Source organism: Bidens hawaiensis, unplaced genomic scaffold (genome assembly GCF_021521415.1).
Source record: "Bidens hawaiensis isolate Kalapana, Puna unplaced genomic scaffold, B.hawaiensis_p1.1 tig00009970_1, whole genome shotgun sequence".
Classification (NCBI taxonomy): domain Eukaryota; kingdom Viridiplantae; phylum Streptophyta; class Magnoliopsida; order Asterales; family Asteraceae; genus Bidens; species Bidens hawaiensis.
In genome coordinates, this window is record NW_027491757.1 from 573,895 (window position 1) to 718,073 (window position 144,179).

At 36.4% G+C, this 144,179-nt stretch overlaps 11 protein-coding genes and 2 pseudogenes across 11 annotated transcripts; 3 read left to right on the plus strand and 10 right to left on the minus strand.

Moving 5' to 3' along the window:
- The first annotated feature begins 7,918 nt into the window (after positions 1-7,918).
- On the plus strand, positions 7,919-11,082 carry LOC143533993 (protein TIFY 6B-like). The gene is made up of 8 exons (XM_077028609.1): positions 7,919-8,100; positions 8,857-8,895; positions 8,981-9,009; positions 9,342-9,559; positions 9,939-10,029; positions 10,104-10,398; positions 10,499-10,556; positions 10,802-11,082. Exons 1-8 carry the CDS (start codon positions 8,016-8,018, stop codon positions 10,893-10,895), a joined length of 909 nt encoding a protein of 302 aa, XP_076884724.1. The 5' UTR covers positions 7,919-8,015; the 3' UTR covers positions 10,896-11,082.
- Positions 11,083-40,272: 29,190 nt separating this feature from the next.
- LOC143534004 (uncharacterized) lies at positions 40,273-41,313 on the minus strand. Its single transcript, XM_077028616.1, has 2 exons — positions 40,969-41,313; positions 40,273-40,755 (listed from the first exon to the last, which is right to left on the minus strand). The coding sequence occupies exons 1-2, from the start codon at positions 41,311-41,313 to the stop codon at positions 40,273-40,275; spliced, it is 828 nt and encodes a 275-aa protein (XP_076884731.1).
- A 2,732-nt stretch (positions 41,314-44,045) lies between these two features.
- On the minus strand, positions 44,046-44,864 carry LOC143534005 (uncharacterized). Its single transcript, XM_077028617.1, has 2 exons — positions 44,381-44,864; positions 44,046-44,269 (listed from the first exon to the last, which is right to left on the minus strand). The coding sequence occupies exons 1-2, from the start codon at positions 44,862-44,864 to the stop codon at positions 44,046-44,048; spliced, it is 708 nt and encodes a 235-aa protein (XP_076884732.1).
- Positions 44,865-53,589: 8,725 nt separating this feature from the next.
- On the minus strand, positions 53,590-58,062 carry LOC143534006 (kirola-like). Its single transcript, XM_077028618.1, has 4 exons — positions 57,904-58,062; positions 57,710-57,724; positions 56,820-56,985; positions 53,590-53,874 (listed from the first exon to the last, which is right to left on the minus strand). Exons 1-4 carry the CDS (start codon positions 58,060-58,062, stop codon positions 53,609-53,611), a joined length of 606 nt encoding a protein of 201 aa, XP_076884733.1. The 3' UTR covers positions 53,590-53,608.
- A 3,060-nt stretch (positions 58,063-61,122) lies between these two features.
- LOC143533994 (protein PLANT CADMIUM RESISTANCE 3-like) lies at positions 61,123-62,045 on the minus strand. Its single transcript, XM_077028610.1, has 4 exons — positions 61,762-62,045; positions 61,599-61,670; positions 61,309-61,521; positions 61,123-61,211 (listed from the first exon to the last, which is right to left on the minus strand). The coding sequence occupies exons 1-4, from the start codon at positions 61,991-61,993 to the stop codon at positions 61,123-61,125; spliced, it is 606 nt and encodes a 201-aa protein (XP_076884725.1). The 5' UTR covers positions 61,994-62,045.
- A 1,359-nt stretch (positions 62,046-63,404) lies between these two features.
- Positions 63,405-64,994, minus strand: LOC143534008 (protein PLANT CADMIUM RESISTANCE 2-like). The gene is made up of 5 exons (XM_077028619.1): positions 64,963-64,994; positions 64,071-64,300; positions 63,907-63,978; positions 63,608-63,820; positions 63,405-63,513 (listed from the first exon to the last, which is right to left on the minus strand). The coding sequence occupies exons 1-5, from the start codon at positions 64,992-64,994 to the stop codon at positions 63,425-63,427; spliced, it is 636 nt and encodes a 211-aa protein (XP_076884734.1). The 3' UTR covers positions 63,405-63,424.
- An 8,324-nt stretch (positions 64,995-73,318) lies between these two features.
- LOC143533995 (protein PLANT CADMIUM RESISTANCE 2-like) lies at positions 73,319-74,236 on the minus strand. Its single transcript, XM_077028611.1, has 4 exons — positions 74,086-74,236; positions 73,834-73,905; positions 73,544-73,738; positions 73,319-73,459 (listed from the first exon to the last, which is right to left on the minus strand). Exons 1-4 carry the CDS (start codon positions 74,234-74,236, stop codon positions 73,377-73,379), a joined length of 501 nt encoding a protein of 166 aa, XP_076884726.1. The 3' UTR covers positions 73,319-73,376.
- Positions 74,237-81,758: 7,522 nt separating this feature from the next.
- Positions 81,759-88,549, minus strand: LOC143533996 (protein PLANT CADMIUM RESISTANCE 7-like). Its single transcript, XM_077028612.1, has 4 exons — positions 88,381-88,549; positions 87,760-87,831; positions 87,378-87,590; positions 81,759-81,854 (listed from the first exon to the last, which is right to left on the minus strand). Exons 1-4 carry the CDS (start codon positions 88,547-88,549, stop codon positions 81,778-81,780), a joined length of 531 nt encoding a protein of 176 aa, XP_076884727.1. The 3' UTR covers positions 81,759-81,777.
- A 14,822-nt stretch (positions 88,550-103,371) lies between these two features.
- On the minus strand, positions 103,372-104,004 carry LOC143534009 (21 kDa protein pseudogene; annotated as a pseudogene).
- Positions 104,005-113,790: 9,786 nt separating this feature from the next.
- LOC143533997 (chitinase CLP-like) lies at positions 113,791-114,934 on the plus strand (annotated as a pseudogene).
- A 13,282-nt stretch (positions 114,935-128,216) lies between these two features.
- On the minus strand, positions 128,217-129,770 carry LOC143534010 (uncharacterized). The gene has a single exon (XM_077028620.1). It carries the CDS (start codon positions 129,768-129,770, stop codon positions 128,217-128,219), a length of 1,554 nt encoding a protein of 517 aa, XP_076884735.1.
- Positions 129,771-134,382: 4,612 nt separating this feature from the next.
- Positions 134,383-137,100, minus strand: LOC143534011 (uncharacterized). Its single transcript, XM_077028621.1, has 8 exons — positions 137,027-137,100; positions 135,558-135,714; positions 135,368-135,489; positions 135,222-135,292; positions 135,019-135,118; positions 134,822-134,949; positions 134,640-134,724; positions 134,383-134,548 (listed from the first exon to the last, which is right to left on the minus strand). Exons 1-8 carry the CDS (start codon positions 137,098-137,100, stop codon positions 134,383-134,385), a joined length of 903 nt encoding a protein of 300 aa, XP_076884736.1.
- Positions 137,101-139,025: 1,925 nt separating this feature from the next.
- LOC143533998 (pectinesterase-like) lies at positions 139,026-141,280 on the plus strand. Its single transcript, XM_077028613.1, has 2 exons — positions 139,026-139,973; positions 140,426-141,280. Exons 1-2 carry the CDS (start codon positions 139,064-139,066, stop codon positions 141,109-141,111), a joined length of 1,596 nt encoding a protein of 531 aa, XP_076884728.1. The 5' UTR covers positions 139,026-139,063; the 3' UTR covers positions 141,112-141,280.
- Positions 141,281-144,179: the final 2,899 nt, after the last annotated feature.

The following is a 144,179-nucleotide window of genomic DNA, read 5'->3' on the forward strand; positions in this document are numbered from 1 at the left end:
TGATTTTGATTTTGAGTCAGATATTCCATCCACTGATGAGGCTACTATGCCATACACTGATGTTGCTTCTGGATCTTCTGGCCCGTCCAATCCGGGTCAGTCAAGCTCAAATGTTTCCGAAAAGGTTGCTCAGATTCTGGCTATGCAAGAAAGATATTTTCAAGATAAAGGCAAGGGAGTGGTGCTTGAAGATGCTCCCGTTGATGTGCAAGCTCTTCAACGTAGAGTCTTTGAACTTGAACAAGATTCCGTCGTGAAAGATGTGCGTATTCAAGAGCTGGAAGCCAGCAATTTTGATAAAGACTCTAAGATCAAAGAGCTTCAGTCCAACTTGGGAGAGTTAACTGCCGTTTATCTAGACCTCCAACAAAAGCTTGTTCAAAAGTTTGGAGATGAATTCAAGAGTAGTAATGATAAGACCTCAAAGATGTCAAACGTTGATCAAGGTGGTAGCTCTACTGTTCGTCTTTCTGAAAGTATAGATGAATCTGAGACGCTGAAACAGTATCTATCTGAACCTCCACTCACCAAAGAAAAGTCGGATAGACTTCAGAAGAAGCTGCTGGTGATGAAAAACTCCAATCAGATTGTTGAATCATCCGATCACCCAGACAGATTCGTTGTTACTCTTCAAAAGGGTTTTTCAGATACGTATGGAGATCGTTCTGGAGTTGTGTCATGGGGTTTTGATGCTGAAAAGAACATGTGGTGGGTTAAACGGAAGTCCGGGACCACTGAGTACTATAATAAGATGAAAGACTTTGGCTCTTGGACTAAGGTGGATCTCAGTGATTTGATAAACTCCCCATTCCACAATCCGACAAATGATAAACGTCGTAGGGATTTCTGGAACTTTCTGAGAAATCAAGTTGATCAAGGCTTTCCAAAGATGCCAACTGCAGACTCGTTCTTGAAGAAAGCGAAGGGGGTCGTGGATCCAAAGACAGGAAAGATAATGGTCAATGTCATGTGGCCTGCTACAAAGAAAGTCACTCGTATTCCTGTGCCTAAAGCTATTCCAGATGGTACTCTGGATAATATGAGATTCTGGATGTATGACAGTGAAACTGCTACCGTGGTTGTTCGTCTGCAGAAGGGCAAAGGGCAGTATAGATTTGTTGACCCACGAGATCTGCTGAAGCTTGGAGAGAAAGACATCAAGACACTCAGTGCATTTCAGATAATTGCCGACCCGATTTTTGAACCGGCTGCAAAAGAATATACAAGCATGGTGGCTTCTATTATCAGATGCAAGTTTTGGGCAGGTGGTTTGAAAGACGCTGACATCGATTATATGGAGCATGATTGAGAACCAGGCTACAAACCAAGGGGGAGATTGTTGGGCCTATTTATTTGGTTTGTACTTAGTATGTTGGTTTTGTTTGGGTCGTGTATGTAAACCGAGATCCATTTGGATCTCGGTGGACTTTTGGTTAGTATTGGGCTTGAGTGGTTAGTTCCCTATATATATAGAATGCATTGTATAGGGTTAGTGGTTGTTTATTCACGTGTGATTTTGGCCGTCTAAGGGTTATCATAGACGAGTATTGTACTGTTAATGCTTAAGCACCCGACGTTAATATTAACGTGTGTTTTGAAGCTATTTGTGTGTTTTACATGTTTGTGTTTTTTATTGTTCTTGAATCATCTAGCGTTGGATTTCCGCACCAATACCTAGATTGTTGATATCATATTTGTAGTGATCCAGATTCGGGACTTACAGCAATCATCTGTCATATGGCCGGAGTCTTCGTGAAAGGCACACCACTTCGATTTGTCTTTGGGGAGAGGTGCCTTCTCATTTTTTCTCGGCCATCTTGCTTTGTCGCCCAAGTTCCTAACGGCAAGCATCACTCCTCCCACATCTACGGAGAAGCAATAATCGGATATTCTCAGGCAATCTTCATCGTCTTCCTCCTCCTCTACAGCGTTGATCTTTTGGCCACCTGGCTTATTGTGCAGCTTAGAGTTGCTGTTCCTGAAATAGGATCCTTGTTTCTTGTCTTGGGATTCATTTTTCACCGGAGTGCTCAGTTGATCTTGTATTCTTTGATCCTCCTCCAACCTGATGAATCTTAAAGCTCTGTTTCGGACTTCATCTAAATTCCTGCAAGGGGTCATCACAAGATCTTGATAAAATGAAGAGTCTTTTTGTAACCCCATTTTGAATGCCTCAACAGCTGTCGGGACATCCAAGTTTGGAATTTCCAAGGCCTCTCTTCCAAACCTTGTAAGGAATTGCCTAAGGGGTTCCCCACGAGGTTGGACAACTCTATATAAATCACTAGTTAATTTTTTGAAAGACTTACTGCATGAAAATTGACTATTAAATATATTGATTAAATGAGAAAAGGAAGTAATAGAGTAAGGAGGAAGACTTAGCAGCCATTTAAGGGCGGATCCAGTGAGGGTCGAGCCAAAGCCTTTACACAAGCAGGCTTCCTTCAATCTATCTGGGATTGGATTAATTTCCATCCTTTCGCTATATAAGGCTACATTTTCCTCAGGATCCGTGGATCCGTTATATAGTTTCATACTGGGAGCAGTGAAGCGTTTTGGTATCTCGGCATCGCAAATTGGTGGAGCAAATATGGACATGTTGTGGCTTCCTGCAGGTACTTCGGGAATAGGTTTGATGACTCCCGGCACACTCGAAATCATATCCTTGATCTTCTGTAGCTCACGGGCTATGGTTTGGTTGATCCCAGTATCCTGCATACTAGCATGGTTAGTGCCAAAAGACGGATTATCATAAAGGTTACCTTTTACGTGATCAAAAGATCTAGCTCCATAGCTGCGTCTGGGATATATTGTTTCGGCATCAGCAGTTGGTCCAATAGGAGCAGTAGTTTTTTCATGGGTATGAAATCGCCTTCATGGACCTCCAATGGCCTGGATCGGGGTTCCTTAAGGGGTTCTTTTCCATAAGGATAGTAGGATTCTGGATGCTGATGGATGATGGATTCTGTTTGGAAACCCAAGGATCCTGGTTGAAAGACTGATGATCCGTGAAGTTGTTGGTTGGAGGATCCTTGACGGAATCCTAAGGGTTCGGGTTGGCATGCTGAGGATCCTTGCACATGCTGATTGAAGGGTCTTAAAGGTTGACCCAAAGATCCTTGTTGAAGGATGGAGGATCCTTGCGAATATTGATCAGAGAATTTTCTTTGGGAGAGGTCCGAGGATCCTTGCTGAGGATAAGTGGATGCTGGGCACCTTTGGTCCGAGAAACCCGGAGTGCTGAAATCAAGCATCCTCGGCATAATGGGGCTTGTGTTTTCAGCGGCCTTCTTTGTCCTCCTGATTTCCTCGATCTCGTAGAGGATCCTCTGATTAGTCTTGTTCTGCTGCTCCATATAACTCCTCATCTATGAACACAAAACAGAGACGTCATTGTTAGCAGTTACCGTTTGGGAAACAGTAGTGGATTTTGATCCGGAGAAAATAGCAGTCTCCTTCTTCTGAGTAATAGCTACTGGCTTTTGTGGCTTCGTAGTGCTAGGTAGCGGTGGTAAAGTTACTTGAGCCGGGACACTTGAAGCAGCGGTTGTAGGAACAGCTTTTCCTTGAGAGGCCATTGAGTGAGTTATAACAAAGGATTGAATAAAGGTAAGGATTTTTTGTGATTAAGGCACCAAGAGTCCCACGGTGGGCGCCAAATTGTTTTGGTTAAAAATCGGGCTAAGGATCAATGAACCAAATTCATATGTGAGGATTGGTGCAAAAATGAACATAATAACCAAAGTAACGATTATAGGCAATGAACACAAAGATTTTACACGAGGAAAAGCCCTTGGTAACTAGAATCCCGCTGCCGGGTAGTGAAAACTATCACCACCAACTATATTGAACTAAAAAAAGATTACAAATGGTGGAACAATAGCTGATCGTGATTACAGAGTATTTTTGCTAAGAATTCTAAGCGTGCTTGAGTGTTGTGTTTGATCAGCTAAGGTTCAATATATAGATACAAAGATTACAACGTAAACTAACTAACTCCTACAAATCCGGTCACGTTTGTTTACTCCTTCAACCTGACCGTTTACGAGCTTGGACGAGCGGGGAGGACCAGGTAAAATACTTCATCCGCAAGAATAGGAATTTTCAGTAGTCACGTGTTTTATCTGCAAAAATTAGATTAGAATATAATTGAAATTGACTGTTGAGAATCCTTGAACCACAAAGGATCCTTAGTCCCGCTGTTTGTTGCTAACGATACTTGATTTCCGAGGATCAAAGATCCTGGTCCCAACAATTGCCCCCAAACATAATAGTTGTGAATGGAGTACAACTGTTATGTTTATCCCTATGCATATTTGAATCGGACCGTTAACGATAAAGTGGCGTGACCGTCGCCTGCAAACGCATCATTATCCCTAATAAATAGGTTTTCAAGCCTTATAACTTCTTCTTTATCATATCCACTGTCACACCCCGTTAAGCGAATTGCGGAAGCGTAAAACGGAAATGCAACAGATACAACTGGTATCAAATACATTGTTCATAAAGAAACATTACTAACTAATTTACAATATATTACATCGTTCTAACATCTTTTACAAACTAGGTGATACAATCAAACCGGTTCTTCAATTAGTTTACTTCTAACTAAAATGCCCACGACATCAACCACCAATCAGACACGTAACGCACAGGAAATTACTTCTCATATCTGATTACCTGAAAAGCATGTTAAAACAGGTCAGCTACGAATAGTTGGTGAGTTTCACAAGTTTTAACGAAATCAGTTTTTGCGCACCATATAGTCATAGTTTGTATGTACGCGCGTATATAAGAAAATGTATTTACATTTATATATGTATATATACGTCTTTGTATACTGATATGTATGTGTATAAATTTATGATAGAGTTTGAAACTACGATAAAATCGTGACTGCTCATTCGTACTTCGTGCCTTCAATTTCCAAATAAAATCAACCACTGTGGCCCCCTTTCCGCCCACAACAGTTCCACGTAAAATCACCACTATGGTCCATCTTCTAACCACAATGGTTTCACGTAAACTCATACATTACACATTGTATACACAAACAATTTTTATTTTCTACACATAGAATTTCATACGCCTATCCACATAGTATGTATATATATACACAATACACACACATATATATAGTATTTATCACGTATTACCAATCAATGTGGCCCCCTTTTCTCCCATAACATATATAATCATAATATTTTCTTGACACTCATGTCATAATCAAGTTATTTCGTTTAATAAGTTACAGCAGAACTTGGCTCGTAGGCAATACTCAACTTTGGTTTATAAGTTGCAGCAGAACTTGGCTCATAGGCTATCTCAACTTTAGTTTAGTAAGTTGCAGCAAAACTTGGCTCATAGGCCATACTCAACTTTGGTTTAGTAAGTTGCAGCAGAACTTGACTCATAGGCCATACTCAACTTTAGTTTAGTAATATTGTGGCCCCCCTTCCACCCACAATAGCCCCATGGCCATTATAGACCACTTTATTCCCAAATTAGTTATGTTTAACATTACATGACGTGTTTGTATAAACATGTTGTCACGGGGAGACTCGGGTTCGATCCCTGATGTCGACCGGAGGTTTTACCGGGAATGCCAAATGATCCTTAGGTTCCAGCGTGGGTCCCGATAATATCAACATAGTCTGGACCGAGAGTGATGGGGCCGTGAATGCGGTCGCGTTATCACTTAACTGAGAAAGTCGCCGTTCAAAAAAAAACAATCTTATGACATATGCTTTTATTATGCATAGGCATCCACAAGTTATGTAGAACAGAAGTTCAACACCTAAATATTACGGCTTCAAATCCATAGTGACTAAATTATGGATGTTAAACGGTTTTTATTCATGGGTCCAACCTGAAAAGGTAAATTCGGATAAAAGATAAATGGTAGATTTGCTTTTATTTATAAAAATTTATTTATTTTTATTTTGTTAAAATTATGAGAAATGGTAGTTTTTTCTATTTATCTTTTTTTTTTCCAATCCGTATATCACACGGGTTCTAATCTAGTTAATATTAATATATTTTGTTAAAAGACAAATATAATTAAAACAAGAAAACGCCCTCTAGTGAGTACACACGGTCAAGAATTGAAGTTACGTTATTGGTCACGGATAATTTGACTATCCGTATCCACGGCCACTTAAGGGATGCCCTTGAGGAGAATGCCTATAGACAAGGGTACTATCAATTGGTGTTTGTTGGACCCAAGTGCATTCATTATTATTTTTTGTTTTGTAGTTAATTTTGGAATGCATTAATACTTTTACTTTGTAGTTTGTACCGTGTGCTTAAATGATTTGTATACCATATATTTTTAAAACTTTAACTCATCTTAAATTTAATAGAGATAACTACGGTTTTCATTCATGTGATTTGATCAATTCGTGGTTTCAGTTTAATAGTTTTAAATTTGCAGTTTTCGTTCATTTGTTTTGTTTTTACTTACAATTCAACTTGACCCCAGTAACCTCGTTATCTCTGATTGTTAAACCCATCCACGTGCCCTCATGTGAGGGGCGCTTTTATCATTTTTCCCTCCAAATAAACCCAGCCTTAATGTAACATCCGACCCCTCATACCATCAATTTTGTCTGCTTTGCTCACGAAGAGTTCACATATTTGTTTTTGGTTGCTCCGGTGAAGACTTCAAGAGGTCACCCATCCTAATACTGCTTTCACATAAACACACATAACTGTGGAGCCCTCCTCTCGCTCACTAGCATTATAATAAAAACGTGTTGGTGATTTAAGAGCCGTGACATTTACTTATGAATCAAGAATCTCTCGTCTCCACGACCTATGCAAAGATTCGCCTAGGATGTTACACTTAATTTCCAAATCCATTTTCATATACGTCGTTCTTTCCTTCGTCTTCCATAAACCCTACACAACCAAACGAGGATTTTCCATTTACTTAAATGAAAAAAGGTATATTGGTTTTTATTAGTCACAACTATCGTCTTTTGGTCACTATCGGTCCCAACTAACGAATTGGCTGCTGACGGTCCCAACTTTTAATGTATTTGTCCATAATTGTCCGCGACTAACGAAATTCTAACGTCATTAGTTTCAGGTCGCTGAAAAACGTTTTTTTTGCCGTAAAACTCAAATTTTTTCCCAAAAACTCAACATTTTCGTCCCAAACATCTTGGTAAGTTTGTATTGGACATTTAGGAATCTTTTTTCTAGTAAAAGCCCCTATTAAAGGGGTCGTCGGAAACCCTAGAACCATGGCCGAAATTGACTGCTGGTGCTTAAGTGGTGGTAGTTGGTTGGCGGTGAGTTAACTGGTGGTGGTTGCGGTGTTCAAACGGTGTTTTCCCACAACAAATTTGACTTTTTCGACAAAAAATGTTTTTTCGACGACCTGAAACTAATGACGTTAGGATTCTGTTAGTCGTGGACCATTAGGAACAAATACGTTAAAAGTTATGACAGTCAGTAGCCAATACATTAATTGGGACCGGCAGTGACAAAAAACGATATTTGAGATTAATACCTATATACCTTAAAAAGAAAAAATCCAAAGGCTAGTCTAGTAGTTTACTCACAACCCAAGGGCATTTTCGTCAAACAACATTAAATAATAATAACACCCCACTCCACCCCACCGCCTCACAACCCTCGTGTTAAAAACAAAGGCGAGTAGTTCGATAAATATCCGACGATTCCACGTGACCGCACACGTCACATTTAGGCCACGAGTAAATTTCATCAAAACGTGTCACCCTATCATTCGTCCTCATCTCGCTATTGCAGCCAGCTAAGTCTGCACGTGCTTGTCACCGGCTCAAAATCAACCGCTCAGATCACATTTAATAAATCATATTAAACCCAAATAATAATATTAATATTATTATAAATTGTATAAATCACATACTCTGTTTCATCTCTATTCTATTCTCTCTCTAGAACTGATTTCAATCAATTAGGGTTTGATTCGCTGGTGAAATTTGGGGGTTTTTGTGGAATTGAAATTGGGCGAATTGGAATTGAAGATGGAGCGAGATTTCATGGGTTTGAGTTCGAAGGATTCGGTGGTGGTTGTCAAGGAAGAAGCAGTTGATGGGTCAAAGGAATCAGGTTCATTTTCTCAATTTTGGGTATTAGGGTTCATTGTATGTGTTGAGTTGAAGTTGCTTTAGATTAAAGCTTTCATTTTTACCTCATTTGAACTGCTATGGTTGTAGATTAAGGTTTTTTTTTCAATAATCTTTTTAGTTTTGGTTATTTAGGTTCAGTTTTTTGTACAAATTAATAATTTTTATTTAATAATCTTTTTAGAATTGGTAATTAGAATATGTAGTTGTGCCATCTAATTTTTGTACTGATTAATTATCTTTTTTTAGTAATAATCTGTTTAGTTTTGGTAATTAGGGTTTAATTTGTAGCTTTTGTGTCTAATTTTTTAGTATACATACAGTTATATTTTTTTGATAATCTGTTTAGTTTTGGTAATTAGGGTTCATTCTTTTGTACAAAATTAGTTATCTTTCTTTAATAATTTGTCTAGTTTTGGTAAATATGGCTTAAATATGTAGTTTTGTGATCTAGTTTTCGTACAAATTAATTATCCTTCTTTCAGTAATCTGTTTAGTTTTGGTAATTAGGGATTTAGGGCTCAATTTTGTAGCTGTTTAATCTAATTCATGTACAATTTAATTGTCTTTTTTTAATAATCTGTTTTAGTTTTGGCAATTAGGGTTCAAGTTGAAGCTGTTTACTCTAATATTTGTACAGATTAATTATCTTTCTTTAATACTCTGTTTAAGTTTAGTAATATTTAGGGTTTAAATAAGTAGCTGTTTGATCTAATTTTGGGATTTTGATTATATGTAGTGTTTTCGAAGAGCTCTGCAGTCAACTGGCCTCTGTCAGGTACAAGATCTTGTTTTGTTTTTAAGTTTTTTTGATGAAAACTATGAATAATCGAAACTAATTTTGTCGATTTGTTAATTATCAGGTGCAGATCGTCAAGCCGGTGAAGTTCAGGTCTGTTTTATTATTATTATTATTATTATTATTATTATCTGATTTTGTATCTGATGCATAGTTTTCTTCAATTAGGGTTTTTGTAATATATGTAAACTTTTTTGTAAATGTTTAAAATTTAGGGTTAAGTGAGGCAATACATGAATCTTGGTTGCTACTTTAGTGATAATTTTGTTTCAATTAAGTTGAAGTAGAAGATTCTTTATTCACTAAATTATAACCAAGTTTCATAATTGTTAAATTTGACTCAAAATGGAAAAATAACAAGTAAATAGAAGTCTGTATCTTAGAACCGAAATATTAATTGTGTTACTATTTATTTTACTATATAGATTAGTAGACAAGGTGGAACTCATTTTTCAATGGCTACTTATAATCCCATGCAACAGAGTCCGTTTTCTGTGCAAGTTATCAACGATGCTAAGCAAGCGATTCCTATTTCCGTGAGCCATCCTTATTACAGGCCTCAGTTTGGTGGTGCACCCGTTAAGCAGCATGGTGTTACGGTTCCACCCATTGGGTCATTTCTTGCTGGAACCACCGAGCCATGGTATGGAATTTGTGTTCTTTTATAGTTTTATTTCATTTTTTAACCTAATTTGAATGACGTTCACTTTCGCGGGTAAATTTTTTTCAGAAAAGTGCCTTTTAGGTCATTATACGTTGTAAACAAGCCGAGCTGAGCCAGGACGGGTTCAGGCTTGGTTCGCTTATTTTTACAAGCTGGATTTGAGCTCGAGCTTGTGAAGTCAGGCTCGAGTCGGCTTGTTTATGTGTTTAAATATGAGAATTTTGTCATTATATCAATTAACTGTTTAAATATGAGAATTTGCATAACGTATGACATTTAGTTATCAGACTACTAAAATTCTAATCAGGTTTAAAATATTATGATTATTTATTAAGTTGTTTTTTTTTTCCAATTAAAGGTTTAATTCCAAGCCTTCTTGTGCTCCTGCTCAACTAACCATCTTTTATGGTGGAATGGTGAACGTGTATGACGATATCTCCCCCGAGAAGGTACAATATCTTGAAATTGACCAGTCAAATCTTGAGTCTTGGTGATTGTCATGACTATATTATTATTTACACAGGCTCAAGCTATAATGTTCTTGGCGGGAAATGGTGCATCTGCAAGCACACCTCAACCCAGGGTTCAAGCCGCGATCCCCATTTCAAGACCACCCGTTGGAGACTTGGTTTACATGGCCCAACCTATTAATGCTCAACCTTGCTCAGCCATCTCGAGCCCGATGTCCGTGTCATCCCACCCCGTGGGACCCACTAACAAAGATGAAGGTGCTAAATCAGTTAAAGACTCAGTGGGTCTCGCTAGCAAAGTGGATACTCCAAGAGTTATCAATTCACTTGAACAAGTCATGCAATCTGGTAACATGTTTTTTAAGTTAATTTTATATTTTTTTGGTATTTATAGGATTTTGTTTCATTAAATGGAAGTTGACATTGATGATTAATTTGTCGTATGCAGCTGTTCCTCAAGCCCGTAAAGCATCTTTGGCTCGGTTCCTTCAGAAGCGAAAGGAGAGGTATGATTCATCAAGGGTATTTTAGTCCTTTCACACTCTTCAACAGTCAAATTCTTTTTTTACTTGTTCTTTTAATCAAGCGAGTTGAATAACTTAATCAAGTAAAAAGGATGAACGTAAAAAGATAGAAAAATAAAGAATAAAAAACAAGTTTATTTTTTAAAAACTTATTAGAAGTTTAACATCGGTTAGTGGAAATGACGAAAAATGTGATTACTAAAACTTATTAATGTTTGATTATGCAGAGTGATGGCTTCGGCTCCTTACAATGTGAGCAAGGACTCGATCATCAATGGTGGACCGAGCAGCATGAGTGCTGTGGCAGCAGGTGAGAATTAGTGAAATCTAAGTAAGAATGTTATAATCTGTGTAAGTTGCTAGGTTTCAAATTCCATCAATAGTCAGTCAACTGGGCTGTTCTTTTAAGTTTTAAACCACATTGGTGTATACATAGTGGTTCAGTTCCTTTGTTAATGGTTAAACGATAAGATGGAGGTATGAATATTTTGGAGTGTTGAATGTTTTATGTTTGTTATGTTTTTTTTTGTGTAATTGGCGTGCCATCTATGTGAAACGCGACGTGTGAAACAAAGATGACAATGTTATGTGTCGTTTTGAACCGACGTATATGCAAACATGCCAAGTAGCAAGGTCAACCTTTGTGTAGTTGGTATGAGCTTGCCTAGGGAAAGCTAGCAATCAAGATTCTAAATCAATAGTTAATTATACAAGTAACCAAATAAAAATAGATAATAATACAAGTGTTTGAATTATGAAAGATTCTTATTATTAAACTACCTTAGTGGTCTCATTATTGAACTACATATAGAACATCCATTGTAATTAATTAAATAACAATTTACCAAACACCTTGCTATTGTTAGGCTATGGACCCTTTAATAAGCAAAAGTAATAGCATAAGAAGATGATCAAGTAACAAAGTGGTTGCTTAGGCTTCGGACTTTCCCCGAAAGTACTATTAATAACGCTATAGAATAATTCGTCTCCACTTAAGCGATATATAATGTTCATTTATTATGACTTTCTTTCTCTTTAGGAGTTGAATACATGTGAAGATCAGAGTTATTGTCTCATGTCATTCTCCCAATGTTGGGTGGTCGACGACCTGACACCCTGTTAGGTCTAAAATTTGTTTTTTTTTAAATTATATGTATTTTTATGAAAAATGATATGTATATTTGATGTTTAAACTCAATTACATAACTAGCTTGGTCTAGTGGTAATGGGGTATGACTCCTAACAAAAAGCTTGTGGGTTCTAGACTTATTTAAGACATGTTTAAGCTATTTTTATACTGGGTTCGAGTCTCATTTAAGATATGTTTAAGCTTTTTTTATACAAAAGTTTTTTATACAACCAAAATCATAACAAAGTAAGTCCATTTAAAAATTAAATTGTTTAAACCCAACAAAATACTTCTTTTACTTAAGGCCCAAAATATTTTTCGTCTTCAGCCCAATTTTTTTTTATAAATTCTCGAAGCCGGCCCAAGATGGTGGCATATGTTGATGGATGGGATTGTTATGCCGTCGTGGCGCCTAATTTATTGACACGATGCGAATTTGAGACACCTTCTTCGCTTGAGCAACAAGAGGTGGTCGATATAGAGAGTGGTGGACCAAATCCGCAGGGATTATGTTGGTACTTGATGTATACATGTCAAGCGTTCCTTTAAACATGAAATCAAAGTAACGGCAATTCAGTTGATGGTATGCATGAAATAATAGTCAGAGAAGGTTTAGGGTACGTGCCTACTTAAAATAGGTGTCAAATACGTAAAATCTACGCCACTCTTTGTAGGGCCAAAATTATATATTGTTTTTAGGATTGTATATGTCGTTTTATTTTGCTTTAGTCGGTGTAGTACGTATTCGGTACGTTTATTTTGTTGGTTTATTATGTAAAGTTTGGAGAAATTGGGACCCTATATAAAGGGCACTTTACCCATGTCTTCATAACTCTTTCACAACTTCAAAACCCACTTTGGAAATAAAGTTTTCTCTCTATCTTCTCATCTTCTAGAAAATAAACTAAACAAAACTAAGATCCGAGATCCGAGTGTCGTTGGTGATTTCCGCAAACCAACAACACGGATTGATCCGAGTCAAGTCTTGAGATCCATCTAGAGGACCTACAAGTGGTATTAGAGCTTTCGGCTCTACTTTTTGTGGTTTTCGGGTTTTGATCTTAGTTTTTTTGGATTTGAGGTTGATTTCGTGTACTCATCTCTTTTGGAGTCCCTTACACCTTAGAAACACACGAAAATCACCAAATCTAAGTTTTTAGTGTTTTAGGTTTCTTTGTGTCTGAGCTCAGATTCGGCTTAAAATTCAGATTTAGGCCGATTTATTGATTTTTAGACTAAAGTTTTTTTTGACTTTTTGGAAGTTTGGGTGTTATATTCTAAAAAAAAAATCGCATCGGGGATACTGTAGCAGTCGCATCGCCGAGGTACTGTAGCAATCGCGGTACTGTAGCAGTCGCATCGCCGAGGTACTGTAGCAGTCGCATCGCCGAGGTACTGTAGCATTTTCTCATCGGGTACTGTAGCCAATTCGCGCGGGAAAAAAAGATTTCGCATGCACTGTAGCAACTCGGTACTGTAGCAACTCATGCGAAAAAAGGGTTTCGCATGCACTGTAGCGACTTGGCACTGTAGCAAAAAAAAAAAAACCTTAATTTTTTTCTCTTTCTCAAAAAAAATAATAAAATAAAATAAAATCCTATCAAGTTAAAAAAAATTAAAAAAAAAATGTCGTAGCAACTCGGTACTGTAGCAAAAAAAAAATCTTCATTTTTTTTTCTCTTTCTCAAAAAAAAAAATCCTATCAAGTTAAAAAAAAAATGTCGTATGAACCTAAACTTGGAGGAAACCTGGATATGGGAGAAAGCCAAAAGACAATGTTAAAAGGAGAATTCGACATGTTTGCATATATTAAAGGAGAATCGGTTGCCTCTCTCATCAGCAGATTTGAGTCACTCGTCACTAAAATGAGAAGTGTCGGTATCATCAATGGTTTGTTTGAGATCAACATGAAGCTGTTGAACTCACTACTTTATACATGGAATATCAATGTGGTTACCATAAAAAGAACCACAGACCTGTATACCATGACACTCTCAGAGTTGGCTTCTAACCTCAAGTCTTTTGAAATAATGGAAGATAGGCTCCAAAGAAACAATCAGTCCAAAGAAAATAAAGTTGAGACACGTAATAAAGTTGGGACAAGTGCTGCAGGTGAAAGCAGTCATGCATGTCCTATCATTTCCGACACATCACCAGCTGATGAGGTAAATCACAATCTTTGTTCTCAAGCATGCATCAACAAAGTCACATACTATATATATCATCAAGATGAAGTTTTGAAAGAAAATGCAAAACTTCGTCAGTTTAATATTGAATATGTAAAAGCTGACAAGATCTACGTTGAAAAGATTAAAACTCACTATGATGATGTGGCAAATCTTAAATTTAAGATATTTATAAAGGAGCATGATGTTATCTATTATAAAAATATAATTTCTGAATTAAAAGAGGAAATTGAGAATTTGAAACTTGATGCTTCTGACAAAAGGGAAAAGGAAAAGAAAGTTGAAAGATTTGAAGCATCATCTGAGAAATTGGATGATCTTATTGGAGCCCAGATAAGTACTAAAGTTAAAGCAGCGCTAGGATATGATTATTCAACGGTACCTCCACCGATGAATGATAATTACACTAGCTTGCCCCACTTTAGCTATAATACTTTTCAAGACGAGGAAATGGAATACGGGGTTGGTAGAATACCAAAGCCTGTGAAATTTGTTCCTGCTGCCTCTCAAACTGCTGCTCCAGTCTCATCATCTGATAAATCTGACATCAATGTGTCTTGTGTAGCAGGTGATGTAAATGGTGGTGAATGTGGGACGGTTAACCTGGGTTGTAAGCTAGAAAGAAAGTTAGAACCACGTTTTGAATCATGTGTGGATCTAACCAAAACTATTAACAATCCAGTTTGTAATAAAGTTTGTGAATCCATGTTGGGAAGTTTAAAGTCAGGGTCAAATTATGTATTTTGTGAAAATTCAAGTGATGATAGTTGTACAAACGTTTGCAATGAAAATGAATGTTCTTCTTCTGACTCAGATTATGAAACCGTTTGTGATGAAACTTTTGTTGAAAAATGTGTCAACAAAAGTAGACCTGTTGAGGTGAACATATCAAGTTGTTCATCATCAAGTTGTGAGACTGAGTATAATTCAAGTAAAAGCAAAGTTTTTGAAAATGAAAAGACAAGTACTTCGTGTAAATATGTTCCACCAAATAAACGATCATTTTCTTAAACAACCAATCAATTAAGAGATCCTCAGCCATACAACTTCTGTGACAACAACTACTATGGTCATTATCAACAAAATTTTGTTGATCCATATTACACAAATGTGTTTTATAATCATGTTCCTGTCCAAGGATCACCTTTCCCATTGCACCTACCACATTATAGTTCAGATGAGTTCTATGGCACTCCTAGGAGAAAGTGTTGTTTTGTGTGTGGTCACTCTTCTCACCTTGCAAGACGTTGCAAGCACTGGTTCAAGCAACAGCTTGATATTCAAGGCGGCTTAGTCAGTCCCCAAAAGGAGCTTTTAGTAGCCCTGATTCAAGGACTGATCAAGCTGATAGTGAACCCAGTGAAATGGATGTGAGATCCAAAGTAAATAAAGTAAAACACAAAAAAAAGCCTTTTTGGAAAACCAAGAAGGATAAAATCAAAAAGGATCCTAAGACTGTAAAGTCTGAGGATTCACCAAAAATAGTTTCAAAATCAAGAAAAGAAAAGTCCAAAATTGACAAAACCAAGGAACAAGTTTTTGCTTGGATTCCTAAGGACTGTTCTTCATCAAGTGAGGCTCCACCAAGAAATAAATGGTTTTCAGGAAATAAAATCAATTTTGGTCGATTTACGGTTGACCTTCCCGGGACAAAAGTATCCCGGGAACCCATGTCTATTTGAACGCTTAGTGCATGCAGGGTCAATCAAGGAGGACTATCAATAGTATTAGGTACTTAGATAGAGATTGCACCCGGCATATGATGGGAGACGAACCCTTGCTATTTGATGCTAAACCATTTGATGGCGGAATCGAGGCTTTCATAAGCGACATGGGAGGACAAACTTCATGGAAGGGAAGCCTTGTTTAAATGGTTCAACAACAACTTTTCGAGCGTTTCTCAAACCAACCTCGTCCAACTGGTTCTCTCAAGTGATGGATCCAGCATCAGCTGTTGGATCTCGGTTTGAATCTCTTCAACTTTGTTATACAATGTGATAATGCATGCTTAAGATAGTCTATCTGACAACAACTTTGCTGACCTTTTCACTAAAGCCATCGATCATGCCTGGTTTGAATTTCTGGTCGAATCGCTCGGCATGATCAATTTTGCTTAAAACAACCTATCTATCCTTTTGTTTTAAAATTGTAAATATTTTTCAAATATGTCACAATTTTAGAGGGAGAAAATGAGTTATCTATAACTCAACAAAAAGATTTTAAATCTATTTTAAGAAAAAGCAAAAACAAATCATTTGATTTACCAAAAAGATTGTATATTACTGTTAAGAAAATCTAAAAGGTATTGTCCCGTTTAGAGGGAGCTCCTGCTTAGAGGGAGTCAGATATTTTAAAAGGAATTGTCCCGTTTAGAGGGAGCTCCTGTTTAGAAGGAGTAGGATGTTTTAAAACTTTTAAAATTTTGAGAAATTGATCCGACCCTTGGAAAATGATAGTACATCGGTATGTAATGATCCTAGCGCATGAAAAGAGTAGATCAAAAGTTTACAAAATCACTCACAGATGTGTAGATAGGCTTGACAAACAAGTAAGTGTTGGGTGATATAAACCTAAATTCCTGCCGGTACTAGTGGATATACGTTTATGAAGCGGTTGCATGATTCTGCGAAGTCATATTCACGAAGGCAGAAATGTAAATATACATGTCATACCTAAGCCTCTCTTTACCTGATCACAGTCGTCTTATGAAATTCATGTCAACTTTTAATTTTTCTTGAGTCAAGAAAAGAAAAGAAAAGAAAAGAAAAGAAAAAGAGTCAAGAAAAGAAAAAGAAAAACAGAAAAGAAAAAGAAAAATCAAGAAAAAGAGTCGAAAATGATTCAGTCCTAGGAATTTTAACTTCTGCTTTATTTCTTCATTTATTTTTATTCAAGCCTTGGACTTTCTCTGTTTGTAGTCATACAAGATCTGATTGTTAAGGCCCTGAATCTTCTGCTTTATTTTAACTTTTCTAGATCGAGTCAAGTGTGCAAAGCACAAAATGTCGAGTGTACAAAGTACAAAGTGTCAAATATGTTAATAAGAGTACTGTGATCAAATAAGAAAGGTTTAAGTCAAGTTGAGGTAATATGTTAACACAAAGTAAACTCGAGATATGATGGAATAAGTAACATGTCTGATTAAGTGGGGACCACATAAGCACCGTGCCTAATTGTACTTTAAACGTATCACTTTGGCATCAAAACACTTGTCAAGTTAAACAAACGGACAATATCTACAGTCGGTGATGAAATTGTTACATAATAATATCAAAATGGAAACGCGATCTAGGGCTTTGCAAATCAATATGATTCCATGTTGTGATCTTTCTTACAAAAATATTAAAATCATTAGAAAATTCTGTAAATATTATTGATATATAATATTAATTTTATCTTTACTCCTATCTTTTATTGTTTATTTTGATTTTGTTTTATTTTAGTTTCAACTTCTAAATGTTATGTATATATTTTCATTATTTTTAAAATATATGAAAATGCCAAAAAGATTTTAAATTTTTATTATGTTCGTACATATTTTGTTAAATTTTATTTCATTCAAAATCATGTGTTTTGTTGTCAAGGTTTTTCATGCAAAGTTCGTTGGAAATCTAGTGTGACATTTGTCAATTTCGGATTATTTTATACTTGTATTCTTAATGTAAACCCGACCCGTTTTGTATCCTGAACCTTTCAATATTATAAAAATGATGAATTTTATGTTACATATTTGTTTTATAGTTGTTGGATCTAAAAAAACGCCCTTTTCGGTTCTTAAAATGCCCCGAAAACGCTCAAAACGAACTCTAGGGACTAAAACTACCAAAATGGAGACTTGAAGGACCCATTTGTAGTTTATGCTTTCTTGGGTCTATAACTAACCCATTTTCATGCAACACCCTTTATGAAAGACCCATTCAACTTACCCTATATATACACACCCATCTTCTTCATTTGTGCTTGCTCATTTCCCCATTTCTCTCTCAAATTCCTAAATTCTAAGGGCTAATCTTTCATTTTAACTAACTTCTCAATACTTAAAGCTTGAGGTTACAACATATATATAATATACACTCCTTGTTTACCTTGGGTCTTTCATTTCTCCGGTCTCGGCCGGTTGAAATGTCGGGCTAGTAAGGCAAGGTTACATGGAGGACTTTGTAGTCCTTGTTTATATATTTAACAAATCTAACCATATAACTTGTTATACTTGCTTAACTTCTGCATATTTTAGTTTATTGTGTTCATATTTGTCAAGTTCCATGGTATTGGGTATGTGGTGACTAGCCTCGGTTTCATCCCTAGTTGAGAACCGAACCAAAAACCGAACTTTTGTTTAAAAGCTTTATTGTTAACTTTTTGAATGTAAAACTTGAGTATTATTATTTATAAGTTATTTTACAAGTTCCATGGTAATTGGGTATGTGGTAACCATCCTCGGTCTTATTCCGAGTCAAGGACCGAACCAAAAATACCGAACTAAACCGAGTTCACTCGCTTAAGACACACAAGTGTGTTTTTAGCCACCAAAACTCATATTTTTCTTCAAGATTATATTTTAAATCAATTTTAGTTAATCTCTAAACATACTTGGCATGTCGGTAACCAAGTTGATCTTATAACAAGTTCGGACCGATAAAGTCGTATACTCGCTTAACGAACGTTAAGGTTCTTCACAATAGAACTACATACTTGGTTAAGTCTATTTTGATTTTTATGGAGTTATCTCATAACATTTATTATTTTGGGAAGTTAACTTTGAGCTTGGTCAATTATCAAGTCTCGAACCGACAAACCCGAACACTCGTTTAAACCTCGTTTTGGTATTCTTATAACCAAGGGTTTTGCAATATTGCATTTTAACCCACATTATTACTTAACATAGGTTGAGTAAAAAAAAAGGAAAAAAACTAATGAATAGAATACCGAGACCCGGTTTCGAGTAAACTAATTTTACAAAACTCGTTTCTTTAATTTCTCAAATATTTACATTTTAAATCCTAAACTTTATTTATTTACTTTATTTGTCATGTATTTTATTTTAAACCCTTCCAAGACTACCTACTAACACAAGACCCGTTTAATATAGTTCTTGCTCGTTAAACCGATCTCTCTGATTATTCATGAAACTATCTTTCAAGTTACTTGTTAATGTGAGTACTTTTTCATCCCCTGTTTTCCATCTTTCGTTTTGGGGGTGGCATTGCATACTTACTCAAATTCAAATGATTTATACATGAGTCTTAAACCACAACACTTATTGTATATGTTACTTAAATAAATGCTCGATTTGGTGTTATATGCTTTACATGATTATGTGCAAATTCTTGAATGCTAAGGCGGATAGCCTCTTGAATGCTAAGGCGGGTAGCCTCATCAAAGTATGATCATACGTTAATTCCGAGTATATATGGTATCCCCATATAGAAAGGTGTCGTCAATGTATTCTTATTGACGATTTCATTATTGTCGTCAATGTATTCTTATTGACGGTTTTATTATCTAAATTGTTGCTATTATTTATTGTTTTCATATACTAGTTGTGGATTTCATACTATATACTTATTGTCCAAAACTATGAAAATTGCTCACCAACCTTTGTTTTGACAAACTCTATTTTATGCATTGTTACAGGTTTGATGTTAGCTTGCTTGGATTACTTGAAGAAGCTTATCATCATGGCTTTAGGATATTAGAAAATGAAAGAACAAGTTATTTGTTTATCTATCTATTTGGCATTTTGTATGAACAATTGTTGTGTTATTTATGATAATATGGATTTAAATGAGTTGTTTAAATATTGTAACTTTATAGTGTCGTTGTGCAATGAGCAATCATGTCGCGCCTCGACGTTTCCGCCTTCATTGGCCGGGGTGTGACAGATTGGTATAAGAGCCATCGACTATAGGATAGGTGGTTCGACGTAGCAACCTAGTATAGTTTATGCTCTAGGGTCCCTATACGTTTGCTCATACGTGTACCCTACTTGATTGTTTATTGCATTTATTTAATTATTTATAAACTTGTTTAAAAATCTATCTCATCATAAATGTACACATACACACACTTTGAATAGTATTCTAAGGTATTTTTAACTTAAAACAAAACATTAGTTTTTATATTGTGTTTTATGGATCACAAGCTTAACTTGGATCTCGTTGTTTACAATCTCCTTAAAGCTAGGTTCTATAATTTGTTTTGTGATGACCGTAGGTAACGAAACACTTGATTCGATCATTTGACAAAAAGATTCCAAGAATCGAAGGTGATTTACTTACCTGGGATGATCGGGTTTAGTGTTGGTTCCTAGGTCAAGCAACTCGAGTTATATGAGCCGACACTTTAAGTTGTCGAATGCGAGCGTTCCGGTCGCCTTCTTATTTTTGGTGTTGAAAACATAAAAGCCACGGTGATACATGGACAAGTGTTTTTAATATATCGTTGTATCTCCGTTTTATTGTATGTTATTATCATGATTTGAGTCAACAACATGAAAGACGCGGTGATACGTGCACATGTTCGACTCCATATATATTACTTTTACATAAGTTTTTATTGTCGGGATATAAAATCATGGTTGTTCATGTACGATTTTCCCAACTATATATATGTTTACAAGAAATTTTGTTATTTTTTTTTCGGAATATCAAATCATGGAGGTTCATGTACGATTTTTCCGACTGTATACAAATTTCAACACTTCGAAACGTCCAAATTTTAAATTCTCGAAATTTGAAACATATACTTATATATACGTTTTTATCATTTGGTTTATGTATAAACTTTATTTCTACTAACATTCTCATCCTCATGACACTAGGATTCACGTAAAAAAATGGTTACATACATCTTCTATTTTAAACTCAATGCCCTCAAACTCACTACAATTCTTTATAATTTTTAGAATGCCTCCGCTATGAAGCTACTACCGCAAGGACTCAAAACGCAAGATGGCCGCTTTAGTAGCCGAACAAGTCGCCGCTGTGATTCCCGAACTCCTAACTCACTTGCAAGCAAACCAATCTCCACCCGTTGTAGCACCCGTTGAACCCAAACCCGCTCCCTACTTGTACAAATAATTTACCGGTGCTAACCCAACCAAATTCCTTAGTACGAACGATGTGACTATTGGTTTGAAAAGATGGAAAATGTGTTCCAACACAGCGAGTGCCCCGAAGCGAAGAAAACTAATTTCGCTTCGAGCATGTTTAAGGAATCCTCTCTTACATGGGGGGTAGTGTTATGCATCTCCAAGGGGCGGAAATCGCCATGGCTCTCCCATGTACCGAGCTTAAAGAACTTATGATGAAGAAGTTCTGCCCAAAACACGAGCTCCAAAAGCTCGAAGCCGAGTTTTGGGAACTTAAGCAAGAAAGTGGTGATAATGCCGCCTACTCACTCCGTTTTCATGAGTTGAGCACTCTTGTTCCTCACTTGGTCTCCCCGATCGAACGCAAAATTGAAAAATACATCGGGGGTTTGCCCATGCTAATCCGTGACTCGGTAATGGGTAGTAAACTGACAAACCTTGAAGACGCTATTACGCTAGCCGGAGCCCTCTCCGAAAACCATGTCAAGGCGGGTACACTTTCGATCAAGAAAAAGTGTGACAAGAGTAAACGCAAACCAACCCCTCAAATCAAAGTTGATCCACCTCCTCAAGCCATAAATTACTCCAACTCATCCCACCAAGCCAAGAAGAAATTCAAGCCCAATCACCGAAACTATGCCGTCACCCACCCACAACAAACCCAACAACAATCTCAAGTTCCTCCAAACCGAAAACCCTACACTGGTCCTCATCCATTATGCAACAAATGTCAATTTCACCATCCCTCAAACATGACTTGTCGCCATTGCACCATTTACGACCGTTATGGTCACTTCAATACCACCTGTCGAAACACACCTCGTGGACATCCCGCTCCACCAAGAAACAATTCGCAAATCCCGCAAAACCCACAACAACCCCGAGCTTGCTATAATTGTGGAGACCCTAACCATTTCCGCAACAATTGTCCCCAACTCGTTTACGCAAACCAAGCCCAAGCTGTAACCGTGCCTTATTACCAAACCCAAGCTTACCAAGTCCAAACCTACCAACCTCAAATCCCACAACTAAATGCACCTCTCATCCAACCAATTCAAGCCATCCAAGCACCTCCTCCAGCACCCCAAGCACCACAAGGAAATCCCGGTAACCTAGGACGTGCTTTCATGATAAACGCCAATCAAGCTCAAGTTGCAAACGACGTTGTGAATGGTATGTTTCTAGCGAACGAACATTTGGCTTCAATTTTATTTGACACTGGTGCCGATAGGAGTTTTATTTCATTAAAATTTGAGTCTATACTTGCCGTACCTCGCACTAAACTCTCTAGACATTTTTCCGTCGAAGTCGCCAACGGAAATTCCATCACAATCAATCAACTCGGTCATTCGTGATTGTATTCTCACTCTTTGTAAGCGAAAATTTTCGATCGATCTTATCCCAATGCAAATGGGAAGTTTTGATGTCATAGTAGGTATGGATTGGTTATCTTTGCACCGTGCCGAAGTCATTTGTTACGATAAAATCATTCGAATCCCGCTTGTAAACGGTAAAACACTCAAGGTCCACGGCAAGACTACTCCTAAAAGGCTCAACCTTATGTCATACTCTCAATCCCAAAAATATTTGCGCCAAACGTATATTCCGTTCCTAGCTTAAGTGGTGGTTAAAGAGCTTAAGGAAAGAAAAATCCAAGACATCTCCATCATCTGTGACTACCAAAATGGAGACTTGAAGGACCCATTTGTAGTTTGTGCTTTCTTGGGTCTATAACCAACCCATTTTCATAAAACACCCTTTATGAAAGACCCATTCAACTTACCCTATATATACACACCCATCTTCTTCATTTGTGCTTGCTCATTTCCCCATTTCTCTCTCAAATTCCTAAATTCTAAGGGCTAATCTTTCATTTTAACTAACTTCTCAATACTTAAAGCTTGAGGTTACAACATATATATAATATACACTCCTTGTTTACGTTGGGTCTTTCATTTCTCCGGTCTCGGCCGGTTGAAATATCGGGCTAGTAAGACAAGGTTACATGGAGGATTTTGTAGTCCTTGTTTATATATTTAACAAATCTAACCATATAACTTGTTATACTTTCTTAACTTCTGCATATTTTAGTTTATTTTGTTCATATTTGTCAAGTTCCATGGTATTGGGTATGTGGTGACTAGCCTCGGTTTCATCCCTAGTTGAGAACCGAACCAAAAACTGAACTTTTGTTTAAATGCTTTATTGTTAACTTTTTGAATGTAAAACTTGAGTATTATTATTTATAAGTTATTTTACAAGTTCCATGGTAATTGGGTATGTGGTAACCATCCTCGGTCTTATTCCGAGTCAAGGACCGAACCAAAAATACCGAACTAAACCGAGTTCACTCGCTTAAGACACACAAGTGTGTTTTTAGCCACCAAAACTCATATTTTTCTTCAAGATTATATTTTAAATCAATTTTTGTTAATCTCTAAACATACTTGGCATGTCGGTAACCAAGTTGATCTTATAACAAGTTCGGACCGATAAAGTCGTATACTCGCTTAACGAACGTTAAGGTTCTTCACAAAAGAACTACATACTTGGTTAAGTCTATTTTGATTTTTATGGAGTTATCTCATAACATTTATTATTTTGGGAAGTTAACTTTGAGCTTGGTCAATTATCAAGTCTCGAACCGACAAACCCAAACACTCGTTTAAACCTCGTTTTGGTATTCTTATAACCAAGGGTTTTGCAATATTGCATTTTAACCCACATTATTACTTAACATAGTTTGAGTAAAAAAAAAGAAAAAAACTAATGAATAGAATACCGAGACCCGGTTTCGAGTAAACTAATTTTACAAAACTCGTTTCTTTAATTTCTCAAATATTTACATTTTAAATCCTAAACTTTATTTATTTACTTTATTTGTCATGTATTTTATTTTAAACCCTTCCAAAACTACCTACTAACACAAGACCCGTTTAATATAGGTCTTGCTCGTTAAACCGATCTCTCTGATTATTCATGACACTATCTTTCAAGTTACTTGTTAATGTGAGTACTTTTTCATCCCCCGTTTTCCATCTTTCGTTTTGGGGGTGGCATTGCATACTTATTCAAATTCAAATGATTTATACTTGAGTCTTAAACCACAACACTTATTGTATATGTTACTTAAATAAATGCTCGATTTGGTGTTATATGCTTTACATGATTATGTGCAAATTCTTGAATGCTAAGGCGGGTAGCCTCTTGAATGCTAAGGCGGGTAGCCTCATCAAAGTATGATCATACGTTAATTCCGAGTATATATGGTATCCCCATATAGAAAGGTGTCGTCAATGTATTCTTATTGACGATTTCATTATTGTCGTCAATGTATTCTTATTGACGGTTTTATTTTCTAAATTGTTGCTATTATTTATTGTTTTCATATACTAGTTGTGGATTTCATACTATATACTTATTGTCCAAAACTATGAAAATTGCTCACCAACCTTTGTGTTGACAAACTCTATTTTATGCAATGTTACAGGTTTGATGTTAGCTTGATTGGATTATTTGAAGAAACTTATCATCTTGGCTTTAGGATATTAGAAAATGAAAGAACAAGTTATTTGTTTATCTATCTATTTGATATTTTGTATGAAAAATTGTTGTGTAATAATGATGATATGGATTTAAATGAGTTGTTTAAATATTGTAACTTTATAGTGTTGTTGTGCAATGAGCAATCATCTTGCGCCTCGACATTTCCGCCTTCATTGGTCGGGGTGTGTCATCTGGGACTTAAACAAATCATTTACAAGTTGAGGGACTGAAATTAGGAGGGCCTATGAACGATTTCTTCTTGACCCTCGAGAGGGTCTGTGAACGTATCTTATTCGTTCTAAGTTTTGTGTAGGTGTACATAGACAGGTAGATCAAGATCAATTCTGCTCGGAGTTACAGATGCTGAAACGCAGAAAAAAAAGAGAACGTGAAAGTTGGTGATTGAACCTAACGATGAACTGATTGTTTCTGAAGACAAGGAAAGAAACCAGTCGGCTCAAGAAAGTCAACAAAAGAAAATTAGATGTCGAGCCTCTCGCATCTGATGTTTCTAAAATTTGCTGATGCCAATCCTTCCCAGAAAATAAGATTGAAGTTCAAGTCTACAAGACTGGAAAATAAAGAATTGTCCTAGATCCAATGTGGTTCAAGATCCTGGATCAAGACAAGTACTAAGTTTCAAGAAATAAAGACGAAGCAAAGAACTTGACGAAGGTTCCACGACATACTCAATCCTAGAGGGAGATTGTATGGCCAATATTATATATTGTTTTTAGGATTGTATATGTCGTTTTATTTTGCTTTAGTCGGTGTAGTACGTACTCGGTACATTTATTTTGTATGTTTATTATGTAAAGTTTGGAGAAATGGGGACCCTATATAAAGGGCACTTTACCCATCTTCTTCTTCTTATCTTTTAGAAAATAAACTAAACAAAACTAAGATCCGAGTGTCGTTGGTGATTTCCGCTAACCAACAACACGGATTGATCCGAGTCAAGTCTTGAGATCCATCTAGAGCACCTACACTCTTGCTAACCTTTTAAAGTGCCTTACTGTTTAAGGTGTCGTATGTGTTTCGAGTATAAACTCATCTCGGCATCTCATTGACCGGGAGTTGGGCCACTCACCTCACTTAACCTCGATCATACGCAAGATCTATGGCTGTTTCTTAGTTCTTGCTAGGACAAGAGCTCCACACGATGTTCATTAAAGTGGTCATCGATTGTAACTCCTAAATTTGGTATATCCTCTAGCAGATTGAATAAGAAGGTAAGAAGTTTTAGACTGCGGGGCTAAACGGAGCTATTTTACAAATAATCTCTCATGGCTTTATTGGTGCTGCACGCCTGATGTGCTAAAAGTAGTTTAATAATTATTAACTAAATTAACTAAAAATAAACACTAAGTAATACTATAGACTCTCTAAAACTCGACTAAACTACTAATCGGCAAGTGAACCGATCGACTCTAGTAAAGCTAAGTAAGTCCGGATATCGAACCCACGAGACTCTCTAAATTACGTTTATTAGCTAATTAGACTCGACTACAAACATGACTTATTAATTATATTTGTTTGGAGGGTTTTTATTTAAAATACTAATTTAATACTATAATGTAAAACTAATTAAGAAAACTAGAAATTTAAACGAAAGCAAAGGTTTGTGATTTAAATAAGATGATGATGAGAAAACTACCTAGGCTAGAATCCCCTAAATTTCAGTTATGACTTAACCCGGGAAAATATTTAGTTATGGACTGGGATCGTAAAATAGACACTTAAAAGAAAATCCGAACAGGACCCCTGACCCTTCTCAAGAAGACACATATGGGTTTCTAATAAATTTTAGCGCACACCAGTATTAAAAATCAAGTTCCCTTACGGTCACCTAAGTAATTATGATCTAGTTCCTTTATACGAAATCCTACCTTACAGCGCGGAAATCAATGAGAATTCAAAATATTTAATTGATTTAATAGACAATAACAAATAATCAACCATAGACGGACTCCTTACGAAGAACTAAATCTAGCAAGATTAAATAATAAAGATCTTTCAATAACATAGCACTTTACAGATTTTAGGTTAAAAGCACACTTAGGTTTATTTGACAATATTATTCCTATGACCTTATCATGAAATCAATCATAAAATAATCAAGAACACAAATTAATTGACCTAATAGCAACCTATCATATGACAAACAATAATCAAGGAAAACTATGGAATAAAACTCATCAAACAATCCTAAGTATCCATATGCATCAATTTAATATAAGTAAATCTTTTACTAAACCATAAAAACCATAACAATAAATAATCCCAAGTCAAAACAAAACATCAAAATAGGTTCATCATAACCTAGGCAGTCTAAGGGTTTAGCCAACAACCATACTCAAGATCAAAAGATAATAAATAGGTTCAAACAATAAGTTCATGACGAAAATAATAATTCAAACCGATTAATAAGGATTCTTGGATGAGTCGGTGTTGAACCCGAACGCTCGATGCTTGAATCAAAGTACTTTTCCTCTTTTCTTTTCGTCGAACCAAAACAGGGAAAAACTTTTTGACTTCCAGCTGTCTCCCCCTTTTATATCTATAATATATATAAACGAAAACCCTAAAATCCTATGTGTCGTGATGTGGCCGCTCCCCATTTTTATGGAAGCCACCAGATTTCTTGATTTTTAAATGGAGTCCTCTCATTGATTTAACCCAAATTCATGGGTATGGGTCTTACCAAACCAGATAGCTATTAAACGGGTTATAACATCTCATTAAATTAAAAATTAATCTTACCAATTATTTGATATGAAAATCCTATAAAACAGGGATATACTAAAATTTATTATTTAATTTAAAAAGAAAAAGATATTATTTATAATTAATAAAGAATTTTATGGTAAAAAAACATAAGCGGGTCATGGTTCACAAAATCCAGATAACTTTTAAACGAATTCACGGGTAAAGGTCTCACCAAACCCAGATAGCTCTTAAACGGGTTATAACATCTTATTATATTAAAAAAATAATCTCATCAAATATTGGATTATATCATTATAACATATCATTTAGTTGTGAAATCATTTCATCATCAAACCTCATGTATATTAATTATTAACTATTCTTACAATAAGTAAAACTAAAATCCAAATATACACATATAAATATTAAAAACGAATAATATAAAACAACCTCCGTAATACGAGAGATAAAATCTAGTAATATATATAGAATTCCCCCTTTGAATTAATTCCATCATGACCAAGAGGTTCCACCGCCTCTTTAATTTAGTGGTGGCCCACACAGAGCCCATTTCTCTATTTTGTCTTTTGAATTTCACCATAGGTGCTTATATTATAAAAGTGTTTCAACTACTCGACGTATTTCTTTTGAATGCAAGAAATAATAATTTTGAATTCCTTAAATTTTATTTTACTTGCACTCCTTTTGACAGTTTCTTTCTAGAAGAACCTGTAGCACCATTTAAGTTATTTAGTCATCATATTATGTAGTATATATTTAACAATCTGATCAAATTACTACACACTTGTAAACGACTTATAATCATTTAAAGAGTTATTATTATTGTTGACTTGTGTTATTACTTTTAACTAGTTTTTTTTTTCTTTTCGAAACTTTTAAAAATTTAAATATGAATTAGCTATGAATTATCTAAGGGTATAATTCAGTAAAAAACAACCATATAGCTATTCAAAAATGTAGAAAATATTTATACATAATTTAGGCCTTATCAAATATTCTCACACTTAACCTTTTTTTCGTTTCTGAAAAAGTCTCATTGCAATGGGATCAGAATCAGAGAAATACAGTATTACAAACAATTAGGTTATCTAAAAATTTAGAACAACGCAAAAACTGCGATCACCGATATTGTTGTCCACTTAAACCCATGACTTTGTCTTTACCGGGACAAGTAAGATCCAACTATTATTATTATTATTATTATTATTATTATTATTATTATTATTATCTAGTGGAACCCACAGTCAAGACCCGCTTTATTTTAGATTTTACCGAATGAAACCACCCCAACTTGACTTAAACCTCATAATAGCAGATTAAAACATTGTTGCACATTTTTCATGAATAGCTAAGACGATCAAGGATATTGTTTATCCACCTAAATTTAAACATCAAAGTATACCAATCAGCCATTAGATACGATTAAGGTTCAATTATTTAACACTCTTGCAAGTGTTCCCCACTACATGACATACCCCTGTTATCAAGCAATACATCGGACCCATTACCACACGTGATTTTACAAGTTTCCATCTGTCAGTTTACATACGTCGTGTCTCTAGTTGATCCTGTTCTTAATGGTATGGGATGCAAGTAAGAGGACCACGTATGATTAACAACGGGATGATCACTGGATCATCAAGTTTCCATCTGTCGGTTTACATACGTCGTGTCTCTAGTTGATCCTGTTCTTAATGGTATGGGACGCAAGTAAGAGGACCACGTATGACTAACAGCAGGATGATCACTGGATCATCAAGATTTTACTTCACTGCAATGATGTAAGTGATTGTAATGATTGCAGCAACCTGCGGGTTTATGCTTAAAGCTTTTATTATATAAATATCCGAAGATACCTAGATGGACAACTGTAAAAAGACCCGTGGTTTCTGAACCCGAGGCATCCCATCAATACAGGATTTAAGGCTATAAAACCATACGCCTATGAAGTGTTAAACACTAAAACTAGAAATGTAAGTTTTAAGTTTATATCACAGGCTACACGGTATACTTTAACGTTTAAACATACCCAAACATCGTATGATAGCGTATTCAGATTTTAAAATTCATACTTTTTGTAAGTCCCGAATCTGGATCACTACAATTATGATATCAACAATCTAGATGTTGGTGCAGAATTCCAACACTAGATGATTCAACAACACAAGTAAACACAAACACGTAGAACACAATAATGGCTTCAAAACACACGTATTATTATACGTCGGGTGCTTAAGCACTATCAATACAAACTCGTCTAGAACAGCTCTTAGACGGCCAAAAACACAAATGAATGATCAACCTTAACCCTATACAAAGACATCTATATATAAGGTAGCCAGCACACTGGCCCAACAAAAGCCCAAAGCCCACCGAGAACCATAGAGTTCTCGGTTCACATAATATACCCAACTTAAGCCCAAAATACAAGCATAAACCACAAATATAGCCCAACATTCTCCCCTTGGTTTATTGCTTGATCAAAACTGCTTTGGCGGTAGACAATCATCGTCCATCTATACTTTTATTTAGGCCATTCGGCGTATATACTGTGGCTTCCAAATAGACACTTGGAGGTTTAGTGTCATATTTAGTGCCTTAATTTAAGACCTGGCTAGGAAACAAGCACAGGTCATGCCACTATCCATATGAAATAGATAAACATGATGTTTGTCATCATGAATAGCAGCGAATATTAGGCTTGATTGACTCAGAAAAGTCAAGCACGATGTATCTTTGGTAGAACCAACAAATCCTCGATCAAGGTTTGACCGAGAATGCTTCAAAAACTCTTCAAAACGAAGATCTCTTTGATTAACCAGAAGAATCTGGTCTGTCCATGCCGAAAACCTCAGAGCATTGTTTATCATCTTCTATATGCCACCAATCACCATTAATGACCAAACCTGTAACTAAAATCAATGACTAAACCAACCATCAGTAACTTCAATAGAGAGCAAACAAGCCGTCTAAACGATGAATCAACAAAATCAAATAATCACTAACAACCTCTCAACCATCATGAAGTTCTTTACCTATTTAAAGAAATTTACTTGAGAATCTCAAGGGGACAAGAAAAGAAGTAAGGCGGCGAGATAGGTGAAAGATTTGATGGTTAGAATGAAAGAAGCTTTTAGAAGATAAAAGAAGTTGTGATTTTCAAGAGTAATAAGTGCCTTTATAGACCACCTGGTCACATCAAACTAGGTCGAGAACAGTTGTTTACAGAAAACATGTGGCCGAGAACCATTCACTGAAGGCAGTGAACTCTCAAATCTGGCCGAGAACGAGAAACGGCTGAGAACATCATCATCACAAGCAACTAGGACCGAGAATGATAGAGCCGAGAACTCAGAGATCATGTTTAACCGAGAACAGTTATTCTTAAAATTTATCAGTGCACTTTGAAAAAATAACCCGATGCATGTGAAAACAATTTCTTTGAACATTTGTTTAGACACGAATAGATTTGAGGTAAAAACAAAATAAACAGAAAAATTAGAGTAAAATAAAATAAAACTAAAACAGAATTTACCTATCAAGTCTTTAGAAAATCAACATATATTGGGATCAAATTTCAGCTATTTAAAACGAACCACCCTTTTATGAAAAGATCCGAACATGAGATCATATTGATTAAGGTACTTTCACAATGATTCATTTTCAGCATTATTGTGACATAGTGAAAAGGTTGATAGCATGTAATTTTCATGATTTTCATTGCATTAGTGATATGATTAGATTCGATTAGGCATAAGACTTACATGGACATCACTTATGGACCTCTGATGCCCCTTATCTATTCTCAAGGCGTATTTGGCTTTCCCCAGATCACCCTAATTTGACTCCAACCCCCTAGTACTTGATCAAAATACTTTTCTCTATACAAAATGATTTTAAGCTTTAAGGTTGAACGTTGGACTTAAATGCCATCCGGACTTACAAGCCTTACATTCAGGATGTTTATGACTTATTTGAGTGCCCCACCCCTGTAGTTCCTTGGGACCCTTTTAAGCTTTTAGAAAACAATTTTAATGACAAATTATAATTTTTTTTTTGACACAAATATGAAATGTAATCTTTTTGGCGATCAAGATACCAACGGGCTCGTGTATGACTGGGTAATTGCTTTTCTGCCTATCATTCGGAGAGATGTATCTAGGGACATGCAAATATCTTCAAAATGACTCTCCACAATAAGTTTAGCAAATTTAGTTTATATCACTTCAAACTTTTAATTATCTTGAAAAGCTTCCACACACATCAATAACTAATCAAAAACCTTTTTAGCGTAATAACTTCACATGTTAGGCATTCAAAATCAATTTATCTATCATTTCTCAAAGGTTGGATCAATTTTCATTTAAAAATACTTTAAGCTATCTAAAAAGCTTTTAGCTGAATAATAATATCATTTCCCAAAATACAGTTTAAAATTCAGTCACCCAAGTCACTCTTAGCTTTCAGGTAAATGGCTATCCCGTATGTCCACAAGTGGTTAACAGGATCAAACACATATGAAATTACATGTCCTTCCAACTTAGAGTTACCGACATAATTTTAAGTGAAAGAATTCAAAACATAAAAAAACATATCACAATCGCCCCAGATGCTTCCAGTCTTTCGATAAATGGCTATCCTGTGATTCTACAAGTGGATCACCGGACCAAACATATACATGTACATGGTCTTCAAACTTGAGCAACCGACATAATTTTAAACGAGAGTGATTTTTACACACACATACTATTTTTTTTACGCACACACATAAATTTTTGGCTTTTTGAATTTTCTCCCCCTAAAATTGTACAAATTAAGAAAATATGTACGAGTTTACACTCAAAAAGACTCAATCCTCGAAACGAAGCATTTTAATAAGGCTCACAAGCACATTAAATTTGGTTGTTCCGACCGGTTTTGTAAATAAGTTCGCTACATTATTATCAGTGTGAACTTGTTCAAGGTGAATCAATTTTCGGTCATAACAGTCACGAATAAAATGAATTTTAATATCGATGTGCTTGGTTTTAGAATGTTGAACTGGATTCTTAACAATTGCAATGGCAGCATCATTATCACAAAAAATGGGAGTATCAAGAAATTCCAAACCGTAATCCAGCAGCTGGTTTTGCATCCAGATAACCTGAGAACAGCAAGCTGATGCAGCAACATACTCCGCCTCGGTGGTCTAAGTGGACACCGTTTGTTGTTTCTTACACTGCCATGAAATGGGACGATCTCCTAAGAACTAGCATCCGGCAGATGTGGATTTCCTGTCAATATCATCTCCACCATAATTGCTATCAGCAAAAGCATAAAAATCAAATTCTGATTGTTTGGGATACCAAAGACCTAATTTCGGTTGTCCCTTCAGATATCTAAAAATACATTTAACAGCAATTAAATGAGAGAGTTTAGGATTAGCCTGGAAACGAGCACACTGACAGACTGTAAACATGATATCGGGTCGGCTGGCGGTGAGGTACATTAGAGACCCTGTCATTGATCGATAGTATGTTTGATCTACGGGACTCCCTTCGAATCTGATGACAGTAAAGGCCTTTCCGCCATGGGAGTGTTAGCACTCTTGGAGTCTTGAAACTCAAACTTTGCGAGCATATCCTCAACATATTTTCCTTGATGCAGCAAAATTCCCGCCAAACTTTGGCGAACCTATAACCCCAAAAATTTTGTCATCTCACCCAACGAACTCATCTCAAATCTTTTCTTCATAACTTCTTCAAATTTTGCACATAATTCAGCACTTGTGGATCCAAAAATAATGTCGTCTACATAGATCTGGACTAAGATCAAATCTTTTCCGACAGTTTTGCGGAACAGGGTTTGATCAATGGTTCCTCGCTTGTAGCCATGATCTAGAAGATGTGCTATCAATGTAGCATACCATGCTCGAGGAGCCTGATGAAGCCCATACAATGCCTTGTCTAACTTAGTGGAGCATAAACCTTAGTGAAAAATTCTGATGGCTTCAAGTCTAGCCACTGGAGCATAAACCTTAGTGTAATCCAACCCTTCAACTTGACGAAACCCACGAACTACCAATCAAGCTTTGTTTCGAACAATAACCCCGGTGTCATCTTGCTTGTTTCGGAACACCCATCTCGTATCAAGTGCTTTCTTTCCCTTCGGTAACTCAACCAATCTCCAAACTTTCAACTTGTCAAACTGATTTAACTCTTCATGCATAGCGTCTACCCAACTGGGTTCCTGGAGGGCCATGTCTACTGTCTTTAGCTCTATCTGAGATATGGAACAGGAAAACAAACAACTGTTTATATTTCCAGTCTGACTTCTGGTGGACACGCCCGTTTCAAGAGAACCTATGACGTTCTCAATTGGATGATCTTTCTGAATTCTTGAAGGAAGTAATTGATCGAAACATCACTGGTAGAATTCAGGTTTGACAAATTCACGTCAATGTCAGGAAGGGGGTTCTTCCATCCGGAGGTCGCTGTACTATGTGAGTACGAAGTGCTGGTGACATATTCATTTGGAATGACATCGGGAAATAGTGTGCTCCCGAAAATCTGACGAATAGGATTCTACCCCTCAACTGTCGCGGTATCTTCAGACGGACTTTGCGAATATTCATTTTCTGGAACTGCTTTCGGCTGAGAAACAGATGTGGGTTTGTCGTCATTAACTGGTTCTGGGACAACATCATCCAGGAGTGGAGAGATGTGGGATACTGCATGTGAGTCATCTTTCTCAGCATCCACTATAGTGCTGCCTGAAGGTTCTGTGTTGATGACCGGAAGCACATTGAACGGTTTGAAGAGTTCATTATAATCGAATAACCAGTCCGGACCAAAACGAGTATCAGTCTCGTTTTCTTCCAACCAACAAACATCATAAGATTCTAGAATCTGTTTGGTAGACTTGTTGTAGACCCTGTAAGCAGTATGGCCCGCATAACCAACAAAGTAGCAATCATCAGCTTTGGCCCCAAATTTCGGAGTAGACTCGAGGTTCAGTAGAGTGCATGGGCAACCAAAAGCCTTGAAGTGCGCAACAGTAGGCTTATGACCATAGACAATCTCATATGGAGTTTTCATCTGTGACTTGTTGATTATCACCCGATTCTGAACATAACAGGCCGTGTTGATAGCTTCTGCCCATAAGAATACAGTTTAGAGTCACACAACATAGTCCTTGCCGCCTCGATAAGAGTTCTATTTCTCCTTTCAGCTACACCATTCTGTTGCGGTGTCCGGGCTGAATTATATTGACAAAGCACTCGTCTCTCTGAACAGAAATAATTTTATGATGCATTCTTGAATTCTGTACCATTATCACAACGTATTCCTTTCAGCTTCAAGTTCAGTTGATTCTCCATGAGCACTATAAACCTTTTGATCAAATCTGCAGTTTCACTCTTATTCGACAAGAAAAACACCCAAGTAAAACGTGAGTAGTCATCAGTAATAACAAGACAATAAGAGCTGCGTGAAAGACTTAAAACATGCACTGGACCAAAGAGATCCATATGTAGCAATTGAAAAACTGATGAGATGCTGTTGATCAATTTTGGTTTATGAGTTTTTCGATGATGTTTACCCAAGGCACAAGCCACACATTTTTCAATAGTAACAAAATCTTTAATGGGTAAGCCATGGACGAAATCATTTTTAGCAAGATGATTTAAATTTTTCGTATTAGCATGACCAAGACGACGATACCAAAGCATAACATTGTGTTCCGACACCTTTGAAAACAAGCATGTTATTTCATCAGGAACATTTTTGTTCATGTTGATCACATAAGCATTATCTTTTCGTTGTGATCGAACAAGAATCCAGTCTTCTGGTATAATGATACCAGGTTTTAAAATCAAACATTCTTTCTTAGTAAAGTGAGCTGAAAACACTTTGTCACAGATTTGTGACACGCTCAGCAAACTGTGCTTCACTTCAGGAACGAAATTAACATTTTCAAATTTTAGAACACCATTACTTACAGTACCCTTCTGTGTTATCTTTCCCTTTTCTCCTCCCGCGAAGGACACATACCCACCGTTAAAGGTTTGAATGTCGTGTAGTTGGGAAATGTCTCCTGTCATGTGCCTGGAACAACCACTATCAACATACCAAGGTCTGATGATATTCCTCCATAGCTGTCCCTGCATAAAGCGTGGAATTAGTTAGATTTTGGTACCCAGTCCATAGTTACACTGGGTGACCCTGATGCATTTAAAGTTTTCACGGGTTGCCATGACATGTCCCTTTTATCATCAAATGTGGATTTTTCAGATTTTTTTGCCGGAGATTTAGGCAACCATTTGTGTATACCATTGTATGATTTGGCATTATATGTACGAATGGTTGTCGTAGCCTCCGGTGTTTTGGGGTTGGAATAAGACGAGGTTGTCTTTTCCACCCGTTTTGGCTTAGAATTTGTGTTCGCTTTTGAAGCCGAAGCACCTTTTCTAATTTTTTTCCAAAACATTTTAGGCTTGGTCTGATGAGAACTAAACCTGTCAGATTTGTTTCGGTTCCAATCATCGTCAGAGGGATTAGCCGGATAATGCCTGAATCTTTGTCTGTATGAATTGTGAGGCATATAGGGCATATTCCTCTGATTAAATCCATAATATGGAACATATGGACGATGTGGACAATTTCTAGCAATATGACCAGTAGTGCCACAATTAAAACAAGTTTGACGTTTTATGTAGAAATCATTTTGGGCAACTCCTCGTCTGGACTGGTTGTGTGGACCAGTTTGCTGAAAATTGCAATAGCCCCTTTTTTCATTATTCAGCTTATCACCTTGTTTGTCTTTTGAGCATCCCTCTTTAACAAATTTAGGTGGTAAGTATTTGTTAGATTTTGAATTTTTAATTTTATTTGAAACCACATTGTCAGAATTCAAACTATTAACCGAATCAACCACACAAAAATCCTTGCTCTTTAAAACAGAACCCACACAAACAGTCGGAATAACAGAATTTAAAACAGACAGTTTTAAAGGAACATCAGAAACAATGTCATTATTAAATTCAAAACAAGGGTCGTCGTCCTCATCAGTCCATTCCCTGACAGTTACTTTTTCTGCACATGAAGCAAACACGTTAGAATCGTTCACTCTTGAAGTTGATGCATTCACATGTTCAGATTTGTCATTCTTATCATGTATACCGTACTTCATGTCTTGTACCTTTTCTTCATGTTCTTTGGTGACAGGAAGTTGAACATAGTTGTCATTGTAAGGTGGGGGTACCTGGCTGTACCCTAATCCCTCACCTTCCTTTTCCTTCCACCATAATTGATTATCAATCATTGAATTTACTACTTTACTGGAACCCTCGAATTTTTTAAAATCAAGTTCAGCTCTTTCAAATTTAGCATTTAAGTTCAAAATTTCCAATTTGGAGGCTTCCAGTTTAGCAGTTAATTCAGCAATTTCCTGCTTGGCATCTAGGTGGTGACAACACTTTATGCTGAATTCAGATTTAAGCTTAGAAAGATCCTTTTGATTTGCTTCTATTTTAGCTAAGAAGGATTTTTAATTTTTCTTAAGTTTAAAGTTATCTGATTTTACTCTTTCCATGTCTCTAAGCAAGTTATCATTGTGGAGTTTGTATAAATTAATTTTATCAACACAATCTAGAGAACATGGTTGAAAGCTTACCTCAGATGAGCTGGGGGAAGTGAAATCCATGAATGTGAATTGAAGTTCCTTAATTTGCTCCTCAGCAGCATTTTCTTCCTCAACATCCTCAACATGAACATAATTGGCTGTCTGATTGCCAATGTTGAGAGCAACCATCTGATTATCCCAAGAAAATTGTTGGGAAACCAACCCTCTTTCACCATTTCCCGAGCTCTCCCCAACTTCTCCTCTAACATTTCCTTCATACACCTCAATTAACGCCTCCCACAATTCCTTAGCAGATTGAAGTTCTCTAAAACTTAAAGCAATCTCAGGTGAGAGAGCCATAGTTAAGGTTGATAGGGCCCTTTCATCTTCTTCAACTTTAGCAAAATCATCATCATACTGTGCAACAGGCTTCACAACAACTTCAGTTGAATTCTCACGTTGATACGTGATGATTTGGGGTCCTCTAACGATGCTTCTCCATATCTTAGCATCTTTCATCTTAACATACTTCTTGAATCAAAATTTCCACTCACTGAACCCCTCATGAGACAATAGACGAGATACACGATGTCCCTATTATAGAATCCAGTTCTTGATGAAGTAGAGCATTTGATGATGCATTGCTATTGGTTAACTGTTCTAATTTATTTTAAGTTTAAATTGTCAATTAGGTCCAACTAAGTTCATGATTCTGTTGTGACCGAAAGCAGGCTGTAACCAAATATTACGGATGTTGACCGAAAACTGTAGGATTTGACCAAAGACTGCAAGACTAAACCGAGAACAATATTCCTTGGCCGAAAACACTGATCTTAAGCCGAAAACCCTTGTTTAACGGCCGAGAACCCTTAAAACAAGTCAAGAGCCAATTTCCTTGGCCGAAAACACTACTCTTTAGCCGAAAACCCTTGTTTAGGAGCCGAGAACTGCCAAAATCACCCGAGAACTGAATTATTGATTAAGATTTGCAACAAACTGAATCCCGAGAATTATGGAATTCAAATTTGTTTCCAGATTGACCAAATCTCTAACCAAGAATAACCTTCTTCCTCTTCTCCGATTAGAAAACTCGCCGGAAAACAACATAACCACCAAACGAATAGATCTTGAATCCGTTGATATCACAATAACGAGCCTGAATAGGTCTAAGGCTCTGATACCAATTGTAAGTCCCGTGGAAGGATCTTTCAATATGATATTAACTGATCTCAATGTTGGTGCAGAAATCCAACACAAGTCGATTCAAGAATAATTATAATAGAACACACAGTACCAAGAATTGCTTCAAAACACACGTTAATATTAACGTCGGGTGCTTAAGCACTATGTTTACAATACTCGTCTATGAAACTAGACGGCCAAGATCACACCCGTTCCCCCAACCTAAACCCTATACAAAGACATCTATATATATAGGGTAGCCAGCACACTGGCCCAACAAAAGCCCAAAGCCCACCGAGAACCATGGAGTTCTCGGTTTACATAATATACCCGACTTAAGCCCAAAATACAAGCATAAACCACAAATATAGCCCAACACTTTTCTAAAATCAAACTAAAAATGAGGCTTGAGTATGGCCGACCTTTCATCTCGTATTTTATACAGACTCAACATATTTCCCACTAAAAATCATATTATATCGTTTAAAACCAACTATTAAACTGCCCTTTCATTCTCAAGGCTGAGCCTACCGACACATCCCAAGTTAAGTGCGTGTTCTTTAATTATATCTTATTATTAGTAGTTTGAAAAACCGATTCCCGATAAGTATCCTCTTCTCCCATTTATACGCAAAAAGAAACAAAATCAATGACATTTTTCAAAACTTTTCTTTATAGATAAATATAAACAAAACAAGTTAAAAACATGTGTTCATATCCCCACACTTAAAATTTGCATTGTCCTAAATGCAGGGACGGAAACACGACTCAAAAATTAAAAACAAACAAAACCTAAAAATACAAAAATAAACAAAGCTAAAAATTAAAAACTAAAAACGAAGTAAAAAGGAAAAGACTTAGCTGGTAATATGCGAATGAAGTATCATGCTTAAATTCTTCTTCCAAAAATGTCCTCCATCTCCGAACATGCTCAACAACCAGTATCTTCTTCTCTCGTACACGAACGGAAGCGGTAACAACACGAACAATATCTAAAAATCATCTTATCATTTTGATAGATATAATCATTCAAAGTACGTAACCAGACCAACCAACCAAACTAATAAACATGAATAAAAGCAGCAAATAAATAATCAGAAAAGTATACGGCTCCTGCTGCTCCATCCCCACACTTGAATGTTGCATTATACTTCAAGGGGATCTTCTCTCTCACACTATCTTCCTTCAAAACTTAAAAACAAATAAAAACTACAAAAAAAACTACGTTAGTGACTCAAGGAAAAATAAAAATAAAATAGAAGTAAAAATAAGAAAGAATATACAAACTCTACACTTGAGTTTTCACTTAAGAACCACGTGTGAAAAATTAGTGCGACGGATCGAGGGGAGTGTCCTCCCTCTCGATTGATTCCTCTGGTCCTCCAAAATAGTGCTTTAAGCGAGACCGTTTACCTTCCAAGACGTTCTATTATCCGGGTTCTCTAACTCCACCACTCCATACGGGAAAACTTCTTTCACCAAATACGGTCCCGACCACTTCGATTTCAACTTTCCTGCAAACAACTTCAAACGAGAATTAAATAACAGTACCTTATCGCCTTTCTTGAACTCTTTGCCGTCTTTCAAACGCCGATCGTGTAAAGCTTTCGTCTTTTCTTTGATGTTCAACGATCGGGAATATGCTGCATCCCGAAGCTCCTCCAACTCATGAATCTGAAAGTATCTTTTCCTTGCGGCCTCAGTAAGATCGACATTCACCGTCTTCAATGCCCAATAAGCTCGATGCTCCAACTCTACCGGCAAATGACAAGACTTGCCATAAACAAGCATAAACGGTGTAGTACCTAACGGAGTCTTGTACGCGGTCCGGATTGCCCACAACGCATCATCTAACTTCTTTCTATTCGTTTGAGGGTGATAGGCGATAGAGGTACGATGAGTAACCCCATAACGAGCTAACGCTTTCTCCATGACGATAATACAAAAATGGGTGCCCGATCACTAATAATAGCTCTCGGAGTACCGAAACGAGTAAACAACTTCTAGAGGAACCTCAAAACAACTCGTTCATCATTTGTAGCCAACGCTTGGGCTTCCACCCACTTCAACACATAATCAATCGCCACCCGAATATACTTATTACCATTCGATGTGGGAAATGGTCCCATGAAGTCGATGCCCCAAACATTAAAGATTTCAAGAATTTGTATGGGGTTTTGAGGCATCTCATTCTTGGAAGAAATATTACTTCTCAGCATCTTTAACAACTGTCGGTCAATAGAATCCACTATCAAACACCTTTTGCGCGGTAGCATGCGCACCATGATGACCTCCAGCCAACCCTTCATGAACATGCTTAAGAATATCCCAACATTCCTCTTTCGTCACACATCTCCTCAGAATCCGATCACCACCAATTTTAAACAAAAACGGGTCATCCCACACATACCTATTCATATCCCTAAAGAACTTCCTCTTTTGTTGCGTAGTCATACCCTCTAACACAAAACCATTAGCCAAATAATTTGCAAAATCAGTTAACCATGGCATACATTGCTTCTCAGCAGAAACAAAATCAATCGACTCGTGAGGGAATGTATCTCCAATCTCCTCCTCACGCAACTCTTCTCTCCTCGGGTCCTCTAGACGGGATAAATGATCGGCCGCTATGTACTTTGCACCCGTCTTATCTTTGATCTCGATGTCAAACTCGGAAAGCAGAAGAATCCACCGTATCAGAAGAGGTTTCCCGTCTTTCTTTTGAAAGAGAAAACGTAAAGCTGCATGATTAGTGAAAACGGTGGTCTTCGAAAGCACAAGATACGAGCGGAACTTGTCAAATGCGAAAACAACGACTAAAAGCTCCTTCTCGGTGGTGGTGTAGTTTTCTTGAGCATCGTTCAACGTCTTGCTAGCATAATAAATAGGGTGAAAATGTTTATCTCGCCTTTGCCCCAAAACTGCTCTAACCGCATAATCACTAGCATCACACATAAGCTCAAACGGCAAGCTCCAATCGGGAGAACAAAGAATGTGAGCACTTACGAGCTTTTCTTTCAAAGACGTGAACGCCTTCAAACACTCATCATCAAATACAAAAGGTACATCTTTCTCAAGGAGTCGGGTCATCGGGCGGGTAATTTTGGAAAATTCTTTGATAAATCGCCGATAAAACCCCGCATGGCCCAAGAAACCACTAATCGCCTTCACATTCTTCGGTGGAGGGAGTCTACTTATAGTATCAATCTTTGCCCGATCCACATCAATACCGTCTCTCGAGATCTTATGTCCCAACACAATCTCTTCAGTCACCATAAAATGTCATTTTTCCCAATTCAGCATTAACTTCGTCTCAATACACCTCTTCAACATCTTCTCAAGATTAGCCAAACACTGATCGAAAGAATTTCCGTAAACCGAAAAATCATCCATAAACACCTCCATGGACGTCTCTATCATATCCTGAAAGATGGCCATCATACAACGCTGAAAAGTAACCGGAACGTTACATAGCCCAAACGGCATGCGACGGTACGCAAATGTGCCATACGGACATGTAAAAGTTGTCTTCTCTTGGTCTTCCGGTGCAATGGGGATTTGGAAATAACCCAAAAAACCATCAAGAAAACAATAAAACTGCTGACCTGCCAAACGCTCTAACATCTGATCAATAAACGGCAACGGGAAGTGATCCTTCCGGGTGGCATCATTCAATCTCCGATAATCAATACATACACGCCAACTGGTAACTGTACACGAAGGGATAAGCTCATTCTTCTCGTTCATCACAACAGTCATACCTCCCTTCTTTGGAACAACTTGGGTCGGGCTCACCCATGGAGAGTCGGAAATCGGGTAAATCATCCCGGCGTCCATCAACTTCAATACCTCCTTCTTCACAACTTCTTGCATATTCGGATTAAGATGTCTTTGCGGTTGCACCATCGGTTTGTACTCATCCTCCATTAGAATCCAGTGCGTGCAATAAGCGGGGCTAATACCTTGAATATCGGAAAGTCTCCATGCAATCGCCTCTTTATGCAACTTCAACACGTCTATCAACTTTGACTTCTGTTCTTCCGTCAGCTTGGATGATACATTAACGGGAAAGTTCGAGCCCTCATCAAGATACGATACTCCAAGTGTGACGGGAGTACTTTCAATTCCAACGGAGCGGGTTTTGTAACATCTAACTTTTGTTAAATAATAAATAACGGAAAGTTTTGTTGTTAACTGTGTGTCGTTAAATTAGTCGTATGTTAAGTGTTTGGATAAGGATTGGGTTTGGTAACGGAAGTGGGTGGTGGGGTCCATAGCCCTCTATATAAGTCCATCCCCCCATCCTTTCACCATTTTCATCCCACAACACACACACACACTCCCTAGAACACACACACATACTCTCTCTCAAGACCCGAATCCGAATCCGAATTCGGGCTAAAGTAAGGAAGATCTTGGCGTTCAAGTGTCTTCAAACAACAAGAACACGTCCAGATCCTTGAGTTGTCCAGATCCGAACCGAACCCGAAGCCAAAGGTGAGTTTTGGCCAACAAGGTTAAGTTTTGTGGTTGATTTCGACATGCAAATCGATATCTTAGTAGATCGGGTTGTAAGATGTAAGAAAAACATAAACTTGGTGAGTAATAACCTCACGGGTATGATATAGAACAAAAAAGGTGATGTTCGGACCTCATAAAACACGGGTATACAAAGTTGGTACGACCAAAAACCCATAAAAAGGGTAAAAACTGAGTCCTAAGGATGAGTCACGGAGCAATTTGGCTTAAAATGTCAAAAGTAATGAAAAGAAGGTTATTTTCGCATAAGTCGACTTCGCATCGCATGACCATGCGAAGCGAAATAAGTATTTCGCATCACATGACCATGCGAAGCGAAATAAGGATTTGTCATCGCATGACCACGCGAAGCGAAAAAGGCTTCATGCGAAGTGAAAAAGTAATGCGAAGCGAAAAAGTCATGCGAAACGAAATTCCAGCTCAACCCCAGCCAGGGGCTCTGCCCCTTAGACCTTGATAGGGGTTGCCGCCCCTAGACCCCGCTACCAGGGGCGATGTCCTCGGACCCCCGTTAGTTGCGGGTTTAATTAACTTAGATGTAAGAAGTAGCAGTAATGGATAATTGATGCGCTTAATATATTGTACAGTTAGCCGTGCACAGCTAAGGAAGGGCATTACTAGTGACGGTGAGAGAAATCGTCTCCAGGTGAGTTCTAGCCCCATTTCTCTTTGAGATGGTTTCGGGGCTGTGTGCATACTTGTAAGAATAGTAACATATATACTTATGTGCTTAACGTGAATGATTAATGCAAGAATGAAAGAAAGATATATATCTATGTGATTAATGCAAATGATTAATGTAAGAATGAAAGAAAGAGGTTAGAAATTGTATATGTTAGTTGTTTAACTTAACATGTTTGTAAGAATCTAGAAGGAATGTGAAGTAAGAGTCAGGGTGGCAGGCCCTTCTAATACCTGAGTAAGAATAGTAAGAGTCAGGGTGGCAGGCCCTTCTAATACCTGGGCAAGAATAGAGTGGCCGACTCTACGATATCGGTGCAAGAAGTCGGGTGGCAGACCCTTATAATATCTGTGCAAGAAGTCGGGTGGCAGACCCTTATAATATCTGTGCAAGAATGTATGTATAATTGTATGTTTGTAAGAATGTGTAAGAATAATGTAAGAGTAGTAAAAATAATATTTGTATGTAAATGAAAGAATGTGTAAGAATAATCTTGTAAACTGTTAAACTAGAACTCACTCAGCCTAGCTGACTTTTAGTATGCACGCAGGCAAATAGGCTGAGGCAGCTGGCGTGAGGAGTGACACATGGCAGGGACTGGAGAGACTGGCATCTTGGAATAGAAGTGTTATGAATTGTGATGTTATGTTAAGGCAATTCAACTTTGTTTGAGAAAATAATTGCCGTTTTTGTAATATGATGGCGAATGTTAAATTATTTCGCGAAAGTTTTAATTAACTCTGATTTTAGAACTGTGTTTATGAGTAAATCGAACGCCAAAGTAGGGTTACCGAGAACGGGGCCTTACAGGTTTCTTCTCAGAGAACGCCTCACTCTCGCAACTAATCTCATTCACCTCTATCATCTCGGGCAAACCCGAAATCTCAGCCAACTCATCACAAACCGAATCGTTCTCACACAAATCATCCTCAACGAAATCGTCACAGTCGTCCAAACCATTACTTCCCACGAGATCCGTACCATAAATGTAATCAAAGCATTTATCCATACCTGCAATAAAAGAGTTAATAAAATAAACCGAATGGCATGGACCACTGAAATCATCTTGATCACTCGGATGCTTCATCTACCTCGCGACATCATAAGTAGCATTCTCATCACCAACCCTAAGCGTGATCTTCCCATCACACACATCGATAAGCTCCTTTGCAGTACGTAAGAACGGACGACCAAGAATAATGGGAACCTTCTCGTCGGCCTCCATGTCAAGCACCACAAAATCTACAGGGAACACGAACTTATCCACCTTCACTAGCAAGTTCTCAATAATACCTCGCGGATACTTAACCGAACGATCGGCTAACGATAAAGACATGTGAGTCAGTGTGAGCTCGCCTAACTCCAACTTCTCGTACAAAGAATACAACATCAAATTAATACTCGCGCCCAAATCTGCCAATGCATGGCTCATCGCATCACTACCAAACAAACACGGAATCGTAAACACGCCCGAATCTGACAACTTCTCGGGTACGCGGTTCAACACTACCGCCGAACAATCTCCCATAAAGGGAATCGATGACACCTCTCCCAACCTATCTTTCCTCTTCAACAGGTCCTTCAAAAACTTCGCGTATTTTGGCATGTGTTGTAGGGCTTCAATGAACGGGAGGTTAATCTTTAACTATCGGAACATATCAAGAAAGTGCCCATACTCCCGCGTATACTTCTGGTGTTTCACGCGAGCGGGATATGGGATACGAGCATGGTCAATCAAAGGTGATGGCCGGACTTCAACCGGATTCTTCTCTACTGGCGGTGCAACTGGTGCGGTGTTTTGCACTTTACCCGGTACTTCCATCTCGATCTCTTCATCCATCACCTCCTCTTCTTCCACTTCAACCTTATTCCTTCACACCTCGGGACCCAAAACCCTGCCGCTACGAGTAGTAATCGTCTTTATTTGAGCGACCGGATTCTGCTGAATAAAACCTGAAAACTGTCTCGGGGGTCTTTCATTCAACTGTCAGGCTATATCACCAATGGTTTTTTGCATGTCGAGCATTGGTGATATAGCCCGACAGTTGAATACTAATTTAATACTAAATTATAGTATTAAATTAGTATTTTAAATAATTTAAATTATACTAATTTGCAATACTATTTTAAATTATAGTATTAAATTACTTATTAATTATATTTGTTTGGGGGGGTTTTATTTAAAATACTAATTTAAAACTAATTAAGAAAACTAGTAATTTAAACGAAAGCAAAGGTTTGTGATTTAAATAAGATGATGATGAGAAAACTACCTAGGCTAGAATCCCCTAAATTTCAGTTATGACTTAACCTGGGAAAATATTTAGTTATGGACTGGGATCGTAAAATAGACACTTAAAAGAAAACCCGAACAGGACCCCTGACCCTTCTCAAGAAGACACCTATGGGTTTCTAATAAATTTTAGCGCCCACCAGTATTAAAAATCAAGTTCCCTTACGGTCACCTAAGCAATTATGATCTAGTTTCTTTATACGAAATCCTACCTTACAGTGCGGAAATCAAAGGTAATTCAAAATATTTAATTGATTTAATAGACAATAATAAATAATCAACCCTAGACGGACTCCTTACGGAGAACTAAATCTAGCAAGATTAAATAATAAAGATCTGTCAATAACATAGCACTTTACAGATTTTAGGTTAGCAGCACACTTAGGTTTATTTGACAATATTATTCATATGACCTTATCATGAAATCAATCATAAAATAATCAATAACACAAAGTAATTGACCTAATAGCAACCTATCATATGACAAACAATAATCAAGGAAAACTATAGAATAAAACTAATCAAACAATCCTAAGTATCCATATGCATCAATTTAATATAAGTAAATCTTTTACTAAACCATAAAAACCATAACAATAAATAATCCTAAGTCAAAACAAAACATCAAAGTAGGTTCATCATAACCTAGGCAGTCTAAGGGTTTAACCAACAACCATACTTAAGACCAAAAGATAATAAATAGGTTCAAACAATAAGTTTATGACAAAAATAATAAATTCAAACCGATTAATAAGGATTCTTGGATGAGTCAGTGTTAAACCCGGACGCTCGATGCTTGAACCAAACTACTTTTCCTCTTTTCTATTCGTCGACCAAAACAAGGAAAAACTTGTTGACTTCCAGCCGTCTCCCCCTTTTATATTATATATATATATATATATATATATGTGTGTAGAATCCCCCCTTTGAATTAATTCCATCATGACCAAGAAGTTCCACCGCCTCTTTAATTTAGTGGTGGCCCACACAGAGCCCACTTCTCTATTTTGTCTCTTGAATTTCACCATAGGTACTTATATTATAAAAGTCTTTCAACTACTCAACGTATTTCTTTTGAATGCAAGAAATAATAATTTTGAATTCCTTAAATTTTGTTTTACTTGCACCCCTTTTGACAGTTTCTTTCTAGAAGAACCTGTAGCACCATTTAAGTTATTTAGTCATCATATTATGTAGTATATATTTAACAATCTGATCAAATTACTACACACTTGTAAACGACTTATAATCATTTAAAGAGTTATTATTATTGTTGACTTGTGTTATTACTTTTAACTAGTTTTTTTTTTTCGAAACTTTTAAAAATTTAAATATGAATTAGTTATGAATTATCTAAGGGTATAATTCAGTAAAAAACAACCATAAAGCTATTCAAAAATATAGAAAATATTTATAATATTTATATATAATTTTGGCCTCATCAACGCCCCATCCTGGTCGAGGAAGAGTCAATTCCTTTGAGTTGCATTCTTGCGAACAAGTAATTATATCTGGTTAGTTTATGAATATTCTAGAAATTGTCCCAAAACTTTTAGAATAATATACATAGCGAAATATTCAAAAGAATTTACGTTTATACTAATCCAACTAGTTATTATTTTAGCAATAATCTATACATATTCAAAGTTGGGTGCAAACGTGAACAAGACGTCCAAAAATCTAAAAATAAACAATAAAAAAACAAAAAATAAAAATTAAAGCTCATTATACAAGTTTTACAAAGTCCAAGCTTTAACAATTAAGTAGATCGATCCCGAGGTTTTTTACTCCATCTACATTTTATTTTTGGTGTGAGCATAAGTATTAACGTTATTAAAACCGGACAGGACCGGACCACCCAATTGACAACGAGCCGACAAGTACACCGGTTTGTTTTTCTTGAAAACCAACTAAAATTCCACTAGTCGCTGCTAGCTCCGTTAAGTGAAAACAGAAGCTATACTTTCAAATGAACAAATAGAAACCACAATAAGTAAAAGAAGACTAGAATGAGGGTCTAACATCCATAATCATTCCACGAGTCCCTGATAGCTCCGTTCAGTGAACAAAACCCACCGGTCGCAGCTAACCAGTTCAACGAAAACAGAAGCGACACTTTTCGAATGAACAAATGAAAACTTAAACGAACAAATGGAAACCACAACGAGTAAAATAAGACTAGAATGAGAGACTCACTTCCTAAATCGTCCCATGAGTCCCATATAGCCCTGTTAAGTGAAAACAAAAATTCACCATTCGGTGCTAGACCTGCTAAGTGAAAACAAAAGCGACACTTATCAAACAAACAAATGGAAGCCCAAACGAACAAATGAAAATCTCAATGAGTAAAAGAAAGCTAGCATGAGGGACTCGCATCCTTAATCATCCCACGAGTCCCTCATAGCCGAAACAAAAGCTCACGGGTCGCTGCTAGCTCAGTTAAGTGAAACAGAAGTGACATTTTTAAAATGAACAAATAAAAGCCCAAATGAACAAATGAAACCACATCGAACAAAAGAAGACTATAAGGAGAGAGTCACCTCCTTGATCGTACAATGAGTCCCTGATATACCCGTTTGGTGAAAACAAAAGTCAACCAGTCGTTGCTTGCCCATTTTAGTGAAATTAGAAGCGGTAATTTTCAAACAAACACATGGAAGCCCAACGAACAAATGGAGACCACAATGAGGTAAAGAAGAATAGATGAGAGACTCCTATCCTTTATCATCCCATGTCTCCCTGATAGCTCTATTCAGTGAAAACAAAAGTCCACCAGTGGCTGCTATGCCCCGATGCCCGAACAATGAACAAATAAAGCTATAATTTTCAAACGAACAAATGAAAGTCTAAACGAACAAATGGAAAACATGACAATAAAAAAAAAGACTAGAATGCGGGAGTCGCCTCCTTAATCATCCCATGAGTCCCTGGTAGCCTCGTTTAGTGAAATAAAAGTCCACCAGTCGTTGTTAGCCTCGCTTAGTAAAAACAGAAGCGACACTTTTCAAATGAACAAATGTAAGCCTAAACGGACAAATGGAATTAACACGAGTAAAAGAGGACTAGAATGATGGACTCACCTGTCACACCTCGACTTAGGGCCTGTGTGCGACGCCCGTTAGTTGGTATCCGGTTTTGAAAATATATCAGAGTTGCGGGTTATTTGCGGAAGTCTTTTATTTATATAAAATAATGAGTTCAATTACCCATTTCAATATTTGACAAAATATGAGCGGAAGCCTTTTAATAAAATATTCATTTATAAAATGTCGGGTCAGAATACCCGTTTTATTATTTCAATACCTGTTATTTCAAAATATGATTCTTTACAATATTTAACTAAAATATCTGAGCCATCAGATCACTTCTAATGACTATGTCTCCAATCTTCTATCAGTTCCTGTCTGTCAGTTCTATTCTTTATAGTTCCTTGAAATGTGGTGGAAAAATATGTCAGCACACAGCCGGTGAATGACGCTGACTTAATAATACCAGTGTGTAGACAATAACAATACCTTTGTGACAATACTCATTAGGCACCCAACTCAATTGGGTTACAATTACCCTAAGTACATGTACAATTAATCATATACACAATATCATTTCTCTGATTAGTCCCGTAGACTACCAGAGTCATGTTTGATGATATGCATGGCCTCGGGGAAATCCGAGTCACCATGTATGTATGGATCCAGACACATGTATACTCTTAATTTGAGTATGCCCGTTTCTCATTATTGGCGCACCAAGTTTTAAGGATTCGTAAATCCTATGTAAACAGTTCAGACTCTAAAAGAGTTGTAAAAGTTTAGGGCGTATTCACCTGTTATAATTGTAATCAGTTTCTGATACTGATTCCTGTATGTTGATCAGTTTCGGTTACTGACCCCTATCTGTAAATCAGTTTCTGTTACTGATTCATGTTTCTGTTTTCAGCTTTCAGATTGATTGATTGGCTGTTATCTCGGACCTATTTTACGAGTATAACATTTGTATAAATATCTAGATCAACGATCTAGCTTCAGACCTCGTAGTCTGTTTTGTATAGCTGTAACCTTGATAATTTATTTGTACAAAACATGTGGACATTTAGTCCCTTTGTTTATTTATTAATTATATCCCAGGTTTCTTCTTCAGGAAGAAACATTTATACCAGGTTTCTTATTCAAGAAGAGACATTACTTTATCTATAACCTGTGTGAATGAATAGTATCTTTCTTAATCATTAAGAAATACTATGTTAACTATACCCTTTGCCTGTAAATGATTACGTTTCTTAATCATGAAGAAACAATAATTTAACTATAACCTTTGCTTATGAAAAGTTATATTATACTTAACAATGATCAAGGTTTGGGCTATACCCCCGACTATGGCCTAAGCCATTAAAATAATAATAATAAAATAATATTTAAACAGAACCCCTACCTCGTATGGGTATTCGGAGTTAGTTATCTAAGATTGATCGAGCGGCATCTCTACTCTATATCGCGTACTACTGCTTAAACCGTCAGAGCTTCGGAGCTTGGCATGTTCCACGAGGTCGGCACGCAAACCGAGGCTAGTGTGTGAAAATGTGTTGGAGATGAAATGTCGTGAGCCTTCCCTTTTATAGCCGAATTTGGGATCCATCGCGTAGCGCGATGGTCCATTGTCTTAAGCCATCGCGTAGCGTGATGTCAGAGAAACGACGCGTGGCTGCTGACTCAGCCCTAGCGTCTGCCACGTGTCCCCTGATCGCGACACGTGTTGCGGCGTCATCACAGGCCGTCGCGTAGCGTGATGGTCTTGAGGCTGGGCTCATCGCGTAGCGCGATGGGTTCCAGAATTCAAATTTTTATTTTTAGTCCCACGTCTTTGATAACTTGCCACTTCTTGATCATACTTCAATCTTCCAAAAATACTAAAGCGGCCCTTATGCGGCTCGCGGCGATGCGAGCGTGCGAGTGCGCCATCAAAACGCCCATCGCCCTAGTCCGAGTCCGTGTCCGAGTCCATACGCGTGCGCATCGGGTGCTTCGCACCCTCTGCTAGGACTATGGAGAGTGGTTAGCCACATTAAAACATTTTTATGAAAACTTGCTTCCTTATAAAGAGCTTCCATTTCTTTGTTTGTTTCTATGTGGGATGAAAGTATATTTTCCTTATTTATACACATGTGGAATGCTTACCTTTTCTTCCATCTTTCCATATGGGATGGATTTTTCTTATTTCCTTAACATAAGAATGCTTTGTTTTTTCTTTATCTCATTCTTCCCTTTACTTGCCTTTGAATTTATTTTTAATCCTTCAACTTTTCAAAATTGGCAACGTTAACCCAAAATAAATATAGGTTTTTCCTAGATGTTACATCACCTCCATATCATCACACGAGTCCCTGATAGCCTCGTTCAATGAATACAAAAGCCTATCACTCGCAGCTAGCCTGGTTTAGTGAAAACGGACATTTCAAACGAACAAATGGAAGCTGAAACGAACAAATGTGAACCACAACTAGTAAAATAATGTTTGAATGAGGGAATCACCTCCTTAATAATCCCACGAGTCCTAGATATCTCAGTTCAGTGTAAAAAAAACCCACCATTTGTTACTAGCTCTGTTCATTGTAAACAGTAGCGACTTTAGCAAACGAACAAATGGACGCCCAAATGAACAAATGGAAACCACAATGAGTACAAGAAGACTAAAATAAGGGACTCTCATCCTTAATCATCCCACGAGTCCCTCATAGCCCTATTCAGTGAAAACAAAAGCTCACGAGTCGCTTCTAGCTCGATTAAGTGAAAACAGAAGTGGCATTTTTCAAAATAACAAATGGAAGCCCAAACGAACAAACGAAAACCATAATAAGTAAAAAAAAAGACTAGAATAAGGGACTCCCTTCGTTGATCATCCCATGAGTACCTGATAGCCCCATTCAGTTAAAACAAAACCCCACCAGTCGATGCTAGACCAAATCAGTGAAAACAAAAGCGGTAGTTTTCAAACAAACACATGGAAGCCCAAACAAACAAATGGAAACCACAATGAGCAAAAGAAGACTAGAATGAGGGTCTCCCCTCCTTGATTATCCTACAACTCCAGCCTCGTTCAGTGAAAACAAAAGTCCACTAGTCACTACTAGCCTCGTCTAGTGAAAAAAGAAGCCACACTTTTCAAACGAACAAATGGAAGCCTAAACGAACAAATAGAAACCACAACGAACAAAAGAAGGCTAGAACGATAGATTCACCTCCTTGATCATATAATGAGTCCCTGATAGCCCCGTTCAGTGAAAAACAAAAGTTAACCGATCGTTGCTTGCCCAGTTCAGTGAAATTATAAGCAGTGCTTTTCTAACAGACACATGGAAGCCCAAACGAACAAATGAAAACCACAACGAGTAAAACAATACTAATTTGAGGGACCCACGCCTCCTTAAGTATCCCACTAGTTCCTAATAGTCATATTCAGTGAAAACAAAAGCTCACCAGTCACAGTTAGCCCAGTTTAGTGAAAACAGAAGCGATACTTTTCAAACGAACAAATTGAAGCGCAAAAAAGCAAATGGAAACAAAAATGAGAAAAGACGATTGGAATGAGTCATATCCTTGATATGGCCGGCTTGAATAGGAGGACAGGGTGGTTGACGGCCCCCGGCCCGATCACAACGCCAAGCCCAATTTTTTATATATATATATTTTTATGAAAAAAAATGTATTTTAATGTTTAAATCCAATTACTCAGCTCATGTAAGCATACTTTTATAAATATATTTTTTTTCACAACTCAAATTATAACTAAGTATGCTCATTTAAAAATTTAATTGTTTAAACCTAACAAAATAAACCTTTTTACTTAAGGCCCAAAGGTTTTTTTGCCTTCGGCCCGAAAATTTATATATATACAATTTTCAACCCTAGCGTGTATCATTAGTTGTACATCAACTTCATATTTTTATATCGAGTTTGGATGCAAGCTATGTTTCTACTTCTTCCCATGTCTTTTTTTACATATTTAAAGAAAACAAGTGTTTCTACTTCAAGTTGCACCCATCAACCATGTATTTCGAGTACAACCACAAATAAAAATATATCCCAAAGGTTTTTCCTTTTTTATCTTCCCTTTCTATTTGGTATTTTTTTTTTTTAGTTTATGGTTTTTACGGTTTAACAGCTATGGAAATGTCAATTGTGTATGATTGGTGGGATGCATGTTTCAAATTTACGTCTTTAGTTGTCTAAATCACGACTCATATTTATTCACTATACAATAATTGTTTCAAATAAACGTTTTAAACCCCGCCGCAACGCGGGGTGTTAATACTTGTTTTTTATGTTTCTCTGAGATGCCTCTGATATAGAGGCCAACGTAATTATGGGGAAGTGTAATTAAGGCTCTATTACAACGTAAAGCATCCACAAAGTCCTATATATCTTCAACTATTGTTTGAAAACGTGTTGTTCTGAACATGAAATGACCCACGCCAGACCGCCTCAGGCCCATCACGTGAGAGGTAAATCAATCTCATTCAATGGCTAGGCGATTGTCGCTTAGGATCGGTTTCAAACCCACGACCTCTAGGTTATTGTTCCAAATCTTACGCCCCTTTAACCAACTGAGTTATCTTCAACTATGCCATCATAAAGATGTAAGGTTAGCAAATTCTATCTAATTCGCTCACCCTAATTCAGTATAGGTCTTCCAAACCTTGTGAGGAAGTCGATCAAATTCATTTTCGATGATTTTTCTTCTAACAAACGATTGGATAACTAGACTAACAGTTTAACTAGTAAAGAAGTTGGTCATAAGATTACATTTATGTATATATTATTTTTCAAATTCATTTCACAAGCTAGCATTATACAACTTATACCAAGTTTATTCGTGTCACACATTCTTAAGGTTGAAGCCCATGCATTCACATGCAAGCAATTAAGCATTATCTTCAAACAACATAAAACCGAAACCACAATACCTATTTTACAAACCATTATCATAAACTTCAATTATTTATACTTCTTGTAGATGGATTTCACCATCGATATGATCACTTCGATTCATCCGGATCAAGATTATTAGAACTGGCGAGCCTCAACATCTTTGGTAATCTTATAAGCAAGATCAAGAAGTGAGTCCGGGTCAGGAATATCTTCGCTAACCTTCTCGTACTCGACCGTCCATGTCACCAAGCTGCTTTGATGATCTTTCGGCTCAACACGAATGATTGCTTTTACGCTTTTGTAAGCTTGCATCAGATCTCCTCCAAACGCCGTGTAGGTGATCGATTTGTTTTTTTCATCTACCGCTTCGAGAAGTTGATTGGAAGCTTGTGGCTTTCCATCTACAAGTATTCAAGAAACCCTAAATATAGTAAATGCAAAGCCACGGATAATCGAAACTAATTTCACATATTTAAGAATTTTCGGTCTTCCTATGTCTATACATGTGATGTGTTTTGGTTTATAACTGTTAAAATGAACCTAATATACATTAAATACGTATCTATATATTTTTTTAAAATTCGGCCTAGAGCCCTAGCTTATCTAGTATGGCCATTGGCCGTCCCTGTCGGGTGACAAGAATATTCTGAGTTTTTGAATGTATGTGATTTTCTATTTGTTTGGTTCGTATGACAATTTGAAGGCGATTTCATTTTCAAGTAGAGTTTTTTAGTTGCTCTCTCCGAATCTAAACCTTTGTACCACACTCCTCTATACCACGATTCAAACACCGATAAACTATGTTGCACCGAAACACCAAAGAAGGTGGAGTCCCCGTCCCGGGGACGCGCCGGGGACGGAAACGCCGGCGAAACGCCGCCGAAACATTTCCTGGCCGTTTCCGAAAATTAGGGACCGGATGTAATACGTATCTGGGCTTTGGGTACTGCGTGTTTGAAGTCTCCGAAACGGAGATTCCGACGCCGGACCAGTAGGAAGAAGATACAAGCTTAATGTGACGGGAAGAAGATACAAGCTTAATGTGACGGCTATTAACTTTATTTTAGGTTTTTAGGTTTAAACTAAGTTTAGGGTTTTTTAATATTTAACCCCTTTATGTTTCACTTGTATGAATCTAATCCCTAAAACATTTAAACTTTTACACAAAAAGGTGTTTTTTCTTTAATCTAGTCTTTCTATGTTTGTATATTTCATTTGTAACCCTACATTTTAACTAATGTATTCAATTCTTAAACAATATATATATATATATATATATATATATATATATTATAATGACTTCTCGCACATCTCTCCTTAAAAACATTTCTAAAATGAACCTAATCCTCTATATATATATAGAGAGGATTAGGTTCATTTTAGAAATGTTTTTAGGGAGAGATGTGCGAGAAGTCATTATAACCAATCATAATTTTTCTTTTAATTTTATCTTTAATTTATATAGAAGGGTATGGTTGTAATCTCCACAAATTTGTGTATATGGTAACTAGTAAATGTTGTAGGAGGTTTCAAATAATAATTTATATTTATTTTTCTTAAATATTTGCAAGAGGTTACTCAATTAAAATATGAAATTATTTATATATGCTGTACATGAAATTCAACATTTTAAAATAAGTATAATACATATCAAACTTATGAGGTTCATGAATAGTAACATAAAACAAATTTTTAAAATTCTTATTTATCTTTATCTCCATAATCATTTAACACTTTTGCAATTGATCCAACCTCATAGTGTTCTAACCTTTCGTACATAAGATAAAACACATATCAACACAAACCAATAAACAAATTTACGTTTTTATTATTATTTTCTTTTTATAACGAACAAACAACCATTTTTTTAATTTTGAATTTAACCATACTTTATTATAATATATTCATAATTCAAATTCCCATAATCGATATTGTTCTATTTATAGATTATCAGCAAACAAATATACATCTATTTCATTTTATTTTTAATTTCAATATTTTTATCTAAATGGCGCATGCACACTTCGAAATATCACCTACACAGTATATAAATAAATCTACACACGATAAAAATTATGCGTAAACAATTCGAAATACCTCATACACAGTACATATATGAACCTACACATGATAAAAATTATACATATAGAATTCAGAATACCACATACACGATACAATTTATGAACCTACATAGCACATACATGAGCCTATATACGATAAAAAGTACACAAGTAAGTCAAAATACCACCTATATAGTGCATAAATGAACCTACACACGATATAAGTTACACATACAAAATTCAAAATATCACTTACACAGTACATATATATGAACTTTACATAATACAAAATAATCTTTTATTTATTACATTAAACTACATATAATAAATAACCGATAACACTAATAACCTATATTTGTAAAATTTTCACATACACATTCATGATACCACCTACACAATACATATAAACCCTACACAGTATAAAATGAACTGTTTTTTATTTTTTATTCTTCACATTAAAGTACATATAATAAATAATATATCATATTAATAGCTTATAGTTGTAAAATTTTCACGTACATATTCATGACTTCACATACACAATATATGAATATGTGAGGCAATACAAGATATTTGTTGCATTTGAAAAAATATAATTGAAGACATTATGGTATTTGATTAAAATTATATTTGTTTAACGTTAATTTGATTAATAGTATCAATTAAAAAATTTACATGTAACTTTCAATTATTTAGTAATAATAAGAAATAAATTGTATTAATGATTTAAGTTACACTTTAAACACTCCACAAATCAAAGACCTAACTACCCTTATTGATTAAATTCTTGGTAAATTGGTATCCTCATAATTACTAGTTACCTTAACCAATTTAATCCATTGCTTACACATAGCCAATGTTAATCAATGGTTCAGATTGATTTCTCGCACTTCTCGCTATAACTTGACTTCTCGCATGATCCATCCCCTATATATATACATACATACATACATACATACATATATATATGACTTTGTTTAATACATTTGTATTTTTTTTTATATTCTTTTTTGCCGTATCGTTGCCATACCCGTATCTTGGATTTTTGATTTTTTGTCGTTTCCCGTATCCTGGTCCCGTTCCTGTTCCCGTGCTACTTAGCAGATAAAACTATTAGCAGTCCAAGCAAATGACAGTAATTTGTTTTTTATAACACATAAATTAACTTTAGGCTTATTGTTCAAATAACTTATGAGGTCAATGTTTACAGTAATATGTATATATGTAACACGTATAAAAAAGGTGCGAAATCACTTTACACTTGTACCAAAGTTTGAATCTATTACCAATGAGGTAGTTCCAAGCCACGGTGGACCCGACAACGCCCCATTCGCCATCAATCAACTCGCAACTCTTAATATGATTAGGTGCTATGTTTGACAAGTTCTTTGGCTTGTACCTGAAGAGGTCAAGGAAAACATCTGCATTGCATTTGGTGTCTATTTGTCTTTCCTATTTTCACAGAAGCCATTCTTTTAGTACTATGGCTAAAGTTTTTGATGACTAGAAGTCACCCATTTGGCCTCTATATAGAGGTTTAAAGAATAAAAATAAAAGAGAATATTAATCGAAAAGCATATGAAAGCAAAATCCACCATCTTTATAACAGGCCACTAGAGACTAGACCTTCATATATTATATATTCGGTTTCCCTATCCGGCACCACAGAATAGATCCCATATTGTTTGGTTGATGGGTGTGTTTGCAACTTGTTTGCCCAAATATGTTACACAACAATTGGCATAGGAATATGAGTAAGTTTGTAAATGGAAACCGAATCAAACTAGTACTTGATTGGTGATGTATATTCACATATATCATACTTATCTGTATTTGAGTATGAAGTATGAACTAATCCTCATTTAGATAAGAATTTAGTTTTGTGAGATCTTAATTGAATTCAAACTTTTTATGTCAAGCAGATGATAACTAGAAGATATACAGAGTGAAGGCGAGTAGCTTATCTAGAAGAAAAATTCATGGGTATCTAAAAAATTATTATTTTTTGCATATCAAGAAAGGGTTTTGTTCTATGAAAATGACGGATCTTATCGTTTTGGGTATACGATACATTAAATTGCACATCACCAAGAAAGTTGAGGAGTATTCCAGGCATCCGCTGGCTCTTGGCAGTTGGATCGATCCTCTGAATTTTCTAAGGGAACTAATCACTGACGTTGTTCTTCGAATCCTGGTAAAAAAAATAAAATAAAAGTATTACAAGAACATAATTCTTAACAATAGGAACATCCATGCAAAAGTGAATTGTTCAAGAATAAAATAGAGGAGTAACACTTTGAACCAAGACCTACATGATTGATATCTACATATTCCCATGTCTATTTTAGGTTACAAGTTGGGGTATCTAACTGAAACATCCAAAACCAATGGACCACCAAGCAACCATGAGTCTGATTCGATCTTTAACGAACCAACAATCAATGAGTTGCGTAAATGTACGCTGGTTGTATCATGAATTAATGGCTTTAGTATTTGTACATTCCCAATCTTTTTTGGTTTTTTATCCATTTCTCAAGCACTTACTAGCTAGCTCTATTTAAAGGGCAAAGGGATACTAGAGTTATTCATCACAAAGCTTAATTCCCAGTTAATAATAATTAAGTGTGAGAACAATGGGTTTAAGTGGGAAGAAGGTTATCCAAGTTGATATCAAATGCAACGGAGATGTCCTTCGTGGACTCTTCAGGTACAGGCTATCTGACCTTTTGATCTTAGCCCCTGAGTACTTAAAAGAGTTGTGAGTTACAACAAGGTGAATGGGGTTCCGTGGGATCCATCATCAACTGGAACTATGTACTCGGTAAGCTAGGCTCAATAATATCTTCATACAAATTTTGCATTTTGTAATTATTAGCGGTATATATAATTTGTATAACGTTCATTTTACAAAATTCAAAACGAACTGAATGCCGGCGAACTGCTACCTAGGGCTGTAATTAATGTACTGAACGTTCGACGAACTGTTTGGCAGGAAATCCGTTTTTGTTATTCGTTAATAAATTTACGAACATGAACAAGGAATTTCGTTCGATTAATTAAATGAACGAACATGAACAGATGCCGTGTTTGTTTCATTGTGTATGTTATCATGCTCGTTTACATTCATTTGTGTTTGCTGAGTTTTGTTTGGTTCTGTTCATTAAGGTTTTTAATGAATTTTCTAATATTATCTTACAGATTCAAGCAAATTTATTTAGTATAAAACAAATATATATATATATATATATATATGAGTATTGTGTGATAACTAATACAAAATTAGCATATGAATTTGATTGCTAAAAAAAGGTCAAAACTTGGTAGCTGGACCGAATTGTTGACAATGTATTCTCGGTTAGCCATGTCAAATAAAAGAAGGTTTGTGTTCATTTTGTGTTCACGAACAAGCTAGTTCATTTCTTAATGAATGAACATGAACAGGAAATGGCATTCATTAGTTGTTCATGAACCGTTCAATTGTCCGACAAAAGCTAATGGAAGATATGAACTAGGACTTGTTTAGTTTGGTTCGGTTCGTTTACAGGGTGTGTTGATTATTTGTAGATGGAAAAAGTCAAGTCGTCAAACATAACATTGAAGCTGTGGATGAGGCAAATAAATTGATCACCGATAAGTTGTTTGATGGAGATTTGTTGAAGATTTACAAGAGCTTCAAGGCAAGCGTGCATGTCGATGGAACCGGCGACAACAGCACAGTGACATGGACCTTAGAGTATGAAAAGATGAACGAAGATATCCCTGACCCGGATTCACTTGTTGAGGCTGTTCAAAATGTTACCCAATTTGTTGAGACTCGGTTGAACCCAGATTCACTTGTTGATATAAAGATTCCTCAGCTCCAGTAATATTAACGTACTTATAATTGTGTGTGTTTTTATGTCTGAAGGTTAATTATGGACTCATGTGAGTCCATGTGCTTCTAAGTCCATGTGTGTCAAGAATAAACTTGTTGATTATGTTGTTAGATAAAAACATGTTGGTGAATGATTCTATATACCGAAGAATCTCTTTATATAAATCATTATAACCGGAACATATAATCCCTCGTATTACGGGAGTTGTTTTCTTTTTTTCGTTCCTAATTTTCATATATTTTTTGGATTTTAATTTTATTTATTGTAAGGAAGTTAATAACATATTTAAGGTTTGCTGATGAAAGGGTTTCACAAATAAATGAGATGCTATAACCCGTTTAAAAGTTATCTGGGTTTGGTGAGACAAATGACCTGCTTATTTTTTTTACTATAAAGTTGTTTCCTAATTATAAATAATATTTTTAAAAAAATTCGGATATTAGTTGTTAGTGTATCTTTATTTTATAGGATTTTCATATCAAATATTTGGTGTGATTAATTTTTTATACAATGAGATGTTATAACCCGTTTAAGGGTCATTTGGGTTTGGTGAGACCTATACCTATATGAATTCGGTTCAATTAATGCATGAGAAACATTCATTTACAAATAAAGCAATCTAATAGCTTGAGAGAATATAGGAAGGTTTCGCTTATATATATTTAAGATTATAACCGAAATATATGAATTTTGTAATACAATCATACCCAAATAGCCAAATATCCTTGTCATTTGTTCTAACTAATATCTTCTCTGGTGTTAGTAATCAAGAACCAATTATAAACTATATACACATGATAATCATGAAGAACTAAGTATGGAAAATAACAGATTATAGAATCAATTGATGGGAATGACCAAGCGAGGAAACGTTTATAAAAAATGCATATATAGCCCTAACATGAACCGATGTATCGTTAGAAAAGGGTATGACGGTAATGAATATTTGCTAATTTTTCTTATCCTGATCGATTAATCTAACCTAAGAACTAAGCGCATAATAAATATAATAAACAACTATATATAGTTTTACATTCGCTCATAAACTAGACCTTTATATGATGGTTTAAGATAGGATGCCAGGTTTTCGACAAAGTTGTTTTCTTCTCATGGGTCGAGGAGTTTTTTCTTCATTAATTTCCGGTCATATGATGTTGTCTCGTGTGATATGATCATCTTATTGTGTTCATTATGGCTTAACATTCTTAGCATCATTAATCTTAGTGTGTTCATATATGGAGGAAACAACGTTGGTTAAACATGAACAAATTTGAGAAAATAAAAACTTGGTTTTATATAAAAATTTGATGAACTATGCTAACCGGAGGGTAAAGGTGTAATCGATTTACGTTGCGTGTATTTAAGTGTATAAACATTTTATAAACAGTTATGGACATAACATGGTATCTCTAAACCCGTAAAATAAAGAACAAAAAAACAATATTTATGAGCCCGATAAACATGTAATTAAGTATTGTTTGTTGTGTATTAACATCAAACTAGATAATGTATTACAAGTTTCAACAATCAAAGACTTGACAGAACATAACAACCCTCAAGATTTAGATTAGAAAAACCTTAAGGGCAATATAGTAAATAATAATCATTGTAGCATAATCACATAATGATTATGATATAGATATTGATTATGTTCAAAAACACAAGCATGATTAATTAATTCCTCAACACCCCAAGTTGATTATTTATCTTCATTTCAACGATTCATTCCTCCAGGAACCTTCGGTGCCACCATAAGTCCGCCAGTTTGTTGAATCTCCGGCGTTTGATTGTGCCACCCAACCCCTAAACGAGTACACGAAATCATTGTACATGTTATTCCACATGATTATAAACATAAATTTCGAAAAGTGAATGATATGGGTATGAATAATATTATTACCAAGTTGCATGTTGAACCCACGAGCTTGAAGCTCGCGATATTCTTGACACAAGGCGCATGGTTCACATATTAAATGTACAAGTATGTTAATGATAGGGTCGTTAGGCAACTTATATATTTGGGTCATTTTAATCCTGTAGTATGCTGACAACAAACACCCGCAACCCGTGAGGTACATTATTCCAGTGTAAACCGCAGCATATAAACCGCAACCTGTTGTCACACATTGCGATTTTAGAAATTAATTAACTTGTAAATTATTTAACTGTCATTGACCAATGAACACTTACTATTTTGTCCCCTATCTATCATTTCTGCAATTTGCCCGTACGTGACACAAGGCGCAAAGAAGGTTATAACAACTGTTAAAACCAAAGATATAACAAGTATAATGAACACTTTTGTTTTGATATAATTAAATAAAGTAAAAGAATATAATATAATTGTACTTACGGGTTGGGATATCATCAAAACATTCAAAAAGACCTGTAGACCAAGTAGGAAACGGGTCTTGTTGTGGCGGAACCCCAACCACAGGCTGGTTCGGTTGACTAGCCGCACCTTTGGTGGAGTCCGGTTCAGATGTAGCCGAAGGTTTTGAAGATGGCACGGCAGTCGCTGGTTGGGCATCATTTGTAGGTTGAGGAGCTTTGTCCTTGTTGTCACTTGGGGTTGAGGAATTCATTTTTAAACTCAATTATCCAGATAGAATGGTACTATTGGATAATCGAGTTTAATTATCCTGTCGATTAATTTGATATTAGTGCAACAAGGGTCCTATTTATACACTTGAAATTATTCTCTTGCAATGATTTTATCCAATGATTCTTTGCGGTCTTTTTTGAAGGACTTGCTTAGATGCGATAATTGTTGCATATTAATAGGGTTGATCACATGAAATAAATGAATTTGATGGTCAGAAATTCTTCATATTGTCAATATTTTTACAAAGTTGTTTTCTTCTCATGAGTCAAAGAGTTGTTCTTCAATTACCATCTATATAATTTTATCTTTTTATCTCTAAATTTCGCGTGTGATGTGATCATATGTGTTCATTATGGCGTGAACATTCTCAGCGTCATTAATATTCATTCATCTTCATATTCTCCATCTTTTCCTTTGATTTGATTAAGAAAGTGGATCGCCTCTTTTACAAAACTCGTTTTTGGGGATTCACACATCAAATTTTCGTCTCAAGGTGTATATGTATTTGAGGATTAACTATCTAATTGTAATCGTTAAAAAACGATGACACAGAAAGCAAATGGAGAAAAAAAGCATGAAAAGAAAATTTTATATTTGAGGATTAAACTATCTTATTGTAATTATTAAGGAACGATGGCACAGAAAGAAAAGAAGAAAAGAGGCATGAAAAGAAAATTTTATTTCAATCAGAATAAATAGTTACAAAACAAGAAAAACTAGCAAACAATATATATAACCTAACATATACGGTGTATAACATATACTTCGTATATGTATAAATTATGCTCACACTTATCGTATAAATGGGGATTCCCATATCGTATAAATATTATTCGTATATATATGGACAATATATAACAAACCAACAAACATTTACGTGTGTAGTTGGAGGAAACAATGTCAGTTAAATGTGAACAAATTCGAGATACATAAACTTGGGGTTTTATATAAAAATCCGGCGATTTCCACTAACCGGAGGGTAAGCAAAGCCACTTTTGGTTCCACCTTAAGATACTTCAAACGTAAAGAAGGTATAATCGATTGATGTTGCATTTAGGCGTATCACGATAAAACATTTTATAAACAGTTTGGACATGTATAACATGGTATCATTATAACTGTAAAATAAATAATGAAAGAACAAAATTTATGAACGGAATAATCATGTTAAGCATTGTTTGTTGTCCATTAATATCAAACTAGATAATGTATTACAAGCTTTAACAACCAAAGACTTGACAGAACATAACAGCCCTCTAGATTCTATGACTTAGAAAAACCTTAGGGCAGCATGGTAAACAATACTCATTGTAGCATAATCACATAATGATTACGATATCGCTATTAATTATGTTCAAAAAAGAAGCATGATTAATTCCTCAACTCCCCAAGTTGATTATGTATCTTTATTTCAACGAGTCATTCCTCCAGGAACCTTTGGTGCCACCATGAGTCCACCGGTTTGTTGAATCTCCGGCGTTTGATTGCGCCACCCAACCCCTAAAAAAGTAATTAAACACATTGTACAAGTTAATCCCCATGATTATAAACTGTTAAAATTTGAAAAGTGATGGGGTATAAATAATATTGTTACCAAGTTGCATGTTAAATCCGCGAGCCTGAAGTTCACGATATTCTTGACACAACGCGCATGGTTCACATATTAAATGTACTAGTATATTAAAGACAGGGTCATTAGGCAACTTATATATTTGGCTCATTTTGATCCTATAGTATGCTGATAATAAACACCCGCAACCCGTGAAGTAGAGTATACCAGCATGAAGCATGGCATATAAACCGCAACCTGTTGACACCCATCGCGATTTTAGAATATTAATTAAGTTGCAACTTATTTAACTACTAAATATCTATTGATCAATGAACACTCACTGATTTGTCCCCTATCCACCCTTTCTGCTATTTGCCCAAAAGTGACACAAGGCGCAAAGAAGGTTATAAGAACTATTAAAACAGAATATGTAATTAGTATAATGAATACTTATTGTTTTGATATTATTAAAGAAAGTAAAAGAATATAATATAATTGTACTTACGGGTTGGGATATCATCAAAACATTCAAAAAGACCTGTAGACCAAATAGGAAATGCGTCTTGTTGTGGTGGAACCCCGACCACAGGCTGGCTTGCCGCACCTTTGGTTGAGTCTGGTTCAGATGTAGCCGGAGGGTTTGAAGATGGCGTGGTAGTCGCCGGTTGGGCATCATTTGTAGGTTGAGGAGCTTTGTCCTTGTTGTCATTTAGGGATGAGGAATTCAGTTTTAAACTCAATTATCCAGATAGAATGATACTATTGGATAATCGAGTTTAATTATCATGTGAATTAATTTGATGTTAGTTCAATAAGTGTCCTATTTATACACTAGAAATTATTCTCCGGCAATGATTTTATCCAATGATTTTTTGCGGTGTTTTTCAAAGGTCTTGCATAAATGCGATAATTGTTGCATGTTAATAGGGTTGATCATTGCACATGAATAAAAGAATTTGATGGCCAGAATTTCTTCACATTATCAATTTTTCTACATATATAATTTGATCCGAACATTTTTTTTGGATGAAATATCATTAGAACTTATTATATAACCATATAATAAACTGACCTAATAAGTGATCCAAGACGCTATTAAAGTGATTGAAGAGTTTGCGGATTCATAATTCTAGAAACACATATATTTGACGGGATTAATTTGTTTGCTAATTTACTTAATATTATTAATTATTAATTAGCTTTTAGTTTTGAATTTGGAGTTTTGACAAAGTTTTTTTTCCCCCTATTCTACTCTTTGTTTGTGCTTATGCTTTGCATTATAAGCTTGTGTATATGTAATAACAATTAATAATACGACGATTTCATTAGCTAGTTAAAAGTCTACTTGTATCATATAATAAACATTCTCTCGGGTTTGACGTCTAATAATACTTTACATCAATGTATCTAAATTACTCTTTTTGCCCATGCTTATGTTTGAACCCAGGATCTTATGTGCCTCTAGTCGACTAGCCGTGTATTAGCCCTTATTGAATAATTGAAAGTAGTCGGGTTCGAGATCAGCAGTTTCCTAAGATAGGACCCTTTGAGCGCTTAGACTCCAAAGAAATAATATAAAGAAGTAGATATTTCTCTTCATAATTTTCTGCTTAATTCATTCTTAAACTTGCAATGCCTTTTATAGGCTACATTTGAAAGTAATAAACCAAAAGAAAAGGTAAAACTAACAGAAACATGAACTAAACCATTAACCTAAAGGGATGTTTGGTAACCTTTTAATGGTGAATAAGAGACTATCTTTAAATGATTCATAGCCTTTTAATGGGTTAAGAATTAACCCTAAGTCTGAATAGTTGGTTGCCTCTTAACCATCCAAACTTAATACTACATTCTAACCATTAATATGTAGTCTCTTAATGACCATTAAGAGAATACCAAACAGACCCTAATATTACTTCCCACTAACATAAAATAAACAAACTATTAAAGATATTGAAAGAAAACTAATAAAAACAAGTTGCATGGTGAACGTTGGGTGAGCAAACCATTAAGAGGCTACCAAACAACCCCTATAATAACTTTCCACTAACATAAAATAAACTAATTGAAACAAGTTGCATGGTAAACGTGTGGTGACCAAAGGGTCTTGCATGCGCATGAAGACTGACCAGAATGTGGGCACGTATCAATAATCAAATAATCAATAAGGAAAAGGAGTTCTACCATAACACAATACAAGTTTATAACTAATGTTGTAAAAAAAATATGGCATATGCAAGGTGCCAAGAAACAATAAATAAGTAATTTTCCAGTAACCCATAACACCATTTAGGATAAATACAACAACCATTAAAAATTCAAATCTGCTTCAAAATCAACATACTAACATGAAAATTAATTTAAAAGTTTACACGTAATTAATACTTTGGAAAGAAAAAGAATGCAGGCAACAAATTGGCACCAAACAGGCTAGGCTATTCAAGTGAATCTGCACCGACGAGCAAATGGCATTTCTTGTGTAACGCAAATTTCTTTACAATCACTTAATCAAGCTTACACAAAAGTATACTGCATAGAAATTGAGTCTTGACAGAAAACATGGTACTAACCTAGCAATTTTAGGCCCAATTTTCTTCGTAACCTGAGCCAGTTCTCATGATGAAGCTTCATATGATATCATTACAATTGCTTGATTTGTTAAGCATATAACACCACGAAGTCAATAAAGGCTTGATTTTTGTTTTCTCCAACAATTACATGTTTAGATGTTTATGGAACGTAATCGAGCATTTCAAGTTTATGTGTTAAACATAAGACCAAAATCAGTAAGGAATGGAGTCATTGAGTTTAATGAGAATATGATTTAAGTTGGAGGGAGTTTTAGAAATAAAAAGGAGGGAAAAAGCCCTAAAATTGATAGATTTATGGTGGGAAATCAATTAACTTAGAGAGGGAATTTTAATAATTAAAGGAAATGTTTTATTTTAGATTAAGAAATTAACGTAAAATTCAGTTTTTGTTATATAAATATGTTATGTATATAAATTACCAAAAAAGAAAATATAAATTTACAGAATCTAAAATTAAAACGTATATAATTAATATTTCAATTTTTTAATATTATAAAATTAAATGTTGTATGTATAATAAAGAAATAAAATATAATATAAGTTATATATGCACAGATTTTTAAATGTACACCAACTTTTTGTTTGTAATTTACCAAATCTAACTATGACCAATATCGACTAGGTTTAGCCATTCGTCGTAATATGACATAAGTGTCACGATGGCTCTTAATTAGTTATATTGAAAATACAGGTCATAATTTATCTTAATAAGTCATAATGCGTACATATATCACTATGGTTAACCATGGTTCACTTATCGTGGATTTGGCTAGGTGGTTGAAAAAAAAAAATTTAAAAGATTCATAACTGAAAACCGAATTAACTAAATAGGACCTACATTTACTTTGGTTGACATAATCATGTGTTGTGTTTAGGGCGGTCAATTCCAGACACGACCCGAAACTCGACACGAAAAAATATAGGTTTTGGACACGACCCATTTTCTTAAATGGGTCAACCCGAACCCGACCCATCTAAAAAATGGGTCAACCCGACCCGACCGTCAAAAGGTGAGTTGACCTGTTAACCCGTTTAAAAATTTTATAAAAGTTAATATTTTGATTTTAGAGATAAGAAGTATTAAATTTTAAAGTTAAATACTTTAATTTATAATTTTTCATATATCTATTAACTTTTAAAAATTAAACTAATTACTTTTTAAATATTATTATCGACTCTTCACTTCCAGTATTTATATTCTATTAGTCCTAACAGTCTATTCTCTTATTATTTTCATTCGCTTATTAAAATGTTTTATATGAATAATAGTAATTGATTGTCTAGGTTATTATAAAGCCACTAGATGGTAACCATATTTGAAAACGAACGTAAAATGACCCGAAACACAACCCGAACACGACACGAATTTAAATGGGTCGACACAACGCGAAAAATATATGGGTTGGGTTAGGTTTGAAGAATCTCAACACGCCAACCCGAAACCTATTAACCCGATAACCCGACACGATTGACACCCCTAGCTATGTTGTTAGTCAGGATTGTGAGTGGTGGATTTGTTAGCTTTTGATCAAACAGCTCTGTTAATGGTCAAATACGATTTGTTAGGCTTATTATTGGTCAACTACAGTTGGTTAAGGTCATCATTGATTAATTAGAAAAAAAAGATGGTCAATTGGGATCGTTGATTGTAAATGGTGGTGAAGTGGTCGTAATAATGTTCAATTAGAACCAGTGATAGCTAATTATTGTTAATCAGGATCGTTTAGGGTGAATTAGTTCATTTTTATCAAATAGTATCATCATTGTTGAACTAGAGTTAACGATAATAAGTTAGAGTTATTAATCATTGTTTTGTGTTATTACTAGTTAAACATGTTTATTGATAGTCAAATAGGATCAAGAGTGTGGTTAGTTAGACCCATAACACCTCTGAAAAAATATGTTCTTTTTTTGTTTATGTACCGCTGACTATCCAGCTACAAAAATAAGTTTTTTTTGTCTATCTTTCGAATCACTTAGGGTTGCTCACGAAAATAAAAAAGAAAAAACTCATGGCTCTCCTAAAACTCAAAAACAGCTCATTAAAAGGTCGCTCATTAGGAAAAGCTCAATGTGTAAAATCATTGAGTCAAATTGATTTGTAAGGCTGCCAATTATCTAATATATATAATTTGAAAGTTTGGTGACGCTATCATCTTATTGGTTCAAGTGACGGTCTGATATTGAACAAAGTTTTTTTTTTTTTTGTTTCGTAGTTCCAGTATCATAACGAGCTATCATTAAAAGAAATTAAATTTGTATTTTTAACACATCGTTCTGAATTTAATAATCTCCCACCAATAACTATAATTTATTCATCCTTTCGTTTCCCTCCTTCCTAACTTTTTAACTTTTCATTAAATCATCTTTTGCAATATTCCATTTCCTTCATGAATTTCAATCTAGATCTACTTTCTCACAAGAAACTGGGATCCTTTGGTTCACCCACATCACAATCGAACCGGATATAATCGAGCAGACTCAAACCCTAATTGAAGATGTTTCCGTTCATCCCTTTAGTTTCTATTCGGGCCGCCAGTTAGAATCAACCTTCATTTCCACCTACGAATTCAATTCTCGATATTTTTATTGTGTTCATGGAAGATCGATTTCAAGCCAAGTTGTCATCACGCATCCGTAAATATGTGCCTACCTCGGTTCAGCCAGAGGGTCTGATAAACCCTCGTTTGTTTGACCAATGATAACGGATTTACAAACTCTGACCCTATCGGCACCCGGAATGCTGATCTCCAAGTCTAGAACTTTCATTTCCTTTGTATTTCTAATTACAGTTACAGTAATTTGGTAATTTTCTGGTCATTGTATTTAGTTAAGCATCTGTTTAGCTAATTATTACATTACATTATCAAAAATCTGAATGTACAATAAGACTAAGATACAGATCCTCCATTCTATTATTTTACACTTGAAAACTTTTGACAACTGTTAAGTTGATGAGCAGTTGTCATATGAACTGTTAATTGAATTTGGAAGCTGGATCATACTCATAAATTTGTGTGATTAGCTATTTAAAGTCAATTATTTTCTGAACTAATTTCAATATGTTACTACCCGTTAACGATTTATCGAACCATGATCCTAGCCTTCCATCTTATCTTGCTAATGGAAAACACAATTATGAAGATGACATACCGGTTGTTTGATGTATGCTTCATGTGAAAGAAGCATAAATTATGTTTCATGTATGTTAGTTCATGATGCTAGGTGTACGTGTGTGTATATACATATGATTGTCGCTATTAAAGTAAAACTAATGTTGTTATTCACGACACTACAGACTAGATAAGCACTCAACTTTTTCATAAATTATATAATTCATAATTTGCTTCAATAAACAAATGACTTATTTATAAATTAACCGAACCGAGTAAAAAATATAATAAATTACACCGACTTCATGATTCTGCAACCTCTCACAAGTCTCTCCGCATGTCTTCATTTAGTCTCCCCATTATGCACTGTACTGCTACAACCATTTAACTTTTTTTATTTGCAGGCTGTACAAGGAACATAGGATGGGTAGAAGAAGACATTTTTATGTGCTGCATGTGAGACGCAAGCGGTGAAATTAAAATAAAGGTACTTCAATCCTCAAAATTAGTTAGATTAATCAAGAATCAGTATTTAATTCATAACATGGCGATGGAAAACTTAAATTAAGCGAGTCAAATCGCTAATGTCTTCAACAGTGATATTTAAAGAAATGATTATTTAAACTCAGCCACTGTATGATCATTTTGTCATAATTTTTCTAATGTAAGTTATAAGAAAGTGTATTAAAATGGGTTTACGTTTTTTTAACATGCTATTTAATAATGTGGTCTTACTTATTGGTGACTTGACAATTAATCTTTATGTTTTTGTTGACATTGCTGCTTAAGGTAATATGTTGGTTTTTTTTTTGTCTAATTGCTAAGTGTTTGGGGCATTTTCTTGTACATGTTTTTCTTTTGAGTCAAGAACAATGACTTAAAAACAAGTAACTTTTAGTTTTTTTTAGAATCAATACTAATGCTTGTTTATATGATTGATGATGGCAGAGTAGATATTATTAGAAGCTTTGGAGCTAAGTTGCATGAAGTGAAATTCTCAACCAAAAACGTTTAGACTCATCTTATAAACATTTGGAATTTGGAATGTGTTATTTTATTGTTTTTCCTAACATTTGTAATAGGATTAAACTTATTATTGAAGTTATAATATAATATTATGATTTCTCCATCTATAATTTTATCAAACTTTTATTTTGTTTATATTGTAAATCTTGTGATGGATGTGCCGCTAAACTAGTAAATATACTCAAATAGAAACAATTTTTATTGACAAAAAAATTGTGTCACAAAAGTTTTTTTATATTGTGGCGTAAAAATAGTGTCACTAAACTACTATGGATATACAACTAGGATTACCTTTTAAAAGCATAAAAATTATGTTACAAAAGTCTTTTTTCATATAGTGGCATAAAACAAAGTGTCACTAAAACCTCTAAAACTTTATGCGGCATATTGAAAAAGTGTCACTAAAAGGCTTTAGCGTCACTGCTTCTAGTGGCACTTTTTTGTGTGCCGCATATTCTTACAAGGGTCTTCAATGGCACTTTTATGATTTTTAGTGACACTTTTTGTATGTTATTATATGGCATTTTTTTTTGTAGCGTATCATGGTTAAATTTCTTTGTCCCAAAAATTACTAGCTCGATTAGCAAAACAGTAAAAACCGAATCCGAAACCGAATAGAACTTGAAAACTGAAAACCCAAAACCAAAATAAGGGAAACCGAATGGTTTTGAAGAAACAAAAAACCCAAATATTGGTTTTTGGTTTGGTTTTAACCCAACATCGCACCGAATTCACAACCCCCCCCCCCCTACCGTCAAGTGAGGAAATCGCCGGAAAGATTTCGTAGAAATATTTTATTTTTAAACGCCATATTTTCTTAAATTTATTATTGATACTTTGAAATGTGATTCAACTTTGGCGACTGTGATCGAATACCATTAAATTAATAGCTCCATCGATATGTTCATCATCATTTTTTTTTAAATTTGCATGCAGAAGGGTATGTGGTTTTTTTCAAAAAGTCAACTCACTGAAGTCGTCGAGGGGTCAATGGCCCATTTCTTTTCTCTTTTTTAAGACTATGTGTCATAGGGCCTCGTTGGCCCATGATTCCTCCTCTAATATTACGTCGCATCATGCTGGTTGGACGTTGATTAAGCTTCGGATAAAGCTCCTTCTCGTTCACTTGACCATGTTGTGGATAAAGCCCTGCTCGTGAGCCATAAATAACCAAAACTTCCGCTTCAACCTTCCTTAGTGGCCGCGAGCGGGATGAAGCCCCTCATCACTAGAAGGTGTTATGGTGTTCGTGAGTAGCATGGCTGAACAAAGCCCCACAAACATAGTCTAACAACATTTAAAGACACCCCCAATACCCAGAATACTCAGATGAGCCTTTCTGAGACGATATGTTAATTGTTTATATTGATTTTAACACTACAGATCTGATTCACACAAGAACACATCAAAGAGGAAGCACATGAATGTGAGAAAGCGTCCTTAAATCAGGTTTCAAACTTACTTAGATCTTCGGATTTCAAGCACTGCGGCTGAAGAGGTAGGTCCCAGCAGAGGTGGTTAGGACCCGCAAGACTCCCTTAAAAGGAGACGTCTGCGCAGTTGAACACGCAAGACTCCTTAAACGGACGTCTGCGCAGTTGAACCCGCAGACTTCACCATAGGGACGTCTGCGCCGCGACCTACCAAACCCGCAGGACCCACCACGCTCAGAGTTGTGACGACCTCACATGCGGTACGCAAGCTGGTCCCGCAGGAAATGCCTCCCTATGGTTTCCAAGTATCCGCCTGTTCCCGCAGGTGCGGATACCCGCCATTAGGGACTGGCCACCCGCGCAGCATGGCTACACGCATAAGGCTCAAACTCGTAATAATTCAGTAGTCACCTGAAGAAGGAATGAACAAAGTCGGGAACATTCCCGCATAAAGGCGGGAGGGGGAAAACTCCCGCCTAAATGAGCCAGTCCGTATAATAATGGAGGATCTTTTGTGTGATACCTGACGAGGTATGGACAAAAGATCTGACCAAAGATACGACAGCTCACTGACAGCAGCATGGCAGACAGCACGCCACAGCACTGTGACCAATAGCCGCCGCCTGCTCACCAACTCCTGCCATACCACGTGCCTAGCCTGTAGTTGGTGGGAAAGGAAAAGTGAACAGCACGCCTGGTCACTATCAGCCGCTACCTATCCACCAATTACCAGCAGAGCACGCGTGTAGGCCACAGTTGGCAGAGTACTAGGCCGGCTAAACCTCCTTGGAAACCCACCTTCGGCTATAAAAGACATCAAATGGTATTATCATTTCATCATCTAATATCTTGTATAATTTACCTGATAACTGCTCTAGTATTCTTAATATACTTTTATATTCAAAGAGTAATATAGACTGATTCTCACGCCGGAGGGTGGTCACAAGGAGGAACCCCCCCCCCCCTTCTTAGTGACGAGCTCACGGTGTCTGTTTTGCAGGTTATCGGAAGAACCATCTTGCCGGAATTAACCCCTCGTGGGAAATGTCTATCTAACCCTCAGGTTACTCGTAATCTGTCGGGGTTCGACTGGTGTTTCTTCAGCGGCTCATCTGGTTAACAAACATACAACATTGTACGTACACACATGCAATCATAGAAAATACTAAGCAAATACCAAGCAATATCCAATGATCACGTTGAGATTTACATTCATGGCGAAAAATAAAATGGGTTAACAATAGAAAAAAACCAATACAACTCCTATCTTTTATTGAAAAGACCCACACTTTAATTTTATTGTACTTAATTCCCTTAAATTTATAAAACCAACAAAAAAGTTACTAATTTAAATTTGTATATTGAAGTCTATAAACATGTCTAAAATTCACGAAAATTATATTATTTTCAAAACCAATAACTGTTAGCTAATTTAAAATTAACAAGTTATTAATATCTTATTAAAAAATTATAAGTGTGTGCATATTGAGACAAATTTAGGATATTAATATACAAAATTACATTAGTAAATTTTCGTTTACTTTTACAATATTAAAAAGATTTTAAAATTATTGAAAGATTTTTTTGTAAAAGATAAAAGCATATATTTAGTTTTCTTAAAGTATTAACCCTAAAACAATACTTCTAACTAACGACTCATTCCTCCATGAGCCATGGGTGGAATTTGGACTCCATTGTTAGGCATCATCCTATCCAAATTTGCTTGCCATCCTAGAAAATAAAAATAATCAAATTATCAAAATTTTCATGACCAAAAATATATTAGTTTTCAACCAGACTCTGTATGATCATTACCAATTGATATGTCGAATCCGTGTTGTTGGAGCTCGCGATACTCTTGACACAAGGCGCATGGCTCGCAGCAGAAATGAACACAACAATCATTGGTAGGCTCTTCGGGCAATCTGTATTGGCGCCTCATTTTGGTCCGATTAGTGCAAGAATAAAGGCAACAACTGATTGTATATATGGCTCCATGTACACCACAAGCTGTGTTATACACAAATCAAAATATTTATTAATCTGCATCTCAAACTATCCAAAATATTCAAACATACTAATCATGCATGCTACTTGGTACTTACAACTATTTCCTTTGTCTACTATCTCGGCTATTTGTCCGAAAATTATGCAAGGGCACCAGAATGTTAAGCAGCCTGTATTTAAAAAGGTTAAATAAAGTATAATTATACGATAAATGCATGTTCGTACTAAAAGCTTAAATCCCGTATTAAGTCAGTTAGATGGATTTATGAGTAGATTATTAGTTGTTTCAACCAAAGAAAAAGAAAACCTTTTTAATGTTACAAGAAGTTTTTATAGTTTAAATGACTTACAATTAGGGATATCAAGGCAACAGTCACATAGTCCACTGGACCAAGAGGTCTGAGGTACCCTAGGTGAAGAAACGCCAGTGGCATATGGCGGCAGTGGCGGTTGGCCGTATTCCGGTGGTGGTGGTGGTGGTGGAGACTTTTGAGGATACATGATTATTGAAACAAGTAGCACTGATCAATATAGAGTTGTTTATTTGGACATAGTTTTCTTAGAGTGCTCATAATGGCATATATATGGACAACTCAATCGTTACATGTGAACACCCGAAACTACGGGGAAAATATATATTTTAAGTTTTGAGATTACCACCTTGTAAAATTTGTCTTGTTATCCAATTTTAAACAGTTGGTTTAGGTAATTGTTCTCAAGTATATTAGAATAGAAAATGATGCATGCTGATGTTTGTATATTGAGAACCCTTATAACTGTATATATCACTTGTTGCCTAGTGCATTGATGATTTGGTGAGATAGTACAAGTAGATACGTTTAATGTGCGTCAGAAATTCGGAAAGGGCGCGCTAAATTTTTTTATTGTCTCATTTGTTTTTAATCTATCATATTTGCATTAGTAAGGATGAGTCAGAATTATATATATTCATGCCCAGACTTGGTATTTTCTTTCGAACACGTTGCCCCGTCTCTTTTGACGCGTGATGCATTCTGATGACTTCCTACATTTTTCCAAATATGCTAAATTTTTTAGCATAACTTATACATGCATAGATACATACATGTGTGTGTAAGCACATGTAATAGAGAGATTAAAATACTTGAATAGAAAATACGTATAAGAAAGAAAACACAACACATGATCTACTCTTTCTCTCATTTTGCTTCTTTTTTGTGTTTCATTTTGGTATCTAGGACAATAGTTTTAGGATTCAGATGAAGTTGATTAATAAACGGGTAAGCGGGTGTCAACAAAATAATCCTTCTTTTAACTAAGATTCAGTTGCACGATGGCACCAACGATATGTACTTCGTATGGTTTTGACCCTTTCTTACGAAATTACACACTTGATACTACTATTTGCCAAACCGTAAAATATTTGTTTGTTGGGAGTGGTCATCATTGATTTCTAGCTAGGGATGACAATTTCTACGTGATACACGAATACATGACACGAACCTATATGACTTTAGCAGGTATCAGGTAAGGCCTTAACAGGTTTCGTGTACTAAACAAGTAGACACGAATCTACCTGTTAATTTTCGTTCTAAACAGGTAAAATACACGTTTACCTAGTTAAGTACATGATTAAATTTTTTATAATTAAACACATACACACACACACACACACATATACATACATACATACATACATACATACATACATACATACATATATATATATATAAAAGTTATCCTAAACCCCAAATTCCTAAACCATTCTCACAACCGTCACATAATCGATCTCGAGTTCACGGCATTCCTAGTTCCCTCTCCGGCCATCAGCTCCGCCTTTGAATTCCTGCCCCGCAGCTGCCGGTGCTTCCTCCGGTCTCCACTTTCCACCGCCGGTTTCGACAACTTTTGTTTCACTAAACAGATTGTCAAATATGTGTTTTTTCACTAAACAGATTGTCAAATATGTGTTTCTAAACAGCTCTTATCGTATATTATCGTGCATACCAGGTATTAACAGGTTTGTGTTCGTGTTTGAAATACAGGTGCACAATAAGTTTTCTTGTTGTGTACAAGTAGACTCACTTCGTCTTTTTATCTTATCGTGTTCGTGTCTTATCGTGTAAGAGTATACACGATACACCAGCCTTACTCTAGCTTTGTTTTGCTCCATGTAACTTGCATATGAGGGTAATTAACACAGAGATAATGATTTCAATCACTAACTTTGTGCCAAAGGAAAAATCGAATTTTAGGAATGTCATTGAGCAATCATTTTCGAGGGTCCAATTAATCATCCATATACGTTTAAAATAACGTAAATTTCTTGAAGGTTGGGGAGACACCATCATTGGACATAAATTAATGGCAAATTGCTTTGAAATTATATTGAAATGAAGTTTGGAACAATATTCCAAGAAGATTAGTTGAAGGAATGTGACCAATAAGCTTGTTAATGAGGTAAAATAATCTGTTAGCTTAAATATAAAAGGATGCATATGGCATAAACACATTTAATTAGTACACAAGTGATGGATCATAATTCATTCACAGAGTGGATCATTTGTGGAATGCATATCCGTACCAATAATTTATTGAATGCATGTTCCAACATGGCCAAATTATGACATTAGGTTTAAATTATTATTAATTAATCTTACTAATACATTAAAGCAAAATCATATGTCCACATGACATTTATCTAAGTTGTTCACATAGGATGCTACATAATCAATTGCCTTTTATATTTTATCCATCTCATTAATATTAAAATTAAATTCTATATTCACAAAATATTATTGAAATCAAATCAATCTTACTAATATAGTAAAGCAAAATCATATGTCCACATGGCATTTATCTAGGTTGTCCATATAGGATGTCACATAATCAATTGTCTTTTATATTTTATCCATCTCATTAATATTTAAATTAAATTCTAAATTCACAAAATATTATTGAAATCAAATCAATTCTTAATTTGAGACTTTATATCATTATTTAATTATCTTCTTATATTTGGAAATACCTAAATGTAACTTATAAATGATTCATATATGTATGTATGTATGTATGTGTGTTGAAATCTCGAATCAGTTTATATTCTATAATAAATCTTACTAATATATTAAAGCAAAATCATATGTTCACATGACATTTATCCAGGTTGTTCACATAGGATGCCACATAATCAATTGCCTTTTATATTTTATCCATCTCATTAATATTTCAATTAAATTCTAAATTCACAAAATATTATTGAAATTAAATCAATTCTTAATTTGAGACTTTATATCATTATTTAATTATCTTCTTATATTTGAAAACACCTAAATGTAACTTATAAATGATTCATATATGTATGTATGTATGTATGTGTGTGTGTTGAAATCTCGAATCAATCTATATTCTATAATAAATTATAATTTTTATATATAATTACAAAAATAACTAAATTGTTATACTTATAAATCAAATTAACATAATTGTAAAACAAATAATGGTTGCTAAAATAAAAATATGTTTTGCCTTAAGTCCTTAACTTATGCATATTACTTATAAATTGAAACTGTTGACTCTTATTTTCCCTAATTTATGCTTATTAGTCTTAAAATCAAATTATGTTTCAAATAATTTCTATGTTTATTAAGTTTAACAAAAATAAACTGCTAATTACATCACTATATAAGATTGAACGATTAGAACATATTCTTCATCAATTCCATCATTTCTATCAATGTCAGAAGCTACTATGTGCAAGTACGTAAGTTCTTCAGCCAATTTTTTAAGCATTTAATAATTAGTTATTCAATATGAAGTACCATTAATTCTTATAGTAATCGTTTCATCATTTTAACGGGTAAATGGAGAATCAAAAACATCACAATGCTTAATGAAATGGAGATACTTTGACTCACACCAAGTTGAAGAAATTTGAAAATTAATGGTTAATCACCATTTAGTGAAAATAAAGACAATACTTCGTTTTTTTTATTGTGTTTTTGAATTTGAGAGTTTTTTCTAGGTGAATGTCATATGTACACATTGTATTGCTTTAATAGATTAGTAAAATTAAATAAAAAATGATATTTTTTACCGTTATTTGTTTTCATTTATAGTTTTTATAAGTTTGTTAATAATCTTTTGATAGAAAAACAACTTGTGTTTCAATATTATCACAACTTAGTGTAGCGATTTTAACCCCAAATATTAAAATTCTAAATAAAATGATTATTATGACTTTAAAATTGTAACCCCTAAAGTTTAAACGTTTAATAAATGGAAATTATTTAGTAGTTAAATGGTTATTATGAGTTTAAACTTCTAACCACAAGTTTACATGTTTAATATTTTTTGATAACTTTTTTTAATTTCCTTTAATGTTTTTTGTTAAATAATGTTTGGAAATTATTTATGTTTGGTTCATATATTTTATGGAAATTGGAAATGAAAATTGATAAACATTCCTTCTATAATTGTGTTTGATTGGTAAGTGAATGTATTTAAATGATAAATCTTTCCTTCAATTAAGGGAATTCACTTTCTTTCCAATATGTGATGGAATTATAAACATTCCACTGAAATATGGTATGAATGTTTTTATTTTTAAAATAAATCAAACATGAAGGTTTGGTTTGATAGTGTATAAATAATTAAATATATCAAAAACTTATTAAAAACTTATAAATACAAACTATTATATAAAATAACTGAATTTACGTATTACATATAATATTTTTTTAAATTATAATATTTTATACTGTGTGTAACACGGGCTATAACCTAGTATTAAAATATAAATGTTAGTAATTTAAAAAGGTGTGTGTGGGGAGGGGGGGAAAGGTTGTTTGTTTTCAGAAGTGACAAGGAATTGATTCTGATTGGATGGAAGACCGAAGACTTTTAGAAGACTTCATTTTTCTTCGGTTTTAGTGTGTGAATCCGACCACAAAATGATCACAACATTTGGAAGGTGGGGGTGCTTTCCAAACTATCCACAGCTACTCAAATATATTATTTGTCATATTATCTTGTTGTTTGTTTTGAAACAATTGCTAGAAACAGTCTCTCTATTATCAAATATAGAGAAAAGATTTGTTTACAGGTTACATCACACTATTCATAGACTCTGCTAATAATTTTTGTTATTTGTAAGATTTATTGGATATGGTTGTTGTTTGACACTACAAAAAAAATGGGCAATAGCAGCACCAGGTGTCACCATTAAAGTGTATAAATATCGCCGCTAACACTTTTAGTGGCAAGTGGTCACCGCTAAACTTTGGTGACGATGGGTCGCCGCTATTGCGGCTTCGCTAAAGACCAAAGCTTCGCTGCTAATGTGTATGCGTAGCTGGAGACTTGTCGGTAGAAGGATTTCAACATGTTTAATGCAATAAAACACAACGATTAATCAAATTTAACTCGAACAATGAAACAAAACACACATAACTTTTCATTAAATCGGTTAAATTACATGATTTCTACATAATAACATAAACTTACAAGAGGTTGTGGGTGTTGGTTGAAGTTGTAGGTGGCCAGAGCTTAAAACCCGTGAACTGAAAGCTGGTCGGAACTTGCAACTTGAGGTTTTTGACGATGGTGGTGGTGGTTGACGTTCTTTATAGTGGTAGATGAAGGCAGCTAGACGTGGTTGATGGTGGTAACCGATTGAAGTAATGATATGAAGTTTGGTGGACGGTGGAGGTGATGATATGATGTTTGTTGCAGTTAATTTGATGGTGGTGTGCTTGTTTCAAAAAGAGATTGCAACCGTTAGATCTTCTCTTTATCAACGGTCATGATCGAGCGGTTGTCAATGGAGCACACTGATAAGGCAAATAGCGGTGACGCTAGAAAATAGCAACAACGTCGGACAATAGCAGCGACAGTGTTAGCTGTCATCACTATTGTCCAGCGTTGCCGCTAAACAGCGAATTTTTTGTAGTGTGAAGTATCCTAATTGATGCACTATTATCCTAATACGCTATACAAATTTTTTTCTTTAGTAAACTTTTATTACAATTCATAAAATGCAAATTTGTGAAAGAAAAATTAATATAAAGATAAAATAAATATTAAAATCATTAAAGCGTAAAATAATATCACCACTTTTTTATATAAAAACGACAAATCTACAATGTCGGAAGAGCCTATGTCGGAATTGTTTTTAGAATGTCTCACGCTGCCAAGTGATTAGATCAATGTTGATCTGGGATGGTGCATTCTATACTCGCAAAGGGCCTCAACAATTGTTTCAAGCTCCGTTCGTCGTTAAGTGTGTGGCTGTAGAATTTGTTGAATATTGTAACCTTGAGTTTTAAATCCTTCCCCTTAGAATTGATTTTATGTTCATTGCGGTTGCTACATCTAAATTTTGTTGGAATTTCGCTAAAATTGCGCATTTATGACGGTGTGGTTATCTAACAGATTCATCCAAGCTTTTTTCCTTTTTATTGTCGGTCCACACTCTTGATGGTATTTTATGTGCCGTTCATTTTGTGAAACTAAATTTTAAGATAGAAATGATGGATTTTTTGTGAAATGGTAAAAGTTTCGTATATATATAGTTAAACTAACACAACTCTTTTCTAATAATTAATAATGGCAATATAGTCGTTGAGCAACATATATCCATCTTTCAATGGGTATCACAACACACATCTACGTCTTTCACCGGGTACCCCTCAAATCCTCAATGGTGGTTGCAATCGTTTTTAAGCACCCAGATAGGAGTACTTGAGGCTTAAGGGTGCGTCTTAATGATCGGATTCGAGACATAACCCAATTTGTTTGGTAAATTGATTAAATCTTAATTTAGTTTTGACCGGTTAAACAATTAAACCCATTTTCAGGGGTCCTTTTTTACTCATCATTGGCCCCCAAATTCTTATGGATTCTCAGAATGGCTCTCCGGCCAATGAGCATAAAACACGTCAAACACTCTTTTAAGTCGTCTACCCAGACGTGCAAGTATGGGCGTGCTTTGTCATGATGAATCAAAAATTTTCAACTGCACGTCATCCTCGGCTTCACTAAGATCACTAGCCACACAGTTGTGCTTGGTCTTGGGCACGGTCGTGCCGCCTTGAACTTTCTTGATCATAATCGACTATTCTCCTAACATGTTGATTAACCGATCTCCACGGTAGTTCTCCTCTACTAGCAAGGTCACATTTTCGATAAAGCAATTTTTCTTGCCAATTCTTCTGAAAAGTTTCACTATAGCTATTCCAAAATCTTCCAAATAACAACCCGATCGTTGAGTAATCATAACCATTAACACTACTAGAAAATTCGGCAGTTTCAAACACAACTTACCTTGGAAAATCAGAGGCTACAAACGTTTCCACTAATATTTAACTAGTACGTTTTGGTCGGAAATATCTAACTGAGAAATTTTTTTGGCCGCGTTGACCAAAATTAAGGAATCCGGTCGTGTTAACCAAATGATACGTAGTTGAATGGTCGTTGAGCTCACATCTTCCATCCGTGTGTACAGAGCGAAGGGCACACCTAAAACTGCGGACCTTAATGCACCATTCGTGAAAAACGTGACATTAGATTATTGTTTCAAAACGTGTTGTTCCAGACACGCAAACAGGCCCAAGCCAGACCGTCCCAGGCCCATCACGTGAAAGGTAAATCAGTCTCACTCAGTGGCAAGACGATTGGCGCTTAGTATCATCATACACACTAAATTATATAGCATTTCCAGTTGCTATCACATGCTTATGTTTATCAAAATAATAAATTGTATTTGATGGATCATATCGTTGAATGTCTCCTGTCAACACATGACCACCGGGTCCAGTTTTGTTACTACAGATCAAAATCAACAACCCTCACGAATACAACAAAATATATATAAATTAATATTTTGATAAGACTTCACACCACAAAAGGCAATATCATACAATTTTAATTACGACCGTTAATGCAAACAAATTTTAAATAATACATCATCACTCTCAAAGTCTCAATACATTAATTCAAGATGTGTAGTTACTTGGGATAATGATGAGGCATGCGTTACGGTTTAAAAAAAAATTTGCCGTTACTTAACGGTACATTCCCCCTGGGGCCATTGGTGGCATTTGCACACCATAACTTTGCCTCTCTATATTACCTTGCCACCCTATAATTATTTGTAAACATTAAAATCATATTCAAATTGTGAAAAAATATAGGACGCACTACAAACAAAAAGTCATTTAGTGGCACCCATCTTTAATGACATTTAGTTTTTGTGTCATTAATTTAGGTTTTAATGGCACTTTGCGAATGCCATCTTTGCTTAGCATACATTTTTAGTGTCACTTAGTTTTAATGCCACTAATTTATGATTTTAGTGACACTTTGTGTATGCCACTAAACTCTAGTGTCACACGTTTTTAATGGCATTTAGCTGTTGTGTCACTAATTTAGGGTTTTAATGACACTTTACGTATGCCATCTTTGCTTAGCACACATTATTAGTGGCATTTAGTTTTAGTGTCACTAGTTTATGATTTTAGTGGCAGTTTGTGTACGCCACAAAGATCTAGTGTTACACAGTCTTAATGGCATTTTGCTTTTGTGCCATTAATTTAGGTTTGTAGTGGGACTTTGCATATGTCATCTTTGCTTAGCACACATTTTCAGTGACACTTGGTTTCAATGCTACTAATTTATAATTCTAGTGGCATTTAGCTAGTGTATATGTTTTTGTTTTTATGTTTTCAGACTGTTGTCGTCAAGAAAGTTGGAAGAGTGAAAAATAAAAGGAGACATATTCCTAACCCTAATAGAACCCCGTCTTCTTCAACACGCTGATATGCCCAAATCGATCCTAATTTCTCTTATTGCCTTGATTACCAGTTCCAAGCTTCATCATTCACTATTATTCATTCGCCTCCTTCTGTTTGTTCGTCTAAAACCCTAGCAACCTCCATTTCCCCTAATTTCTTCACTCTCTACAGGTTCATGTGCTTCCTCTTCTACTCTAGCTATTAATTAATGTTCGATTATCAGTTAATTCGAGATGATTATCGTTCATTAACTCGACTAATTGATTCCTTATGCGCATATCTGTATGTATTGATTTCTAGTTGTGTGAATCCGTTTAGAATCCTTGTTTGTGATTATTTGCGGCTTTATTGTATTTATATGACGATATTTGATTTGAATTCTATTATATTCTGTTTTTCTTAGATTTTTACAATTGTGAGATACTGAGATTGAACCTTTTAACCTAATTTAGATCGCCGGAGGAACGATCAGAATCATTTGATATATACATGTTCTGTTTATGCTTAAATCTAATTTAACCCTAGCTATCCCTAATTTGTTTATTTGATGCAAATTGCTGTCAACTTTGGTGTTTTTTCCTGAATTTGATGTTTTGATGCAAATTGTTGTTAACCTCTGCTCATTTTCGGACCTAATTTTGTTTCGAATGCGACTTAGAGTTAGGGCACAATCAAGTCGGATTTGATTTGCTAGCCTTAGAGTGAACTGGCCGTCAATTAGGGCAAGAAATTACTCATGCGTGAATCTCCAGCAACCTATAGCGAAGCTCGAGTGAAGCAAATGGAAGACCGATTAAATATATTGCTAGAAGTTGCTAGGTATTATTTTTTTAATTTATTAACTTTTTTGTGTATTTATATTATATTATTGCCGTCTTTCATAATTTGTCATAATTTTGTTCACCTCTTCTATTGATTCCAAGTTATTTATTAGCATGTAATTGTTGATTATTTTTTTAATACTTTTTGTGTTCTCTTTGTTGCTATTATATGATTTGGAGGTTCTATTTGTAGCAATTTGTTCTATCATACTTTTCCTTTGTTTTTCTGTTTTGTATGGTTTGCTTACATTATACTCTTCCTAGACCTATTCACCGACTGGAATTGTGAGTTACTTTTTCATTTATATAATATGTAGATCTGCTTAATCGTTTTTGTCTGCTTATTTACTTAACCTTGTTATAAGAGTGTCAGTAGGTTATCGTGTATGAATGTAGCTGCTGTTTATGTAATTATCAGGTTTTTTTCATTTATATAATATGTAGATCTGCTTAATCGTTTTTGTCTGCTTATTTACTTAACCTTGTTATAAGAGTGTCAGTAGGTTATCGTGTATGAATGTAGCTGCTGTTTATGTAATTATCAGGTTTTATGTTGTTGTTGAACAAGCATCCGTTTGTAGGTGATATTTGATTGTATAATTGTTCATTTTTTCAGGAAAGTAGAAGTTGCTAGGCTTGTGGTTGACAAATTTCTGAATAATTTTATATGTTGTTGATGAAATTTGTTCCTCTGTGTTACAGCTCTTATCATTGTATAGGCACTCGCCTGCTGTGATATGGCATTGTATATTTGAATAGTTAATGAACATCATTAGTTGCAAATTAGAAGTGATAAAATTCATTTCTAATTTTCTAGGGAGTCTAGTTAGGAGAACTTTGAGTTATGTTTGAATAGTTAATGAACATCATTAGTTGCAAATTAGAAGTGATAAAATTCATTTCTAATTTTCTAGGGAGTCTAGTTAGGAGAACTTTGAGTTATGTTTTCCTAGATGCGTAACTGAGTTGTTGCATTGTTGACGGTGTTTATGCTAAACTTTGATTCCACATTAGATGGTGATGTGCCTTTTACATTCTGATGTGTCTGAAGTAGTTAGCTGTAGTGAGACTATAATCATATAGTCATTCCTAATAGCAGGATTGCTCTGTTAGAATCTTGTTAGCATTTCTTGTGTGGTTATTTTACACATTTACTAAGCTATGAATGTTATTAAATAGTAAATATGACTTTACCTTTGGTCATCATCCTATGACTGATATTGTTCATTGTTTCCTTGTTTCCTTGTAATGAACGTAGCAGGTTAAAGGGTTGGCAGCAAAGTTGAAGACCAATCCCGATTAGGGAATTCTTGAATACGAGTCAAACATCTTGGATAGGAAAAATGTGTTTGGGTCAAACACATACCCGCGGAAAAAGGGGCGGCTCTTTTGGGTACTTGATATTGTTTTTGGGATGAATTGAATCAATGATTCTTTGGTTGTTTGGTTAATATTCGGTAATTTGAATAATTGTATGGTTTATGTTTGATAGCGGTTTCTATTGGATGCCTGTTGTGATACGACTTTGATTGTCTTGATGGTTGTTGCTGCTTCTTTGGCTCTAGGCATAAAAACAGAAGTTAATGATTCACAACTTATTTATATTAAAAACAATAATATTTTTGTGTTTTTTTAATAATCTTGTAGCATATTTTCAGGGGATCTAAGAAGGATGGCTAATTTAGTCCGGTTCAGTTCGTGTTTTTTTACATTATGTTGTTGTTGCAAAGGTAAACATTACATCATATTAATTTGTTTTTTGTTTTATTTATGTTTTTATGCCTAATTTTTCATCTGATGTCTTTTTATGCAGATAAAATCATTCTTGCTTTTGTTCTGTTACTGATGTACTTCAAAATCTCATGCAGCTGTAGCCTTGGCAGGTGATTGAGGCACTTAATTGACCCAAGGTATCCCATATTTATTTTGTTACTTATTTAATATGAATGTTGGGCCAATAGTTTCAGGATGTCCCAAACAAAGACACCAAGCGAATTTAAAGGCTCAAGCTATAGCAAGATAGGTAATTTAAAGGTTCGAGGTGCAAATCTTAACCGGCTAACTGAACCGAAACCGGAATTGACTAGAAAATGGCTAATAACCGGTGTTGGAGAAACCAATTACTTTCCGATTGTAACCAATGGTTAGGAAGTGGTTAGGCATTTTTCACACAGAAACCAGTTAACCGAAACTGGTTAATTACCGAACATTGGTAGGCTAGGGGTGCAAACGAGTCAAGCCGAGCCTAAACTCGACTAGACTTGAGCTCGGCTTGTTTAACATACACAGAGCTCGAGCTCGGCTCGTTTCGATCTCTATTTCAAGGCTCGAGCTTGGCTCGTGAGTAGTTTTTGAAACTCAAGCTTGGCTCAGCTTACTATTTATTAATTAATTTTATATATGTATATATATTTTCAATTATATTTTATATATAGCATATTACTTAATTATTATTTCACAGCATTTATATCTATAGCGAAGCTCGAGTGAAGCAAATGGAAGACCGGTTAAATATATTGCTAGGTGTTGCTAGGTATTTTTTTTTTAATTTATTAACTTTTTTGTGTATTTATATTATATGAATGCTTAACTGACTAAACAGATATGAAAACAAGATCTTAGTAACTGATGAACTGAACGGCCAGATGGTCAAATGGTGGACCAATAGGAGCCCGTTACTCCCGAGTCTTTGAAAACACCACTACAGGTTTATTAATATCACCTTTTCCCTGTCAGGTAGACAAAATGACAATTTCATACAAATATATAAATATATTATGTACAATGTTTCTTATCTATTGTAGGTATACATGAAGCTACAAACAAAATAATTCCTTGTTGACTATGAACACATTCCAGTAACAGATGAGAAGTCACCAAAGGAACATGATTTTGCTACATTGGTATGCCTTATTTTCAGCTTTTGATTTGATTTATTTAAATGATACTGATTTGTGGTTTTTAGTTTTCTAGTTTAATTGGTTTCCCTTTTATAGTCTTTTATTTTATAAATAGAAGTCATTGCATGCTGCATGAAAAATAAACTCAATTTTTGTGTTGAATTTTGATTACACCCTGTCATCGTATAAATGCTAAGGCTTTCAATTATTATTTGGCTTGATGACAAGTGAAGCTCAGGCTCGTTTAGATTCGGCTCGATAGACCATTTTCAGTGGCCGATCTCGAGTATCTTACAAGCTGTGCTGGGCTCGTTTGTTTCCCTAAACAAGGCTAGTGTCAAATGTGGTTGATTTCAATAGATTATTATTGGTTTTTGGTTAATAATTAAGCCGGCTACACAAGTTAGTGTCCATATTGTATATTTATATTGAAAAGTGTTTATTTTTCTTATTAGGTACATTGAATGAAGATTGAAGATGGTGAAAAAGGTTAACGAGTTTGGTGAACTTTTCAGTTGTTATTCAAATATTTGTTACTTTACTTTTCTTGTTATTAGATATTTGATGTGTTGGGAATGTGATCAAACTTTTAATTTTGGTGAAGATATTATAATATCTATATTCAAAAAGATTTTAGTGGTAGTAGAAAAAAAGTGTCACTATCCTAAAAGTTTGTAGTGGTAGACAAAAAAATGTCACTAAAAGTCTAAAAGTTTCGTAACATCAAAGAAAAGTGCCACTATAAGTCAAAGGTTTGTAGTGGTAGACAAAAAAAAGTGCCACAAAAGTCCGAAGGTTTGTAGCGGCAGGCGAAAAAAATGCAACTAAAAAGTCCAAAGATTTGTAGTGGTAGACGAAAAAAATGCCACTAAAAGTCCAAATTTTTTTAATGGCACACAAAAAAGTGTCACTAAAAGCTCAACAGTTGTAGCGGCAGACGAAAAAAGTGCCACTAAAGGGCTTTAGTGGCAACGCTTCTAGTGGCACTCTTTTTGTATGTCACTCGTTCCAAAAATGATAGTGGCACTTAATTGGGTTCTTGTGACACTTTTTGTGTGCCATTAAATAGCTTTTTATTTGTAGTGGCGACTAATTGATTATATAAGTAGAAAACACATTATTATGTTCGTAGCTAGGCAAGCGTCTTTACCAATCGATATGTCAAACCCGCGACGCTTGAGCTCCCGATACTCTTGACACAAGGCACATCGTTCACAGAAAAAATGAACAAGGCAATCGTTACAAGGACTTTCGCGCAATCCGAATTGGCTCCTCATTTTAGTCCGATACGTGCAAGAATATATGCATCCGCAACATGGGAGAGCTTCTATTAATCCATAGAGTCCCCCATGCACTCCACAAGCTGTGTAAACATTAGTACATGTCATTAGCTAGCATGTTAATTTGTCTTGATGCCATACAAACAATTACAAACCGAATGTGTTTTTCTGAATTTTGAAATGGGATTTACAAACATTTGTAAAGAATTAATCGAGCAAGAACATGTTAAAGAGCATGGATAATGAACTTACAAGTGTTTCCTTTGTCAATAATCTCAGCTATTTGTCCAAAAGTGATGCATGGACACCAACATGTTAAGCAACCTGTGGTTCACAAACAAATTGCAATCAACATGCTTCTATCTTTTAGGGCCGGCTCAACTTTTTAAGGGCATATATCACAATCGAGCCGGTTGCCCAGTTCTTTAGTGAAAATATACTCTTTTGCTAACCTCTTAACATAATTATTAAAACTATTAAAATATAAATAGCTTGTTTGTTTAGGTTACTTATTTAAATTATGAAAGAGAATGAACTTTAACATTTGTTGGTACTATTAGTGTTTTGACATGATATACAATACTATAGGTTTGTTTGCATTTTAACATAGCAAAAGCATAAGCATTGTTGGTCCAACTAGGTTTTAAAGCAATTGTGCTATTAAGAAAACAATTCAAGAGGTTATATATCTTGTCTTGTTTTCCCCTATCAATTTTAACGGCGCATTATTGCCTGCCTTTGTGGCAAAAATTTCTGGATCCGACACTGATGACAACACACATTTTTAATACGATTCCTAAAAGGCGCAAATTCACTCAATTCCAGTGATTAATTAAGAGTTTATGGAGTTATGATCCGAAAGCTGAGACTTACAATTTGGGACGTCTGAGCAGCACGCACAAAGGCTACTCGACCAGTTGGCAGTGCAGGGAGGAAGAGGCACGTATTGAGATGGGATAGCGCTAGCGTATTGAGGCTGCGGTGGTGGCGGTTGGTCGTATGAATGTGGAGGAGCCGATGGTGTTTGTTTTTGGGGATGCATGATTATAAAGAATCAGCTGTAGTTGTTTGCTGGTTGCTAATTAACCTTGAAAAATGATATATGTGACTCCAAAACAAATTGAACGATATTTAATGAACAAATATATATACAACTGAAGTTTCTGTGCATCTGCTTGGAAGTTTCAACCCAACGTATAAATTAAGGAAAGGTCAGAGTCAGAAGAAAATAAATTAAAAATTAAATTGATATAAATTAATTGTTTGTTTTTACAAATAATATGTAAAGCACATGCAAGTATACAACTATAGTTTATTAAAAGACAGGGTAAAGTGTGAACTCAAGACATGATGTATGTGAGTCATATGACATATCCAAATCATATTCAAGCACGTACAGAGTTTAAATATTTTTCTCTAAACGAAGTGACAATTTTCTGAAGTAAATAAAACCAACGAGACAAAGACTAGCTATCTTTATTTATTTATCAAGTATATAGAGTTTTATTAAAACTTTGAAATTCACCTAGTTGGCCATCGAATCATCGTCGCGTTCACGATCATCGACATTCATTGGGCTCTATTGACTCATCACGTGTGTCCATAATCTAACTAAAAAAAGATTAACGTATTCTGTGATATAGTAACGTACACCAAGGAAAAGAATGAGATATATAGACAGTCTTTGTGAAATGGAATAAATATGTAGAGTCCTTCCATATTTTTCTGAAGTTCAAGTTCTCACAATATTTTTGAGTCACTAACATTAGTTTACTTGTGTAACTTGAAAAATAATAGCAAGTTCATTTAATAGCAAAAACTAAATAAAAAGTTCAGTAGCAGTATTTAGGGGCGTTCTTCGGGTTAGTTTATCGGGTTTTTCGGGTTTCAGAGTTTTAAATCCAAACCCGAAACTCAACCCAAATCTCTCACGATTTCTTCGGGTTCGGGTTAGGTTAATCAGGTTTCGAGTATCCTAAGAAAAAAAGACCACATTGCTAAATTTAAATGTAGCATATATTCATCTTTACTCGTAATGCAAATAAACCAATAACGAAACAAAAATAAACCGATAAAACATCCTAGAAAGAGTAAAATTTTAATAAAGTTAAGCCATAATAAATAAGACCGAGATAATCGTCTTCAGAATATCGTGATTAGGGTGTTGGATTATAGTTGTTTTTAGTCATAAATTAAAACATTAATAAACAATAAACAATCAGTTCATAATAGGTGCAATGAGAACAGTCAGTTTGGACTAAATTCTGATAACGCCGGCTGTTAAGATTTGGCCTATAATACCTAAAAATATATATGGTTTTAAAATTAAAAGTTTATTCGGATTTTTTGGATTGACCCGAAACCTAGAAGTTGGACCCAAGAAACAACCCGAATTAATTTGGTTCGGGTTAGCCTTTTCTCAGGTTCGGGTTTCTTGGATCAGGTTAGTTCGGCTTCAGGTACAGGTTTTCTCGGATTGTGCTTCGGGTTTCAGGTAAAAGTGACAGGTATGCATGATACACGATGATATATTGTGATTCATATGCATATTAGGCCACAACGGGCCCACCGGGCTCTACTGCAAGTGGATTGACTGTATCATTTTGAAGTGCATGAACCATTAACTTAATAACGCTTCAACAATGGCCTTCAAGCCCATTTTAAATTGCATGGTCAATGATCATATTCATTTTCTAATTACACATAAAATTAAAACAAATCATAGTCTAACATAAAATTCATAAAATAAAACAAATCATAGTCTAACATAAAATTCATAAAATAAATCGGAATTGGTTTTCAGTTTTTTGTTCTGTTTTGTTGTTCAGCATATGACATTAAATTTGAATAATTGTTCACTTGATTAACAAACAGATAGTTTAGTTTGTGGTAATTTGGTTGGTTGGTTGGTTATCATACATATTAGGTGTTCTACGTATTGCCATGTCTTTTGTCATTTGTTGATTAAAAGTAGTGTATTTGTCTTCGTTTGTCCAATTCCGTTTGAGTAGTGGACTATTAGGAGGCTATCGCATTTGACTATAGGACGGGTAGGATGCCTTTTGTGTTTACAATACACTTTGTTATGTTTAATGACTTTATGCATTCTGCTTTCTATTAACCATCTGGGTTTTTGTCTCTGATTGTAGCCTGTTGTTCATTGTTAGTGGCAGCCAAGTTGTTTAAGGTATGCCATATGTATTTTTTTTATCAGTCACAAAGACGAACAGAGCCGAGGTACCGTTATCGATATTAATATAACCGAATGTGGTATTTGTTTTTATTGTATTTGACCGACGTAAAACAAGATTTTATTTTTTGGTGTTTAAAAGTTCTAAACAAATTATCACTTCCCAAAAAGAATTTACATAAACTTATTAAAAGAGTTTTGTTACACTTATATCCTCGAAGTACATGCATAATGACTTAGGCAACTATCCATCAAAATTGCTCCCAACTTTCTATTGTTTCTACCTAATAAATGCTTACAGCGAATGCTAATATCAATTTTCAACCCAAAAAATACTAGCCATTTGACCTAAAAGTCAAACCACTAACAATTCCCTTCCAAGAGAGAAATAACGTGTTGGTTCCTGATGATGGTTTTTGGCTTAAAAAACGTGATATTGCACAATTCACTATTTTATTTGCTCTTTACTCCAACGCAGACCGCGTCTACCAAAAGAAACAGATTTTTAATATGTTGTTTTGAGTAATAAAGTCGAGTTCTGAAATTCCCCTTACAATATGTAGATTACTTTTGGAGTTGACAATGAACATAGCAAAAAATCAAACATACACTTTGTTTTGACAGTTTTGACAAAATGCTGGCCCTTGTGGTTAAATCTTAAAATTTCTTTAACTCAAATTGCGGTTTTCCAGCTGTCTATGGTGGTGGTGGTGAAGTTATGGTGGCCGTTGTCTGTTGTAGTGGGCGTTTGCCAGCTATCTATCGTTGTCGGGTTCCGATTTGGAACCCCTCAGTGGCGGTGGAGTGGTTGTGGCAAATGTCTATTGTGGTAGTTGTATATTGTGGTTGGTGATTGTCGGCTGTCTATTGTTGCCAGGTTGTGATTCGGAACCCTACGCGGCAGTGGAGCTGTAGTGCAACTATCAGTTGTGGTGGGCCATCTCCGGTCGTCTATCGTTGCCACGCTTTGATTCGACACCCTAGGTGGCGGTGGAATGGTTGTGGCAATTGTCTGTTGTGGTGAGTGATTGGCCACAATTTTTAATCCTACATATATTTTGTGGCTTGGTTGCAACATTTGTTTATGACTTTGTAGCTTAATTTACAACGTGTAATACTTTGGTTCTTACTCATGAAATTTGATAGCAAATGTTGCAACTCGGCAAACAGAGATTCTGGTGGTACGTTTTGGCGTTGCAGCTTATGTTCAAGCCGACTTAGACTTATGAAGCCAAAGGTTGCTATGCAATGACCATATTAGACCATGGAAGTAATGTATGTAAAGTTTTTTTGGATTATTTCTTTTAGGTTTTTGAAATTTAATGTGACATTATTTTCAGCGTCATTCATGAACCATGTGAATATATTCAAAAGTAAAGGATCAGAGGTGTCACTATTGTAAGACTTAATTCTTTACAATCTCTATTTATTCATTTAATATGACAAGATTGGCATAGACATAAAATGAAGTTCATAATGAGGTTTTCTATGCACCAACAAACGCCGACGTATAAATAGCATGATCTGGATTTGATTTTGTATTCAAGGAAGTAGACAAGAAGACCACAATGAAGAGGGTGAGTTCCTGGCGATTGGTGCCACTATTGTACGACTTAATTCTTATAATTTTTATTTATTCAATTAATATGGCAAGATTCGCTTAAACATTAAACGTATTTCATAATCATGATTTTTATACACTGAAGAAACACTAAGTGACCCCGGGCAGATTATGGATAATCTGGGGGTTAAATAGATGTTTCCCACGAGGGGTTAGATCCGGCAAAGATGGTTCTTCTGATAACCTGCAAAACAGACCGTGAGCTCGTCACTGAGAAGGGGGGGTACCTCCTTGTGACCACCCTCCGGCGTGAGAATTAGACTAGATTGCTCTTGAATATAAGTGTATATTAATAGATTGCTAGAGCAGATATCAGGTATAAGATATGAGATAAGATAAGATCCGATGATCATACCATTTGGGGTATTTATAGCCGAAGGTAGGTTTCTAAGAAGGTGTAGCCGGCTGAATAGTATTCCTGTTCTACCAACTGTGGCCTACGCACGTGCCATGCTGGTAGTTGGTGGGTAGGCAGCGGCTGACAGTGACCAGGCCTGCTGTGTACTATTCCTTTTCCACCAACTGCAGGCTATGCACGTGGTATGACAGGAGTTGGTGAGTAGGCAGCGGCTAATAGTGACATACAGTACAAGAGCATGCTGCTCGCCATACTGTTGTCAATGAGCTGTCGTATCTCTGGTCAGATCTTTTGCCCATACCTCGTCAGGTACAGTACAAAAGATCCTCCAGTATCGTACGGACTGGCTCATTTGGGCGGGAGTATTCCCCCTCCCGCCTTTGTGCGGGATTGTTCCCGGCTTTGCTCATTCCTTCTTCAGGTGACTACTGAATTATTTTGAGAGCTAAGTGCCTTGTGCGTGTAGCCTTGCTGCGTGGGTGGCCTTCCCTGATGGCTTGTATCCGCAGCTACGGGAACAGGCGGAGCACTTCACCATTGGGAGGCATTTCCTGCGGGAACAGCTTGCGTACTGCGCGTAAGGACGTCACGTCTCTGAGTATGGTGGGTCCTGCGGAAGCAGTTGGTCGTTGCGCAGACGTCCCTGTTCAAGGTGAGTCTTGCGGGTCTAACTGGGCTCTGCTGGGACCTACCTCTTCTAGTCCCCTCAGTCCAATGTTCTTCTCATGAATGTTTAATAAGTGAGGTGAACTTTTGGACTTAAGCAAAGGGTTTTTGAAAAGGGTTTAGTTTTAAGGTTTTCCATGGGGATTCTTCCCGCGGAAGTCCTAATGTCACTTGCAGAAATTCCCGACTTTCCTGCTTGATCTTTGGGTATGACGCGGGTAGGTCTGTAACCTCCTCGCAAGTCAGGAGCGTTGAGTCCCACTTGTGTGGATTCTCCATGAGGTTTTGGTAGTTTTGAACATAGTGATCAATTATGTTAAAACCACCAATTCCATCTTGGAGCTTCAAACAATATAGTTCTCGACGTTCCCGCTATGTGGGGATGTTATTCCCGTTTCCGCAAGCATGGCCCAGAAGATCCTTCTTGGTTTCAATTCCCTGCGGAGCGCTAGGTATGTGAAGGGTTTTGCCTTGACACTGTACCCGCACTCGTCTTACGGTTACTTTACTTCCAAGGTATTCCTGGCGTCAATTCCCTGCGGGTGCTAAGTATGTGAAGGGTTTTGCCTTAACACTGTACCCGCACCCGTCTTATAGTTACTTGGTCGCCGAGGTATTCCTGGCGTCAATTCCCTGCGGGTGCTAAGTATGTGAAGGGTTTTGCCTTAACACTGTACCCGCACCCGTCTTATAGTTACTTGGTCGCCGAGGTATTCTTGGCTTCAATTCCCTGCAGGTGCTAAGTATGTGAAGGGTTTTGCCTTAACACTGTACTCGCACCTGTCTTATAGTTACTTGGTTGCCAAGGTAAGGGGTATTTTCCCGCTTACTTTTGAATATTTTTGAAATTTCGAAATTCGAATAGTTGGTGAAAGGATAAGAACAGTCCAAACTGTTGAAACGTCGTCCGACGGTTTCTTTTGACAGTGTCAGGACGTGCAGGAAGTTATGGCGACGTGACAGTATATAGTCATTCCAGGCGCTTTTTCAGGCGCGTGGGAGCGATTTTTCGGGCGCGTGGCCGCGAAATTAATGGCACGCGTCCTTTCAACAGCTGTTGCCAGCTTGCTCTTTGCCACGTGTCATAGTTTCATTGCACCTGCGATTTCTCTCTCTTCCGCATTAAATTCATCGCATTAATTGCGATGAGTATATAAAGGGGGAGAGGGTCCTTTGCAATCCACACTTTCACTTCTCTCTTCATCTTCTAAACGATTTCCGGCGAATACTCACTATTCCGTCGAGCATTCTTCTGAAATCGTTTTTCTGTACATCCAAACATGTCTTCTTTTGCCGAGGAGTCTGACGTGTTCGTCGAGAATCCGTCGTCCACTTCCGATAAGGACGACAAGAGCACTGCTGGTGAGTGCCAGTGCGCTCTTCCTGCCGAGCTTTTTCAGTATATCGTTCGGAAGTTCATGCTCGAGCCGTTCGAGCCTGAGTTTCCGGAGCCACACCAGACGGTGTACGATGCCCCCAAGGGCAAGATAGGGGTGTACGCTGCATTCTTCGTTTATGGTAATCTCAGGTTCCCATTGACGAAGTTTGTATACTGTGTCTTGGAGAGGCACGGTGTGCATCTGACGGATGTACACCCGATGGCGATCGCCAAGATCCGCCACTTTGAGTGGGTGTGCCTCATTCTGGGCGTGGAGCCCCATGTTGACCGGTTGATGACCTTCTATTCTTGGAGGTGCATCCAGGGGTGGTACACCTTGGTCAATCGGATCAAGGGGCTGAAGATCTGCGCAACCGAGCGCAGTCTTCGGTCGTGGAAGAGGGAGTTTTTTTATATCTACGCTCGCGTCGTCCCGATAGCGATGACGTTTAAGAATGGGATAGCACTCCCCGCCCTTCACGCCCCAAACTACCAGGAGGCGGAATGGTTCGCCAAGATCTCTCGGATCCAGACTCCGGGGTATCGCTTTGCGGAGTCTGGGATGGTGATGCTTGGGATGAGCAGGGTGTGGAAGGAGGCGTCACAGGTTCCCATCGTCCTCGAATACGGTTTGAACTCTGTCCCTTACGGTATGCTCTGTCTTCTTTGTTTATATAGGTTTGTCTTCTAACTGTTTTTCTTTTATTTCAGAGAGGAACGAGTTGCAGTCTCTCCTGCAGCCGCGGGAGAGTGATGGTCCCGCTCGGATGGGTACTCGTGCTCTCGATGAGAACGAGTTGCCCATCTTGGAGCAAACGAGGGATCGGTTTGTGGAGGTCTACCCGCCAGGCCACCCTATTCTGAGCGCCACGCGGCCAGGTAAGGCGTTATTCAACCCTCGACCTCTCAATGCTGAAACCTCTGCTGGAATTCCTCTAATCTTGTCATCTTCTGATGAGGAATCCGCAGATGGTCCTCCATTGGTGCGGAAGAAGAAGGCTGCCGGCGGGAAGGGGAATGCGAAGGTTGCCTCCACTGCCGATCCGGTGCATCGGTCTGATTCAGAGACCGAGAGCGAGGAGGCGGCGGGGAACCCAGGTGGTGAAAAGACCACTGCTCCGGAGGCTGAGACGACTGTCACCTCCGAGCAGCCCAGGACGACGACGGTGAGCGGCGTGAAGAGGCCGGCTCCATCGGGTTCGTCCCCGCCTGTTCGCACTTTTAGGCTCAAGAAAACCCGTAAGTACAAACTCTTTACTTTTAACTTCATATCTTTCCGCCATCATACTTATATCTTCTTTGTGCAGGCGTGGATGCTACCGCATTCCAGGGTGGAGCAGGGAGGAGCACCTCCGGACCCATGACGGTAGGTTTGGTCAACCTACCTGAGGCGATGACCCAGGCGTCCGCGTCTGCTTCAGTTGTTGGTTCAGTTGCTCACCCAGTTGAGCCAACTGTTCCAACTGTGACGACATCTCCACCGGCTGTCAGTGCTATATTTACTGAATCTTTCACTGAGCCGGCGGTGACTATTTCTGCGGGCTCCTCCGCAGCGGCGACCACGGTTGTGAGTTCACCTCCGGTGAGTTCACCTCCGTTGGTTTCTACCGCGGCGGCCTCCATGCCTCCTCCGACGTCGGCAACTACGGCCGATCCTTCAGGTATGCTCGGGGCTTCTCGCCAACCTCTGCCTCCTTCCCATCTGCCTGACCTCTTGGATGGATTTCCCTTGGGTTCAGGTGATGGGTTTGGCGGCTATCGGCCTGTTGTCGACCCTACAGGTGCGTAGGGTTGTTTTGGCCTCTTTTTTTTTTATATATCATCTTTTCCTAACTGCTTTTTGTTTTTGCAGTGTCGGATTCCAATGAAGTGTATGTTCCACGATGGAACATCCGCCGAGGAACAACCCTTCGCACGCCTGTGGAGTGCGTGGAGTGGGCTCGTCACGCAGCTCCCAGTGGTGCGTTGGGGGAAGCAATGGCTAGCTACCAGGAGGGTAGGCTAACCAATGAGCTTCGTATTCTCCTGGCCCGGATGCAGCCGCGCGTCGAGCTGCTTTGTCGTGAAAACGACAAGTTAAAAGCAGCTCGTATTCAAGAAGTAGCTCAGGCGCGGGCTGTCCGGGAGGAGAACAAGAGGCTTACCGCAGTGGCTGCGGAAAAGGAGAAGGCCCTCGAGGTTGAAGTTCAGGCCCGGCTCGAGGCCCGTTCCAAGGCTTCCCAAGCTGTTAACGAACAGCTTCGGCTGGCTAAGGAAACTGCACGGAACGCAACTGAGAGGGCCACCAAGGCTGAAGCTGTTGCTGAGCCTCTACGCCTCGAGAATGAGGAACTTAAAGCCAAACTAGAGGCGCTCCAACAGGCTCATGATGCCTTGGCGATGGAAGACGCCAAGAAGCTCCAAGAGATCTTGGACTAGAGGGGGGTGCTTGACCACACTGAGCGGAAGCTAAAGGGCGTTGAAGAGGCTGCGGCTAAAGAAGTGTTGCTTGCCAACCTCAACAAAAGTGAAGCCGAACGCGCCCGTAACCAAGCTCAAGCCGCCCTCCAGGAGGCTCTGGTTGCCAAGGAATGGCTTCTTCGAGAAGCGTTGTCTCAGGTATGTTTAATTTCATTATATCTTTACGCTTTTCTTTGTAAATAGAAAAGGTTTTGATACTTGTATTTTTTCTTGTAGGTTGTGCATCGAGTCTTCACGGACACATCATACGATGATGCCATGAGCGCAGCCCTCAACGCTTCTCATGAGGATGGGGAAAAGGCCGGCTTCCTGCTTGGTCTAGGGTTCGTTGAGAAAGGCATCCCGCCTTCCAACTTCCCTTTATATGATGTTGATACTGAAGCTGTATATGACCAAGCAGTGAATCAGTATGCCGCCTTCCCGCATCCGGTGGTGGAGAAGGTGAACGAAGTTGCTGCTGCTGATGATGGGCTAGCCATTCTAAAGACCTTCCTTGAACCGCCACAGCCAACTGATGGTGCGGGTACAAGTGGGTTTGGGGGGAGTGGTCCTGAAGCTTGAACCTTAAGATCCCTTCCCACTGTTAGGATAGGTTTACATTGTATAGATTTATATTCTTGTAGGCGGGTAGTTACCCGGCCATTCTTGTAATACTTGAATTATTATGAAATATAAATCTTTTTTCACTTGATGACTTGCTTTATAAACGTTATATGACTTGCTCATGCATACTTTAGTTTAAATTAGCAACCTCCCAAGTGTTCTGAATAAGTTAACCTTTGAACGTGGTAGATAATAGGTTGAAGTTTTGCTCTCCTTCGTGATTGTGCGGGTAAGACCGTCACTTGCACTTAGTAGGATGGCTAAACTTTACCTAAATCGGTCCTGCTTTTTCCTCATATTTTTGTAATTTCTAAGTGTTTAGAATAAGTTAACCTTTGAACGTGGTAAATAATAGGTTGAAGTTTTGCTTCCTCCTTCGTGATTGTGCGGGTAAGACCGTCACTTGCACTTAGTAGGATGGCTAAACTTTACCTATATCTGACATGCGTGGAGGTTTTTCCTCATTTATTCGTTAGAAATTTTCTAAGTGTTTAGAATAAGTTAACCTTTGAACGTGGTAGATAATAGGTTGAAGTTTTGCTTCCTCCTTCGTGATTGTGCGGGTAAAACCATCACTTGCACTTGGTAGGATGGCTAAACTTCACCTATATCTGACCTGCGTGAAGGTTTTCCTCATCTATTCGTTAGAAATTTTCTAAGTGTTTAGAATAAGTTAACCTTTGAACGTGGTAGATAATAGGTTGAAGTTTTGCTTCCTCCTTCGTGATTGTGCGGGTAAAACCGTCACTTGCACTTGGTAGGATGGCTAAATTTCACCTATATCTGACCTGCGTGGAGGTTTGCCGTTTTGTGTTTATGCGGGTTTTGCCGCCTTCCACAAGCAACGACTTTACACCTATTTATGCGGTGAAAACCGGCATCAGTGTTTTGAATAAATTAACCGTTCGACGCGCGGTTGTCAATAGGTTAGTTCGGTTTCCTCTATCATGATTTGTGCGGTCAGGACCGGCACTTTTATTTAGTGGGATCACCAAATTTTACCTATGACTGACCTGCGTGAAGGTTTGCCGTTTTTTGTGTTTATGCGGGTTTTGCCGCCTTCCACAAGCAACGACCTCCCCACTTATGTATGCGGTGAAGACCGGCATATCAGTGTGGAAAGTTCATAAGTATAAATGTAAGATCATCAGCATCAATGTTCTAAGGAGAATCATTTCCATTAGAAGTGGCTCTGGGCCTTTTCTTTACAAGTTTGGAATTGATCTACATGCAAACTGTGTGATTGAGCTCCCTTCCATGTTGTTGGGATGGGAGTGCCATCGAGCCGATATGCACTTAGTTCGGGATCTCGTTGTTTACGCAGTATGTAGTCTCCAACATTGAAGCTGCAATTTTATTCGTGTTTTCCCCAGCTGGGGTTCTACACGCATCGGCCTGCTCAGCGTTCGTTACGCCACGAGGTGCGCGAGCGTCCAATCTCTGACAAATGCTTCGACGATGTCCTTCACGTCTGTGCATTCTTCAGTGTTGTGGCCTTTTGTCCTGTGAAAGTCACAGTATTTGCTCCGATCAGCATTGTGACGATGTCGGATTATTGGAGCCTTTGGCCATGGGAGCTCCTCAGTGGCGAATATCTCGGTGACGCTTTTGGTGAGTGGCGTCCATCTGGAGTTCTGGTTCGACTGTACGTTATCCCTTCCGCCTAACCGATGTTGCAAGCCGGATGAGGTGTCAAAGTTTACCATTGACTGCCAAATGCCTAGCTTCCGCTTTTTGTTTAGTCGGGCGGTAAGGATGTTGTCTTCTCTTGTTTTCTGGGTGTAGAGTTTTGTGCTCTGGGGGAGATCTCTACCCAGTTGCTTTTCCGTTTCCGCAAAGCGTTTAGCTGCTGTCATGATGGCATCCCATGTGGATGGCATGCCATCTCTACCCGTTAAGGTGCGGATGAGCTCTGGGTCATTCGCGCCCTGGATGAAAGCAGCGCGAACAAGATCTTCGCTAATATTACCCAGACTTAGCTTCTTTGAGTTGAAGCGAGTGATGAAGTCTGGCAAAGATTCATCTTCCTCTCGAATGCAATTGAGGATTGTCCATTGCTCTTCGGTATACTTTCTTTGTTGGCTGAAGTGTTAGCTAAACTTCTGCTGGAAGTCTTCCCAATCGTAGATGTGGTGGACCGGTAGACGATCGAACCACGCTCTAGCTGCCCCCACAAGCGTCATTTGGAACATGTAACACCACGTAGGTTCCGTCCAACTACTGACGGTTGCCCCCGCTATGAACCTGTTCAAATGATCGTCTGGATCAGATATACCATCGTAAGTGTCGATGTTGGACATCTGTTTGGCACTTTTCGGGACGATTGCTTCCGCAATGTCCCTTGCAAATTTGGACGTTCCCGCCTTTGCAGCAGTTGGTGTAAATGTTTTGGAGAAATCACGTGGGTTTCCACCCGCGTTTTTTGGTTTGAAGGTTTCTCCAAAATGCCTTTTCGGTTCGGAGTCCGTTTCCTTACGCTTCCCTTTCGCCTTATGACGAGGGTTTGAGTCACTATCGGATTCCTCCGAATCATCATCCAAGTACTCTATGAATTCCTCAGGCTGTTGGAGTGAACGTAAGCGTTCATCCAACTCAGCTTGGAATTCTTTTTGACGTGCTTCCGCCCACGCTTTAACTTCATCGAGTGTTTGGCGGGGGAGCCTCGTTCTTTGTCTCTCTAACTGGGTATCGGTGAATCCTGGTGAGAGATTATTTACTGCACTTGCCCCAGCTTGGGTAACTGGGGTAGTGTTCGTAAATTTTACTGTACTTGCCCCGGTTTGGGTAACCGGGGTAGTGTTCGTAAAAACTGTATAGTTGCCGGTATTCCCCCCAGTAGCTGGGGTTGTGGTTACCGGGGCTTCTTGGTCACTCGTTGGTTTTGGGACCGGAGTACCTTTAACCATCTTTCCAGAAATTTGAAAAAACTGAAAAAAGAAATTAAGTTCTAGCTTTTATGCACGGATGGCGCCAATGAAGAAACACTAAGTGACCCCGGGCAGATTACGGATAATCTGGGGGTTAAATAGATGTTTCCCACGAGGGGTTAGATCCGGCAAAGATGGTTCTTCTGATAACCTGCAAAACAGACCGTGAGCTCGTCACTGAGAAGGGGGGGTACCTCCTTGTGACCACCCTCCGGCGTGAGAATTAGACTAGATTGCTCTTGAATATAAGTGTATATTAAGAGATTGCTAGAGCAGATATCAGGTATAAGATATGAGATAAGATCAGATCCGATGATCATACCATTTGGGGTATTTATAGCCGAAGGTAGGTTTCCAAGAAGGTGTAGCCGGCTGAATAGTATTCCTGTTCTACCAACTGTGGCCTACGCACGTGCCATGCTGGTAGTTGGTGGGTAGGCAGCGGCTGACAGTGACCAGGCCTGCTGTGTACTATTCCTTTTCCACCAACTGCAGGCTATGCACGTGGTATGACAGGAGTTGGTGAGTAGGCAGCGGCTAATAGTGACATACAGTACAAGAGCATGCTGCTCGCCATACTGTTGTCAATGAGCTGTCGTATCTCTGGTAAGATCTTTTGCCCATACCTCGTCAGGTACAGTACAAAAGATCCTCCAGTATCGTACGGACTGACTCATTTGGGCGGGAGTATTCCCCCTCCCGCCTTTGTGCGGGATTGTTCCCGGCTTTGCTCATTCCTTCTTCAGGTGACTACTGAATTATTTTGAGAGCTAAGTGCCTTGTGCGTGTAGCCTTGCTGCGCGGGTGGCCTTCCCTGATGGCTTGTATCCGCAGCTGCGAGAACAGGCGGAGTACTTCACCATTGGGAGGCATTTCCTGCGGGAACAGCTTGCGTACTGCGCGTAAGGACGTCACGTCTCTGAGCATGGTGAGTCCTGCGGATCCAGTTGGTTTCTGCGCAGACGTCTCTCTTCAAGGTGAGTCATGCGGGTCCAACTGGGCTCTGCTGGGACCTATATAGCAAGATTCGCTTAAACATTAAACGTATTTCATAATCATGATTTTTATACACGAACATTGGCATATATATAGCAAGATCTGGATTCATTTTTGTATTCAAGGAAGTAGATGGGGAGAAGACTAAGAGGGTGAGTTCCCGACGACTCCCTGTTGCTCGAAGTCAAAATTGCTTATTGAGCTTCATGATTTAGCTCAATGTTTCTAATCCAATATGTTTTCAATTAGCAGTAGCATAATGTGTTTCCTCACTGTTGTCTTAATACACAAAGCAATACAACAAAATTACATCGTACCCCGCCGCTGCAGCGGGTCAAAACACCTAGTTTCAAACAAATACAAACTTGATTCATCTAACATTTTTTTTCAATCATTTTACGAAAAATATGGACATGTGTTGCCCAACATTTTTCAATTTTTTGTGTTAGCGTGACTAGGCTAAGGTGGAACCTTACCATCAACGCTTGGGCTATAATTAATGTTACTTTTTCCATTTTAATTTCTTTTTACAAAATACAAAAAGAATTAAATTCTTAAATGGATTTATATAGGGTAAAGTAAAAAAAAACAAAAAAAAAAACTTAAACTTATATACACACATGCACATATATATAAAACAAGGTATTAATGAACGGGTCCAATCCCAAATCATACCCAAACTTGATCGTACCCTACCCAGGTCCATAAGGTTGGGTTTTCCTCCTCAATACACGTACTCGACTACTCATACCAAAACCATTCCAATTTCTCTCACTACTCGATTTTCCAATACCCAAACTACCCAATTTTTGGCACCGGATATAAAAAAACCGTGTACGGTTTTCATCCCCTTAGGGCTTAAGTCGAAACAATAATCCAACCTGATAATTAGAATACAAATCAAAACTTAAGATGGTTTAAAAACTCGATCCTAACAATATTGTGGTCTAGGGTATGGTGTTTTGCCTTTCCAAAGTGAGGAAGCGCGTTCAAATTATAAAGTAAGAATATGAGGATTTTTGCCTTTAAAAAAATCTAAATCTAAATCTAAATCTGAATCTAAAAATATTTTATATTTTGATGTGTATTCCATATCATTATGTCTTAAAAAAGAAGTTTGTGTGTTTATGTATCTGAATCCATGTTTTTGCGAATTTGGAGTGCTAATAAGTAATTACTTAATATATCAATCATGAGTTCGACTTATTTAACTTCAAAGAATTTAAGCATGAGATTACTACCGCAACCACCACTAATATCCCAAATTCCCAACAAGAAAATCATTATAAATATTAAATTGATCTCATAAGTAGTTTATTGATACTACCAATTGTGATAATTAATCTAAAAGATCCCATATATTATTTTGTGTCATTAGCTCTAGCTCGCACTTGAAGTACATATTAATCATCCCTAATTAAATATTACATATACAATACACTAACAAACGATTTATAACGTATGATCATGTACTGTATTGTAGTATACAAAATGTCTAAATAACACCAAAATAAATATTGGACACCCAAATATGTTCACTCAATTAATCACACACATAATCAGCAAATCTAACGTTCCTTTTGGTCGTCACTAAAACCAGGGCCCGCTTTTCCAGAGCCCCGAAATATTTAATTTTGTTCATAAACTTTTATAAAAATTTATATTTTAAGGGCCTAATTTTTCTACGGCTCTAGCAGATACTAATTCACGTATCGTATCTGCATAACTATTAACCAACGCCAACGCGTTACTCGTCACCTCCTTAACCGCGCCCACACGACCACAAACCTCCGCCTTCACATCCCCGTCCACCTCTTCAAACCCATCAATACACGTGTCCTCGTTCGTCAAAGCCGCACTCATCCACGTCTGCACGTTGCTGAGCTGGAACCTTATAGACTCACCGGTCCAACCCAACCGCTTCATTTCATTCTTCGACTTATAAATCTCGTCCACCGCGTCTCCAAACACCGATGAACAATCCCTAATTGCCGCGGATTCTGTCATGTTATCCAAACCCCGGTGGCGGGACATCTTGGACACGTAAGTCGACATTCGGGTGGCATTGGTTAGGGCTACGTGGATTGCCACGGTGGCAAGGCGACTAGGGTCGTGTTTGATGGTTTTGGAGTATTTAGAAAGAGAGTTTAAACATGTTTCGGGGTAACGAGTCGTCTCGCAGGTTGTTCGGATGTAATCGGGTTGGCTCGGTGTTGGTATGGGCGGTGAAGGGTGGCCGGAGGTGGAGATTATTATTATGATTAAGAAGAAGAGGATGGTGGATAGTTGTAGTTCCATATTGTTGGGTCGCTTGTTCTAAAGAATGTGTTACAATGTTGTTACATGTTGTAGAGTTTAAGTAGATCTTTGTCTTTGGTGTGAAATTACTGTTTTGCCCTTTAGTGGGATGTGTAACTTCTTCGCCAATCAACTATTTTGATTTGACATTTTTTTCCCGAACGTCTGGCTTTTATCACTAGTGGGTCTTCGGGGTATCATCACCAATGGATCTTGTGGTTCCATAATCTCTGGTTTAATCCTAAGGACGTCTGGGTTTTATCACTAGTGGGCCTTCAGGCGTTTCCCCGAAACAAGAGATAACTTAAAGACGCTTAAGGACTTCGTACGGCTGGGTTGGGCCAGCTGGGAGTGGTCTTTTGTCAGTGAGTCACCCCCATACGGAGTACCTAAACAATTCTTTATTTGTTGGTCGTTCAAAAAAAAATAATAGTTTTTTTAGTATAGTTGGTCGTTGTGTCAAGGGAGTCGGTGTCCGAGAAACCAAGTCACTGGGCCAAAGTCACGAGTCTATGTTGTGCTAGCAACGATTGTTACATAAATGGATGATATGACAACAACTTTATTAATGACAATTATTTAGTAATGATATGAATTTGTACTTGATTTTCACTTGATTTCACTTACATAGATGAGTGTGATCGAAATGTAAAGTGTACATTTTTTGTGAGTGAAATTGAGTTAAAATCAAGTGCAAGTCTATGACGGTTTGTGTGTAAGACTATCTTCGTAACAGAAACGAAAGTTAAGAATGTTATTGATTTAATTATAAGTATGAATTGTTAGTAATCTTTAGGTTATAGTGTAGATTACTAAAGTTTTATTTGCCTAAAAATGATAGCGATAAGTTAGAACTTTATTTATTTTGTTTTTATGGGCGTTTTAATTTTAATATACAATCATTAAGATGGTTTAATCGTTGATTAATAATATACCCAAAAAGGCATATTCGTTATCACACGCTTCAGAAAACAAAGGTCCTTTCACATTAAGAAACAAAAGAAAGGATTATCTATTACTTTAGATCTCTAATGGTACAAGAAACCAATAATTAGGTAGCACGAATTCGGTCTAAAAAACCTGGCATTAATTATATCAAGTAATGATGTCTACATTAGCTTTAGCTTGTCATTAAACGTGTTTATTAAATAAAAAGAATAGTGGTACCAAGTCCTACCAACCCACACGCTAAAGTGAAAAAGCAAAGGGAATTTGATCGGTATTGTATCAATTTATTACGGTACCACAAAATGTCCATTTTGATCACATTCCAAAGAATGTCAATGAAAATAAAAAAATTCCCAAAATTTCCAATATGAAACCGTCGGTTTGTCAGTTTTTCAAATCCTAGCCGTCTGAATTGTAACCCATTAAAATCAAGCCACATGTTAGCTATTCGTTCGGTCCAACTATTTTTAAACTAGTATATATAGTTATTTGGTTTATAACTTGTGAATAATTAATCAGAAAATAATTGTACACAAATATACAATCAAGATGAAGAAGAAGGTACAAGCTGAGTGATGGTAATGATTAAGCATTGGTCGGTAATGATTAAACATATTCTAAAGATAGTTTGGTAGGCATTAAGACCATTCATTATTTTAACAAGCGTGTAATAACCCGCGCTTAATTTGCAACGGTTCGATAAAGCACTTCATGAATCATAAAAGAAAATCAGACAACCAATTGAAAAAATAATAATAAAGCTACAAAAATAGATAATAACAAAACTAATATAAACATATTTTTAATATACAAAATAAGTCGCTTTATCTACAACTTAAATTGCAAGTCTTTTCGTTGCCATAAATTGTCATTCCTATCTAAAACGATTTTAGTAAAAAGGATATTTACAGTGATTTAATAGGTTAGGTCGCTCGAAATTCAATTTCCTTGATGTATTTACTTGAAATTAGACCGTGACGAGAACTTGCGACTTGACAAATTATCTAACATTCTACTTATAGATGAAATGTAATTATACCTTCTACCATCTTGATAGCATTTAGTTTTAAAACTTTTCACCCAACCATTAAAAAAAAGATCTAAGCTTGCTCACAAAAAGAATTTGTTAGTTTAATCTATAAAGAAAGTGGGAGCAATCGATTATTCTCATGCCCAAAAAGTTAGGTTGGAATGTCTAGTTGGCCGTTGCTTACGTGTATTATTATTATTATTATTATTATTATTATTATTATTAACAGCGTTTGAAACTATCTTCGTATACCTCGAGTGAATCTTTTTGAGACGAGAGATCAATCGTTCATACTGATTTGGACGTTCCAGATCTGCCTCATATAGGTGCATTATCAATGAGGAAACCCATCAATATATGAAAAACTCCTTTATGTTAGGTTTTATATATGAAACTATACAATATCAAGTTTTAAGTATCACCAGTTCGATGGATATTATAATATATTATCATCTTTTATCATATTAATGCCACTTATTAATAAAGAGGTGTGGATGCATGCATATTGTAAATCGAAACCAACTTTGTTTTAATTTTCTAGATGAATACGATAGTACATGTTTTCCACTAGTTTGGATTTTTGTCAACGTTATTCATTACCTATTTACATGATAATAAATTATTCCACTCTAAAGAATTAATTTGAAATTATAGAAATCATATTCTGGAGTATTATAATACGTATCCTTCTACAATGTTAATCTTATATACAAGTAATTTAGACCAATAAACCACTCGAAACGACTTTTATCATTTTATATTGACATGAGAGTGTACCAACATATGTATTAAATAGAAATATAGTTTTAAATAGTTTTCGTTAATCCATTTGTAACTACCGACGATTCTCTAACGAAGACATTAAGAATGTCAAAAGAATAAAAGACTTTAAATCGCTCGTCGGTAACTTAACAAATTCTAATGATAAGATTTTCGATCGATAAAGTTACGTTTCAGTCTTTCCAGTTGTTTTCTGTGAGTGCAACCTTGCGATGGTTTATTTTGTTTTAAGAGCCATCAACCTCCAGGTTGTTGGACGTTGGTGAACTATTTACCTATAGTATATGATGAATTGTTCATATATTATACGAGAATATTGTTTTTAGATTGTATTCTTGTAAAATTTAGGGTATATCACATGTGGGTTATATAGTCGATTATCTAATAGATATAATTAAGAAGTTTGGTGACATTAAGTCATCACTGAGTCACTTGACGACACCTTATTTATTTATATATTAGTTTATTTATTTTGTTGTTTGTTTTTTAGTTCCAGTACGGCAGTACCTTAACAAACATAAAGGAATTGTTGACTGAATGCTAATTTTGTTTTTTTATTTATGATATAACTATTGTAACAAATGTGACGGATTCTGGCCAAATTCGCGCTCACTGCCTCAATGAAGGGTCCGAAAACATTCGAGTTTTGCCAATACTATTTGATGCCATTCCATTGGTCTACCTCATTTTTTATGTTTTTTAGCTCCGGTACCGTAACCGAAACCCACCAAATTCGTGCTGAGCTACCACCTAAATGCCCGGGACTGACAACGCTTGGGTTTTACCACCACCGATTTTACCGCCAAATAATCTTCAGTTTAAATGCTTTATTTTTTTATTATGTTATTTGACAAGTTTATTTTTTAGGTTTTATTGCTTAAGTTTTACCAACAGTGTCCCTACTATAACGAACGTAACCAACACTGACGGAATTCACGTTAAATAGCTATTGTAACGCCCGGTTTTTACCGGGGTTTCAACGTTGGTGTTTTACGAGCTGTCCAACGCTACCCGAAGTAAAACACAAGTTACATAGATAATCCTTACACTGTTGCCAACATTATTATTGATCTAATATATTATACGCTTGTATCTTCTTGATAGTACCTTTTTAAAATATACTGATCAAAATAAAATGACCTAAACACAAAATAAAAGTCGTTCTAGAAAAATATATATATCATTAGAAATATGATATTTGTTCCACACAAAACAAACATATAGTATAATAAGCTTATAATCAGGGGTGGCTCGTGAGACAGCGAAAACAAGTTAGGGCTTTAGGCCCACACTTAATTAAAGCCCCTAATTCCGAAAAAAAACATTATATATAGTTATTATATTATAATGGATAAAGTAAACTAAAAATAATGTATTGGTGTGAAGGTAGACTTTGTTGTTACTAAAGTATAGGTTATGAGTTCAAAACTTTGTAGTAAGCAATATCTTTTACTTAATGACGGCCGTTAGTGGTGTGAGGAAATAACGAAGTCGGCTGCAAGATAGTTGGACGGAAACGTCAAAATATAGTCCCACAAAAGCACCCGTCCACTGCCGTAAAGTAATTAACACTTTATTATTATTTATTATTTGTTGATTATTTATGATAATAGTGCAAAGCCAGAGTGGTCACTACTCACTACTACAATATGTCACATAATCTAAGTCAATTACTTGCATAATATGTTAATTAAGATTTTTGGTGTAATTTGCATATATACCATTTTCCTACACAAATCTTCAGGGTGTGAAAAAACCGAAAATAGAAAATAGAAAGAATCCGACAAGCAATCGTATTCGTGTTTGTAGACAAAGAGAACGATCTGAATTATGAATTCGGTTTTCGGATAGGAAGAATTAGACTAGGGATTTCATACCTCGTCTCATGGATTCATACATTGGGCTTCTCTATTACTCCATAATTAACATAGTTTATAAATTTTCTTTTCAAAGAAAAAAAAATTAACTAGAATTTTGTAAAAAGTGAGTCTGAAAATATTTTTTAAAATGATAATGGGTTTTAGTCTGGTTCATGTAGCATTCACTAGTACACAACATGGAAATTGGTGCGGTTCTTGGTGCGGTTCTTTTGGCCAAAAGGTGCGGTCCAAGAATCTTTTAGCATTGCATCAAACGACTTAAAACAGCATCATTTGCAGACTAAGAAAACCGAACTATGCCTTTTGATATTTCATCCAAAAAAATCAATTTCTAGGATACCCAATAAATTCACAACATACACAATTTATGTCTAACCTGAAAATAATGTTCAAATATATTTAAAAAAAAGTTTCGAAGTGCCATAAATGAAGTAATATACAATAACTTCCAAAAACCGGTAGCAACTATTACTACTTTGATTCACAATCTCCGCCTCCTCCTCCCGCAACTACTACTCCTTTGATTCATAATCTCCGCCTCCACCCTTTTCAATCCAAATCCAACGAAAATCTTATTTCCTTCATTCCCACATTGCATTTACTTCGTTCCTAGGAAGTGGATTTATCTGTACTTTGGACTGATCCTCCAAACATCTTTTGACTTCAAAAATTCTTTTGTGTTTCTTTCACATGCAATTAAACGGCAGAAAAAGATGAGCGATTCTAAGCTCAACCTCATGTTGTATGTCCCGATACTGGATCTCACAACGTGCTATTGAATAAGTCTGGGTTATAAGCTAAGCGAAACTCACTTATAACTAACCGAGATCTCAGATCTTTTTTGATTTGATTATTTGCTATTTTAGATAAGTTGAAAGTGATTGGAATGATAAGATAAGAAAGAGAGAGAAGTTTTTTAAAAGAGTTATTTTGTGCATCATGCTTCACCTTTTATAGGTGGAAGCATGGAATGCATTCTTCCATTTATTTCGGGCCAATGGGCTTAGATTAAAAGATCTCAGGCCCAAAAATATATTAAACTCAAAAGCACAAAATGCAACCGTTAATAAACAAAATAATACAAAAGACTTCATCACATAAATGGGCCGTACATTTGTGTAAAAACTGTTTCACCAAGTTCAGCATATTTGTCGGATTTTTTGTATTAACTCATGTTTGGGAAGATTTGATCTTCACGTCGGCATGGTGTTATTTAAGCTGATCCTCCAAGGATCTTTCCATTTCAAAAATTCTTTTGTGTTGCTCTCGATTGCAATTAAACGACATAAATAAATGAGCCATTCTATTTTCATCATCAATACCTTTGGATCCAACAATTATCACTGTACTAGAAAAATGAGCCATGGTGCTGAAAATGAGTAGGTGGAGACGTCTGCTTCATGAAAATGAAGTTGACATTCTTTCAACCTAATGTAAAGTTTTGGTCTAATTTGTATTTTATGGGCTTTTTAAAGGCTCATTTAATGGACCAAAGGAAAATCTTTAAGAGGTTCATCGAATAAGATTTGATTGAACCAAACAGCTCCTAATTTAAATTTCAGTTTATTTTTCCAATCTAACATTATTGTTTTTTAGGTTATTGATTTTCCGATCAGTTCATTGTTAAGGTCAGTTCGCTATCGCATTTTGTTATGAAAACATTAAACATAAATGAGCAAGACATGAAAGAAGAAGGGTTTATTATATACAAGGAGTAAACGTAATAGACTTATTGTTTCCGACATTTAAAATTAATAAGTCATACCTATACTACAATAAAACATCAAAACTACAACAAAACAACACTTTTCTATGTGAATGCCTTACAAAATAAAACTTACATGAACTTAGCTCAATGTGGTGTCAGTATCAAGAAAAATGCTAACTGGGCATTTAAAATTTTGGTTAAATAATATAAACCAAATATAGATTTGATTACCACATGGACAAAGAACTGTACAGAAAAGCAAGAACAGATAATCAACTAAGCTAATAACTGGTATTCCTCGTTATTTTAAATGAGCTGATGGACTCGTAATAATTAGAAAGAGACTTCTATTATATTCTAGGAACTGTGTTTATCTTTTTAACAGTTTCAGGGTCAGTATTTTTATAAGGTCTGAATTTGATATACATAATACATTTCCTTTGTAAGAGTTAAGCTCGCACAGAGATTTTATATGACAGGGGTACCTGCCAATGTATTCATATATATATGTGTGGGCATTTGAAAATTTCATCATCAGAATCTGCAAAAACTGTGACAACCTGCATAGGCTTTTTAAATATTCTTGCAATTTTTGGAGGGTTCTTGGCAGATACGAAATGGTCGCTACAAAGTCATCGTTCTATTTGCAGTTATAAGTATAATCGTATATTTTAAGTATTCAACCTTTAATTACTTGTACTTCTATTATACAACCACGGCGTGCTAGACCGATCGTTAAGCACGTAACATGGCACCTCCTCATTCGAATCTAGAAATAAATGGATGAACCACAACGTTTTTTTTGTTTCACGCTTCTCGAGTGTATGTTACAAAATATGTGCGTGTGTTGATATTGTTTTGTATGTGATATGTGTATGATAGAGAGTAGGAGGGAGAGCCGGGTACAATAATTTAAATGGGCATAATACGCCTCGTGTAGCGCTATACGGGGCGTATAAGGTACGACTTGACGACCTAGGATAGTAATAATCAGTCTTAGGTTGACTGTACCCTATACGCCGTGTATAGCACTATACGCGGCGTATTAAGAGGTGTCTGGGTGTCCCTAGCAGGACTTTCTCACATCCCTTAGTTATCGGTAAACGAATTAAGATCCAATTGATGATGCCCAATTGATTTGATGAGAAAGCTTATGTGCTATAAAATTCCAATCATACTTAAATTTCACTTTTCACACACAAAAAAAAATGGTCATTACCCATTTTATAAACTATGAGTGTAGACTATAATACATATTTGAACAATTGCAATCAAAATAACATTAAATACAAATAAAAACCTACCGTAAAATAATAACATTATTAACTATTGAGTGTAGACTATAATTTCTCTAGTCAAACGGTTAACATTTTTTTAACGAAATTTAAAGATTATTGTAAGTTTTTTATTACAGTGAAACAGAAGGCAAGCGGGCAACAACATGCGCCGTTGTCCCCTTTTGAATTGCAAAACCCAATTTTTTAAAAACTATCTTGAAGTCATAACATTATTATGCATGACCCGTAAAACAACATTTAATCTAGTATTATTTCCAATTATTGTAAAATATAAGAGGTAGAGGTGCAACTAAGCCGAGCTACTCGCGAGCTACTCGAGATCGGCTTGTTAAAAGCTTGATATATCCGAGCTTAAACAAGCCCGAGCTCGAGTCTAAAAGTAAGCTCGTTTAATAAACGAGCCCGAGCTTCACTTACATAATTTACATAATTTTTGAAATATATATCCAATAATTATTAATTAATATATATAATGTCATTAAAAAATAAATAAAAATAACTAAATAATATATATTATTTTATACATAAAATTTTAATAGAAAAATATATATTAAAATAATTATAATTATATAAAAAATAGTTGATGTATAATAAACGAGCCGAGCCGAGCTTGAGCTTTGAAAATAGAGCTCGAAACGAGCCGAGCTCAGTACAAGTTAAACGACCTCAGCTCGAGCCTAGTCGACCTCGAGCTCGGCTCGTTTGCACCCCTATCCATAAGAGGTACTGTAATATATTCTGGGTATAAGGTATCTAATCATGTAAATGGAAAGATACTAAGAAAACTACAAGAGCAACAAAAGTAATGTGTGTATACCTAATATTATGAAGGTAGTCCAGTCCACTTGTAAGTTAGACGCAAACTAAAAAACTTGAAGCTTTGTGCACCTTAACAGATCGGACATCTTCAAATCCATTTACATCATCAATACCTTTGGATCCCACAAATATCACTGTACTAGAAAAATGAGTCATGGTGCTGAATATGAGTAGGTGGAGACGGCTGCTTCATGAAAATGAAGATATGACATCCTTTTAAGTTTTTAACCTAATGTAAAGTTTTGGTGTAATTTGTATTTTATGGGCTTTTTAAAAAGGCTAATTTGATGGATTAAAGAAAAATCTATAATAGGCCCATTTCAGAATTGGGCTTAAGGGGTTGTGTGTCTAATTCGGTAAGATCTTACTAGTAAGATTTGATTGAATCAAACAGCCCCTAAATTTAAAAGTCACTTTATTTTTCCTATCTAACATTATCAGTTTTTCGGTTATTGATTTTCCGATCAGTTAATTGTTAAGAAGGTCGATACGATATCCCGTTTTGTTATGAAAATATTAAACATAGATGAGTGAGACAGGAGAGAAGAAGGGTTTATAAATATACAAGGATTAAACGTAATAGAATTATGGTTTCCGACTATGATATTATCAGGGCACAGAGGTAGTGGGCTAACATCCTTGTCCACATCAACTTAAAGCGATTAACACACAGTTTTTGACGTTTTAATGTGTGCTTAAGGTTTTAAATGCTCTGAACTTTGTCGTACTGTTTGGCGGAAAGTTCATTTGTGTTCATTCATCTAATAAATGAACGAATATAAATAGGGAATTTCATTCGATTAACTAAATGAATGAACACGAACAGAGGCCATGCTCGTTCAATCAATCAGTTGTGTTCCTCAGCATTCGATAATGTGTTCGTTCACGTCCGTTTATGCACGCTAATCTGCGTTTGTTTATGTTTGTTCATTACAAATTTTGAATATTTTTTAATTGCAAAAAGACCAATTTTTCATATGTTGTCAAGCGAGTCCTTGTTTCTTGTGGGCCTAGCCCAAACTAAGTTTGTTTTTTGTTGGCCTAGCCCAAATTAAGTTTTCTGTAGCTTTCAGCCTTTCACGAATCACGATCACGTTCTTAATCCGTTAGTCAAGCCCTCATGTAATTGTCTCTAAATTAATTCCAGCCCACTATTTCCAATGTTTTTCTCAAACCTCTTTAAAATAGCATTCATGTTAATGATATTTAACTATATTCTATATAAGATAGCAAAATAATTATTTCCGACACATTTACGAAGAAGCATTGCAACGCTTTAATGATGCAGTGCAATGGTTTTTTCATGGGAAATTGGTCACAAATAGAAGAGATGCATTTGATCTTGTTTATTTTGCTATCCTTCTTTCATAACATCTTGCCCCAAACTCTCGATCCACGTCTCACCACCTTAGTTATAGCCATAACCAAGGATGAAAAAACATCTCTCCACAAGGTCTCTTGGCCGGTCCTACCAGCCATATTACCTCATCGACCTTGACGCTCCTTTCGTGTGGACAAATTGTATCGTTCATCAGTTGAAGGTTCCTTGCGGGTTAGAGGAAGGATGTAGGTTTCCCATACCTTGTGACAACACTTTATGCAAAGAAGCAAAATCTTACATCAACCCTATATGCCCTTCACTAAATAATTTCACAACCAAATATGGCTGCAAGAGATGTGGAGTCACCCCTTTGAATCCCATCTCAAACTCATGCAAAATATCGCAACTAACCACTGACTTAGCGAATATAGACCTAACCGATGGAAGGAACCCTAGTCATGGTGCAAGGTGGCCATTTGGATACCAGTTTGTGGTATCATGTGCACCTTCCTCCTTGTTGATATCTTTTCCTAAAAATGTTACCGGTGTTGCATCCTTTTCTTGGTCATCCCTGTCTTTTCCACGTTAGCTTTCGAATATGACTATGACTGAGAAATTTGCACTTTGTCTACCAACTTATCATCGGCTCGTGGGGTGGCATTTGTAGGTGACGGTCCATTTTATTTTACTCAGTTTCCGAATCTTGATCTTAGAAGCATTCTTTCTTACACTCCCATGATAAGAAAGAGTTCCAAGTCCTTGGGATATTATATCAAAATAAACCGAATATTAATCAAAGAGACACCGGTTATTTCTTCGCCATCGTTGAAAACTAGTTTTGTTAAGCTTAGTATTTTAGTTCCTTACACCACACTTAGAAGTGATATCCATAAATCTCTAGTTACAAGTTTTTCTATGGCTATGAATAACATTAGTCGAGTAAATGCGGTTGGACCCTTTAGTTTGTGTCTAGAAACAGAATCAGAGTTTCATGATGTTCCAAAGATTGATCTTGAAACATTAGGTGGGCAAAAGTGGACACTTTCCAGAGACAATTTGATGAAGCGGGTTGGGAATGGCGTCAGGTGTCTTGCGATTATTGATGATGGTTCGAAAGTTGAAGATGATATTGTTATTATATTATAATGGGTAAAGTAAACTAAAAGTAATGTATTGGTGTGATGGTAGGCTTGGTTGTTACTAAAGTATAAGTTATGAGTTTAAAAGTTTGTAGTAAACAGTATCTTTTACTTAACAGCTGTCATGAAATGGCCACAAAATCTTATTTTGATTTAGACCTTCACATTCGTTAAGCCGGCCCTACTTTTAATACCAACCTAACACAAAATGAAAAGTATTCTTTTTGCTACAGTGTTTTCTTTAAAATATAGTGTAATATTGCTACAGTGTTTTCTTTAAAATATAATGTAATATTGCATCTTAGTCCTTGTTTCAATTTAGTCCTCCCAAGTTTTAAATTGTTTTAGTTTTGATTCATGATATTTCTGTTTGCTAAACTTTTTTTACTTCACTTTAACATCCCAAAGTTTTCATGGTTTAGTATGTACCTTAGCATGTATTTTTCTTCTCATATAGTTGTTTGTTATTACTTATACATTTAAGTTATTGATTCTTTGGTAATCTTTAGCATACGATATTTTAAAAATTTTAGTATGTCGTTACGGCATGCTCCTATTTTTATATGTCATGCCGTTAAAATGAAGTTGTATTCGCAACGAGTTATGAAAGTTCCGATGAAAACGGAGTTTTTTGTGACAACTGCCCGAATCCGACCCGACCCAGGTACCCGTTTTCGAATCCGATTCTTTTTATAATTTAAAATTTGATTATTAATCTTTGTAAATTTAACATTTAATAAATTATATATATATTACTTACTAATAATAATTTCCTTTCCGCCGTTCCGTCCCTTTCTTCTTCTCTCTTGTCGCTGTCCCGCCTTTTTCTCTCTTGTCGCCGTCCCGCCCTTCTGCTTAGCCCTTAAGCCTGGAACCCTTTTTCTCTTAACTCCTTGCTTGTCCTTTGGTTCTTCCCGCCTAAGGATGTCTGCGCAGCTCCACGCGCCAGACTCCTTACAAGGGAGACCAGCTGTTCCTGCGATACGCGAGGCGAACTGTTCCCACAGCGCGCTAAGAATGGTATTTCTTCCCGCGGCGCGCTAAGGATTATAGTTCTTCCCGCAGCGCGCTAAGAATTGTAGTTCCTCCCGCGACGCGCTAAGGATTATAGTTCTTCCCGCAGCGCGCTAAGAATTGTAGTTCCTCCCGCGACGCGCTAAGGATTGTAGTTCTTCCCGCGGCGCGCTAAGGATTGTTCTCTGTGCCTTCGCCCTCGCGCGCAGCTTTCTCGCGCTAGACTTGTATCTTTTTCTGTTCTAGCCAGCCCGTTTACTTTTGTGATATCTTCTGTCTGAATAGTCACTTTCGGCGCAGCATGCGCACCAACCCCATTGGTTGGCAGAAAAAGTGACTGACATAATCTCTTGAAATCTGCTTTTCCCATGCCTTGACCAGTACCTTTATCTGACTCCTCCCATGCTTTATTCTGTAACCTGTCAGCCCTTTTTCCTATTCCCATGCTGCCATATCTTTTGGTATCTTTTGCTTTTGGAATCTTTTGCCTTTTGATATCTTTTGCTTGATTTGATAAGATCTTTTCCTCTTTTTAAGGGATTGTGTTCCCTAGGGTTTCCCTATATATAATACTATTTTCTTGTTATTTAACACTACACACACAAACACTTAAACTCTCCTCTGCTCTCTTCTCCTTGCCCTCTGCCGTTGTTCCTCAGCCGCCTCCTCTCTCTGCCTTCGTCTTTTCCCTTGTCCTGCCCAGATTTCCGGTAATATATAATATATAATAATTTGTTAAAGATACATATTACTATGCTAACATATATTCAAGGCTTAAAGCAAATCATTAAACCAATAACCTCTTATTATAGGTTAGCTTGTGCTTGTTTAAAAGTTGGTTCCTGCATTATCTTTCATCGCACTGTTTACAAGTGAGTAATCTCGTACCTAATCCCTTTTTATTTTTAATGTTTTGGGATGTTCATGTGATCGTACAAACTTGAGTCTTAAACTTGTTTATAAACTTTTGACGCGCAAAACCCCATGTGTTATGGACGTAGACTTGGCTGTTTATTTGTATGTGTGGATCATTAACCGTCTTGTCGGCCTATTCCGCAGTTTTCATGGATCCATTAGATGAACACGGGAGAACTATCGTTTATGATTTCTCTTTTGTTTACACTTGCACAGTTTTCTTGTTTTTGTGCTCAATTGGGAGCACGGGTTGAACTATGAGCTATGATCTATTAGGCTTGATCACAAATCTGATTACACCCTTGTTGAACACCAGTTATACACATGATGCGCGCATATATTGTTATCTATTTATATGTATTAAACTTGATTTCTCACCGACACGCAAGTGTTGACGTTTTATTTTAACACATGTTCAGGTTTGCTGTAGCTGTTTCTGGAAGCTTGAGGACACATAGGATTGTTTTCTTTTCTTTTGGACCTAGTTTAAAATGTAACAAATCAAGTTTATGTTAATTGAATATTTTGAGTTATGATATGATTAATTTTATGTTACTTCGTGAAACTGTGTTGCGCGTGCGCGGTAAATGTATTTATTAAATATTAACACCCAAGTAGTGTCACGAGTAATGAAACAATACGTGGCGCCCCGATGTATTATCCGCCATCGGTCGGGGTGTTACAGATTGGTATCAGAGCTCCGTGACTTTAGGATTAGGTGGTCAAACGTAACGACCTAGAATACCTAAGAGTCCCTTCTCGCGCTAATGCGCGCTGATTGTTGATTACTCGTTATTTATAAAATATGCTTGCGCATACGCAGCACTTGATTTCATGTTTTATTCGCGATCTTTCGATTATTATTAAATTTCAATGTATTTCTTTACTTACATATTCGTTTGTTGTGGGGATCGAAAATCCGAGAAGTCATGGTGATACATGAATAGTTGATTTTCAATTACCATTAACTTTATGTTTTAAATTTAAGATTTGAAAAGTCATGGTGATACATGAATTGTCAATCTCCAATATTCATTTATTTTAAACTGAAGGTTTGAAAAGTCATGGTGATACATGAATCGTCAATCTCCAATATTCATTTACTCGATATTTTAAGTTGAGAATTCGGAAAGTCATGGTGATGCATGAATTGTCGATTTTCAATTCGAATTCATTTAAGTTTGCATTAAAATTCTTATTTTACTTCAAAATTTGATAGCATTTAACTTCGCGAAACAAGCTTTACGATGATATACTTTGCGCTAAAACGATTTCCCATACCAAGATATTAACAAAAATTAAAACTTTTATAGAATGCCTCCGCTATCAGCTCGTTTTCAGAGGAGAGAGGCCGCGCGCAGACGTAGGCAGCAACGTTCCCAGGAAATGGCCGCCGCAATAGCCCAAGCCTTAAACCAAACTAATACCAACCCCTCCGGATACAATATTAAATCCTTCAATGCGGGTAACCCTCCGAAATTCACCGGACTTGAAGGAGCCACCGTAATGCTCCAGTGGCTCGAGAAAATTGAAAACACTTTCCTCCATACCCAATGCCCTCCAGACAAACGAACCTTATATGCCTCTAGTGTCCTGGAATCAAGGGCGCTTACTTGGTGGAACGGAGTAGCTCATGCGCGTGGCGCAGAGGCTGCTTCTGGCATGCTCTGGGGGGAATTCAAGGAAATCTTGACGCGAGAATTCTGCCCTCCCAACGAAGTAAAGCGCCTGGAGGAAGAGTTTTGGAACCTGAAACAGTACAGTGGTGAAGCGCGCGAGTACGCGACGCGCTTCCATGAATTAAGCTTGCTTGTCCCGCACCTAGTTACCCCTTCCCGCCGAGCCATCGAGAAGTTCCTTGGGGGTCTCCCCATGGAAATTCAAGATTCTGTATGGGCCAGGAACCCACTAACCCTCTCTGACGCCATCGAGTTGGCCGCTGTGCTCAGCGACAACCATGTCAGGGCAGGAACCCTGTTCCTGCGGGGAGCTGAGAAGACCAAACCCACCAAGACTGTCCCAGAACCAACAGAAACCAAGCCAGAACCCTCAAACCGTAACAACCTCAAGCGCCGGCGCAAAGCCTACGCGCTTACCAACCCGCCCGTTGTCCAGCAACCCGCCTACCAACCTCCAGTATACGCTCTCAACCCACTGACAACCTACCCAACACCCCCTGTAGTCCATAACTATGCCTTAACCAATCCCGCACTCCCTGCCCCGTCAACTAAGAAACCTTACACAGGAAACCAACCCTTTTGCCCAACCTGTAGACTTCACCATCCAACTCAAGTCCCGTGTCGACAATGTAACCGATGTGGCCGTACTGGTCACACTGCTGAGAACTGTAGAGTCCTTCCCGCCAACCCAATCGCGCAAACACCACCAACTTACCCGCTAAACCCACAACCAACATACCCTAATCCACGACCCAGGTCGTGCTATAACTGCGGTGATCCCAGTCATTTCCGGAACGCGTGCCCGAGACTGCAAGTACAAATTACGCAAGCTAATCCGGTTAACCAAATTTCAAACCAAGTGACGCGCGGTCGAGCTTTTAACATAACCGCGCACCAAGCGCAAACGAATAATGACGTGGTTAATGGTACATTTTTACTTAACGGACAATATGCATCCATACTTTTTGATACTGGCGCCGATAGAAGTTTTATTTCTCGCGCATTTGAGCAGAAACTTGCGCGACCGCGCATAAACTTAAGCGAAAACTTTCAGTTGAAATGGCTAATGGTGAAACTATTTTAATAAACTCCGTGATCAAAGATTGCACGCTTAACCTTAATGAACATGATTTTTTAATCGACCTCATTCCTATGCCGCTTGGAAGTTTTGATGTGATTATCGGTATGGACTGGCTCTCGCAAAATCGCGCCGAAGTTATTTGCGCCAAAAAGATGATTCGCATTCCTCGAGAAAATGGTGATCTGCATATCTACGGCGAGAAACCATCTAACGGTCTTAAACTAATGTCATGCACTGAAGCCCAAAGACTTTTGCGGAAGAAATGTGTTGCATTCTTAGCCCATGTGGTCAAACCCGATGAAGGAAAGAAGAAACTCTCTGAAATTCCCATCGTGCGTGACTTTCCTGAAGTCTTTCCCGATGATCTTTCTGGTTTACCTCCCGCTCGAGAAGTCGAGTTTCGTATTGATCTGGTCCCTGGTGCTTTCCCCGTAGCCAAATCTCCTTATCGACTTGCACCCGCTGAAATGCAAGAATTAGCAAGTCAACTTCAAGAGTTGACCGAGAAAGGATTCATTCGCCCTAGCTCTTCGCCCTGGGGTGCTCCGGTGTTGTTCGTTAAAAAGAAAGATGGTACGTTTCGCATGTGTATTGATTACCGCGAGCTGAGCAAGCTCACCATTAAGAACCGGTATCCCTTACCGCGTATTGACGACCTCTTTGATCAACTCCAAGGTGCATCTTGTTTCTCCAAGATCGATCTCCGTTCTGGCTATCACCAGTTGCGTATCCGCGAAGAGGACGTTCCCAAGACTGCCTTTCGAACCCGCTATGGCCATTTTGAATTCTTGGTCATGTCCTTCGGTTTAACCAACGCACCCGCCGTTTTCATGGATCTAATGAATCGGGTGTGTAGGCCTTTCTTGGATAAATTCGTGATCGTGTTCATCAATGATGTTCTGGTATATTCTAAAACCAAGGCCGAGTATGAGCAACATCTTCGGTTGGTGTTGCAAAAGCTTCTAACCGAGCAACTCTTTGCCAAACTCTCCAAGTGTGAATTTTGGTCTGATGAAGTACAGTTTCTTGGTCATGTTGTAAACAAGATGGGTATTCATGTCGACCCATCCAAGATTGAAGCAATCAAGAACTGGATTACGCCATCCACTCCTACCGAAATCCGTTCCTTTTTGGGCTTAGCTGGTTACTACCGGCGATTTATTTCGAACTTCTCAAAGATCGATTTGCCTTTAACAGCTTTAACGCACAAAGGCAAACCGTATATTTGGGGCTCGAAGCAAGAAGAAGCCTTTCTGACGCTCAAGCGATTGTTGTGCGAAGCTCCTGTTCTAACTTTACCAGAGGGAAATGATGATTTTGTCGTGTATTGTGATGCCTCCAACCAAGGTCTCGGTTGTGTACTTATGCAACGAGGCAAGGTTATCGCTTACGCGTCAAGGCAACTCAAGATTCACGAAAAGAATTATACGACTCACGATCTCGAACTTGGTGCAGTTGTATTTGCCTTGAAAATCTGGAGACACTACCTCTATGGTACTAAGTGTATCCTTTACACCGACCATAAAAGCCTTCAGCATATTTGATCAAAAGGAACTTAACATGAGACAACGCCGATGGAACAAACTCATCAGCGATTACGATTGTGAGATCCGATATCACCCTGGAAAGGCTAATGTGGTAGCTGATGCGCTCAGCCGCAAACCCAGCCAGCTTAACTGTATCTTGTCGCGCACGCAGCTTCACTTCGCGCCGATTCAAAGCAATCTTGAATCACGCATTCGTGACGCGCAGCGCGCATCCATCAGCAATGGCAACCTTCGCGCCGAGTTAGCGTGTGGCGCGGAAGCGCATTTTGTCCCTAATCCGAGTGGAATTCTCTGCTATCTCAATCGTATCTGGATTCCCAATGATGAGAATCTTCGCACTGTCCTGCTGAGTGAAGCGCACAAATCTCGGTATTCCGTTCATCCTGGTGCTGACAAAATGTACAAAGATTTGCGCCTTTCTTTTTGGTGGCCTGGTATGAAAAAGGATATTGCTGTGTTCGTAGCTAAATGCCTGACTTATTCTAAGGTAAAAGCTGAACATCAACGCCCATCTGGTTTGCTCGAACAACCTGAAATTCCTATGTGGAAATGGGAAAGTATAGCAATGGACTTTATAACCAAGTTACCCTTGACCGCAAGCAAACATGATAGCGTTTGGGTAATAGTGGATCGATTGACCAAGTCTGCTCATTTTCTGCCCATTCGTGAAACCTACCGTGTTGAACAGCTTGCGCAGCTTTATGTCAAGGAAATTGTCTGCCTTCATGGTACTCCCTTGAGCATCATATCCGATCGCGATGGCCGTTTTATATCTCGCTTTTGGAAATCTCTCCAAACTGCGTTAGGAACTCGTTTGGACATGAGTACTGCATATCATCCCCAGACTGACGGACAGTCTGAGCGAACCATCCAAACCCTTGAGGATATGCTTCGATCTTGTGTTCTTGATTTTGGAGGTAATTGGGATTCACACCTACCTCTGATCGAGTTCTCTTATAATAACAGCTATCATTCCGGCATCGGTATGGCCCCATTTGAAGCACTTTACGGTCGAAAGTGCCGCTCGCCGATTTGTTGGAGCGAAGTGGGTGAAGTTCAAATCACAGGACCCGAATTAGTTCAAGAGACAACCGATAAAATCGCCAAGATCCGTGATCATCTGCTGACTGCCAGAAGCCGACAGAAGAGTTACGCAGATTGCAGGCGGAAGCCTCTCGAATTTCTAGTTGGTGATCTTGTTCTCCTCAAAGTGTCGCCCTGGAAGGGTGTTGTCCGCTTTGGGAAGAAAGGTAAGCTTGCGCCTCGTTATGTTGGTCCATTCAAGATTCTCGCGCGTGTGGGAAAAGTTGCCTACAAACTGGACCTGCCGCCCGCGCTCAGCAATGTGCATCCAACGTTCCATGTATCCAATCTCAAGAAATGTTTAGCTGACGAGAACCTTCACATACCACTCGATGAAGTTCAAGTTGATGAATCCATGCATTTCGTTGAGAAGCCTGTTGAGATTATGGATCGCGAGGTAAAGCAAACCAAGCGCAGTCGCATCCCTATCGTGAAAGTTCGTTGGCAGTCCAAGCGCGGAGCCGAGTTCACTTGGGAAAGGGAAGATCAGATGAAGATCAAGTACCCGTACCTTTTCTCTGTGCAACCTACTTCGAGATAAATTTCGGGACGAAATTTCTTAAAGTAGGGGAGACTGTGACAACTGCCCGAATCCGACCCGACCCAGGTACCCGTTTTCGAATCCGATTCTTTTTATAATTTAAAATTTGATTATTAATCTTTGTAAATTTAACATTTAATAGATTATATATATATTACTTACTAATAATAATTTCCTTTCCGCCGTTCCGTCCCTTTCTTCTTCTCTCTTGTCGCTGTCCCGCCTTTTTCTCTCTTGTCGCCGTCCCGCCCTTCTGCTTAACCCTTAAGCCTGGAACCCTTTTTCTCTTAACTCCTTGCTTGTCCTTTGGTTCTTCCCGCCTAAGGATGTCTGCGCAGCTCCACGCGCCAGACTCCTTACAAGGGAGACCAGCTGTTCCTGCGATACGCGAGGCGAACTGTTCCCGCAGCGCGCTAAGAATGGTATTTCTTTCCGCGGCGCGCTAAGGATTATAGTTCTTCCCGCAGCGCGCTAAGAATTGTAGTTCCTCCCGCGACTCGCTAAGGATTATAGTTCTTCCCGCAGCGCGCTAAGAATTGTAGTTCCTCCCGCGACGCGCTAAGGATTGTAGTTCTTCCCGCGGCGCGCTAAGGATTGTTCTCTGTGCCTTCGCCCTCGCGCGCAGCTTTCTCGCGCTAGACTTGTATCTTTTTCTGTTCTAGCCAGCCCGTTTACTTTTGTGATATCTTCTGTCTGAATAGTCACTTTCGGCGCAGCATGCGCACCAACCCCATTGGTTGGCAGAAAAAGTGACTGACATAATCTCTTGAAATCTGCTTTTCCCATGCCTTGACCAGTACCTTTATCTGACTCCTCCCATGCTTTATTCTGTAACCTGTCAGCCCTTTTTCCTGTTCCCATGCTGCCATATCTTTTGGTATCTTTTGCTTTTGGAATCTTTTGCCTTTTGATATCTTTTGCTTGATTTGATAAGATCTTTTCCTCTTAGATGAACACGGGAGAACTATCGTTTATGATTTCTCTTTTGTTTACACTTGCACAGTTTTCTTGTTTTTGTGCTCAATTGGGAGCACGGGTTGAACTATGAGCTATGATCTATTAGGCTTGATCACAAATCTGATTACACCCTTGTTGAACACCAGTTATACACATGATGCGCGCAGATATTGTTATCTATTTATATGTATTAAACTTGATTTCTCACCGACACGCAAGTGTTGACGTTTTATTTTAACACATGTTCAGGTTTGCTGTAGCTGTTTCTGGAAGCTTGAGGACACATAGGATTGTTTTCTTTTCTTTTGGACCTAGTTTAAAATGTAACAAATCAAGTTTATGTTAATTGAATATTTTGAGTTATGATATTATTAATTTTATGTTACTTCGTGAAACTGTGTTGCGCTGTGCGCGGTAAATGTATTTATTAAATATTGACACCCAAGTAGTGTCACGAGTAATGAAACAACACGTGGCGCCCCGATGTATAATCCGCCATCGGTCGGGGTGTTACATTTTTTCTCGCAACAAAATATTTTTTTTGTATTGTAACCACATACCGAGTGTCAGTACCACATCAATGCCGCAATGAGGCGAACCAATACCAACCAAATCCTTTTGATAGTTAGATAAACTTCTATTTTGTTGTGCCGAATTGATATTCGTTACGATGTGTTTACTTATTCGCGTTTTAATATGCGGGTCCATTGTCGAGCTCCCCGCGCAAAGCACGTCGGGAACAGTATAGTTATCATTTATTAAGGATAGAAGATAAATATTTTGATTCAGTTTACTTTACTCGGATAAAAATGAAAAAAAACAAAAAATAATTGAGGGACAAATGTTAGCTCATCTTTTGTATGCAAGTGTACATCATTTTTATTACATCATTATATGTATGTAAGTGTGCATGTATATCATATCTTCCCACTTTATCAAATAAGTCGTTAGCTAATTTAAGTAATTTGTTCTTAAACAAGCTTGTTTAGTTAGGCATTGCCTATCTTTTTTTATAGCTAGAAACAAACGTTTAAATAGAAATATTTATGCCCACGAGAAGACCTCTAGATCGTAACATCCTAACATAAAAACCACCAAAATGATCGATTAGTTCTGAAATTTCATTAGACAGTTACAATAATAGAATTTAATCCAACTTGATACCATGATGAGCTTGCCATATGAGTATAATCCCACACTTTCGTGTTCACTTTGTATGATTTATGGGCAATTCGGTAGCTTGTCACTTTATTACATGAGTCCATGTTTACTTTATTCATTTTCTAGCTATGTGCCGAAGACAACCTAACTATTACTTATTCGCTAAACATTTTGAGGCCATGGACCTCCACGTCAGATTTTGCTGGTAAAAATCTTACAGACGCAAAAACCCAAACGGATGTTGCCACTTTTATCTTTCACCTCAACTCATCGGCATCTATGGGTTCTCGAATGGAGAGTCGCTAATTGAATATCAATATTGTTGCATCCATTAGACGTTAAATACACATGATGTTTTATACTTGTAGATACATAATACAAACTTAAGTAAGATATTATTTAGAAAAAAAACTAATTAAAATACTTGATAGATAAGTTTGACAAAATATTATAAAGATATTATTTGACTTTTTCTTTTTTGGTTTTTTAATTACGAAATTGTTTCAGTTGGTCATAGTTTTCACATGGTCTTGTGTTGTACTTAGGATTGTAAAAATCGCTAATTGTGAGGTGGGGTGAGGACTAAGAGCATCCACACCCATAAACCAATTCAAACTTTCACCTTATCGTCACATCATACTCTAACCATTTCTTTAAAAAACCTCACTTTTTACTCTACCCATAAACCAATAAAAACCTCCACATCATTACCTACTTTTACTACAATATAATAAATATCTATAATATATATAAACGAAACCCCTAAAATCCTATGTGTCGCGATGTGGTCGATTCCCCCTTTTATGGAAGTCACCAGATTTCTTGATTTTTAAATAGAGTCCTCTCATTGATTTAACTCAAATTCATGGGTATGGGTCTTACCAAAACCAGATAGCTCTTAAACGGGTTATAACATCTCATTAAATTAAAAATTAATCTTACCAATTATTTGATATAAAAATCCTATAAAATAGGGATAAACTAAAATTTAATATCCAATTGAAAAAAAAATATATTATTTATAATTAATAAATAATTTTATAGTAAAAAACATAAGCGGGTCATAGGTCACCAAATCCAGATAGCTTTAAACGGGTTATAACATATCATTTATTTATGAAACTCTTTCATCATCAAACTCTAAGTATATTATTAACTTTATTACAATAAAGAAAATTAAAATCCAAAAAATAAATATTAAAAAACAAAAAATGTAAAACAACCATTCTATCAAGCCATCAGATTACTTTATTTGTAAATGAAGGTTTTTCACGTATATGACCCGAATTCACGGGTAAAGGTCACCAAACCGGATAGCTCTTAAACGGGTTGTAACATCTCATTATATTGAAAATTAATCTCATCAAATATTTGATATGAAAATCCTATAAAATAGGGATATACTAAAAATTAATATCTTATTTTATTAAAAAAATATTATTTATAATTAAGAAATAATTTTATAATAAAGAAAATAAACGGGTAATGGGTATCACCGAACCCAGATAGCATTTAAACCGGATTATAATATATCATTTATTTGTGAAACCATTTTATCATCAAACTTCAAGTATATTAATATTAACCTTCTTACAATAAATAAAATTAAAATCCAAATATATATATATATATATTAAAAACGAATAATGTAAAACAACCCTCGTAATACGGGAGATAAAATCTAGTGTGTGTATATAGGGCAAGTTAAAGTAAGAATTTTGGTTTTTGTTGGAAGGATAAGAAATAATCTGGACTAATGATTTTGAATTTGAATAGTTGAGATTAGTTTGAGGCAAAATCATGCGTGAAATAAAAGAAAAGGTATAAAATAAATAACACATATTTGTTGAGTTTCTCTATCCACATGTCAATTCATTTCATCATTTTAAAACGTCCATAACTTTTTTATACGACATTTTTTTATGAAAATAAAATCAGCGTAATAACGAGCGTTTTTTAATCTTTAATATGAGGACCATATTGTTATAAAAAATATAAAAAAAATAAGTGGGTTTTTTATACATTGTGTTATAGTTATATCCATTGTGTTATTTCTTCATTTCTTATACAAATTGTGTTTTTAATAGTGTTTTTTACAAGTGTGTTATTTTATTGTGTTTTTAAGTTATTTCATTGTATTTACTAAATTTATGTTTTAATATATTGTGTTTTTTTCTATTGTGTTTTTACTACTGTGTTTTATTTTTTTTTATTGTGTGTTTACTATTGTGTTTTATTTGCAAATGTGTTATTTTATTGTGTTTTTGAATTATTTCATTGTGTTTATCAAATTATGTTTTTACATAGTGTATTTTTTTTCATTGTGTTTTTACATTTGGATCATTGTCGTGGCTGCTGCTGCTTCGTTTTATCATATTGTGTTTTACAAATTATATGAACTAATTGAGTTTTTAATCCATTTTATTTACCAGCACAACACACTAAATAGTTACTTTATCCGCCATAGCTTTTAAAAACACAATTGTGGCGTTGGACCTAATTGGGCTTTTTCCAAAAAAGCACAATTGTTCATCACCCAGAAGAAAACAAAATGATAAACTAAATAAACACAAAATGAATGTTTACACAAAATTAAAACTCAACAGTGTTTAGACAGTGACTTCGAACCCCACCTAAAACACAATTGTGTTTTCTAAGATTAATAAATTTGAAAGATAAAACACAACACGGTCATGTTGATCTGCCGATCAGCTAGGTACGTTCCGGGCGACCCCAATTTCAGTTTATGTTCAGATCTACCATTTACAGTTTGGAGACAATGGAGGTGGGTGAAGATGGTGGGTGTAAGTGGTTGGTGCGGCGGTGGTTGGGTGTTTTTTTTCCGGCGAGCAGTAGGGGGGTGCGGCGGTGGTTGGGTGGCAACAGGTGGTGGAACCAGTTGTTGTGGCGTTGGGAGGAGGAAGGTGGAGGTTTTGAGGTAGAAGATGGGTGAGGATATGAGACTATATGAGTGGGTTTTTAAAATTGAGTGGTTGACCAAAATACCATTCTTCTTAGCCTTTCTATAAAAGTGAAACTTCTTATTTGAACCTAACTCTATTATATATATATTATATATATATATATATATATATATATATATATATATACTGGCTTTTAACACGCGGGTTACTTTTAGGTTGTTTTTATAAACGACTGTGAGTATATATAACTATATAAGTATATTAAAATTAAAAGTAGTAACTTATCTATAGGCTACTTAAAATTTTTCTAATGTACATAATATTATGGAGTTTATTGTAGAAATCAATCAATAACATCATAGTATGAACTTCAAATATTTTATGAAATTAAGAATTCAAGTAAGAAAAGATTTCTTTGAAGACGACATTTGTTGTCTTGCTAGTTTGTTTGCCATATTTGTCTAGAATAAGTATCTTCAAACCCTTTTTGCTTGTAACTCTTGATAAGGCGACATATAGTTGTCCGTGTGAGAAGACATCGTTCTTTAGGTATAAACCAACCCTATTTAATGACTGCCCTTGGCTTTTGTTTATAGTCATAGCGAAACAAACTGATAAGGGATATTGTCGTCTTGTAAATTTGAATGTTATGTTCTTGTCAGAAGGTGTTAAAGTGATTCTAGGAATAGATATTCTTTCACCAGTATTAGTTCTTGAAAGGATTTTCACTTCAATGACACAGGCGCCTAAAGAAATAATCTGAAGCCTAGTTCCATTGCATAAGCCTTTCTTTTGATCAATATTTCTTAGAAGCATAACCGGCACTCCCACTTTTAGTATAAGGCTATGGTTTGGTAGTCCCGCTATTTTTAGACCATTTAATATCTCGGTAGAGTATAAAGTTGGATCAACATTTCCGTCTATATATTCAGACTTCGACACAGAATCTGAGCTTAAGTACTCAACTGGTTCACCATGGAAGCTTTCGATCAGGCGGTCATTTATTTCATGCACGACCTCATTTGTTGGTGCAAGTAATGCTCTCTGTTGAAAGTAATTAGGGTCTTTGTTGTTGTTTAAAATGTCTGGATACACAAACTGAATTAGCTTTGAGATAGGGTCATTACATTTTTCGATCAGTAAATCAGTTGGTATCTCTATTTTTGCTGTACCGTCATTAGGCCCACCGACTTTACCTTCTCCGATGTCTAGCAACCATTGTGCAAACTTTTTTGTTTCCTCTATATCAGGATATGGTTGACCAATTGTTAACCTTAAGTTTCTTGTTAATCTAAGGACACAACATTCATTCCAAAAGTATGAAGAACATAGAGTTGCCTTTACTATTTGTTGTATGCTTCCTTTTTGAATTACTGGCAAAATTTGTCTGAAGTCGCCTCCAAACACAACAACTTTTCCTCCGAACAGTAGTTTAGATTGCAACACATCTTTGCATGATCTGTCTAGAGCTTGAAATGCATGTTTGTGGGTCATTGGGGCTTCATCCCAAATTATTAATTTTGTTTTTTGTAATAGCTCCGCCTCATCCGAACCTCGTTCTATTACACAAGAGGAGTCCTCATTCAGGTTAATGGGAATGTGAAATCTCGAATGTGCTGTTCTACCACCGGATAGCAATAATGATGCAATTCCACTTGAAGCAACATTCAAAACAATATTACCTTCTGATCGTATTGCTGAAGTTAATGTCTTCCATAAGTATGTTTTCCCTGTTCCACCATAACCATAAACAAAAAAGGCGCCACCGTTGTTCTTGTGAATAGCTTTTGTTATTGTGTCAAAAATAGCTTTATGTTCTGAGGTGATTGTGGAGAAGAGCTTTTGAAATTCTTTTCTTTCAAATTCTTGATCGTATGACTGTTCGTCAAGGATCATCCTATTATTGATAACAGATAAGGATTCTTCATCGGGAAAAGGCATCGTCTCATACCTAGTTAAGCTAGTGTTGTTTTGTTGTAGTATTTTCTGGATTTCAAGTAAGGTAATGTTCTTTATCTATTCTTCAGTCAGTTGCAACTCTGTAGAAGGTTTAAATAAATGAGAATTTTAATCATTAAAGACTAAAATTTGACATTTAATATTAGTAAGGACATAGCATATACCTGGAGATTTTAAAAGTTTGCGTTGCTTATAGATTATGTCTTCTGAGAGGAGTTTCCATATACTGTTCCATACATGTTCGGGTCTAGAGAGACTATCAGTAAACAATATTGTAGCAAACAATGATCGTAGGTAATCACCTGAACCTGAAAGGCTTGCTTCTTCAATTCCCTCAATGTATTCTGTGTCATCATCAAGTAATCCAAGGGTATAGCATGCATCTCTGAAAGTATTGTATGTTTGACCGTTAACGGTACGTATTTCTTCAAAACTCTTTGGACCTTTCACTCTATTTATAAGTACCCTTAAAAAATATGCTTCTCCAAGAGCAGGAGATATTGCATGTACTCTACCAATACTAAATCCCGATTTTCTTCGTTGCCATCCACGTGGACTTAGATGCCAGACGAATGTTGTAGGGAATTCTGAGTATGTTAGTTTACATGCCTCATGATCATTTCTGTTACATTCCATCCATAATTCAAATATTGAAGATGAAACGGTGTCTGTTATTTCTAGCACATTTTCAATGTCATCGTCTGTACCATAAATAACTTGTTGCTTGCCAGGAAGGTGGAAAGGTAGCCTCATAACTGCTGGAACTCTATAATGTACATCGTATGCAAAAATACGCCATGAAGCCTCGCATGCTGACAGATATCAACAGTCATAGAACTCTTTAATCTCATCAATGTTTCGGTCTACGTTATTTGATGCTCTCCACCATTAGCGAAATACATAGTTGCTCGATCAGGCCCTTTGTTTATGTATTTGAAAAGATACTTGATAGATGAACCCTGATTACACCATTCAACATTTATGTGAGCCTGATATCTTTTTAAGAGTTTGATGTTGTATGGTACAACACTTCGGTTATCGAGCTTGATATCTGACTTTTGAACAAATGCGCCATTATCACGTCTTCTGTATAATGGAAAGCCGTCTGTGTCTACTGATGTTTCATCTTGAAAGTTCTTGAGGAAATTTTTGGAACACTTTTTGTCTATAACACATGAGCAAGGTTTGTTATAATGGGCGCAAGGACCGTGCATCATTAACTTAGACACAAGGTTGTATAATTCTAGGTCTTCGTTTTTATCTGGTATCTCTGCGCTGATACAAGGATCAACATGCTCTACGTTTGGAAGTTTATCTTCTTTTTGCATAAATAACAAATATGGGCATGAGGTAAACCACGTTTTTGAAACTCCACTATATAAACGACTGCAAAAATACAAATAATAGTTTAGCATATAAATTGAATTGTTTCTTATTACGATGTATAGAATACCTACCTACTTGAAGTTTACCAAGAACATGATTATCTTTCAAGTCTTTAATTAATGAGACTAGTTTTATTTTAAACAGCCTGCATAATATGTCTGGTCTATCATCTGCGTTTAGAGACGTGTCTTTAAGGAATCTTTACACCTCAGGCCATTTTGGATTGCATGTAACTGTGATAAAGAAATCAGGATATCTATACCATTTGCAAAGTGTCATAGCATCCAGATAGTTTTGCATCATATACCGAGCTCCTCCTGTAAATGAAGAAGGTAATATGATACGTTGCCCAACCTTTGAGACATCAGAACACCCCTTATCCTTTAGAGATTTTAGGTTCTCAAATGTTACAGATCTTAGTTCTTTTTGTTTGCTTCTTATATAACATAGCCTTTCGCTTTCAATCATCGTATAACCGTCTACCATTATCTGTTGAAGCAGTCTTCTTGAGTATAAAGTAGGTGAGAACCTACTCTGTCTTGAAACAAAAATGCAAACCATTCCCTCATTGTAGTATAAGGTCGTTTGTTACCATCATCATCTTCAACTCCTCAATGCTTAATTTTAATTCGGTAACCATCCTCGCCATTAATAAATATTATGGGGGATTGAAGAGGCATGTATGAAGGGTGGAGCTCATTAAGGTATTCTAGATTTTCTCCTATTTTCTTACGACAATATCACGTGGCTCATATGATTCCTCAATATCTCCTACAATTAATGTTGCGACTTCTGAAGAAGTAGGAAGGTTATAAGTTCTACCATCTTTTTCCCTGTTGCATATAAGGCGTAGCTTCAGTTCTTTATCAGGCTGCTCATTACAAAAATCTCTTGCCATTCTATAAGTTTTGACTAAAACATTTTGGCGATCAAGCATTTCTTTCAACCATGTAATAATCTTAGTATCCAGTCTTTTTCAACCCTCATACTGAGGGTTTGATGTTTTTACTTGTGGTAACTCAACAGCCCATATCGACAACACAAATTAAAACTTACTTTTGATTTCTTGCTTTGACCTCTTTTGTCCTCGTCGATCCAGAGTTTAGCATGGCATATCTCACACACAACTGACTGGTCTCCATGATCGAAGTAATCTGTAGTTAATAAGCAACAACATTAATAATTATTTTTAACCAAATTTCTAAATATGTAAAATTAGGAAGATTATGTAATTGTACGGACCTTTAGAAACTCCTTTATATTTTTCATCGTCGTCTGCAAAATGAATTCTTGTTCTATTATAATCCATCTTTGCTCTCCTACTCATACGATTCTGTTTAGACACAGAGTTAAGTATGTTTGAATGAGTTAAATTTGATGATGATGCCATATTGGATAAGCAAATCTGTTTTCCTCTCTTAGCATCCAAAATAATTTTCCGTCTCATACGATATACTTTTGTGGCTTGGGAGTAACTAAGTTTTCCTCTTTTTGCATTCAACAATAATTTCCTTAGAGAACGATTGGTTTTTGAAATAGCCTTCTTTATTGAATGACCTAAAATAATGTGTGTCAATCACCAATGTAAATATAAAAGTATATATGACATATAGAACTCATTAAACCATTTGATTCATTAGTAAACAAATTCGTCATTAAAGAAAAATGAGAATGTCAAATACTTTATCAAGTTCCAAATAACCAAACCAAAAGCAATAAAATGAAAAATTGTTTTGTAAAAACATGGAGATTATTATTTATTTCTCTCTTTTTGGGGTTTTAAGAGTTTGTTCTTGCCAGAATAATCTTGAATTATAGCTTTTGAAGATCTTTTGGCTTTTGTAATAGGTTGCAGCGGTGGGTTATCAACTTCATAAACATCTTGAATTTTCCTTTTGAAAGCTTCAGTATTCTTCTTGTGTTTGTTTATAGCTGAACTCTTTGAGGTACTTTGCACAAAAATGTGTCATTATCATCCACAACATTAGTAGAATCCTGGAAAATTAAGTTTAACAAAACTTACGCTTACATTAAAAGCTGAAAATTTGAAAGATTTAACAAAAACAAAGATGTGAAAAGTACTGATTCTGAGTTCTAAATTCCTATATTTCACACTCAAGTACAGAGCTTAATTGTTCTAAATTGAATGAATAACATATAGGCAATGAGGGATAGAAATCTATGCATTATCAATCAGCCAAAATACTCTAGAACAAAGAACCTGAATTATTATGATTTTATCCTATAGTAATTGTTCAAATGAATTACCTTTTCAGATAGATTTGCAGCAGGAAATTCAACAGACTCGTCATTTGAATATGAAGGCTGCTCATACGAAATAAAAAGTAAAATAATTAAATATAAAATGCAAGTAAATATAATAATAATAATAATAATAATAATAATGATAATGATACATATCTTACCAGAGTCAGCCCATGTTTTTCTTGTAGCTTGTTTATTATCTTAGGATCTTTTGTAAGTCTAAAAATATTGTAAGAAGATCTTTCATTATCTAGGTTGTATTGTTGAATGTTGTTCTTCAAAGCATAAATTTGATCCTCAATACTTTCTATCTCTTTAGGAATTATATCAGTATCATCACCACTCTTCACGGAAATTAAAAAAAATATTCGTTTGTTAAGAATGCGTCATTATAGTTTAATTGTAAAAACTGAGTCATATATTTAAATAATATTTCTAAAGCTTGTATAATAATATTTACCTCTACCAACTTCTTAAAAAGTTCCATAGCGGTAATTTTGAAGATCGGAACAGCTTGTGTTTCCCATAAAGTTAACGCCAACGATCCAGTTGAGTCTTGAACATCAAAAGGAATTCGGTACCTATATGTTGATGATGAATAATATTTTTATAAACAATATAAACAATAATATATATATATATATATATATGTATTAATAAAAGTTATTTTTTACGAACCTTGCAACTGCATCGACAACAGCGCCGTTGCATTTGTTACTTACGCATTTATACTTTCCTTTAAACCGATTCATTGATTTTTCCCCAACAATTTCTCCTTGATTACTTACCTTGTGTTCTTCATTAAGTTGGGTAGTACATATTTTACATCCAACATAGTACCAACTATTGTAGTTAGATGATGGAGTTATGCTTCCACAAATAACTACTTTCTTTGGCTGGAAAAATAAACAAAAGTCATATTTTTAATAATTTTCAAATTACATTAACAAATAAAAACATAAGAAAAGGTTACCGTTTCGATATCTTCAACCTCTCCAACATTACCGAAGTCTGTATCATTAACAAACTCTTCAACATAAGGATCACGGATACTTAGTGGAGATAGAAAACTGCTTGAAGATGTTTCAGAACCAATCATTTGAAGCAAACTATGAAAAAAGATTAAACTATTAGGTATAAAACAAAGAAGATTTGTTTAAAAATATGTATATTATTCTAAAATAAAATATAAATGTTAACCGTTTTTTGAACTCCACAATTTCAGGTAATTCTTCATTGATGATTAACTTTGTAATGCCAAGTGCATTAGAGATACCAGGTGCTCCTGAAAAAAAAAATAAAAACATTTTATCTAAGTTCTACTAAGTTAGTTCAACATAAATAGAAGCATTAATAATCTAAAACTGGTTTTGTTAGCTAACCGTTATAAGGTTTGTATGTAGCAAATTGTAAAATAACAACCACAGGAGCCTCTTTTGGATTGTTTTCGATGTAAGACCGAACATTTACCGCATATGAATCCCATAAAGTCATGCCGATTTTGCTGCCACTGAAAGAAATTATAAAAACTTTTAATAACAAATGGTCAGCATATAATTTTTTTAATTAAAACCCTTACTTGCTTCCATGTAAGTCGATTGGTAACTTTTTTGCAGGTTTTCCGCTTTTCTTTGTGATATCTTGAACAAAGACATCATCTTTAATAATTCCAATAACATCTGTATTCAATATTAAAAAAGATAATATAGAATATTACTATCAACACAATTTTGATGCTAAATATAAATATAACAGTAAAAAGTAATATGTAAATGTACAAACCAATGCATTTATTGGCGGGGATTTTTCCACAAAGTAGATCATCAATAGTTGTAAAGTTGAATGCATGAAAACTTCCACCAAATTTATCACATAACTTTACATCAGTATTTTTTGAGAAAATTACTTTGTGAGTGTTTTCCACATACTTGAAATTATTAGAATAACTTGCAAAACTTGCTTTTGAGATTTCATAGCAGTTGTACTCATTTATCTTTTTATCAAAACAGCTTATAAACTTCTTCAATATTGAAGCATGAACTCTATTTCCCTGAAACCATAAAAGACACATTTTAGCAGAAAATGTCAAGTATAAATCTAATTAAAATCATGTGTAACCTCTTTGTCTTCTAGGATTAAATCCATGGAAATAATGGCTAGAGGTCTGTCAAGTATATGGTTTATCCACTTCCTTACAACCCTTACTAACAAAACTGATTTGTCATTAGCATCACTTAAATCATTCAGCATCTTCAAGTTTTTGGTATCCATCATCCTATATAAACATAAAATAATTGTAAAACTTGAAAGCAAATGATTTTATGCTGATTTTAAAGAGAAAACCGATCCAAACAGCTAAAACCCAACCATCAAGCATCCATATTTGGTCTAGATATATGACAAGTGCAGTACGGGTAACCGATAAACCATTCTCTAAAGTCAGGTCTCTACCATATAGCGACACATACTCTTTCATAAGAGAAACAATTCTTATTAGTTTCAAACAATAATTTGGATGAACGGATTCTGTTTTTGATTATGCATAGGTCAAAATAAGTGATCCAAAAAAACATACCGGTTTAATTTGGAATTGGTCAAAACAGGTCATCCAAGTAATCAAAGTGTAAATTAATTTGTTAGTACATTGTAAACAACAAAAGAATTGAGCATTAGTCCATATGTCTATATTACCCTAAGCAATGAAAAAGAAGATGATGTACATTGTGAAAGTAGAAATAATAGCATTTATTTAATTTTTAGCATCAAGTGTTATTTTGACTTATGATTCAAGCTGCAACTTCCAATTCTCAAATATTCAAAAATCTGAACATGATCATTACCTAGCTTCAGAAGTTACTACATCAATCCTTTAACTCAAGTTGGAAACTCAAGCTTTTAAGTTTTGTCTAACATTAAACCAAAACCAAATAATTTGTTGGAAACTCAAGCTTTTAAGTTTTGTGTAACATTAAAGTGGAAGCAAATAACTTTTATGACCTGGGGTTTCCTGGTCAACTGCACCAACATTTTATTGGTGGGAGTAACCGATTAACATTCAAATAAACTTGACGGGTCAAAAGCAAACGTACCTCCAATGAAGATTAGATCCAGATGCTTTGAATGAATGAAGATAGATGAATGAATAAATGTTTTTGTTTATATAGACAAAGAGATATAATTATATACAATATACAATACATAAATTTAGATCAAAATAGTTATCGTATATAAGTTTTAAAAATTGAATTTATATTCAAATCCAAAAAATAGGATTTAAATATATATAACTTTTATCTGCAAGCTAGATCTGCCAATCGACCTACTCATTTTAAATGAGCAATTAAACAACTAATCATAATAATAACAACATACAAATGTAAATAAGACAAACAAACTAAAGTTTAACTCAAACTAAAAACATAACATAATTTATACATTCATATAACATTTAACTTTAATATTTGAACACACATACTACTATCAAATTACATTTATCAAACATCATACCTTTGTTTGGAAAGTTTGAAACTGTTAAAAGTGTTGAAACTGTTGAGGTTGCATAATTGCAGGTAGCTTAGACCACTGACCCTGCCAAAACATAGCAAACATTAGAAAACGATAAATATTTGTTGGTTGACTTTTTAGAATCTTTAAAATCCATAATGCTGGGTATCGCAAACAACAAATCTGCTTCCGGGGGTATTCAAATTACATCTGCAACATTATAGAGACTATTAGGTCAAACAAAAATATAACAAATTTCATAATAATAAATAATTCCTATAAGGTGTTTGATGAAGTGCCTAAAATAAAATTCCCAAATTAGGGTTCGGAAAACAAAGTAATAAAAGAATTGAACTCACAACTGGGTTCATCAGGGGGTTAATTTTGGTTACTTTCAGCTTGTAAGATGTGCTTGAGATGCTTCCAATGTTTTCCTCTAGCTTGGCCTTTAGGGTAATTTTCATGCATTTGAATCTTCTTGAAACGCATGTGGGTAGGTAAGATCATCTCTGATTCGATCACTTCTTGCGCCATCTGAATTTGGTTGGATGTTATTCAGGTTCAATTTAAGAGTATAAACCCTAGCGGTGCGAGATTGGAGGACTACCGTATTCCACCGCAAAAAACGTGTACGGTACTTCAGTATTGGAATCCATTGTTGTACCATGTGATGACCTTGAAGCGGGTGTTGAGGATGGTCGGGTAGGGAGAGTTTGTGGTTTCAGAAAGGAGGGTAGCGACATTAGGTTTTAGGATGGTAAGAAGGAAAGGGTTATTTGATGTCGGCCATCATTTTAAGATGGAGCAATCTAGCGGCACGAGAGGGTGGGGGGAGCGACGTGAGGACGACAAGTAGGATTTTATGGTAGGCAATTATATAGATAGATATATAACCCTTTGAGTTTTAAGAATTCGAAAGAACTCAGTGTAACGATTTTTTTTTCGAATTTTTTTTACACATGCGTAATATATTTAAGTTACATATACGTAAAAAAATTACAGAATTTTTTACGCACCGAGTCGACTTTTTACACATGTGTAACGGACGTAAAAGTTAGTGTAACCATTTACATATTTATTATCTCTCCTAAGTTGACTTTTTTGCCAGATTTAATCTCAACCACATATTCCAATCCATTTAATTAAATGTGTGGCATGGAATTGAGTTCTTAAGTTCTTAAAACTCAACATGGTTCTCAAAATATCCCTCCCCTATATATATATATATATATATATATATATATATATGATTTGTGTGTAGTGGTTGTGGTGGGGCCACCACAAACCCACATTTCAAACGTTTGAGAATACAAACAAACACCTCCACAAACGTTTGTCTTCACCCGTAAACTTTTGTTTGCACCATTCCATGTCAACAAAAACCTCCACGCAAACACCGGTGGAGATGCTCTAACAATTAATCGAGATTAATTTAATCGAATTGGACTTTAATGCATAATTTCAGTTAATGCATACACAAACACATTTTGGTTAGAAATTGGCTGCAATCTCGCTGGAAATCGATGATATTGGCTGGAATCTCGCCGAAAACCGCTGATTTTGGCCGGATCCTCGCCGAAAACAGTCAATTTCGACCAGAAACCGCACCAGAAAAAGCCGATTAAGTCTGATTAATCTTGATTTTGGCTGGATTTGACCATTGACCGATTAATTTGCCAATTAGCCCAAAATTAATCAATGAAGTGGGGACTAGCGATTAATCGGGGCTAGTCGGGATTTTTGCAACACTGTACATCAGATTCATTGAATTGTTGGCCCTGTCATAGCAGCACGAGTTTCTTATGCAACGCATAGATCTTCCACGCTAGTTTTTGAAAGGTGGCGAAGAATGTAACTATTGCATAAAAGGACGGGTGTTAAGAAAGAATATTATTGGAAAATTTTTAAATTGCATTTTCTTATCAAATTATTAATGAAAATGACACTTTGTAATTTTGCTCTAAAAATAACTAAAAAAATAACCAAAGAATAATTAGATAATTCAAAGCAGAAAAGGCTTCATAGCCCATGGCATTGATGTGTGAATATAAAGCCTATATAAAGGAACAGGCTCTCTCTCATTTTCATATAACAAAAGTACAAAAACCTTTCTTGATAATATGTTTATTAGCTACCATAATATGGCTAAACTTATCACCTTTCTTCATATTCTTGTAACCATGTTCACTCCGTTTGTTGTTGTTGTTGTTCATGGTGCCAATCCTACTACCATGTTATCGGTTTGCGGTCACGCCCCTTATCCTGAAATGTGCACTTATATGATTGGAAGGACTAGTATAGAAACCCCTTTAGAGGTTCGCAAAGCAACCCTCATGTCCACTTTGGCTCAAGCCGAACATGCCCATAAGCTTGTTATGGCTATGGACTTGAGCTCTTTTGAGCCACGAGCTAAGTCAGCTTGGGCTGACTGTTTGGAACTATATGACGACACAGTTTATCAAATAAACCGTTCGCTGGGCTCCACCAACATACATGATATCCAAACATGGCTTAGTTCAGCCTCTACCAATTATGCAACATGCCAAAATGGTTTTCATGACTTTAACTTGTCTTCTCATTTTCAAACTTTTGAACCTTCTTTAAGTGGCTTTTCAAAGCGCCTTAGCAACTCTCTTGCTATAAACAAAGCCTTAAATCCATTACTTACAAATTCTAAAAATCTTAAAGGGAGAAGACTTATGGAAACAAATAATTTTCCAAAATGGTTGTCTAAAAGTGACAGAAAGCTTCTTGCAACGGCCTCGGGCCCCTCAGCCGATCTTGTGGTGGCACAAGATGGGTCAGGGAGCTACAAGACTATATCTGAGGCCGTTGAAGCCCTGTCCAATCATAGGAAAGGAACCTCTAGGTTTGTCATATACGTGAAAGCGGGTGTGTACAAGGAGAATGTAAACATCAAGAGATCGGTGCGTAACTTGATGTTTGTTGGAGATGGTGCAGGTGCTACAATCGTTACGAGCAATAAAAACAACGACGATGGTTCGACAACTTACGGGTCCGCAACCTTTGGTGAGTTAAGTTGTCATCTATTTTTTTTTTAACCAATTTAAGAAATTTAACTTTAGGCCTATTTTTGAACTAAATGTCATTCTCATACATGTCTAATATGTCTAGCTTGTCATTTAATAGGTGACGTTAATGTGTTTAAAGAAGACCAGATAAGACCATGTATAATAAACATAAACACAAAATTGGAAAAACATATTAAACACTAATTGTAATTGATTTTCTTTTCTTTGAAGTATATTTAAGACGATCCATATTTTGTTTGTGTCAGATACATCAACCCTAACACGACCCATGTAGCCAATTTATCTAAACATGTTAAACTGGTTGACAGACTGTTTAACAAGTTGTATAAAATGTATAAGGGTTCACAACTTGAATATAATATAAGGTTTTTGTATTAGATGAATGTTTCAAAAATGTTATGTGGCTAATTTATATGTTACATTAATTAGGGGTGTCCGGATCCGGGTTCATCGCTAGAGACATGACGTTTGAGAACACGGCTGGACCCGGAAAGCACCAAGCCGTGGCCTTTCGGTCTGGGTCAGATATGTCAGTCGTGTTCGGGTGCACTTTTAAAGGCTACCAAGACACATTATATGTATACTCCGGACGCCAATTATACCGCAACTGTCAAGTATACGGGACGCTAGATTTTATATTTGGTAACGCAGCCGCGGTTCTCCAAAGTTGCAACATATACGTGCGAAAAGGTAGTCCGTGGAACGTGATCACGGCTCAAGCCCGAACTGACCCGAACGAAAATACAGGCATCATAATACACAACTCGGGTGTCTCGGCTGCTTCGGATTTGAAAGGCTCGGGAGGCTCGGCCAAGACCTATCTAGGCCGGCCGTGGCAGAAGTACTCGAGGACCGTGTACATGAAGTGTTCGCTTGATAGTTTAATCAACTCGGCCGGGTGGACCCCGTGGAGTGGTAGTTTTGCTCTAAGTACATTATACTATGGTGAATATATGAACACTGGGCCTGGTGCGGACACCAGTGGCCGAGTGAAGTGGCCGGGGTATCATGTTATCACAAGTGCGAGCGATGCAATGAAGTTTACGGTTGGCGATTTCTTGGATGGTGGTTCATGGATTCCGGGGACTGGATTGCCGTACACAGCCGGACTATGAAGATGCACATAAGTTTGATATGTTAAGGTTCATATTTGTCAATTTTAATGTTACATTTGTCATGTCATAAACAAAGTGTACCAAAAATATGGTATGTTTTGTTAAATGAAAATGGCTTGTGGTAAATGGGATTGTGAATGTCCTACTAATTTGTTTTGTACTATTTGTATATATCAAAGTGGATTATGCTTTTGGATTTATATTTTTGACATATGTGTTAAGACAAATGAAGTAAAAGCAATTTTATGAGACCAATCTACAAGGCTAAAAACAAAAAAATTTAAAATGTGTCACGTCATATACCAAATCAGATTTCAAACTCATTTTTTAAAATAAGGTATATTGGTTTTTATTAATCCCAACTATTGTTTTTTAGTCACTATTGGTCTCAGCTAATGAATTGGCTGATGACGGTCCCAACTTTTAACATACTCATTCCTAACAGTCCGCGACTAACAAAATCCTAACGTCGTTAGTTTCAGGTCTTCAGAAAAACGTTTTTGGCCGGAAAACTCAATTTTTTTCCCGGAAACTCAACATTTTCGTCCCAAACATCTTAATAACTTTGTATCGGACCTTTAAGAACCTTTTTGTAGTAAAAGCCCCAATTATTGAGATCTCCAAAAACCCTAGAACCATTGTCGAAAATGGTTGATGGTGCTCAAGTGGTGGTAGTTGGTTGGCGGTGAGTCAATTGGTGGTGGTTGCGGTGTTCAGGTGGTGTTTTCCGGCAACAAATTTGACTTTTCAGGCCAAAAATGTTTTTCCGGCAACCTGAAACTAACAGTGTTAGGATTCTGTTAGTCGCAGACCATTATGAACAAATACTTCAGTAGCCAATTCATTACTTGGGACCGGCAATGACAAAAGACAATATTTAGGATTAATAAAAATCAATATACCTTAAAATAATACATATTTACAATCAAATATATATAACTTTTTAACGTGCAAATGATACGAAGTGATAAAAAATTTCATAGTGACAAATTTGTAATTCCTCTTAATAAAGAGTTGTTTGATTAGCTTTATTTTTTAAGGCTATTTGGATCACCAACTGAACACTGACTCACACACACTTCAAAACCAAATATAAATAAAAAAAGATTATTTAGTTAGAGTTAAAGGGAAAATAAATTATATTAAATGTCTTAAATGCAATTTATTTGATATAATGATTCTGATTGAAAATAGCCACCTTTCTATTTCAACTGCTTAGTGTAGTAATGGATGTCATAAGTGGGAATGTGTAGTCAAAACTTGCTAATAGCAACCCGCATCATTAGTGAGAACTACTCGTCTACTCGGTAGCAAAAACAACTGGTTCGTCATCAAAGCGACACATTACACGCACGGAACATGTCGTCGGCGTTTCGCTCCTTTAAAAAACACTATGATTATTTTTTATATCTAAGAAAACAATATCCATTTAATTCTCCCAAATATACACCACAATAAGGCTCTATCCACCTTCTATGTAACTTCCCACACATTTTCGTAATTTTAAACACAAAATTGAACATCAATATCTTATTCAGTATTCACCCTTACGTTTATTACACATTTTGATTCATTACGACTCTCACATAATAGAATGCAAAGCTAGTAAACAATAACTATACATAGTTATTTGTGTTCAAAGCTAGTAAAAATCAATATTTTCCACCAGCGCTATACTATATGGTAAAGTGCTTGGATTATATGAAAATTGATTATATTGTTTTGAGTAAACTGCGGTTTTCGTCCATTGTGGTTTGTCTAAATCTGCGGTTTAGTCCAATAGTTTCAAATTTGCGATTTCCGTCCCCGTGGTTTCATTTCACTTGCAATTAAACCGGAATTCACTAACCCGTTAAGTTTGATTGTTAAACCCATCAACGTGCCTTTCACGTGAGGGGCAGTTTCGTCCCCATCCCCCCCCCCCCCCCCAAAAAAAATACACCTCAACCTCTCACGTGAGGGTGCTTGCAAATTAGGATTGAGGTTTATTTGAGGAGAAAAAGGATAAAACTGTCTCTCACATGAAGGATACGCTGATGGGTTTAACGACCAGATTTAACAGGATTAGTGAATTTAGGTTTAATTGCAAGTAAAATGAAACCACATGAACGGAAATCGTAAATTTAAAACTATTGAACTAAAACCACAGGTTTAAACAAACTAAAGAGACGAAAACCGCAATTCACTCTATTGGTTTTTTAGTTTCATTTTCATTGTACTATCGCTAATATACTTCTTTAAACAATTCATTTATATAAATACTAATTTTTTTTTATAAAAGTGGTGCATAAATTTTTACTCTCGAAATTACAGTATAAATAATGTTGAAAATAACGTTGTAATCAAAATAACGTATTCTTTGGTACTATAGGTGTCGATACCATGCTAGTATCGTGACAAATCGAGCCGATTCCAACCGCATAACATTAGTAACACAACGGGTATTTCTTTTAATGGGTTTTGCAGCCGTGTTTTAACTTTTTTTATAAGTTATACGATTGCTGGTACCGGTATCGGTATTACCAGAACCAATACCAGTATTTGTTGATTCTTTTTTATTTTGATTAAAATATGTTTTATTGCATTTAAAAGTGTTTGATTTTCAACTTTAAAACGCAGCCAAAGAAAAGGCATTTAATTTCATAACCTAATAATACACTTTTTGAATGAAAAGGTACAAATTAACACAGCATGGTTAACATATTATTAAGTTTAGTGACATGATTAGCTACCAAATTTTTATGAAAGAAAGCTACAAAATAACAAAGTGGGGTTCATGCATTATTTTGATACATTAAGTGTACGTGCGTCTTGTTCTAATATATACGAGTAAACTGCTAAAATCGTCCATAAGGTTTGGTCACTTTCGCCATGTTTATTTAGCAAGTTCTATTTTGCATATGAAACCTTCAGGTTTCACGAGTCTTGCGATTTTTGTTCAAACCGTTAACTTCGTCTATTTTCTAACTTAAATGAGGGACAGATTTGTGTTTTAATTATCTTACAATACAAGTAAGACAAAATTAAGGTAAGAAAGTGAGATAACAAGTCCGATGTAAACTTAAATG

Excerpts from the sequence above, each read along its gene's own strand:
- LOC143533993 (XM_077028609.1), top strand. The coding sequence starts at position 8,016 with ATGGAGCGAGATTTCATGGGTTTGAGTTCGAAGGATTCGGTGGTGGTT. Across the intron at positions 10,399-10,498 it reads TGAACAAGTCATGCAATCTG|CTGTTCCTCAAGCCCGTAAA; the intron begins GTAACATGTTTT and ends TGTCGTATGCAG. Across the intron at positions 10,557-10,801 it reads CTTCAGAAGCGAAAGGAGAG|AGTGATGGCTTCGGCTCCTT; the intron begins GTATGATTCATC and ends TTGATTATGCAG.
- LOC143534004 (XM_077028616.1), bottom strand. The coding sequence starts at position 41,313 with ATGGTGACTGAAGAGATTGTGTTGGGACATAAGATCTCGAGAGACGGT. Across the intron at positions 40,756-40,968 it reads GTGATGCTAGTGATTATGCG|AAAGACGGGAAACCTCTTCT; the intron begins GTTAGAGCAGTT and ends CTCTTTCAAAAG.
- LOC143534005 (XM_077028617.1), bottom strand. The coding sequence starts at position 44,864 with ATGCCAAAATACGCGAAGTTTTTGAAGGACCTGTTGAAGAGGAAAGAT. Across the intron at positions 44,270-44,380 it reads GAAGATCACGCTTAGGGTTG|GTATGGATAAATGCTTTGAT; the intron begins GTGATGAGAATG and ends CTTTTATTGCAG.
- LOC143534006 (XM_077028618.1), bottom strand. The coding sequence starts at position 58,062 with ATGGATAAAAAACCAAAAAAGATTGGGAATGTACAAATACTAAAGCCA. Across the intron at positions 53,875-56,819 it reads GGCTTGGAACTACCTCATTG|ATGGAAAGCCACAAGCTTCC; the intron begins GTAATAGATTCA and ends GAATACTTGTAG.
- LOC143533994 (XM_077028610.1), bottom strand. The coding sequence starts at position 61,993 with ATGAATTCCTCAACCCCAAGTGACAACAAGGACAAAGCTCCTCAACCT. Across the intron at positions 61,522-61,598 it reads GATAGATAGGGGACAAAATA|GTTGCGGTTTATATGCTGCG; the intron begins GTAAGTGTTCAT and ends GTGTGACAACAG. Across the intron at positions 61,212-61,308 it reads TGGGTTCAACATGCAACTTG|GGGTTGGGTGGCACAATCAA; the intron begins GTAATAATATTA and ends GTACTCGTTTAG.
- LOC143534008 (XM_077028619.1), bottom strand. The coding sequence starts at position 64,994 with ATGGGCAAAAAGAGTAATTTAGATACATTGAT. Across the intron at positions 64,301-64,962 it reads AGTAATTTAGATACATTGAT|TTTAAAACTGAATTCCTCAT; the intron begins GTAAAGTATTAT and ends TGGATAATTGAG. Across the intron at positions 63,979-64,070 it reads TTTTGATGATATCCCAACCC|TTCTTATAACCTTCTTTGCG; the intron begins GTAAGTACAATT and ends CTGTTTTAATAG.
- LOC143533995 (XM_077028611.1), bottom strand. The coding sequence starts at position 74,236 with ATGTATCCTCAAAAGTCTCCACCACCACCACCACCACCGGAATACGGC. Across the intron at positions 73,906-74,085 it reads TTGCCTTGATATCCCTAATT|GCTGCTTAACATTCTGGTGC; the intron begins GTAAGTCATTTA and ends TTTTAAATACAG. Across the intron at positions 73,460-73,543 it reads CGGATTCGACATATCAATTG|GATGGCAAGCAAATTTGGAT; the intron begins GTAATGATCATA and ends TTTATTTTCTAG.
- LOC143533996 (XM_077028612.1), bottom strand. The coding sequence starts at position 88,549 with ATGCATCCCCAAAAACAAACACCATCGGCTCCTCCACATTCATACGAC. Across the intron at positions 87,832-88,380 it reads CTGCTCAGACGTCCCAAATT|GTTGCTTAACATGTTGGTGT; the intron begins GTAAGTCTCAGC and ends TGTGAACCACAG. Across the intron at positions 81,855-87,377 it reads CGGGTTTGACATATCGATTG|GGTGGCAAGGTAATATAGAG; the intron begins GTAAAGACGCTT and ends AAATAATTATAG.
- LOC143534010 (XM_077028620.1), bottom strand. The coding sequence starts at position 129,770 with ATGCCTTTTCCCGATGAAGAATCCTTATCTGTTATCAATAATAGGATG.
- LOC143534011 (XM_077028621.1), bottom strand. The coding sequence starts at position 137,100 with ATGGATTTTAAAGATTCTAAAAAGTCAACCAACAAATATTTATCGTTT. Across the intron at positions 134,950-135,018 it reads ATCGACTTACATGGAAGCAA|TGGCAGCAAAATCGGCATGA; the intron begins GTAAGGGTTTTA and ends AATTTCTTTCAG. Across the intron at positions 134,549-134,639 it reads ATTGTGGAGTTCAAAAAACG|TTTGCTTCAAATGATTGGTT; the intron begins GTTAACATTTAT and ends CTTTTTTCATAG.
- LOC143533998 (XM_077028613.1), top strand. The coding sequence starts at position 139,064 with ATGTTTATTAGCTACCATAATATGGCTAAACTTATCACCTTTCTTCAT. Across the intron at positions 139,974-140,425 it reads TTACGGGTCCGCAACCTTTG|GGGTGTCCGGATCCGGGTTC; the intron begins GTGAGTTAAGTT and ends TACATTAATTAG.